General features: G+C 31.6%; 3 protein-coding genes across 4 annotated transcripts; 1 reads left to right on the forward strand and 2 right to left on the reverse strand.

The window, feature by feature from the left end:
* Window positions 1-2,644: 2,644 nt before the first annotated feature.
* On the reverse strand, window positions 2,645-65,837 carry LOC134680861 (Na(+)/citrate cotransporter-like). 2 transcript variants are annotated; one of them, XM_063540131.1, is made up of 15 exons: window positions 65,483-65,837; window positions 22,414-22,563; window positions 21,762-21,877; window positions 20,074-20,201; window positions 17,661-17,687; window positions 15,944-16,094; window positions 15,140-15,289; window positions 14,448-14,576; window positions 12,936-13,028; window positions 11,880-11,984; window positions 9,205-9,323; window positions 6,706-6,866; window positions 4,980-5,141; window positions 3,385-3,522; window positions 2,645-2,949 (listed from the first exon to the last, which is right to left on the reverse strand). In XM_063540131.1, exons 1-15 carry the CDS (start codon window positions 65,591-65,593, stop codon window positions 2,749-2,751), a joined length of 1,941 nt encoding a protein of 646 aa, XP_063396201.1. In that variant the 5' UTR covers window positions 65,594-65,837; the 3' UTR covers window positions 2,645-2,748. The 2 variants fall into 2 exon arrangements, with proteins under 2 accessions (XP_063396201.1, XP_063396202.1); XM_063540132.1 differs by lacking the exon at window positions 17,661-17,687 and having other exon boundaries at window positions 2,646-2,949.
* A 14,185-nt stretch (window positions 65,838-80,022) lies between these two features.
* Window positions 80,023-90,203, forward strand: LOC134680862 (uncharacterized). Its single transcript, XM_063540133.1, has 11 exons — window positions 80,023-80,208; window positions 80,917-80,932; window positions 81,458-81,493; window positions 81,781-81,855; window positions 82,527-82,547; window positions 84,356-84,391; window positions 85,288-85,320; window positions 85,887-85,951; window positions 87,295-87,354; window positions 88,570-88,629; window positions 89,323-90,203. Exons 1-11 carry the CDS (start codon window positions 80,176-80,178, stop codon window positions 89,419-89,421), a joined length of 534 nt encoding a protein of 177 aa, XP_063396203.1. The 5' UTR covers window positions 80,023-80,175; the 3' UTR covers window positions 89,422-90,203.
* A 7,809-nt stretch (window positions 90,204-98,012) lies between these two features.
* Window positions 98,013-99,947, reverse strand: LOC134681846 (uncharacterized). The gene is made up of 2 exons (XM_063541488.1): window positions 99,689-99,947; window positions 98,013-99,115 (listed from the first exon to the last, which is right to left on the reverse strand). The coding sequence occupies exons 1-2, from the start codon at window positions 99,926-99,928 to the stop codon at window positions 98,486-98,488; spliced, it is 870 nt and encodes a 289-aa protein (XP_063397558.1). The 5' UTR covers window positions 99,929-99,947; the 3' UTR covers window positions 98,013-98,485.
* Window positions 99,948-144,179: the final 44,232 nt, after the last annotated feature.

A 144,179-nucleotide genomic window follows, 5' to 3' on the forward strand; every position in this document is an offset into this window, starting at 1 on the left:
TAATCCGGTACCACAAATTATTATGAACAACTGTGGTCTACTGTTATCTTCCTCGATTTTTCACTGATCACGTGATCGCTACAAAGACAAGGACGAAAGACTAAAAGCATCCTAAAACTGTGCAGCACAAAAAAACTATATGTTTTGATTTAAAATGAAAACTCATCCTATTTTATAGGAACACTAAAAGCAATCAAACGATACTAGTTCCCTCCAACCCAGTAAAATGCATTCCAAACACACGAAGATGTATGAAACTAATTGTGCAGTGCAATATACAGCATAGTATCAGAGACTATGATATGATATAGCACAGTTTATTATCATCGTTTCATATTGAAGTAGTTATAAAAACTATTTTACTAGAGTTAGGTGTCATAGACTAGGAACTGTTTAAAAAAAGTCTAGGTACGTGTGTGGTTAAATCGTGATATTTTCAGCCATCATGTGACCAAGTGTGGTAGGGATATAGTAGAATATATGCTTCATTATCTAAATCAGAAGCAATTCTATGTCATCTCTACATGTTGAACTAACGAGTGACAACAAATCAATAATATTCTAAAAACAAATATATTACATAATTATCATTTGTTCTTTCTATCAAATACAACTATTTATTAAAAGCAAACCACACAAAATCCAAAGCATTTGCGTTAAACATCATGGTTATTGTTGCAAACTAAACAAAGTCATACATGTATATTACATTGAGTGATCTTCAATAATCTATGGCAGTTTCAAAAAAGTTTCAATAGATGAAACATCAGTACTGAACACCAGACAGACATTATGGTTAATTGCATACCAAAAAACTACATAACCCTGATTAATTACCCTGCAACATTATGCATTATTCATTTGACATCATTAGTTACCGCATCGTAAGATAGAAGATCGCACGAATGAAAGCAAAAATATCGGAGCACGACAGTTATAGTAGTTGGCCGCTAACAAAGTTGAAATCATATGCACATTATCAAAGCAAACAACAATTTTATATTTTGATATAGCCACGTGAATATAGTTAAATTTGTTCTTACCAAAATATTGATGGAATTTAAGAAAGCAAACACCAAAATGTAAATGTTTTTAAGCTAAAAATATTGTAAAAATTACCAAAATATATTTAAACATAATAATGTCGTTGCAGTGTTTTTTTCTTCGACTGTCACCAGTAAGTCAAATCGCCGTTTTAGAATCTAAAGGACTATGAGTAATCTCATTGTTTGTACAACAAACTTAAAATATCGACACTTAATTGATCAAATTCCCATTGTTTAGGACGTTTTAACCAATTGCCATGACATTTTGGTGCACAATTTTGAAAATATTATAAAGAACGATTAAATTGTCAAACGGCGAATTGAAATCGTTTAATTTTTTTTTATCTTAAACAATTCTAAGTAAAACATGATTTACGTTTTTTAACCCAATACTGAAAATGTAATACAACATGTCAACCGTATCAGTAGTTGCAATGCGTTGTTTAATTTGTCATTGAGGTATGTTTTAAATGTTGTTTATACATTACAATTGACCAATACATTTACATATATCAAATTCAACATTTTAGTCATATATTAGCCTTAATTTTTTACCTAAGCTATGTGGAGTTTTATACAATTTCAATAATAATGAAAAATATTTCTTCTGAAAGTCAATGACAAGATTGTATAAAAATAACAAAAAAAAAAAATCTAAAAAGAAGACAGAAAGAAAAGAAACTTTAAAAAATTAGAAAATATTATTTTATAATCATAAATCAAAATGATAAAAATGTGTTCACGTATCCGCGGACTTTCATTGCTTGACAGCTTTTTTCATTAATGAAACTGAGATCGGCATTTATATTTTGAATGACACAGCCATGCTAAAGTTGAATGGTTCAAAATATCCTTCGTGATAATAATAATTACTATTACTTTAAAATGCTAATTCCGTTTCGTAAATGAGAATTGTGGGTACAATTGAGTATGAAAGATATAAAAGTAAACATTACTCATTACCCCCTCCCCCCCCAAAAAATTACATTGGTTATGAAATGTTTTCACAGCTAGCATAATATACTACAACAAACCCAAAACTCTTCATATGTTTCAAATAAAAACGAACTGTTCTTGAATGACACATTTTTGTATACATCTAATCTGTTCTTTATATATAAATGATTTTTTTTATTTGGTCTATATAATAATGTTACACCAACAACCTATACATTACATGTTATTGATTTGTATGTATACATGCACTAAATCACCATATATCACAGTCATCTCTTCATACAATATATCACATATATAGCAAACATAACATTTTTAACCGGTTACAGTCTTTTAAACCCTATGTATATATATCCATTTGTAGGATATATATAATGAACCATCGCATGTATACATTAATAATCAAATTTATAGTCTTTATATGCAAGCACCATATGCACATACATAAAGCTAACGTATACCCATCATACACGTGTAAACACCATTACATCGTAACAGTTTCTTTTTATACCATATTACATTGTAACATTTAAATTATGATATTAATCATAGCATTTTTTTAACCGATAAACCGCAAAAGATCCTTTTTTGTGCCATATATATTCCGATCACAAACGCTATCAACAATATCATGTATATGCCATTAATCTATAAAACTAATTATATTCAGCAATCAGTAGCAAGATAAATGCACCAATATGTCTATATCACATTCTATATTTAAAACACAAGCATACTAAAAGTATCATGGTACAATAGTATAGTTAGCATTAAGTGTTTGGTTGACCAATAACAATGTTCCATTCTTTAACAGTGTCCCATTGACAATGGGTAAGCGTAAAGCTTCAGGAAATACCGAAAGCCCTAAGAATGGACTTATGTAAGCATTGAAGCAAAGGTTCATGATTAAAACAGTCACAATATTCACAACAGCACCTCCAAATACCTGAAAATATAAGAAGATACATTTATCGACCTGATTTGGTACCAAAAAAAATATTGAGTCTAAGCTTCATGAATGTGTATTCCTGGGCTTTTGAGCCATAACCAGATATATAATTAAAACAACGGCAGTCACCGCTTATATTTATGATGTTCAGAATTTCAAAAATATAGGAATAATATATGTTTTAAAAACAAAGACTAAATGAAAATGTTCTACATGGTTTCTAATAAATACAATATTTGATTTACTATCCATGTCAATGTACCATTTGTGCAAACCATGTGCATATCCATATCCTTTGCGTGTTTACATCTAGATCCAGATCCATGTTACAGAGAGTCTTGTGCTTTTCAAGACCCTGTGTAACATTTACTTCCGAATTGGTTTTAGTCAAGAATTAGTATATTTTTTTAGCTATCGTTTTCGTATACATACCATATCCTTAATAGTCAAATATCCAGTTGAAAATACTATGGCATTTGGTGGTGTACCAACCGGAAGTAAAAAAGCAAAGGAAGCACTCAGGGTTATGGGAATCATAAAAAATAATGGATGCACTCCTAATTTAATGGCCTGGAAAGAAATAGAAGTATACAAAAAGTCATGTAAATATAAAAAAATGTGAAATGATAAAATTGCATTCATAGATTGTAATATCAAGATAAGATTTAAAACACCATAACATGAAATAAACAAAACATGCCACCTATCCTTTTTTTTAACTGGTTAGGGTTTACAGCAAGGAGAACCTATCTCATGTAGGTGAAACTTATATTCAAAAATTATTATCTATGATACACAACTCTTATTTTGAATCATGCATTACTATATATATTACATTTACATAGACAATAACTGTTCAGTGTCTTTAAATATCAGCTGGATTTGTACAAGACTAGGAAACAAGGTGTATGCGAGCTTTTAGCGAGCTATTACACCTGTTTCGAGCCGAGTACACATACAGCTGATATTTAAAGACACTAAACAGTTATTCAGTTATTGTCTTTATCCTGCAATTAATTTGTATATTGTTTGTGTTTCGAAAGACACAAAAACTAACATATTTAGCATTTTTTTTTTAGATTTGTAATCCATTGAGGCCTGCAAAGTAATAACAAAATCACACATTAAAGACGGGTTCGCAAAAAATGAATCTCGAATGGTCAACAATAATAGATCATACTACATCGCTCAAGGTGAATAATTATCTATCCTAACATAACAACTAATTTCAACACTAAAAACAAATAACAAAACATTGTCAAATTTGAAACAGAAGTGTACGAGTTGTCCTAGACTTGACATTCACTAAACATGCTGAAATTGACATGGCTGATTTTGTAACACAATCATACACATTCAAGTTTTGAAATTGACACTTGTCATCGTCATTGGAAAGCAACTGGAATACACATCTTGAGGTCACACAGGTTCAAACAATACTCAGTATGGCAGTGGACAGAGCTTTAAAGCGATATCTGCATAGTATACAGATACAGCATATCGATATATGTAGGGCTGCATCTGTATAGTAGGACAACCAATTGCTGGATAAAAGTTGAGAATAAACCACCAATACTATACTTTTTCTACAATTTTAGTTTATATTAGTAATATCCAGATATAACCTATAACTTCATTATAATATGCCTATTGCTACTAAAGGAAAGTGCACGTAACAATTTAAAATTGTTAAAGGGTGTTCGATGTTTAACATACACAGCAATACAATTGATTGAGGTAACTGCATAGACCCAAAATATGGAGATATTGGATAAATCCAAAACAGAAAAGCATGTATCAACTGCTATGTGTGTATAGACTGGAAACAACTTAAGGGTATACCGAAAAGTGAAATGTCGCAACTTTAAAACTTACGTCACCTTTAAAAACTTATATTTAAGTACTACTATGTGTTTGAAACTAACTTTCGTTATCTATCGACATAATTCCACTACAGATAGACGCGTGTCACTAATGAACTGATAAAACATCTAAATTATCTTTCAGGTCTACAAAACAATACTTACTAAATGGAACACAATAGGAACAAAAATGGTTGTAGTTGCTGCATTACTAGTGATATTAGTGATGGCGGCAACTATAATTGTCAAGATGAGTACACTAACCCATGGAGGTATACCTGCTAAGAACGACAGAGATTCAGCTATGGTATTTGACAACCCTGATGCCTGTAAAAAGAAAAATAATGTATTAATGTTAAAAAAAGAAAGAGACGAGGAGTATGGGACCCAATTCGAAACACAAAATGTAATACGTTTATACAAAAACTTATCTCAACTTAATTTTATTAAATGTACTATTTGATTATTTGATTGATTGATTTGTGTCTCTTTCACGTTAAACTTTAAATTTTTGGAAACACTAAGGATTTTTAATCCCAGGTATATATTACCTTAGCCGCATTTGGCACAACTCTTTTCATTTTTGGATCTTCAATGCTCTTTAACTTTGTACTTGTTTGGCTTTATAACTATTTTGATATGAGCGTCACTGACGAATATAATGAAGACGAAACGCGCGTCTGGCGTACTGAATTATATTTTTTAGTTGAGGAACCTAGTGTGTTTTTCGAGAAGCACTGAAACTCGTTAGAAAGACTGACAATCCTAGTCAATTAAGATCAATTTGAACGCACTTGTTACATGCCAGGTTCAAACTCACACCTTCAGTGTTTCAAGACTAATAATACAGATGTTCGACAACTAGGGTATCGATGATCCCTTATGCATTTTGCATAGCTCTCTTCTTTATCGAAATAACTTAACAAAAACATCGTCTGTACCGGATAGTTTTTATTTATAATTAGTTAATAGAAAACCTCTTCATATATTGTACAATGTCGTGTACTTTCGAACCCTTAGAAGGAATAATTATTTTTTTAATTTTCAAGGGTGATGTAAGATTGCAAGACCATTTATATGTTGCCCATTTTGAAAATGTAGGAATATTATGAACCTCAAGTTGTGCTATGTTAAAAGTGAGAATCGTAACCGATAACAGACATTACCAAAAGTATTGGGCACCAAAGAGGCCAATAGTAGACCTCATCAACAAGAAGTAACCAACTTCTCAGAGAGCTTAGAGGTATAAACAAAAACAAATACCACATGAATATCATAAAGTCTACATTGTAAATGATTTAGATTAAAATGCGGAATCAGTTATACATAAACTGTGATTGAGCAAAAAGTCCAAATATATTTGACACATCTTACAGAAAATAAACTATTCCAGTATTGATTTACATTATCATTTCAAGACAATCAGATATATTTTGTTGCTAATTTTTTTGGGGTGGGAGATAAAGTCAGCTACAGGTCATAAACTTAACATATCCTATTTACTACCAGAAGAATCGATAGCTATATAGACAAATAAAGCTTTTCAACCTATATCTTTATCTTTTTGTTTTCTTTCATAACCAGGTATTGTTTTTTTTTGTCTATTTCATGCACATTTTTATAGTGTCATGTCTGAATTCCAAGTATGATGGTAGTTCAAACTGATACCTATATTTTGGGATTGCAAGAGGTCAGCACGCTTATGGCGACTTTTGTGATGATCGATATGTCGAACATAGAAAAACTACAACTAAAAACGCAATGGTTGTCATAGTTCTAAGATTACACCGTAAGCTAACATCACATTGTGTTAAATGCTACCGTACCCCTTCTCACCCTGTATGTTTGATTTGTGTTTGTAAAAATTGAATGTATTTATATATGTACATACCTTACATGCATCGGCTAACGCAAATCCACCACCCATGAGCAGTATAACTCCCCATGCTAGTTTCTCATGGACTATTCTCCAATTCAGTAATGGTACGTATTCATCCTTTTTAGCTTTATCTAACTCAACTACAACTTCATCGTTACTAATTACTTCATCATCTGTAATTCATCATTCAAATTATAAGAAAACTTTCATATGATTTATGACTTATTTTAGAATGTTGTTAACGACTTAATAAAAAGCAAAAATTGTAAATAGATTGAAAGTAAAAGGTTGTTGCTATGAACAAAATAAATAACTGTGATATAGAGTCAATATTCATTTTAAACAAAAGCGTTACAATTTCGATGTTTATGATTTTTATGAATATGTACTTGAAATTCAACAGTTTTTTCTCCATATAAGGTTAATTGTATTTAAAAAGTACATTTTTCAAATTTATCTAACTTAGATATTAAGTCATAACCCGCTGCCCTGTGCTGAATATGAATTTATATATATGTATATGTGTCTGACCCAGCCATGCAACATTTGTAAATGTTTATAAACCTAAAACCAAACATTTTGTCGTTTATAAATATGAGACGATAGCAGTACACCAATGTTTAGATCTCGTAAATAAATTTTGAATATGCCAATCAAGTTAAGAGAATTCATGGATTTTTGAGATATTCTTGGTTACATGTAGAAATAGAAATATTTAAAACAAAAAAAGATTATAGGCCGAAATAGTTTTTAAAGGGGAACCAATATATGTGAAATTGTGAGGAGTCTGACAAAAATTTGGGGTTGGTTTATAACTCTGCAATAATTGATTCTATTGCAACTGTCCCTCTACATTTAAAATTTGGACCAAATTCAGTGCTTAATATTTCTTATATCATCCTTGCATTCCCCTTTTGATGTCAACATATTGTTTTTTTTGTGATCAGCTTCATAGAAGTACGTTATGATACAATCCTTTTTTTATGACATACTTAAGTTTGCTTATGTCACACAATGTATCATTTTTTTCTTCTTTACGGAACCTCTTTGAGAAACACTTTTAAGTAACATTTGACTATCCCATTTTTCACTGAAAAATGCAATGATATATACCAACTGTATAAAACATTGTTTTGATCTCGTTTTGATCTTGTTTTGAAATAACATCACACATATTGATATTGCATAATAATTGTACTAGACGAAAATTTTGGATATGTATGTATACATTATACAAAAAATTTAGAAAACAATATGCAATAAATTAATACTTGATGTTTTGTTCAAAACAATGAGAAACATCTGTGTGTTGTACAGTTCACCAAATTAGTAGTTATGTGTTATCATGATATAGTTGAACATGCTCTCCCCATGTATCCATTTTGATATTGACCATGTCTTTAACTAATGCAATTGAAGAATACACTTCTCTACTACTAGTATGTTATTTCCAAATTGCTGCTCTAACAGAGCGATATAACGTATATATTTGAACAGACATACTTCCTTATAATCAAGGAAAATGTTCACCGGATCAGTAACAGGGAAAGCACTGCCAACTAGTACAATTGCTTTACGAAAATGAACTCAAATATATAATGCCTTAATGTAACGTGATTGAGTACCTAGGTGTCCGCCGCCACAACTACATCCTAAGAGTATAATAATTTATGATTATACTATTAATTTAAATAGTATTCGTCTTGGTCTTTTCCTGTCCTCTTTCTAACAAAAATATATATACAACCACAAGAGTAGCACAACCGCTTTTTTTTTTTTACAAAATTGACAGGAAAGATGTGCATTAATCTTAATCAATCTTTGAAATAAAACCTGCACAAAAACGTATCCTTATTCAACACAACAATCAACCGTACCTTTCTCTACAGTAATGGGTCGCATTAGTAATTTACAGATATGCAAACAAACATTCCTTGTATATTGTACCAGTATGTCAAAGTTACACATTTAAGATAATGTTCTGAAAACACATATTTTTTCGAAGCAACAATATTCATCTAGAAAATTATTGAACGAACTATATATTACAAAAAAAAACTACTCATAGGAATTATGAAATACTGCATACACGTATGAATACAGTATATTTTTTTTCTTCAGTTCTTATATATTATACGTGTATTTTAATTCTGATACAAATGATATGTTAATTAATAAGTTAAAAATCTAAAAATACAAATGAGTTTAGTGGAAAGAAGCATTGTGTATAAGTTTCATAACATTTAATAGAGGCAAACTAGAGAATTGAAACTAATTTCGGGAAGTACGGACACTTAAAGCCCCTGCGCTAGGGTTGGGGCATAATATTTTTTTGTACCAAAGTAGAAATACAGCAGTTGCTCACCAATTAATAAATTTATAATCGGCTGTAGATACATTTTTTTCCGTAATATTTGATAGTATTTATGAATTTGAATGTGATTTTGCAATTTTTAAATATATATTGATATTATAACATTAGTTAATCCCTACTATATCACACTGCGTTACCTTTTGATGCTGCTTTCGTACAATTCAACTGTTGACTTCTCAGGAATCCCGGAGGTTGTGACGGAAGAATAAAAGGTAGAACAGCCATCAGAATAGCAGGAACCGAATCAGTGATATACCTTTGAAAACAATGTTGTATGCATGGTCAATGTGTATTCCGTTCAAAATAAGTAAAAAAAAAATAGTCTCGTTGAAATGTCTTTTAGTCTTTCTTTCCCATTCGTTTGATGTTTTTGAGCTTGTGTTTTTGCCATTTGATTAGGGAATTTTTGTTTTGAAATTTCCCATGATGTTGGTATTTTTTTTACTTTACTTTTTCAAACAATAATAGTGAACCATACATTTGTGTCATATGTCCAAATAATCCTTCCTCATAAAAAATGTCATAATAAGTTCTTACTTTATTTCTGTAAAGGAATTGAAAAATACTGTTTTTGATAAAGGTGGTAGATGATTTATTATCTCCGTCATATTTGTTTATATCTTTACTAAAATAGGGAATTTTGAAAATTAACATATATGTTTCTAAACACGACCGATGTTGACATTTTTAAGGTCTTTCCTCTCCGCGAGGAAAGACCTTATTGTTTTTCGCATGTTTTTTTTTTTTTTTTTTCATCCAGCATTTGTTTGACATGGCCTCCCTTCGTTTCTATTGGAGTTATCAAGACCAAATATGGACCATCGGTAGACCTCATCATGAAGTATTACCAGATGAGGCTGTGTAGGATTTCATCATCCCCTTTAGAAGTTATCTCCCTTTTATTGTTTTTTTTCGACATGGTCCCCCCTCGTTGTTTTTGAAGATATCATAACCTTATTAGGACAATAGTTAGATCTCATCATGATGTGTTACCATATGAGGCTGCTAAGGATTTCATCATTCCCTATGAGAGTTATGTCCCCTTGAAGCAATTTCTTTCTTTTACATTTTTCTCAAAAAGTATTCAAGATAGAATCCATTTGAAAACGGCAACATGTACAAGAACAGATGGCAATGTTAATTAACATATACAATCATTTTGTTGTTAACCCTTATAAGGAGTTATTTCCCTTGAAAAAATATACACAATTTTTGAAAAATTGTATCTCGAGAACCGAAAGTCTTAAAGACTTGGGACCTACACCAATAATCTTAAGTTCATGTGACCTTTAATTTGCACCCAAGGTCAAAGGTCACCGAGTGCAAAAAAAAATTACGCTGCAATTTCAAGCTTTCATATTAAGAAAACGATAAGAGTTTGCTGCATACTTACAGCGTATAAAATGTTCCTCTCAACGAGCTCTACATTTTATAAACTGAGCTTAAAAGTGTCCGACTGTCTGTTCAAAAGTTACGACGGGATGATTCTTAAAAGTATAGTATTGTGTGTATATCTTCTTAAAGTTAACAGATATCAACCTACTATAAACTTAAAAGATGATCAGTAGTTCAAGACATTCAATTTGAGGTCAATGTCAGGTCATGATGAAATTTCACCTTGACCTTCACATTATACTATGACCTTGACCTTGAGATATTTCAAAGGTCAAGTGGTCCTGAGTTGAATGGTGATAGTCCCATGTCTTTACGACTTCCGGTTCTCAAGTTTTATATTGCATCATATATTTGATGATTAATTGTGACCTTAGTGAACTTTAAAATTGTCTTAATTCTTTTTCTATAATGTTGTCCTTCAACTGTAGATCATTTATCATTTAACAGATTTGAGATATCTATTGTCGTTTTAGAGATAATGCAGTTTTAAGTTTTGCGAGCGGAGGCATGTATTTCTGAATCATCAAGAGCTTACCACTTAAAATGTTTAAAAAATTGAAGAGGTTGACATAGTTATATGTTTGACCAAATACCAAAAACATTCCATGGAAAAAAACACCAAAAATTCAATTTGAAATTTTCATGTTTTGCATTGACTTTGTAAGTTTCATAATTTCTATTTATATAGTTGATATTGCATCATTATTTGCACTTTGTCAAATGGGGTCATTTGATATATCAAATTGAAGGTCTTAATAAACTCTACTTAAAAATGAAAATTTGAAACCCCCTTTTCATCCAAGGGAGACGGGTGGGGTCATTTAGTGCAAACATTCAAATTTCTCAGATGGTAAGGTTGTCGCATATCAAATGAAAGAGCATAAAGCGAACATTTCAAATTTCAAATTGACGTCTCCCAAAAATGAGTTGGATGGGGTCATTGAGTGCAAAAAATAAATGTTCTTTTAAGGTAGGGTTGTTGTATATCAAATGAAAGGTCATGATGTGTACATTTCAAATAGCAAATTCCTGACCTCCAAAAAATAGTAAGATAGGGTTATTGAGTGCAAAAATCAAACTTTCTAGAATATGGCGTTGTCGCATATCAAATGAAAGCTCATCTACTCTATGTAACATATATAATAATTCCGATCTCAAAAATGTAGGCGGATGAGGTCATTAAGTGATAAAAGTAAAAAGTTTCAGAAGGTATCCTTGTCGTATATCAAACGAAAGGTCGTACAAAGTACATTATGAAAGCATCACTTTTACAGGAAAGACCTTTCAATTGTTTTACAAACAATTGAGATACTAGTCTTTGTTTATGTTTTGTTGTATGCTGTCTGTTTCTCTTCGATGTATGTGCATTTGTTTTTTGTTTTGTTTTGTTTTTTATGTTAAAACAAAATTGAATTACTTTTTGGGGAATAATGCTCCCCATCCAGGGACGAACTGCGGGTTTCTTGTTATCCAAAGAACTGCCAATATAACAAAGTCACCAAGTACCATTTTTTCTGCAAATCTAAAAAAAAATTAATAATAATAATTAGATTAAGGTGACACTAAGCCGACTAAGGTACATGCTTTTTTTCTAAATAAATTAACCCTCTGATGGTGCTTTTGTACCTAAGGATATCAGAAGCACAATGGTCAGGATTTGTGTTTACGTCTGATAAAATTGAGACATTAATTTTCTGTTAGATTACCATTTCAATTTTTTTTTTTTTAAACTATGATTTTATATTTACATTGCCCTAGGCGAATTTGCTAAAATTTGGCGGATGTTTGAGACTAATTAAATGGGCATGGAGAATGTCAAAAATGAGCCTTCATCCCAGCGAGAACATGTCTCTCCAACAGTTAAGGTTTAAGATGGTTTCTAACAAGTATGTAATAGTTCAGTGAAAATGGAATATTCGGAAATATTGGATTATTATTAAGCAGATATGATAATTCTAATTCACATACGAGAATATTGTTTTTCTATTTATAAAAGGTTTGAGTATTCTAAACACTACAAAATTGCAACCAAAACAAGCAAAAAAGAAAGAAATTAGCAATTATTAATGTTTTATAAAAAAAAATCGATATCTAAAGCCTTTCGGCATAATTGATGATAATATAAATATTTAGATATAGGAAGATGTGGTGTGAGTGCCAATTATACAACTCTCTATCCAAATAACAATTTATAAAAGTAAACCATTAAAGGGCAATGTACGGCCTTCAACACGGAGCCTTGGTTCACACAGATCAGCAAGCTATAAAGGGCCCCAAAATTACTAGTGTAAAACCATTCAAACGGAAAAAAACGGTCTAATCTATATAAAAAACGTGAAACGATAAACACGTATAAATTACAAAACAAACGACAACTACTGTACATCAGATTTGTTCATTTATGTCTCCCACATTGATTCATTGATAAACTGTTTTGTTCAGGATTGTAACAAATAAGTATACACCAACATACGTCATGCTTCCTAAACTCAAATACTCCTTGTGTAAAAACTTCTTAACGTTGTCATATGATCCTTCCTCTCCTCTCGCCACACAGGGAAAACATCTACAACGTATGAAAAGCAGCATGTCAAATTATATTGAAAGATAAAATAAACTCTTGCGAACTAAGGGACAAATCATCATCTTATACCATAACGGTGATAAATGGATGTTTCGATTTCTCACTTACAAGACAAATATCTATCAATAGATTTCAGTGGTTTTCGTAGAATATCTCAAGTTTGAAAAAATGTAATTTACCATATGCCATATGGTCACCTTTTGAGGATTCCGAATATCTGTCAAAAATTTAGATGAGTGAACATTCGTAAATACTTTGATAACTAGTTTTTTTACCGGAGTTGTCGCACATTACCTGTTAATAATTTTAAACGATATCGATCTTACTCCATCAAGAGGAACAGATGATGCGACTTATTACAGATTAGAGATCTAGCTAGCTATAGAACCAAATTTCATCCAAATTAATACCCATTTTACTTTTTTTTACTCCGTCGTTTTCATTCATTATGATATTATTGTTTTTTTTTTTTAGATGATTTCTTTTAAAAGCTGTTATATTGTATATTCACAAAACTTTATACCTATTGAGATCGTTTATGAGTTTATGCAATCTTTGAGTGTAAAATAATGACATCGTATTTTTATAGATTAGTTTCAGTGTTTAAAAGTTTAATACAGATTAATATCGTATCTAAAAAAGCTTTTAACTGTTGTTTTTTTTTCTTTAGTTTTCAGACATAAATTAAAAAAAAATTGAATGTTGGTATGAATGAAGTTACTCATAAAGACGGGATACTACAACAGCAACAATACTTTATTCTTTAACCCTCTAAATAAATTAAGTGTTGTTGTAATTGTATTATCCCGTTTTTAAAAATAACTCTATTGACAAAAAATGTGTCTCTTTTTTTGAGTGCTCAGAAAAACAACTTTACAATATTTGTATATGTTTCGGTTTTGTAAGCCACGTAATGTTTATATATATATTAGATTCCCCATATAATTGGCCCCGGCATTTACTATATAGGTTTAAGTAGGTATTTTGAACAGATTAATTAGAGCTTTATTTGTTTTGTCAGGTATCTATAAGGATTTTGTTTCACTTTACAGTATCTTGTTTACAGTAATTGTCAGATATCCTTGTGATGTTTTCCTTGAATAACTAGGGAAAATACTCGGTAATTTCAAAGATATATAAAATAGATATATAATTCATGATAAGCAATATCGGCTCTTTTCTCCTACAATATACGTCACAATACTATTTTGAAGTGTTTTTTATTAGACTTTCACACTACTCTCTCAGCATGGATCTTCATTCTTTATATGCAGCCATATATTAAACTTAAAGCTGAAAATTAAACTAAATTCATATATCAAATCAAGTACGAACACAGCTTTAAGATGTAATAGCGTTGATAATTTCAAATAAAAATTGAAGTTATTTTCATGCACTTACTTTTTGCCATCAAAGTAGAACTGCATCCAGCCCCATAGGAAGATAAAACAGATAATAGATAATGGTAAACCAATCACCAACCAATTGGCAAATGTAATCCCCGAGTCCATGTCATAGATCTTAAATTCACTAAAATATGAAATAAAATGACTTTATTAAAAAAAAGTTACATGATAAGTTATATTTCTGGTAATTTTTCAACAATTAATTTTCTAAGCTCCAGTAATCGAGTTGTTTGTCAAACTTAGAAATGCTACACAAATAAAGATGAACAAGATTTACAATTTACACACTGGATTTAAGAAATTTCTATGCGCATTTGAAATTATACATTAATTCTTAACTATATATAATTTGTTTCTTTTTCTGGCAAATATATAAAAGGGAAACACTAATTATTTGTAAGAAATCATGCACAATGATAAAAGTAAGATACAATGTAAAAAAAACCACAAATAACAAAAAACTTATTAGCAATACAAACTCGTTTTTGATTGAGAGAAATCATGTGTTTAGAATTGGTTACATGCTGTTTTTGTCCCTGTTATTTGTTTCTTTTATTTCTTCTTTATTGTACTCATTGTGTTGCTTATTTTTGTAGACATCATTTTCCATCGCCCTTTTTTCATCCCCTGATATTGTATCTCCCTGTTTGTTCGACATTTTTTAGTTCGAAATACACGGTAACTTACTCTTCAGCTATTCCTTTAAATACAATATTTGGTGGAGTCCCTGTTAATGTTGCCACACCACCAATATTAGCAGAAAATGCCACACACAGGGAAAATGTTTTAGCTAATTGAATAAACTCTTTGTCTTCTGATTTGATTGGTCCATTTTCTCTAAAAGTGAAAAAAAAATATACTTATTCAAAGCGTAATATCACTATATAACGTTCTTTTCAAATTGGGCTGCGTTCTCACTGCCAATGTAACATATTTTTTTTGTATTCTATATCTATATAATTGAAACTAAGTTTTTACTCAAATGTATATATTCAAAAGTGAACCAACTCTAGTTTGAAATCCTCCATCTGTGTTAGTACAGAGGAAACAATCTACATTCTAAACAGGCCTTCAAGTTTTGGGGGGGATCTTTAATCTCACTGGGATATATACATTAGGCACAACAACTTAACGAAGATTATTGATTAGCGGTTCATAATCTAAATATATATATAAGAGTGAAGTCACAGAACATTGCATGATGGTTTTTTTTACTTTCTTTTGTCTTTACAATTTTTTGTTTTGTATGACAATTTATAAAATTCTGCTTAACCTTGATATACATACAAACATTAGTCGACCAGTAGGGATGCACGATTTGTTCCAAAATAAATACCGTCTATCTGTTCAAATACCTATCCACTAAACCTAATAAATCTAATATTATTTTGATAATGCCATTCTTGGTCTTTTTGTAAAGTAAGATCTTCCCCCTTCTTGTTTATCTTGACCTGAGTTTCAATTAAAATAGGTATAGATATGTCAACATACTCCTCTTTTTCTATTGGTTCCTTCTTCATTAGTTTTTGCATTTCTATCGTATTTGTATCACCATTTGCGCCTTTTTCCTGAATAGCATCATCTTCAATTTTTCCATTATTAGTAAAAGAAGTTTCTATCATATTTTTTTCAGCACTCAATCCTTTTTAAAGAAAAAAGAAACAATAAGATTAGCATGGTCAAGGAAATTAATAATTATGTTCGTTATGTGTTTATATTACTAAAACTAACATCTAGCACATGGATAACTATCAATAAATGAAAACTATCGCTAGGCTAATATTAGTGTTTCGGTTTTTTTCATGTCTTGCTTGTAATAGACTTTGCAAGTACAAATCAAAATCAATATGATTCCTAAGTACAATAACATAACCATAAAAGCAAGCAATTAACACAAATTTTAAAATTAATGAAACAATAACGCAATATACAGTCAAGAACATCTTTTATAGGTGCATCTCAAACAGATAAAGATTAAAGATATCGGCTGCTATAACTGATACTCCATATAAAAAGATCGATAACCCAAAAATTAAACTTTCATTGGGTATCATCTTAGGAATCGCAAACAACGAAACATAATACATGATGCACAATATGAATTTTTAAAAGTGATATGAGCCAGCTCTGTGGATTATCAACATTTTACTGATAGTAAGTTATTAGCAGTTTCAGACCAAAATCAATGTTTCATATATTTTATGGAAACAGGGTTATCGCACGTATTGGTAATCCAAGTTTAAACACATAAAATTTGCCTAAAAAATAAATACATTGAAAACCTCTTTCCAAGATAAATTTAAACACATATTGTATTAAGATATTCAAACATATCCGAGAAATTGCAGTATGCCGTTTTAGACATGTATGACTTTACGACGTATTTCAGATGCTTTGAAAACCCTTCCTACTTGTAATAATATTCTTTTCCGATTGAGTCAAATGAAATTATAAATTACAAGAAAGGGGATTGAGTCCAATTGTTTAGATCTAGCTAAATGTGCAAACCGTATGATCAACAAGATATTGTAATATGTTGGCGATGAATTTCAGTAGTTAATGACGTGTACATCTATGATGTACAAAGACAAATTCATATAGTTAAAAAGTATATAACTAACATAAATAAACTTAATACATTTCCAAAGAAAAGTTTAGAAAGCAACAACATTTGTGTGATTGCTAACCTTTTGCATTGAAGTCGCAAATATATCAACCCGCAAAAACATTCACGTTTACAAAACTTATAAAGTATTCAAACTATAAACATGCTTACTCCTATTCAGATAGAATATTTGTATACTTATCAACATTATTTTTTTATTTATTTAATGGTTAGTTAACACTTTATATTTGGTAAGCGATAGACTTGCAATGCACTCGCTTCTCGAATGTTTAAATGATATCATGCTAGTATAAAAAGTAAATTTTAAACCAAGAAAACGATCATATATGTATTTTGATATATGTATCAGTTGATTCATGCTACTATTGGCCAATATCATGCTAGAATCTTAAAACGCTATGAGAAAAAAAAAGTTAACTGAATTACAAAAGTAGTTAATATATAAAAATAGACAAAGAAAAGCATTCTGCGAAATATCCAATATGAGGTACTGTGAAAACGCAAGTGATGAATCGGTATCAGATGCTGTCCAATTTGTTTTCAATTTACATACTGTTCATGCAGTTTTTTTCATAGACTTACTGAAAGAGTTCTTTTTCGTATTTGGCCCTGAATGAAATAATACTAAATGAATTAAAATTGAATATGGCAGTTGTTTTCCATTCGTTTGATGTCTTTTAACGAAACTTTTATCATTTGATTTTGCCATTTGATTAGGAACTTTTCGTATTGAATTTTAGTGGGAGTTCAGTACTTTTGTGATTTTACTTTTTTTATATGTCTACTCTACATTAACATAGGTTTTGAATATTCGATAACCATATTCGTTATTCGTACGTCCATTTGTCTGTTAGTCCGTCTGATCTTATTATCGCTCTCACAGCTACAAATTTTAAAAGATTTTATTATACTTCATAAAATAGTATGTTCGATAAGGCACTAAAATGGCCCTCTATTTTTACCATAAATTTCAAACAAAATTAATTGACCAATATCACATCGAATGAACGGTAATACATTTACTAGATAGGAAATCAGTCTTTTTGTTGAAAATTTACGTTCCTGCGTTCTACTGATGACGTCACAAACTGTACACATTTTGATTTTCCACGAAAAATCAATGAAAATCGGTAACTTGTGTATTGATTATTGGACAGGAAACACGTCGACAAAAAAGATCTTTGAACGCAATGTGTGTAATGACATTTTGCATGTATAGCTTGAATATTTATTTTGTCGACGCCTGCGCTCTTTGTTTCCTGGTACTAAATTTGGTTGAAATCCGGTCAATTTTGTCAAATTTCGTCAACATGTCTTATTTTTACCTATTTTGGATGTAGAAATCAACGCTTAAGAATAAAACTTTGATACACATAGTTCTTTATTTCTTTCTCACATGTCTTTAAGACAACTTAATTCATGTTTTATCTTGTACCATTCAATTTTATTATCGGGGCCAAGTTACAGTTTGATTTTGTCATGGCATTGTCAGATTCTTTTCGACTTGACGGCGTGCACAGAGTTGACGGCATTTGTAAAATGCGCTTTTGAAAGTAGCTTTATACAACGTGTTTATCATTTATTTTCAATAGGAAGTTTTTTTTATGATAAAATGACGAAAACTAGCCAGTAAAGTCCAAATTATTAAAATAGTTCTCAAAATTAAATCTATAAAGTATGAAACTAACATGGAGAAATCGGCAAAAATATGTGTTACTTCTAACATTAAATAAGCGTAGAAAAGAGTTTATTACCTAACATTATACAACTTCAACGTACTTTCTTGTATTTTCGTACAGTAGATTTTTTCGGATTCGGACTAAGAAGTTATACGAACTTTACCTAAAAACGATCCAAAGTGGCCAATGAGAATGAGTTTGAAATGAAGTTCTTTATATGTAAGAAGTAGAAATTTTGAAGGTTTAATATTAAAACATGGAAGAATCGTTTACACAAAATATGTACTTGCTATATTTTTTATTGCAAAATGACTTGTTAATCCAAATGTGCATAAAAAGAGGCTTATAAATCTTCAAAATATGAATGATTCGATAGTCCAGGCTGAATTTTTTTAAATGTCCAACCATTATGTTACAGATTAAAGAAATGACGTTTTAACACTTTTTTTCTGCACAGGGTCCATGACAGAGTCGCTAATTATTTCCATTACACTGCTCTAAGCATATGTTTTTTTTTTAATTTTCAGAATGTGTATTTGCTGTGCTGTGTTATTTGAAAGAAAAAAAGAAATAGGTTGAACGTTTATATTTAAAGTTATTTGATGAACTAATTGTCCAGTGTTTTTGTTACGCTTTTGTATTCTGGGGGAAATTCCGACGTCATAAATGATTTTTGTAACTTAAAGACGTTACGTTTTTGGACTCAGCTTTGTGCACGCTGTCGTTATGAGTTTGAATATCCTTTTGATATTGCTCGTCTAATTATGAGATCACGAAATACTGAATGTGTAGAAACGATTTATGTTTGATATAGTTTTTATGGTGATTGAGTTAGTCTCCTCTAAAAGGGTCCTTATGGAATAAATGGTTATGCATTACACTTTGTGTATACACATTATTCCTTTTATCTTGTGATGAAGATTGAAATGTGTTTTATTTATTCTTAATATTAGACGTTTTTTTTACAAATCTTGTATGCTACCATAAATCAAACAATTAAAAGAAAAGATTTTTTTTTCCGGTCATAATAAGGACAATACTTCATAGTCACTGACACTGTCTTAAAATAACTTTCACAAAAGAATATAGAGTTCCTGTCGTACGAGTATGTGTTCAAAGAAATCTTAATAATCTTAAAATTCTGTAATCCAAACAATTATAATTATAGACTTGTGTCTCGGAACTTTGTGTCCTGATTTGTTTCATCATACTGCATCTAAGTTTCTGTTAATCTTTAGCATGATATATTTAAAATCTTTTAATTGTTCGTCGAATAGACTAAATTATCTGTTAACATTGATTCAAAGGCAAATTACCAATTTCTCTTGCTTCCTTGATCTGTAGCAGTATAGCGTTTAATATTGGCACCATCATAGCTGTTGTAGCGGTATTACTCATCCACATTGACAGAAACCAGCATGGAAACATTATACCTAACATCAACCTATGTCAAAATAGTGTGAAATAAACGTAAATGCATTTTTTGATATCCTTTTTTACAGTTTCACAGTGAAACAGAACCAGTCATTAAAGGCGTATTAAAACCAAAACCAAAAGTGGTGGTTTAACATTCTTAAGCTTTCAGTAAACAACAGTAAGCACACTGGTAACGTATCGCATGTTGCTTTAATCATGGTTGAGTTGTATAATATTTCAATTATCTACGCTCTTAGTAAATGCATATACAAAATAAATTTAGATAAACCTAAGCATTTTGACGTTATATTGACCAAATAATTTTGAAAATGAGGCCAAGGAAAGATCAACTCTGGCAGACACACATACTATTGTACTTTTATGCCGTACACCAAATATACACAGTATAGTTAATCTAATTTGCATTGATTTTAGTTTCAGACATATGAAACGTTAACTTTGTTCAATGATCTATGAAATGATAACAAGTTCACGTCAAAAATATAGCACAAATGCACATGATCAAAACAACTTCAATTTTCTAAGTCGTTGTTCAGCAATGATAATGAAGTAAAAAAAATAGATATGAGCCATAAAACGTACGTACAGTAAGACATCTATACACTAGGTATGAAGCTTCCAAGTGTTCTAGTTTGTTTGGTATTAAGCTTTACTTCTACACGCGTTGATTACGCCTCCACCGGATAAACATTCTCAAATCACGAATTCTGCGACATTCGGCGCATGCATGGCAAATGGAATGTGACTTCAAGTATGAAGTATGTGATATCTTGTGAGCTCCCGACGTTTAAAAAAGTGAATTGGACATGTTTGTTTTCCGTGTCATCTATTTTTTTGTTTATCAGCTATACATATTTGTGACAATTCGTATGCTCTCTTATAATGTATCAATATACAAAGAAACGGGACGCTGCATGTTCATTCTTGCAGTTAAACAACAAACATAAACTAACAAAACAGGAAAAATGAAAACGCAACCAGTTGTTGAAATTTTTCGTGCCATTATTTACACAGACAAAACGATCTTTTTTTACAAAGTATGCGTATATTTTTTTCATAATTCCGTTCATAAATCATTTGTAAATTAACAATAAACATATCTCTATATTATTCATATTTTTAATATTCGTAAGAAGTTACAGCAATACTCTCGATATAATTTAAAAGTATGCATATTCACTTAATCAGATTTTTATTCAAAAGGCTGACATTGAATTGCTTAAAATTTACAGTTTGACTTAAAAAGATTTTGAAACCTTCCCTTGCACTCATTTTTTTTTTTTTTTTTTATTTAAAACGGAAGTATAACAAATAGAATGATTTATCTTGTTTCCCCTTTATTCAATTCATTTCACATCAATGTTTTTTTTAACATTTCCTTGGTGTGAATGTTTATTGTGGTTTTAAAACAATTATGTATTTCTTTTTACAACAATAGTCCCATGTTACACACACTCTAATAAATTAAATGTTAAGAAGTTTGTACAAGGTAGTATTTAGCACTGCCCTATAACGACGTTTCGTTGCCTTTTTGAGGACTGTCATATGATAAAACATCGATACGTACCATCTAGGCTGAGGGCCAACAAGTGTCAATGCTCTTAGAGCTATACGTCGATGTAAATCCCATCTCTCTACAGCCACAGCGACTACTAAACTCCCCAAAAATAACATCAAAGTATCCTGCATATATAAATAAATGCATTAAAGAATCTGTAAGTCTTAATAATATTAAACATTGCAAACAAAAAGCATGCTGTTACATAAATATTCATCCTAGTTCGATTTATTAATTGATATATTGATAAACAGTAACTGGTATCGTATGATCTTGCATCTGGAACAAGCCCTAATGCATTTTAAAGGAACCAAAAAAAAGTTCTTGTATTGTATTCAATAAATATTTACATTAACCTTGTGCAGATATGATTTCTCTTTCATTATAATAGTTTTTAGTGATTCTTTTGAAGAATTTTTTAAGGGTTAAATGTGTAAGCGAAGTTATTTTAATCTTTTTGGCTCATAAAAGTATTTTCTCTCAGGTTTCTAATTGATAATAAATTGACGTTTATAGTTTGTTTCTTTGTATATACTTTGAATAAATAAACACAAAAAACAAAACCAGTACAAAGATACCACCTGATCACAAACTATGGATATTTTGATTTAAAACACATTCTTGCTATATAAGCTCTATCTTGTGATATGGAAACATTTACCTTGAAATAACTTTGACAAATTTGCTGAACAGGCATAACTCCAAGCATAGGAAACAAGACCACCGGCAGTAACGAGGTGGCAGCCAAAGGCATTACTTCTAACACCCAATATATTCCAATCACAAGTACTCCGTATGCACATCTTGCTGGCTGCAATTAAAAACACAACTTGAATAGGACTAAGTACAATAAGATTGAAATAATAAACAAAGTATTAACTTTAAAATATACCTCAGCAAGGTACCTGTAAAGAAATATATATTATTCATCGCGATTTAGAAGCATTGGTGTAATATTTCTACAATTTCGGAAACAAAAAGCCAAAATAAGAAAGAAGCAAACAAGCGTCAGAGTCAGAGGGGGTGTGAGAGATTGCCTACGAATATAATTTTGAGCGAACAGAACTATAAGTCAACTCTAAAGAGTTATTGTATAGGAAAACAATAACATTAACAAAAGCAAACGTGTTGTATAGCTAATGAAACAATAAAGATTTAAAAGTAATACTATGGACTCTTCAATTGGAAAAGATAGAAAACAAGTGATTGTAGAAATACCATTATATAGTTTTTTCACTGAGCATACATGGCATAAGCATAATTCTAAATAAGAAATACCTGTACCAAGTCAGGACTATGGCAGTTGTTATCCATTCGTGTGATGTGTTTGAGCTTTTGATTTTGCCATTTAATAAGGGACTTTCTTTTTTAAATTGTCGTCGGAGGTCAGTATTTTTGTGATTTTCCTTTTTCTTAAAATAATATTAATTCACCTCATCGTTTTTATTGAGAACTTGAAACAAAATGTTTTTCTAGGCATGACTTTGGAACTCTGGATTCTTAAGCTGCTAATTCTTGTAGTTATGTGGCCTTTTTAACTTTTAAGATGCGAGTTTCACTGATTTAAAAAAAAATGCATTCAAGATATCTATGGTGATTTCAAATCCTAATATTTTGTTTCTTTTACCAAGTCAATTAAAAAAATCTGCAATCTACAGCTGACCTCTTTTGCAGTTCTTATGAAAAACAGAATATTTCATGACTTAAGCAAATTTCATTTGACATACATTTTATATTAATAATTTGACTTTCGATATGTAGAATATGTATGATCACCCCTTCTTTCAGTTTAGTGCACATGAACGTTTTTCCCAAATTTAGTTTGTTACCTCTTTAAACAAGTCCGTCTTCTAATGGTAACAAACAGGTTCACTGATGAAAGACAGATAAAAACTTAATACGTTTTGTTAACAATATTCTTCATTACTTTTTGAATGAAGTTTACGGTAAGGCTGTACAGCTTCGTATGTTGTTATATCAAATTTTATATATAAATGAATTCCTGATTTATGTATTGATGCTAATGTAAAGACCAATGCAGTGTTAATGCATTCAAGTTGTGCAAATATACTTCTGTTGTGTGAATTTGTCTATGTTTACCCACCGGAGTAATAAATGATAACAATGTAACATTATATATTGTTCTTTCCCAATGTTTTATTTGGATCAATGTAATTGATATATACCACTATTATGAATTGGTCGTTATTTCCTCTTCAGCTTCATTCAACAATTTTGGAACAAAACTATAGTTTTGATTATATAATTGTCACTAAGTTTAAATTATAGTATAAATTTATATGCAATTTTCTTTTTTTTAAACGTAACTTAATAGATTAAATGTAATAAATTAGTATGAGAAAGAATAATTGATTAAAACTGTTAGATTTTGCGTGAAAAAAGACTTTTGAATTTCCATTATTATGTATATTGAAGGTACATCATTATTTTAGTCGGCCACCAAATACAAGGCTTAAATGTAATTATAAATTCACTAGTTTATCTTGGCATTGGATGATAATATACTTATATGTTGGAGTACAGAACTATTGTACGCACAAGTTTTTTTATATGAAATTTGAACAAAACCACATGAATTATTAGCAATTAATTGGTACAGACTTTCGTAAAACGACCACTGACACATTCTGATAAAATAGAAAAAAGTGAAAAAATTCACAATTATTGGAAAATAATATGAATTCGGAATATATCGCCCGCATGCATAGCTCTGATTGCTTGTTTAAACGGGTTTGACTTTACCAGCACAGCAGCGTTGCCAATACTTTTGTTCTTGCATGAAACACCGATTGTTTTTTTCTGGAAATTGTTGTAATACAGAATTTGATTCTCACTCGTACTTACCTCTAAATCAATGCTTTACGTTTAATCATATTAGGTTTTGTCAGGTCATAATTTTGTTTTACGTTTTAAATTTTCAAATCATATGGGTCTGTATAATCTGAAATTTGCATCTGATGCAGTAAAATTGAAACCTTTTATCTGATTTCACCAAGTATTGAAACATTGTTGAAGACACGAAGGAACATGTTCGCTTATTTTTTCATAAGAAAATTATTAAGTCTGTCTTATACAAATGAGTCAATATGTTGTAACGGTCTCACGAGAAAATACATCTCTTTTATCAATTTATAAAACATGATTACATTGTCATGATTAAATTATCTATATTATACAGAGATCTAGACATCTCATCAAATAAACTTTTTTATATGGTAAAATTTGTTCAAACAAGCTTAATGTGTTGCAGAAATTTTAACAGATTTCATTTAATTCAAATGTGAAATGTCAAGTTGGAATCATTTGATTAATACCATATCGGTGATAGTATAGAGCTAAGTAAACGCATAAGACTATGGGAATATATGAAAGAACAACGCAAAAACGTCATATCAGACGGTCAAATACAGTTTATCTTCATGTTGAAAAACATAATCCCCTTAAAATAGTGACGACACCCAAAGGTAAGATGGGAATAACCGTTAAACAAGTTGAATAGCATATGGTTGATGAAAAACTAAAGTTAGAAAAACAGAAAGAAAAATAAATCAGCTATGTTTCATTGATAAAGTAGCACAACTCAGAAACGGTAAAAGTGGCGCTTTCAATTTTCGAACTGGATATGGTTGGTAGTGATAAGCTTTGTATATTCGGTTCATAAATTTGGTCAAGGGACACGAAACTTATTAAACGGAAACCGGCTACGGGACGTACGTTAATTGACGTTCAGACAGACAAGGGTTAACCTAAAAGTTACATCCGCTACGGCGCTGACATTAAACTTGCATGGTGGATTCCCAATCTGCAGGGTTCATTTGCCGTCATTTAGAAAAAAGTTAACATTTTAATTGTATCTACTAGTAATCTAAACAAGAGAAACGTTACAATGGATTCTCTTAATTAAGAGTTCACTTCAATCAAATGTAAAATAACATCCATGCCTCTTGAAAATAGAAACACGTAAAAAAAAAACCATCGATTACTATTAGATGTTGTAATTACGTACTTCAATAATCTGATGCAGTTACCCGTGATGATACGTAAGCTGTGCATTGTCTTAGACGAAAAGGGATGTAATTTTCGCTTCAATTATCTAACTTAATTCCTGTAGTAACGATATTATTGTTGAGACAATGAACAGTTTGCAACGATCACAATGAGCCATCTTATTATCATTAAAGTCTAAATGTCAAATTCAGGATGGTGAAAAATAAGCATTAATGTTTGCATAATGTTGTTAATGGTTTTGTGAAAAGTCTCTCATCAAAATAAGGAAAAATTGTTTTCCTCGAAGTTCAGTATGTTTGCGTTTTTTTTTTTCAATTATCGAAAGGAATTAAAATCAAATAAGCGCTATAGGCACAAAGGCAAAGCATATCTCATCAAATTATAAATGTAACGTGAGTTGCAGAGTTATATCGCATGGTATTGTCATTATATTTGAAATAAAGTTTATAATATATTAACAATAAATATGATTAAAAGAAATTATGGTTTATTGGTTCGCCGACTGGCTTTCCAGAGTCAAAGTTAATGTTATAAAATAAATTCAGAATCTTTTAATCTGAATCTATTATCTGTTGCAAAAGTAAGCTTATAGTCCTAAATCTTTACTTAAGAGGACATATACTTGGAGATATATGCGTTTAAAGGAGCAACCACGTATCATAAACATGCTTTAATATCAATTGTGTTAAAAATGTACAAAGCCAAAAGAAGAAAATCCCACAATAAACTAGCTACGAGATATAAAAGAATAGAATAAAATTGAGAATGGAAATGGGAAATGTATCAAAGAGACAACAACCCGACCATAGAAAAACAACAGCGGAAGGTCACCAACAGGTCTTCAATGTAACGAGAATTGTTTTTGTTTGGTAAATCATTAAATAAAAGTAAAATAATGAAGAAAAAACTCGTTTTAAGCATTTAATTTGGTTCAATTAAGTCTAATTGAGCAAAGAAAAATCTCTGTTGAAATATTCACTTGCATGAGAATAATTTGACCTCTTTGAATCTGTATTCATGTGACCTTCAATTTAACCCATTCGTTATAGATTGATTATGCATAAATAAGTCGTGTTCAGCTAATAAAAGGCGCAGAATGACAACATTAAGAGTGAAACTAGGATTAACCATTTCACTGACTGACTCGATCAACAAACAAATATTCCTTTAGAGGTAAAAAAACATTAATAATATTTTGTGTGTGAACCTATAACATTAAATATAACAGACATAGAACATTTAATTGCACGAGGTGGCCGAACTATTTATATTCATGCTTTTTTATTTATCAGGTGAAGTGACCATCGGTAGAATACTGATGTCATATGGATAGTTAATTAGATGGCGTCCACACTGAAATAAACACAAATTATGATAAATTTTATTATAAAATTGATATATAGAGATCCATAATGTTACAACTTGTGATCAATGTATTTGACAAGCGCCCATGGCAGTCAGCAGGGTTTAAGAACACCCGTTGTTCGACCAGTTAGTCAAATGCGTTTTGTTAAAATGATTTTTCACTCTTTTGGTCTTTGGGATAATGTTGTTTGTGCTGTATTTAGACCCCTCCATAACGACATTTGTTACATGCACACGTATAAAAATTGCGGGTTTTATCCAACGCAATCATAGGTTTGAAAGCTGTTTTCAATTAGGTCTTGTATATATATTATGTTTATAGAAAGAAGTCTAAATTGAAAACAACGTTCAAACCTATGAAACATCGGAAAATTCAAATCTTTGCATAAAATAAATTGTAGATATGTTAATATTGTCTCGAGCTTTTATTGGCATCTATTTGTATTAGTCGTTCATTTTATTTTTTACTGTGACAGTCGATTGATGTCTCATTGGCGTACAAATCTGTTTTCATTCATATGGAGTAGACATTTAGCATTTACAGTTAGGCAATCAATTAACCTATAACTTAAATTGTCAAGACTTGCTTTACAGCTCTGCTTTTATGCTAGACATATCAATAACATACTGTATAAGACAAAATATGTTTGGTTCATGTTTTATTCAGCCTGTATCTAAAATATTCAATGCAAGATTAAATTTCTTAAAATGTGTACAAACAGCCATCAACATTTTCACTCTTGCTAAAAAAAAGTAAAATCACAAAAATACTGAACTCAGAGGAAAATCAATTAGGAAAGTCCATAATCACATGGCAAAATCAAAAAACAAAACGCATCAAAAACGAATGGACAAGAACTGTCATATTCCTGACTTGGTACAGGCATTTTCAAATGTAGAAAATGGTGGATTAAACCTGGTTCTATAGCGCTAACCCTCTCACTTTAATAACAGTCTCATCAAATTCCGTTACATTTACATGATGCGTTAAATAAACAGTCACAATCAATGAAATAGTCAAAATATGGGAACATCAGTCATCATCGTATAACAATTTAACAACCTTTTGTTGTATAACATGAAACGTACCATCGTTATTTTTAAGATACACATACATTACTTTATTTTTTGCTAAAGCTAATTGCACGTTTAATTGTCAAGGTAATAACAGTATACACTAATTAGATAGTTATTACATAATGTTAAATACAATTACATAAATGACGTTGTTATAAGTCAGATGCATATGTCAATTTGTATTATTTATGTAAGCTACAAATAAGTGTCTCGTTTATATTAGTACGATTTTACACCAAACGTACCGAATGTACAAGACGAAGAAAAGTTTAGCATACGTAAATAATAAAGAATTGTATTACAAATACAATTGAAACAATTATCCAGTAACTTTCAAACGAAATGGATATCAGCAATCATTTGCCATCTTACGCCCGTCAAAAATGAGAAATAAAAGACTCGACATGACAAATTTGAAACACTTCAAACGAGAATTAAACAGCCGAAACATACGTAGTCTGGTAGAGTCATTCAATTAAAACTCCTAATAATTCAAATGGTAATTAAGACTTTTCAGTATTAATCGAAAACCGTCAATAGTGTACACTCTATGCAACAAGAGGCACTTAATTGATGGATTTCCTCTCTTAATTTAACAGTTAGAAAAGGATAATTCCTATAATTGTAATGATTATGATAAAGAAGGAAATTTCATTTTATTATATTGAAATTTTCGTGAATCCCAGGAAAATAAAACATTATATATTCAACAAGTGTGGGTTCAAGCATTATTTTGTTTGAAGAAAGTATTATTTAATTGTTGATTAATTGAAAGAGCTTATGAAAAGTCTTGTTATTATTTTTTTTTATCGAAGTGCTATCACCGACGAGGAAATGTAAAGAAGGTAGGTAGGCAAGTTTGTACATTATCCAAACGTTATTCTCGCAAACCTTCGAAAACGATTTCAGTGTAACATGTGTAACAGATATATTTCTTCAGCAATGTCTTATTAAATCATGAGAATCGTTGATGTCGATTGCAGGACTTCTTTTATGATTTTTCTCATACTGTTAACTGATATTTTCACACTATCATTGAAATTATACGCAACCAGATTTGTCAAGGGACGATTGAATTACTACAAACAAATCATCTCGATAAATAAATGTGTTATTATATGGCATGCTGGTATAACATAAGACTTTATGAGAATATTGCTCATCTCAAAGATCTAATGAATCAGTGTATATAAAGTGCGAATCCAGCTAGTTCATTTTTACTGTTATATGCGGATATGTCTATTGTAGAATAAAGGATCATGGGAAAACTGTATTTGTTTACGTTTTGAAAATATCAAGTTAAAGGATTTTAAGTTAAGTTTTAACATATTTTCATTGTGATATGCCTTTATAATATACAAACAAAGCATTAAAGTTCAAATAAGTGTTATAAAGGCATCATAATATAGCATATCGATTATTGAAAGCGAACCATTTTAACTATAGATGCGATGAATTATCACTGTTAGTGCAGTCATTATTAATGTAGAATTTTCGAAGATGCGAGGAATTTTTATTGTAGAATTATGTGATAAATGCACTTGCAACAAATGCAAAAAAACTAAAGGATTTATGATACATGTATTTTCAAATTGAAATACAAACTCCTCATTCATTCTTCATCAAATATATAGCTTTTCAAACTTTTAACAAAAGCGATTCTCAAAATGTCATATTGTATTCTTCAGATTACGTTTCTCCTTGATTTTAACTTATATAGGGAGTCACTGGAGCGTGACAGCAACGGGCCCTCTTAGGCAGTCAGTGGGCCCCTACTTATGAAAAATTCCAGATCCGCGAATGGATACTACCGCAGAGGTAAAACCATGCACATTTGGGTTATTGTACACGAAATGCATGCTACAATTCATTTTTGTTGATTTTAGACCCTTTGGAACTCTATGTGGGCTGTTTCAGCAACTAGGCAAAAAATCCCCAAACTAGATACACGGTTAGATTCAGCATGTCAACGAATTCCAAATGTCTATATTAAAGGACTTTTGTCTATGAATTTGGACCCCACAAAATTGAAAAAGGGACCAAAAATATAAAAAAAAATGCATGCATCGGACACATTTGTTATTGAAGGCATGACTGTAACAATAGGATGAATATACAAAAATATCTTCTTCTGGGGTCTCATTGAGGTGTTCTGATACCGAATCCCGCTTACTGTTTTGGCAGATTCCCGTATTCCGCTTATTGTTTTGTCAGATTCCCGTATCCCGCTTATACTATGCAGTTCTAATTTTTTGTAATTATCCGTGTCCCGCTAGACTTCATTTCCCGTTTTTCACTACACAATCATTTGACTTTCACCTGTCACGCTTGCAAAAAAAAAACGGCAATCCGGCGTGACGCTTATACCAGAATGCGACCCACTATTTTACTCTATTTTGACTTATGTTAAGCCCATTATAAATATATTAAAAAGTAGCGTAGATTTTTTTATCCCTTTTTATCCCGTCTCGTTTCGTTTTTGAGCCATATATATAGATGTCGTATGTAACAATGAGACAACTCTCCATCCATGTCACAATTTATAAAAGTAGACGTCAAAATACGGTCTTCAACAGAGTCTTGGCTCACACCGAAAAGCAAGTTATAAAGGGCTCCAGTGTAAACACTTTTAAACAGGAAAACAAAGGTGCTATCTTTATCAAGATGTACGTAATTAGTGGTGAAGTGTCATGGAAATGGATAAAAAAAATAAGGATAAAGATCCCTATACGCTTTACAAGAAACTAAATGGAATACATTTGAAATAAGAAGTAATTTATTAGTGTTTTAAAACCAAACTTTCCTCCGTAAGTTAAATTTTATCAAATCTTTCTCTTACTTTATCTATTATTTGAGCAAGTCGGCTAAATTAAGGCTTTATAGCTAATTTCCTAATGCATGTAAAGCAAAATTTTGTTTGGCTTGCTTGCTATGTTTGTATAATTGTTTATACAAACTTTGTAAATAAGATTGACATTTTTAAACAATATGAATAGGCATAGTTTAACCTGTATTTTTTTAATATTTGAATTAAATTGGGTGTTACATGTATCATAATGATTATCCAATAAAAAAAAAAGCAAGCAAATCAACTAAAGTCTTGCTCTTCATGCTTAAAGAAATGAGCTGTAATAGATAAAAAAGAAAAAAATTATACAATGAAAATGCACCGCATATACAATAATAATGATTCGCTCCACAGTGAAAATGAAATAATAGTATCATTATTCGACAGTAAACATGACTAGCATTACGAAATCATCATAGTGGAATTTAGTCAAATATGAAGAAACTGAATGACAAAACATATTGTACGTTATACAACTTTGATAATTGTATTAAAATGAATATTTTTTACTGCAACAACATCTCACCTGTTAGTTATAAAGCACCTGCACGATCTGTTCGTGAAATGTTCTAAATATTCACCTATTTTGGTATATATTTCACAGCTGGATGGCTTTAGGCGCGATAAAACCCCGCTCGCATCTCTTACTTTGTTTTATTAGTATTAAAGTATTTCTGAACATATACATTTTAACTTATTTTCTTCATTTTCTTCAAAAATTAAAAAAGTTCGTCTGTTTATTTATCATTCTACAGTAGACATTTATGGCATATACAGTAAAAATGATATTTTAGGATCCGCACTTTACATACACTGATGAATTCAAAAATCTCAGCTGTTGCGAATATGATTATCAATTTGTACAAAGAGCCATTTATATTTTACAGCTTTGTTATTTACTAGTAGATACCATTTTTATAAAACGTTTTCATATATTAACCAAACAAAAATATTTCACACCATTTTTGTTCAATGAAGTAACTTAAATTGTTCTGTGTGTTTATATCACAAACAGGTAAAGACGTTCACTTCCATGCAATTTCAAATGTTTTTTTTAAAGTATCAAAATGTGTGTCGTGTGTTTATATAACATGTCTCCATCCTAGATAGGATATCAGTGGGAAAGATCATATAATTGCATAACACTCAACGATGATCTCGATTGGGGTTATAAAAAGAGTGTAATTGTTAAAACAAAAAATACCCCCCCTCCCCCATCCCCCAAAAAAAAGAAAAACCCCAAAAAACAACCCAAACAAATATGACTTGAGAATAATTGGCACAAAAGGAAGACTAGAGAACAATATAGTGTTCATGATAGAAAATTATTGGCAACAGAATATAGAAAAGAATGAAATTGCCCTACAAATTAATACAATCATTAAAATAGAAAAAGATCGAAAGAAATCCAAAGGTTAGATGGCAGCATTTTAAAATAATCTAACTCTTTATTCATGTTGAAATCCAATGCAAACAGATGATTTTCATTAAATGTAAAATCATGAAATTGTCAACATTGCAATTAACGAACGTGTGATGGCTGATTATCATCAAGCCGTCAAGTTATGTAACATTTGAAGAATCCGAGTGGAAGAATTTATTTAATTTCAAATTCAATCTATTGATGAACTTACGCAAATTTGTCGTTATTGATTGTAGATTGAATACACGAACTTTGAATTTCAAATATGCACAATAAGCTTATATACTTTTAAAAAAGATTTTTTCATATTTTTTTTCAAATAATTGAATTGGCATGGCTATTTTCAAGTTTTGAATGATAATGTTGAAATGATCCTAATTATAAATTCACGATTTAGCAAATGATAATAGGCAGTTAATTGATTTACGTTCATTGGCAAATGTTTCAAGCATACATGTATACAAGACGGGACCAAATTAACGAAGATGAGAATCAAACGGCAAATTAGTCGAAGACACAACAACCCGACTAGAATGCAGAAAACAGTTCAGAGCCACCAATGGGTCTTTGATGGATCTGAAATAGATAGTTTCTGCAAAATGAGTAGCTTAAATGTGCATATTAGAATGACAAAAAAAAACAACAATATACGATATCTTTTTTTGTTTTGCAACAGAAAAACTTACTAACCCATCATTCGTTATTTATTTGGAATCAAAACAAAATATCACATGTTGAAGCCACAAAAATCTAAAGTAGTCATTGGTGATCACCATACGCCGCATTATCAAAAAAGTATGAAACACCTTGAGGAATACAAATGCATCGTATAATTAGTTAACATATATCGCACATTACCGTAAAAGATATTTAATACACATGATGTAATATAAAACCAGGAAGTCAACCTAAGTAAATAGAATTTGCACCAACGAACAATGAAATAATTCAGTTTACATAGCATCCCGTCTTCGCTTATAACTAAATATACTGAAGATACAGGAATAGAGTAATTCATGAGATTTATGAGTTTGACTGTCCCTTTGGTATCTTTCATCCCTCTTTTAGACCGTTAGTTTTCAAGTTTGAATTGTTTTACATTGTCATTTCGGGGCATTTTATAGCTGACTATGTGGTATAGGCTTTGCTCATCGTTGAAGACCGTACGGTGACCTATAGTTGTTTATTTTTGTGTCATTTTGATCTCTTGTTGTCAGTAGTCCATTGGCAATCATACTGCATTTTTTTTTTTTTTTTTATATTTGTAATAGGTTTCATAAATATATGAGTAGCACTTAAGTTCAGTAGGCAGAATTTTCTAAGAATAATAAAAATAATAATAATCAATACAGGAAACAAATAAAAAAAAATCTCCATATTTCGAAAAACATGTAATAAAAACGATACTTTATAAGATGGTAAAAAAATTATATTTCATATAGCGAGCTAATTCAAAAACAAAAATCAGTGAATTATTAAACACCAAATTGTACATTGTTATAGGAGATATATTCAATAATTTAACAGGCCAAATTTAATTGAATGCCCTATACGCGCATGTCAAAAACGTATTTGCACTCAATTGTGCTGAAATGCGAAAAACTGAAGTGTTGAGGTACAATAAAACCATCAGACAAACAGACATACAGCTTATAAAAGATTTCCTTTAAACATGCTATTTGTATTGAGAGACCTTGAATTAACTGCAACTTATCAATTAGGTACTTGACGATGATAAGAAATACATGTTGATGATTTCGACAAATTATAGATTGTGTCATAAACATGCAGATAAAAGAATGTACTTCAAGAAATTAGCAATGATATAATTTATATCACAGTTATAGGGGAAATATGAAAAAGTCGCAAATATAATAACGAAATAGGTTTAATTAGGATTTGCCTTTAATTTCTGAAGTACTCATCTAGATCAGACGAATATTGCAAGCTTGGTGTCTGATTGCGAGTTCGTCTATAAAGTGTTGTTTAAAATTCCATTTAATGATCTGATTTCAAATGAAAAAAATAGACAAATGTATGAAATGAATAAAAATATTTTATAAAAATGTGAGACATACTTCCTTGATCTAGATTTTTTTTCAATTTTATTCCTTCTTAGACCCAAAAGGACACCCTTTCAGATCAATGTTCATTTTCTCAAACTCTGCAATATACATGCATTCTTGCAATGTAACCATATTTTCCTTATCAAGACCTTTGGCAAACAGTATAACTACCTCCCTGAAAATTGTCCAACAAAATGAATACATTCTCAATAGGGCGTTGAAGTTTTAAAAAGGTCTTTAATCTAAACCTGTCTTCTTGTAATAGACAAAAACAAAACATACGCAAAAAAATTTATTCAGCCATACAATAACGATTCTGTTGGAACCATCTGCTACAGACATCAGCTACCTATCAATAACAAAAGGTTGTTGAAACATTGGAAAATTAACAGATAAACCCCAGTATTTTGATTATTTTGAATATAATGTCTAGCAATGGTTACAATAGAACTTTTCTTTACATCTTTTTTCTTTGAACTTTAGTATCAAAACTTATGAACTTTGAAATATTATATGAGATATTATTACAGACTTTATGTATTAATTAAACTTAAAGTAATAGTAATACAGAATTGACAATCAAATGTTAGTTCACATGAAACGTCAATTGATACACTGTCAAATAGGGAAATTTAGTTTGATTGCCAATAAGACAACTATCCAGTAGAGTCCAAAAACGACGTAAAGATGATTAAATCTAGGTCACCATACTGCCTTCAACAATAAGCTGGAATTTACAGCAAAATCGTCTGCTTTGAAAGTAAAGCTCAAAGTGCAAGACTTATATTTAAGAGATATTGAAGGTGTACCATACTATGATTACAATTTGAACAATGATTATGTTCTTACATTATACATGTTATACAGATTAAACAAAGGAGATTTAAAAAGTGCAGGAATAACATATGTTGCAATTAGGAAGTTTAAGACAGAAACAGATACAAGGTAAACAACAGTCCATCAATAAAGTCAAAATAAGTGCACAAAGGAATTAAATAAAAATAACTTTTCATATCATATTAAGACTGATCACATTGTTTCTGTTGTTTCCTAAATCATGCTTGCCATTGTGTCATTCATGTCATGTTGTGTTTTTTTACATAAATGGGACCGTCACTTTTCTTGTTTGAATTGAAAGGACATATAGTTGGCAACTTCTACGTCATTTGGTATCTGATGGAGAGGTGTGTCATTGGCGTATAAACCTCATTTTCTTATTTGTATTTGGACTCGTTTTCTTTTAAAAGAAAGGAGCTAATAAATATCGTTTAAAACATCAAATTCAAAATATCGTATATTCACTGTAGATCACGAACATTCAAATTAAGATGTAATCTTTTACAGTGTACCAATTCCTTAATCCACCAGCAGTTGTTTCTGTTACAAACCATCTATAAGTTACAGGTAGGAAACAATCGTCAACGTCAAATCTCAGATATGCATCCATTATTTAAACCCTATAGTTGTGTAAGAGCTGGTCCAAGGACACAGTTATCGTCCTTTGGTTTTCGTTTTCTACGAATTTGGGTGCTGAATCTATATGTTAAGCAGTGATTTGGTCCAGTTCAAAAAGCTAAAATTTTATTAAGTCTGAAGCTGTCAAACTGAATTTTACACCCCCTTTTCACACACAATTGTCAATATTTTGAGTTAGAAGTTTCTATAATTTTGATATTATTTGTCTCACTGGTAGTACACTACACTATAAAAATCTTTTTGAGAAAGAGCAGGTGCGATTTTTTTAATTTGAATTTATTGTCTAAAAGATATGCACTACGAAATAACTGTGTTCACGTGCCAGCTAATTGCATGTTAAACAGCAAGGTAAATAACTGTATAAAACTAATTATATAAGCAATTACATAATGTATAATATAATGATGTTGTAATACGTAAGATACCTGTGTCAATTTGTTTTATTATGCAAGTTTCTAATTAGTGTTTCGTCTAGTATGCACTTAACAAACTAAGAACATTAAAGATGTAGCAAAGTTTACCATTATATGTGGAAGATGGGTTGTGTCTATCAAAATGTAATTTTACTAATTCAAATGATCATTTGACGTAAAAGCGTGAATTAAAAATAGTCACTTGTTTGCACTCTCAGCAATAGATGGTACGATACGTAGTGTTGAATTCAATCTATGGGTGCGGGAATTTCTCGCTACATTGAAGACCTGTTGATGACCTTCTGCTGTTGTTTTTTTCTATGGTCGGATTGTTGTCTCTTTGACACATTCCCCATTTCCATTCTCAATTTTAATCAATCCGTTCTTTCATTAAGCATGATAAAATGATTACAATGCAACTGTATTGAAACGTTCATGAAGGTCACGTAAATACAATTACATTTTTTGAAGTTAGAAGTTGCTTACGTAAATGTATCGGTGTGAGACAAATGCTCAAGGGTTAAAACCCTCTGGCCAAAAACCAAATTGAATTGCTTACGTAAAATGTATCGGTGTGAGCCAAGGCTCCGTGTTGAAACCATGTTTTGACCTGTAAAGGTTTACTTTAACAAATTGTGACTTTAATGGAGAGTTTCTCATACCATATATTCTTATATCTAGTTGAAGGCTGATTGTTGTAATATCAGATCATAACGGTGGCATACATACATGTAACGCATTTCTGTCAAAGTATTATATTTGTCTATATGATTTAATTGCTGACGTAAATACACATGTAGAGGGCATTATGGAATAAAATTTGTTCATTCTCAGAGTAAGTTCCTGATTTATTTGTAAATCATAGCATTTCTATTATCAAAGAAAAGATAAAGCTAAATGGTTGACACTGTGGAACACAGTTTAAATTAAATCCCTTTGAAAGAACACATAGAAACCTCTTTTTTGTCTGAAAAACACCGTCAAACATTCACTCTCATCTGTGTCCACACTTTTATGCAAACGAAATAAATGAATTTTCGTACATCCTGATCATATGTCATTCATCTCTGAAATCAGAACTGCTTATGTTAATATCTTGATTTTACTTCCCGAGACACCGTAAATATTTTAATTTTATAGAAGGTTGTACAGAGTAAAGGGTTATCATCAATTCTAAACAATAACAAACACCATTATAATATAGCTTCTAGTGCAATGTTACGTAATTAAGTTATATAATTTGCATAGATAATTGCAACCTTCAATTTATCAATGCCTCTTGTTCATTTGAAAGAAATGTATTCTCCTGTGCAACATTAGACTTGTTCAGAATTATTATTATATCACAATTAAGGCAGCGATTAGACGATTGTATGGAATAGACGTAAACAATAGCATTCATGTACATGTAAATTCATTTTATTTGCATATTCCCCGTTATGAAATCGAATAAATATATAAATGAGAAAAAAAATACCTTCTACTTCAATTGAATAAACTCAAAAGGCTAGTAGGTAACGCAGAAACAATCTTAACTGACGGCACTTAAATTGTCACTTTCTTATTGAAATATTACAACTACACAAAATAGTAAGAAATTGTTTACATTGCACTTATCCTATGTAAACATTTATATGTACTTTTTTTTTAAATATTAGGCTTGATTGAACCATAAAATAGTTTACTTTTACCGACAAGCAAACATTCATAGTCCAAGGTAGCACGAAAACAACATTATACATCCTCTAATATATTGTGTGTTATTTTTTCAAAATTCACATTCGGAGATTTTTCTTCTTTAGCCTTTGACCTTATATCTTCAATAACAAGTAGTTAACTTTTGATTATCGTTTCAACTGTCTCAATTGTCTGAACGTAAATTGGCAGGCATAGCAGAGAGTCAATGCAAACTATCTGTTTCATGACATTTTAAATTATTTTCGACGTTAGTTTGAATGAAAGAACCTTCTTTTTATCCCTATATATAAAGGAAACCAGTTGAAAATCTATGAACTGTAATGGCAAGGAATTCATGTAGCTGGAAAGAGTAAGCATCTATACTGCTATGGTGTCAGTATCATCTGTCGTGCGATCCAAAGTCATTTAATGTTTTCTAGGAAGTTCAAAATAGTATGAAATATAAAGAATATGTATATCACAATATTTGAGGTTTTTATTTATTGTGAATGTTTGTTTGTCTCACTCATTGTTGTAAATATACTGGAATACTATGCAATGTTCATACAAGTGAGGGGTTTATCTAGCTATTAAACCAGGTTTAATCCAATTCTTTATACACAAGACAATACCTGTTTCAAATCAAGAATATGATAAACTCATCATAGATACCAAGACTAAATTTTGTATATACGCCAGACGCGCGTTTCGTCTGCAAAAGACTCATCAGTGACGCTCGAATCCAAAAAAGTTAAAAAGGCCAAATAAAGTACGAAGTTGATAATACATTTATAGTTGTTCCATTTGGTTGATATGTTTTGAGCATACGATTTTGACATTTGCTATAGGACTTTCCGTTTTTAATCGGAGTTTGATATTTTTGTTATTGTACTTTTTATAAAGCCTTCAGTTGCATATTTACCACAGTTTTCCAAAAGTTTTTGTTTCTTTTTATAATATTAATCGCATAGATTAAATGCATCTGTCAATCGTACATCCAAACCGTTTAGCATTTCAGGAATAAAAATTACTTCATACCCTAAAGACATCGTAAATGGTTTTAATTTATTTTACAGTTGTTAAAAGATTAATGGATGATCATAAAATCTAAACAACAAGTAGGCAAACATTATAGAATAGCCTCAAGTTTAATGTTATGTAATGATGATACCTCATTTAAATAGATGGTTTCAAAGTGCAATGTACATTGTAAAAAAGGTATATAGTTTCCATGTGCAACATCAGAAAAACGATTTTGGAAAAAAATAATGCAGCGATTAACCGATTGCTATCTGATTAAGTAATCATTATCAAAAGAGGACAGGCGATGTATGATATTGTCATTTAAAATGTAATAAATAGAAAAACATATTATATTTAATTTCCTGTATATTTAGTGACAAAAACCCAAAACTTGAACACAATAAAAAAAAGTTCCTTCTTCTTTCGATTATGAATAAATTAACTTAAAAAATGGACAAGTAACGCGGAAACATTTGTTACCTAACAGATCTTCTAATAAAGTTATTTTGTTACAGAAGCATTACGAAATTACGACAATTACACAAAATAGTAAGGAACATACATTGTATTGAAAAAGAGGGACGAAAGATACCCAAGGGACAGTCAAACTTATAAATCGAGAATAAACTGACAACGCCAAGGCTAAAAATGAAAAAGACAAACAGACAAACAATAGTACACATGACACAATTCGCATGTCAGATGAACAATGATATATGACTTCAGCTTACAAGAGTAAGATGAAAGATACCAACTGATCATTCAAGTCTGATATAAACAGACAACACCATGGCTTAGACAGGAAACGACCCCAAGATAAACTGAAACAAGCAGTACACAAAACAGAAAAATTGAGACTGAGCATAACGAACACCACCAAACCATTTAGGTGATCTCATGTGCTCTTTCCCCCGAAGTTGTCACCAGTCGAAATGCAAGTTACATTACTGTTTGACACGTAGTAAGGTTCATATGGAGATATGATACAAATAAACCGTTCCCAATATATTCTTTAATGTTTGAATATGTTTAATAACACCTGTCCTAAGTCAGGAATCTGATGTACAGTAGTTGTCGTTTGTTTATGTAATATATACTTGTTTCTCGTTTTGTTTATATAGATTAGACCGTTGGTTTACCCGTTTGAATGGTTTTACACTAATAATTTTGGGGCCCTTTATAGCTTGTTGTTCGGTGTGAGCCAAGGCTCCATGTTGAAGGCCGTACTTTAACCTATAATGATTTACTTTTTAAATTGTTAATTGGATGGAGAGTTGTCTCAGTGGCACTCACACCACATCTTCCTATATCTAGATAATTGAATAGTAATTGGATTAACAAGGAAAAACATAAGACATTAAAAAACACTGTTGCAATGTTTATGAATGCTTTGATCAATTGGCAATAAAACAAACGTGATAATGCATCAATAACGAGCAAAACATTAATGTACTTTTGTCGAAAACAGTCAAGGTGACACCAACAATTAAAAGGTAGAGAAGTACATGTTTTCTAGTCATATCGAGTTATCTTAGTTTGACTCTCTATTGCTGATATGAATTACATTTGTAGTAGGAATTATAATGGGTCAGTGAAATGTAGGACTGTTAGTGTTCAGAAGGTACAAAGAAACTGTTAAACATTAAGGGTATTTAGCCCATGAAAAGATTAGATGACCCGTATTAAGCGAAACCTTTCAATATGTTTGGCCCTCAATTTTTTTTTTTTTTTACTTTGTATTTTAGTGCGGTGACTGAAGGCAGATTTTTTGGAATTTAATCTTCCCACCGAACACACACTTATATAATATATCATTGGAAATGGGAAATCGTGTACTATAATAATATGCCTGTCGTCAGGACTTAATAAGGTCACAATTTTTTTTAAATTGAGGTCAAAGGTCATATGTAAAAATCTGTGAAAATTTGGGAGAGTTTCAATTTTGACCTTTTTTTTTTTATATAACTATACATAAATACAAATGATACTGTTTTGGCTTTATTGATATTTTTTTATTATACATAAACCTTAATCATTAAGATTTATTTTATCCAAAAAATCCTTAAACGACGTTTTATAAACAAAACTTCAAAAATTAAGTTTTTAACCTATCAAATGTTTAGTGCACCTTAACCTTATGAAAAATTTCAATTTCAGGTAAAAATAAAGTGTCATGCAGGACCATACTTTTAAATTATTTTTTAAACTATTATATTGGGTGAGGTATCATATCAAAGCAATAGAACACTACAGTCAAATATGACCTCAACTCGAATTGCGGATACTTCAGGTTTTATTATAGACTACTCGTTGCTTTTGGGGTTTTTTTCACAATTATTACTGCTTCCATATAGTATTATCTGTTGTTGTGTATTATACTCTGGTTAATATTTATTAAATTATAAGTTTTGGACCTATATCCCCCCTTTTTTTCCTTGCAACGTACCACAAACTTCAAAAATATTTCATATAAAAAAGAAGATGTGATATGATTGCAAATGAGGCAACCCTCCAAATGAGACCAAATGAGACATAAATTACCAATACGTCCCATACGGGCTTCAACAATGTGTAAAATTTATACTGCATAGACGTTAAGCACGTTATTGCGTCAATGCCGTGAAATGCGACAGAGCAGTTTGATAAAAAGCTTTTCTGTGAAATCTAGATAGTTTAGCTTTATGAAATTCATATCCCTAGATTAGGCAGGTATAACTGTTCCCAAAAATATAAAAAAAAATATTTAACTTTTCATGATAGTTACAAATAATGATACAAATATTGCTAAAACGTCCAAAATATGCGTGTCAGACGTAACAAATTATTCGCAAGTTAACTTTTGCGGGAATTTATAGTCTTCAATTCCCGTAATGAATAATGTAAAACAAACGAAAAATCTATCGGCCTGATTAATGTATAAAATAAATAAGAAACAAACAAATATAGTATATAGAAACAAACGACAAACTTTTTTAAGGGCGCGCCAACAATCCCCAAACCCCGGGGCTGTGACAGTGTGTATCAGTGCAACACGCTTTATACCTAATCAACCGTTATCTCCATCATCTTCATTTTCATCAACCGTCACAAGACATGTTTTAATATTTCTACACATTTCACTCATGGCCACAGGTCTGCACAAGAAAGGTTCTGCTTAAAGCAAACACGTTACTTTGAGTTTTTCTTTACAAGTACAGACAAGGTATTGTAGGAAGTCCGAAGACATTTGTTGCCAAAAACAAATACCAGCTTCAAACCATCCCTTTTAATTCATCCAAGATTTAACAGAGATCTAAAATAGGGGTTCAGAAGACATCCATAGGCTTGTCTGCAAAGATGATGGGGAAACATTATGTATGAGACGTACACACTATCTTAAAGTCGCTCAATTTCATGGTTGGCAACACATAAGATAGCGTCGCACTTTACTTTAAGAAGCATAAAATTCATTGGCATTCAATGTTTCAACAAGCCGTGTCTCGAACCAATATCATGGTACATTTGTAAAGCCAATCCTAAATGAAAAGGAGTAAAAATAAAATGGCCACACAAACGATTTCCTGAGAGTAGTTTTGACTGTATGCAGTTTCATTGAGTTACCAGAAAATGATGTCCAATAAAGACGAAGGCATTGACTGAATTGAAGAAAAAAGAGACAATTTTTAACGAAGTTGGGTATACTTCTGTCACGTTTGTAGATATGTCTTTTCTAAGTATACTTGCAGCGGAATGAAATATCTATCCGTTATTTGTGTCTATTACAGTTGACATTAAGACTTTACGGTCAGTTTTCAATTGCCTAGCAGCTGATATGGCATCTCAATAGGTTTTTTTGCTACAAATTATTATGTTATATTTGCCTTGAACTTGTTGAAGTTGTTTGACAACTGAATTTCTATAAAAATCAATGAGTAAAGACTGCATTTTACAAGTAGAATATTTAAAATTAGAATCAGCTGGAAGAAAAGATCTATATTTATCTAGTAACGGTGTCGTGAGGAATGACCATTAAATCGGTGTCAATAGCCAAAATGAAATTAGTAAAAGCAGTATCGTGATCTGAGATATCTGCTTCCACGGGTTTTGATTTTTTGTTTTGTATTTAGCAAATAATTTGTAATGCAACCAAATGACAGAGTGCTTGAAGTTTAAAAGATGGACGGGAAACTATTTCAACTTTAACTTTATCTGACACGATTAAAACATTCTTAATACGCTCATCTGATTCAAACTTGCATAGTTTTTTATCTTTCTAAAATGTTTTGATGCAACAAAATATACAAGTGCTCCAGTTGAACGACTGCATTTTAGCCGGAACGCGTACAAATACCCGAAACTGATCGACAACAGTCCGATAAATGTATGTCGTCAATAAATATCAGATAAGAAGCTTCCTCGCTCTAAAAGGGGGAACAAATACGTTTACTTGTGTAACTTTTGTAGCATGAACGATGATAAACTCCCTGCATGAACTTCTGTAAATTAACAGCTATCGCATGAAACATCTTCATGTTCACCTCATCTAATCTTTTATTCAATGCAGATACAAAAATCGACTTCCCTATACTGACTCAAATTGACTCAAAATTTCAGTCGAGTTTTTTTTTTCTTTTCTTGGCATATTAAGCACTGCATAAAATTTAACAACTTTTGTCTTTTCTTTGTTGCAACGGACTTGACACATTACGGAATATTTACTGAAACTATCCGTCAATTTTTTTATTTTACAATAAGACTTTTCTGACAAAGTATATTTCATGTTTTATAACCAAAAAAAACATAGAATATAAACGCATACAAACAAAGTATGTAGCATATATCAGTGCACTTTAATTGAAAATATGTGTATATAATAACGAAAAGGTAGTAATTTCATATATATCAGTTGAGAGCAAATAATGGACTAATACACAAAATGTGACGGAAGGCAAGTGATTAAGTTCCGTGTTGAAATTGAAGTTTTTATTCCATTCTTTTTCCATTGATTTCTTGAGGTTTTCTTCATATTTTGGTTCCGAAATTTTTATCACTCATTAGTTTTATGAAATACTATATGCTTAAAATATTATGGGATCATTTTTATTACTACCATGAAGAAGAAATGGAAGTTTGTGTCTGAATTTGCAATTAAAATTACCTCAATTTTAAACAGTCCAAACTTCGCAAATTTTATAGATATAAGAAAATGAAATACTGAATATAATAGTTTGACATATAAAAATAGCTTAAGGAAAAACTATTTCAGTTAAATGTAAGTAAACATACACAATTTTTCATTTTGAATAAGGGGGGTTGAAACTCTCCAATCTACTACTAGTCATTAAAACGACTTTTTAGAAAAATGTGACCGTACGAAATTCTGACGACAGGGCAAAAACTAAAGAAGACCTATTTGTCTTTAAGTTAAGACCATTTTTAGCCGTGTGTTATTTGGGGAGATTAAACTCGCGATCTAGACGACTTTTTACACTTCTGTCACCGCACTAATTTGGCGTTTATTTTTTTTTAATTTGGCATCACTGATGAGTCTTTTGTAGACAAAACACTCGTCTGGCGTTCAAAATTACAAGCCCGTATATGTTTATATAATCTTGTGTATAGAGTATAAGGATATCGATACAATAGATTGAACTCTAAAACTGACATCATCATTTGCTTGGTTTTAAAGAAAATATGTATATAACTGTAGGAGGCATTCCCTTGGCTATCAACTTCCATTTTTCAAACGAGACTGAATTCATGTCCTGTACCAAGTCAGGAAAATGGCATTTGTCATCCATTTGTTTGATTTTATTTTATTTAGCTTCATAGATTATACCCTCTCCCTTAATAATTTAAAGTTTGGTGACCATGTAGCAACATCCAGCACTATCTCCAGTTTATATTAATGCATATCACTTGTGTTTCTTTGATACATATATGACGTGGCTTTAAACTTATACATCCCGTCATTGTGCTATTGTATTATTGTAATTTTTCGTATTCTTGTCTTTTAGTTTTGCTAATGTGCTTTGTTAAATGTCTTTTTGTGCTTCTTTAAATCCATATTTGTTTGTTTGTAGATATTTAGATTATAAAACCATGACCCTATTCATGACATTTTTAACTATTTTGTGTTTAACTTGTTCATACAGCGTTGTCATTCTAGTGAGGGTTTAGCGCTTTAAAACCAGGTTTATCCACCATTTTCTACACAAGAACATGCGTGCATCTAGTCAGGAATATGACAGTCGTTATCCATTTGTCTGATGTGTTTGAGCTTTTGATTTTGCCTTTGATTAGGAACTTTCCGCTTTGAATTTTCCTCGGATTTCAGTACTTTTGTGGTTTTCCTTTTTTCTTTTAATGATTTCTTAAATACAGCTGCTGATTTCAAGGAAGCTATTAAATCAAGGATCAAAATATCAAACGACCAAAATAATTACGTAACTGAATTTCAATGAACTGACATTTTCAATAATGATATAAAACGTTCAAAGAGACGGGAAATTTGATGTTGCGATTGTGTTGATATTTTCTAATAAAAACTGGCTTAACATCAAAACCTTTATTTAATCGAATGCAGTTGTTATTCCATGTGCAACTACATAAGATATTCAAATGTCAAATATCTTGGTTGGCTGTCATTAGATTGGTACACATTATTACGTAATTACTAAACAGTTGAGCAGGTACAAAATATAACAAGGTGTTACCAGTCAAACATTAATCTTAAACGTGAAATGTTAACCAGTACGTTTTCTAAAAAAGATAATATTTGTAAACAAAAAAAGAGATGTGGTATGGTTGCTTTACGACATCTTCCACCAAATTCGAAGGACGTGGATGCAACAACTACAAAAATGTATATTTCACCGTACGTATACGGCAATCAACAATGAGCAAAACTCGTGATGTATTGTCAGCTACATAATTATGTATATGCCTCAAAGTGACTAGCTGTTCTTTTCTTAAAAAACAATCAAAGAGAAACAATTAATATGATGGAAAGCTACCGAAGACAACAAAAGTATCTAGTAGCTGTTCAAATCAACGCATGCGTCTAATTCAACACAATAGCCATACTCTACGAAGGTATCTAACAGTTTTAAAAATGCTGATAAAAATACTTTGCTATTTTACTACAAACATGACATAATAACTGTGGCCGATTTATCCCAATGGTGAAATATAGTTACTGTAGAACTTGTACATTTACATTTCCCCAGTATGTCAAGTGAATTGCATGCACCAACTTCTGATGCTTTAAAATCAGGGAACGAAGAAACTGGCAAAGAGAGGAAAGAGAAATTGTTGATCAATACAGCACTGAACCCTTAATACATTTAATCATAGTGCTAAAATACGTTATTAACATCGATGAAATCTAAGCGAGCAACATCTATTATGTAATGATATATCTAGAGCTTATATCCAAGGTACAACGGCATCACTAAATCAGTAAATAAATTCCCACGAGAAAGGAGTGCGAACTTTTCACTTCCCGTAATTTCTTATATTAATCCGAATGGTTTTAAAATGTCAAAGAGAACACCTTTGACTCCTATGACACTTTATCTATGCAATCGTTTTCGCCATGCTGATTACACAAAGCATGATGTTGAGATATTTGTTGTTCCAAGGTGACATCTAATAGGATACATTCTGCTTATATATATTAGGGAACTTTCTTACAAATTGATTAACAATCAAATTGTATGCCTAAAAGTGGATAATTGATAAATAAAAGTGATTTCTTTGGGATCATACATTGAGACACAATTGTCCCAAAACGACAGCTTTCCAATCGGTTTGAACCAGCTTGAGTCCAAGATTTTTTTTCAAATGGAATAAAAATCATATAAAACCTACCTCTGGATCTGTCCCAATTGACATTCAATTCATATTCCAATGGACAACAATGTTACCAATGAAGGATCATTTAAGAAATTTCATCCGACCTAGTTAATACGTTGAACAGTCTCAATGTTCAATTTATTTGAATGGAGATAATCCCTCCTAAATAAAACCCCGACAAAAACAGTAATTCTGCAACATTGCAATAGCATTTATGTACATTGTCAATGGCTAATGATTTTAAAAACATCATAAAAAAAAAAGAAATGTCTCCAACATATAAACATTCGATTAGTTTTCAGAGTGTTAATATTTGTTGTATGTCACGAAAGTTATTTTTGTTTCTAGAAACAAAAAATATTCGAAGTCGGAGGAAACATTACGAAGATTCGAAAAGGTTTATTTGATATTAAGAAAACGAAATGATTGCATATGTAGTACATTTTTCTCATGGCACAAGTCACTACATGCAGTTCACTAAAGCACACAAGTGAAAGCGTAAAGGACCAGCTTATCAATGATTTTGTTTGTTTGTTTGTTGGTTTGTTTTTTTTTTTTTTTTTTTTTGGGGGGGGGGGGGGTCAAACAATGAGATAGTGTGAGCCTTGGTTATAAATCAGACTTGGTTAAGAAAGCTGGACGACCAATAAAAACAAAAGCAAACTAATTTTTTCAGACTCCTAATATTTTTCTAGAAAACAATGTATTTAGATAAACGTATGCCCATATCTTTTCCTCGCGGTGAATGCTTTATCTAAACTAGGTCTCTTATGTCAATAAGCAAGTCCCCCCTCCCATGATCTTATCCATTTGTATGTTTACCACATATTCCTATGCATATATTAAAACGTTAATTGATAGCTAGTGGTGTTTAAACATTTCAAGAAGATGATGTCATCAAAACTATAACTGTATGTTGATAGATAATAATTTCCAATAATACGTATCACGTCTAGGAACCTGACAAATCAATAGATAATGGCTATAATATCACAAATTATAAGATTATAAATCAACTGGAAAATTATTGGAGATGGTTTTATGGCAATTGCAACACTAATGGAGTTCTTCGATTTATGCTTCCGATATATATTCTTGATGTTTTGCGCATGCAGGGTGATAACTTTTGTCAATGCAACAGACTTATTTAGATAATGAGACCGTATAGGTATGTTACCGAAACCCGCAACATCTATTACATCTATCTATGACAAGTTAGTCGGTTTAAAAAAATATTAGTCCTCATTTAATGCTTGTACACGAAAGTAGAAGTGTATTATGTTTTCCAATCTGTCAATCCGTCCGTCCGTCCCGTATCGGTTAGTTATTTAATTTAGTAATTTGCATCTATCTATGACAAGTTAGTCGGTTTAAAAAAATATTAGTCCTCATTTAATGCTTGTACACGAAAGTAGAAGTGTATTATGTTTTCCAATCTGTCAATCCGTCCGTCCGTCCGTCCCGTATCGGTTAGTTATTTAATTTAGTAATTTGCCATTTTTTCAACCAATTGTGGTAGTTATTTTCTGGCACTCCAGCGTCCTCAACCAATAAAAAAAACTGTCCAAAAGTGATGAAAGTGGCGTTAGTGTTTTAGGTCTTAGTTTAATTTCTACATATTTTATAAATGATATTAAATGCTTTACTATTTTATGGGTTGTATAGGGACAGAAAGATAATCATTGTAATGTAATTGAATATATGTCGTATATAAAACCGTGTAAATTATGTAATCAGTACAACAAGTACATGTGATTAAGTGCAAATTTGTAAATTCTGTAAAACCAATTGTATAATGCATGTGGGTCATACACACGAAGTACTTTAGTAGAGTCTTTCCAACAACAGATTTCGTCAATATTGTCAAATTATAAAATATAATAGAATAGCATTGTGATATACAACTGTAACATAAGGATATGACTTGCAATCTGTTACATAAATTATACTGTATAAACTTGAACTATAAACATTTGCTGTGTATTTTTGTCTGATATATTTATTGACTTTACTAGCTTTGATCTTTCGCGTTCAGTAAGTGCAAGAATCAGTGCATTGGTACACAATGTCTTTTGTCATTTTTCTAGTTTTTATCTTCTTCTTTTTTGCCTTTGTTGCTTCGTGTATAGATAATTTATAGTCAAGCACTTACTTTTCAACTGATAACATTTTGTTTTATAAGGTGTGTTGTTGCACCTCTGATCCACGTGCGGGAGAATATTAAGCGCTTGTTCAAGTTGTTGATTTTTAACCTGAGACCATTTTAAAAGTGCCTGTCAATTTTGGGGCCCTTTATAGCTTGTTGTTCGGTGTTAGCCAAGGCTCCGTGTTGAAGGCCGTACTTTAACCTATAATAGTTTACTTTTTAAATTGTTATTTGGATGGAGAGTTGTCTCATTGGCACTCACACCACATCTTCCTATATCTTTCCAAAATAGGGTGCCTGAAAATCTCTTGTTGTCGTTTGTTTCTGTCTGATATATCAGTTTTTAGTTTATAATTCTTAGCATCAATCAAATCGTTTTGTCTCTTCATTGATTGATTACTTTTGTATAGTTTGTCCTATAAGGGAGATCATTGCTAATAGCCTAATGGTGAGATATGGTTGTCTCATTGTCAATTATATTACATTTCTATATTTTCATATTTAAAAGATTTTCATATTTAAAAGCTGTTTATTTCTATGAAAAAACAAACCCAATGACGCTGATCTACCATTGTGTTGCATAACTCTTACATTTATATTATAAAACATCTTGTAAATAAAAATAGCAGTGTTTTATTTTGCTTTGCTGCCAAAGTATTACATAGAATTTATATCTGTAAACGATTGACATTTATCCTTTGTTACGTAATCTTGTTTTTGCAATTGTTATAAAGCTGCAATACAATAACATTTGTATGAGGCGATGCAGTTTGCCCCAATTAACTTGATTAATCTTTGAGAAATAGTATTTTTAAAGAAAGCTGTGTCCTATGTAAAAAATATTGAAAGAAAGATAAACTATAATATAACATAAATTCTGTAAAACATATGTTGCGGAAGCATATGCCAATTATCTTCAATTATTTTGAAATATAAGTTTCACTGCTTGGATCTAGATCCCGTTTTATATCAATATAAAACTGATGAGGTGGTGTGGTAGAATGCCAATGAGACCACTATCTACTAAATAAAGTAAATATAAGAAACTATAGGCAAAAATACGGACTTCAACAATGAGCAAAATCTATACCGTTTAGTCGGTTATTAAAGCTTAAATATATGTACTTTGTAATAATAGTTTGCCATTAATAATTTACTGAAGCCTGAATTCACTCTGTTGATGTGCATTTACAAGTCAAGGGAATAAATTGAGAGAAAAAAATGTCAATCAAACTCAGCGATATGGAATATAATAGATTCTTTCATCTATACACTGGACAACTTTCGAGTTCGTTGCATTTCGGCAAAAACTTTGGGTTTAGTGAACATCATATGTGCGCGGGCATAGTCATTTCTTTCTCATGTTAAGCGAGCGATTGGGAAAAATATATGCTACTTTGTACGAATTAAATGTTAACATACTACAGTAACTATTTCAAAATATAATAGTATTTATTTTCTGAACAGTGTGGTAAAGACTGAATACATTTCATCTAACGACATATTGCATTGGAGATAACCGACATAATAATCGGTGACTTTTCATACGGACGAAAGTTAAACCAAATAGTTTGACTTCTGACGACCAGAAATCATTATTACGAAAGACCATTGACTGAGATATCTAAATATTGGTTCCTTTACTGATAAGTAAGGGAGCAACCATTTAACTTCAAAAAATGGGGTGGTAATATTTTTATTCTGAGTCCCAAAATTTAAGGTATGGGGAAAATCTGGATTCAGAATATCATGTTTTCTTTTCTGGTTCACTAGATTTTTACATCAACTTGGTTATATCAGAATATCATTTTTAAAGAGAAAAAAAATTTCCTTTTTAAGGATGTTCGCTACTCTGTTTAAAAATAACAAGCTTTTTAAAAGACTGTTATAAATTGAAAGTACATAAATAAAGAAACTAAAAAAGCAGAAAAAATGTAAGATGCGCGTGCTTGTTTTTGAGATATAAGCCAAAGAATTTGGCGGGAAATAATTCTCTCTAGATTTTCTTTCACTTAACATTGGCACCTTTATTGTTTCAAAAACTATGAAAAAATAACAAGGATTTTATAATATTTTGAAATATGGCTTTTGAAACTTTATGTAATGAAATTATGAAAAGAAAAGTAGGGGTTAGTGAGCAAAATATTTTAATAACACGTCACGGTCACAAAACTAAAGCATGTCCATGGGCTCAGAACAAAATAACGTCGGCCAATCAGAAGACGCGTTACATCCTAAATCAAATTATTGTCACTTATTCAGTAGCATACATTCTCAATACAGGAGTAATTACATTGCCGATCTAAAATATATACACGTATAGCACTTTTATGAACTAGAGGTTGCTGCACAGTTACATTGTAGTGATAGTTACTTAGCTATTTTGCATTTTATACTTTAATAATGCCTAATGATTTATTATAATAATTGCTTCTTAATCTGATAATATTTCGTTATAAGTTAATGGATACCGTGGACAATAACCTTGATATAAACTCATCATGCTGAATATTTTTAATAAATCATTAATGACATTTTATTTTCGTCCTGCAAATGAAATATTAGAGACGCTATCTTACAAATGTAATAATTTGTTTTGCTGTCGTTTTTTACACGTATCATTTATTGGCTTGTAGTAAAGTGGTTTGTTATTTTACCGTAAAATGTACTTTTCAGTTTAAAAGATACTTATTTACAAATATAACTTTTTGAAGTGGTGTTTAAATGCCTATATATTTGGTGAAGGTCATTATCTAATATTGCGCACATTAGTGTTTGTTGGGTGTGAGAATTAATTGATCACAGACTTTGATAAAGATTTTAACAACTCCGTAAAACTACATCTGTCCTTGAATATATTGTTTTTGGTACAAAAGTATCAGTCGCAAAGAAGCACACAATTGGTGTTACAAGTTTAAATTGCAATCAATAATCACACAAACATTAACACACGTCCTGTTTTGACGATCAAATATCAAAACTAGATACATGTACGTAAGATATTCCATCATGTCAAAACGCCCGTCCCAAATTGTGAGGTATGCGTGTTTCTTTATACTTGCTTTTTTTAATTTTTTTTATTTATTTTACCTTGTTTTAGTTTGTAATGTAAACAGTCGACTGAAGGAAGTTGGGTGAACGTTAAGCCTCGGTCACACCTTACCGGATAGCTCGAACGGACGCCTAACGGATAAAAGAAAAGTTATCCGTTGACAACATTTTTATCCTTTGGGAGTCCGTTGGTGTACTAACGGACATGTAACGAATGCCTAACGGACACACAACGGACATTGAACGTACGTGAAACGGATACATACCGGACAGAACGGACGTCGAACGTACATCCAACGGACGAGTACCGGACAGAACGGACGTCGAACGTACATCCAACGGACGAGTACCGGATAAAACGGACACCTAACGGAAGCGTAACGGATAAAACGGATGAACAAAATCGTCTGAAAATTAAAGGCAATAAACCATCTGAAAATTAATAGAAATAAACCATCTGAAAATTAAAGGCGCGTCAGATGGACATGGTATCTAGTATATATGTTATAATATTTGCTTCTGGGAAAGTCTGGTCAGTAGGACAGTTATCAAGGTCACACGTAACAAACAAATTGAACAATTTATCCGTTTTTTTTACGTTTCTTCACACGAGGGTCACTTTTTGAGTTAACTGGTTTAGTTGATTTTATTTTGCATTGCGTCTTGTTTAGCATGATATGTGTGCAAATATAGAGCTCCTCTGATTAAAAAAAATCAAGGTAGAAGCAGTGTGGTAATTCAGTCTTATAGAGTTTAAGTTGATTTTCTGAATTTGTTTATATTATGTACCTCTGGTATGAAAACGGATGTGGTGTTATGCGGAACTCTACATCCGTACTGCATGCTACGATATTTTGCTCCAGAAGCAAGGTGTCTAAGTGTAATTGCTAACTTGAGTCCTGGTTCCAGCGGATTTCTGTAAAAGGTATTCTGCTTGGCTTTGCGAGGCCGAACCCGCTGCAATATCTCGTCGAACATCTCTGTGGGCATTCGAAGGAAGTGTACAAAGGAATGCCGATCCTCCCGCCTAAGTTCGGTCATGAGTTGGTCTTATAGACTAAAACTGCGTCGTCTTTCAGGACTAAGCCATGGTCGTGTCCACCATCTCCTTTGTCTTCTTCTTTCGACAGCTATAAGGTTTATATTTGCTACATTTCAGTTGAGTCTGGCCTGAATAAGAGCTGCTTGGTAGCGAAGACGTGCTCTTACTCCAAGATCCATCACGAATAATAAATAGTCATGACACTCAAGAAAAATATAACATACCATATATTGGCATTTCTGACGCGAAATTTCAATTGGCATTTGTCCGTTTTATATCTAGTATTTTGAATTTTATGCATTTCTAATGCATATTTTGTTTTTTATATATATTATTTTTCAACTTCTCTGTAACCTTTGTACTTGCATGGTTTTATGAGAATAAACTATTAGTAGGCATCCGTTTTATCCGTTATCCTTCCGTTAATGTCCGTTTTATCCGTTAGGCGTCCGTTAGGCGTCCGGTAGACGTTCGTTGGTGAATTGGTCTACCGGATCTCCAACGGATGCATAACGGACACGTAACGGATACAAAACGGACGAGTACCGTACAAAACGGACACCTAACGGACGCCTAACGGACGTTCAACGGACATTTTATCCGTTGGACGTCCGTTCAAGGTTTTGAACATGCTCAAAATTTTCCACCGGACAGAACGGATGTCAACGGATAAAACGGACGCTTAACGGACACGCAACGGATATGGACGGACGCCTAACGGATAAGAACGGAGTCTAACGGACATCAACGGATTGAAAAAAAGTTACCCGTTAGGCGTCCGTTCGAGCTATCCGGTAAGGTGTGACCGAGGCTTTAACAAAACAGCAATCAAATATATAAAAACACTATATAAAAAAAGTCACACAAAGTTAACAGACGGTCTACAAACAAATTCCTTTGCTTTTCCATTGCTTTGGAATAATGTATTAAACTTAATAATATGGTAGATTTCTTGAAATACGTTAAGTTTATTTCCTTCGTGTCAATACTCCGATACAACAAGGAGCAAAACAGAATCAGCTATGTAAAGATAAAAGGAGTGGACAGACAAAAAACACTCAGGGATAAGAAGATCAAATTTTGTTTTGCAACCTAATGCATGTTTGCTAATTGCGTACACAGGTTTGAAAAACAGAAAAGAAAGCAAAGAACAAAACAGGAAAAACACAACACAGATGTATTTAAAAAAAAATCAAAGCTTAGATAAGTAATTACTTATTTAACACGAGGTTAAAAGGCAAACGCCAAAAAAATGCATACTATTTGTAGTTAACATTTTTTAATGACAGGTAATATTAGTGTACAAACGTACAGAATAATTTTTCATCACAGCATGAGATAACATACAGTTAGTATACAAATTTGAATGACGGTATAAAACAATCATGCTTTCCTTCTATGCCCCTGTCTGTCTGTACGTCCGTCCGTCCATATGTCCTAAAATTATTGTTAAGTGCCTAGCTACAGATTGTCTCAACCAAAATCATCAAATATTTACACACTGCTTTTAACACAAATCACAGATCAAGTGTGAATTTGTTGGCGTCACTTTTTACTGTCCTAGAGTTCTGTGCACCTTTACAAATGGACACAAATTATGTTATAGTTTTGGTCAATACTTGATTTAAAATTTGCTTCTCTAATGTATTATGTCATGTTGTGTTATAGATATGTATTTGTATTTATTGCACTGATTAGCATAATGTGCTTGAAGTAATAAAGAATTGATTTGAATGTTTCTGTTCTCAAACTTAGGATTGCCGCATTAAATATCGGTAGTCATCTCATCTTTTTATCCCATTTTTTTTTTTAAATTCTTACATTATAGTTATGGAAACCTTATTAATTTAACTTAAAACAAACCAAGAAAATAGCTACATAGCGACAGATTAAATCAATTACATTATATCAATAGGTATAAGAAGATGAGATCCGAGTGCCAATATGACAACTACTATTTGTAAAAATAAACCATCATAGATCAAAGTACGGCCCTCAACACGGAGCCTTGGCTCACACCGAACTACAGTTACTATCTATATTAAAGGGCCTCAAAAATGACTACCGTAAAACCATTCTGACATGAACAAACGGTCTATAGATATAGGAAGATAGGAATCCATACATAAAAAACGACAAAAAAGAAACTCTTAAAAACCACATCAACAAACGACAACCAATAAACCTTAGTTCCTGACTGAGGACAGGTTCGATTTATTAGCTCCTAAAACATTTAGTTTGTAGAATTGTGAATAGTAAACAGGTAATATTGCTTTATCAAATTGTCTGTCTGTAGAGTAAAAATGTTGTTGTATATGCCTGATGTCTTGAATGCTTAGATGTAATTGTCCTAGAACAACTATCAGTGAAACTCATTTCTGCCTAATTACAATAGGAATAACATTACAATAAAACAATAGAAGACAACAAAAGCTACATCATAGTTGCATTATGTGGCAATCAAGAAGTCATAATCAAGAAAGACTTGCCAGATTTATCTCAAAATACATTCCACAGACCATGGATGTATTATACTGGCAATATTATACTTCCATGCACAGACTAAACGTTTGTTTTCATATTGCATAACTTGAAATCACACTATCAAACGAGAATAACATCCAATATATAAATAAAACATAATAAAACTAAAAAATGTCCAATGATGATCGGATTCACTTGTAATGGAAACATCAAATATTCCCCTGATCCCATATTACGTCCATTTATGTCGTGTATTTTTGCTGTTTGTCAACTTGAAGCTGTCATCAATGTAAATGTCTTCAAATAAATGCATGAAAGGTATCAAATAACGACTGACAACCACTAAACATCATACACAATGCAAAAAGGACATGTATATCATTTGTAAATAGAAATTATTGTATTTTGAAGATGCATATTATCCTCCCAATTTTGCGTTCATAAAAAAAAACTCAACTTAAAACATTTTTATTTGAGGAAGGAGGTTAGAAAATACAACTTCCTTTTTTTAACCAAAAAGTAGTTCTTTAGGTTCTGAAACACTATCTAATTTACATTTCCAATCTCAGTTGACGTCCTTTCGGTTAACTGCTCAAATAGTACATATATAACACAATACTAAAGAGGTCGCTGTCGAGAAAGAAAGAAAACGAGTTCAGAGGCTGTATGAAATTAAGTCAATTATTGTCAGTCTGTTACTATCAGATGTGATAAGTTTTAGATTAAATACAAAGTTATCTGTTAGTTGTTCGTTTCGTTTAAATGGTTTAACATTTATTATTTCGAGGTTTAAAGCATTCAATGCGGTATGAGTTTTCCTCATTGTTGAAGTCATGGTAGTTGTTAATTTCTGTGTCATTGGATCTCTTGTTGCGAATTGTATCATTAACCATCATACCACATCTTCTTATGTTTATAAATTAAAGAAGAAAAGATAAGCATTTCCACCGGGAAACCTGCAGCAAGAAGATGAACCTTATACTGTATTTACTCAAGAGAGTTTGTAATAAAGGAATATATCTGAACATCTTAATTATATTTAGCTATAATAGTCAAGATAATATAGTGATCGTTAAATATTTGTTTATACGATCTCTTCATTCTTTTCAGTGATTTTTTCTTGATATTTTTCATCTACTAGTGTTAAATTTGAAAATATGTACCAAGGGAAATAAAATAACAAAATTGAATATAGTATGTTTACAATTTGAGTTAAAGATGTCATTCACCATATAACAAACAAAAATGGGTCGTAAACGTTTTGGTCAGGAAATATATGTAGGAAAGGGAAGCGTGTAGGCTCGAGTTATTCTTGTAATTAAAAAAACAACTATAAAAAGTTTAAATAAACAATAAAGATATAACATATTAAATATATGTAGGGGTAATCTTTCGGTTGGGAAAATTGTATTTAATGCAAAATACAACGTTTAAAACATTACGCTTTACAAAATTCCTCATGGAAATGCTCTTCGTTACCTTTGCAAATAATTCTATGCACCTTCCTTACTTATCAAAATAGGAATTCCAATGAGGGACGTCGACGACACATAAGCATACCGTTTGAATAATGTCTTGAGGGGTAATAACATTGTTTTCTCAATAAGTCTATGTAATATAAAAAACATTTTTTTTTTATTTATGATCAAATAAAGAAATATTTAGCACTAATAAAGTGTTATTCTGTTCAGTATTACTGTGAAAATTTACGATATATTTAATTGCATATAAGATAAAAATTATAACCCGAAGTAAACCAATGAAATTTTCAAATTGATTTCGGGTTCACAAGCTTAAGCTACCATATCGTTAGTTTCCGATTTTTTTTAGAAATACATGTACCATAAGAAAAAGAATGATGCTTTGAAACATCATAGATATATGATTTTGGCTTGATATTTTTTTCTGCAATTAAATGCTTGAAAAATATCCGACATCTCTCAAATTCTAAGATATTTTCGACCCTATTTCGTTTGAAACTGGATTTGACATAGCATGCCCTGAAATAATCTTGAAATGAGACAGAAAGTTGATGAATTACTGGACGTGCATCCGATACGCTTTTCTTGATTTATATAGCTTGATCAACGTGTGTCTTATCATTCTTTTACTTGATTTTGTTGAATTTGAAAATAGAATATGTTGAAACTAATTTCTTATTATGAGTCAAACTTGTACATCTGCAAGTAAACATATCTTTGAAAATATATTATACCAACAATCTAAAAAATGTTGTTTGTTTTATAAAAAATAAGCAGTGATGTAATGACCAATGAGACTAAATGACACAGAAGTCACAAATTATAGGTCACCGTCGGCCATCGACAATCAGCAAAACCGATATTGCATAGTCAGCACTAACATGCCTCGAAATGACAAATGTAAAACAATTTAAACGAAAAAAATAACGTCCAAATATTGTCCATCAATGCAAAAGTATTTCATCTCATTTCATAATGTATGCATGGGTGAAAAACACATCTAAATCATTTACTAGTCAAGGACTTCAAATCTACTTGCTTTTTTCTTTAAACCTAGATCGACCCTATACTGCATGGATACAAGATTGTCGCTGAGATATGTAATATAACAAAGTGAGAAATATATAGTCTTGTCTGGTCCATCAGTAAAATGTGTTTCATCTGACTTTGAAATGTATTCATGGGTGAAAAACAAATCTAAATCATGTACATTTGTACTAACCAAGGACTTTAACCTTCTTGCAATTTATAAATCTTTAAAAACTAATGACATACAAACTGCATTAAAGGTTACTTATAATAAAGTTTTTCTTTGATAATAAAAAAGGTGAATAAACTCTTTTTTTCAAATTGAGAAATTGATGTTGTTTCAAGAGGGAGAAAAAAACAATCAAAACAAACTATTAAAAAAAATGAAAATAAGTGAAATGAAATGATTCATACAAAATGCATGCATAAAAAAAAAGTTTAACAAATTCAGTGACAGAAAATTAGTAAAAAGACTCATAACAGTTAAACACTTTTGAGCGAGCACTGTAACCAGTTCCTGCAAAGATTCAAAAAGTTTTAACTATCTTAAACAAAGAAAGGTTGTGATTGGCTATAAATGCATTTAATCTTTTAGATTTTTATGGATTGCCATGACATATATTTAGATGTTAGATATATCAGGTTTTTTTCTTCAGGAAAAAGAGGCGGAATATACACTAGAGGGAATCAACAATCTTCATCCGAAGATATACAGACACATTTACGGTAAAAAAAAAAACAACATAATTTCTCTTAATTAAAATAATTCGTTTATTTGAGTAATAATGAACCAGGGAATTTGGCCTGATATGAACCCGTTCAGTTAAAGTACTATGATTTTCAATCCATTAATAAATAGTTATTAAATGTAATGTGTTTTTATTGCCGCTATTAAAAGTTCTGATTTTATCAAACCACTTTTAACTATTAAAAAGACTAAAACTTAAAAGCAATGGAAACATCTTTACAGGTTTAGTAGAATTGTATTGCTGCCCCTTTGCTTTAAATGGTCTTTAGAACTGTATTCGTTATTTTCGAATTTCCAGAATTGATAATTTAGTCTATAATCGTACACAACTTAGATTTAATTTATTTTAATCTTTGGAAAGTAAATTAAAAGAAAAAATTCTATGAAACGTTAACGTTTTATCATTATTTTTTGTTTTCGTGGCTTATCAAAAATATCTATGGTGACATTTTATTTAGAACATTACATCGACGCGGGAAAAGTAACCGGCCTAAATGTCTCTTTGTTGAAATAGTTAGGAGCTATGAACCTCCTTTAATCCTATATTTTGACCCTTCATTCACATTTATATACATCGTTTATGTAAATAAATTGAACTGAGAACATTTGTTCATTTATTTTTAATGTATACCATATTGCATAATTTGAGGAATGCATTTTAAACTTGATGTTCTCATCACTATTTTGTTACACAAGTACCGGACGTCATAAGAGGCACACATGTATTACGTGCACTTTGCACGTTCTTATTATTAGTCTTGGTCTATGAGTCATGTCATAATATAAAATGAGACTATTCACATTTTGCAAACACATAATTTCAACCATGAATCATCGTAGTTGTAAAACATATACATGCACATTTAAAATCTCGAGCAACACTACTGTATTGATTTAAAAAGACTGAAAATTGATATTTAAAAATACTAGTTGACACCTGCCTCATTTTCATTTTCCTTTTGAAAGTCATTGTTAAAAGTTATCGAATATTAAAATGTTTCCCGTTATTGCGTTTTAAATTAATTTAGTTACAGTTTCGACTGACTTTCTTTCTATCGTATAGACACATTGTGCCAATAAGGTATGCATATCTATTGAGGATGACTATATGTTGCGCACTAGATGACTGTGTAACTTGCCTTATGGTTGCTGTCCAATTGACATATATTAATATGACGTCATATGATATTACACTTTTTTAAGGAGCAAGCTGAAGCACGACTCCGGGTGCGGGATTTGCTCGCTGTATTGAAGACCTATTGGTGGCCTTCAGCTGTTTTCCGCTCTTTGTTCGGGTTGTTGTCTCTTTGTCACATTTCTTATTTCCATTTTCAATATTATCCTTTTTCATAATGAAATTCTCAGAATTGGAAACGTCTAGGAATTCATTAAATGTAACCGTATTCTTTTGGATTTTTTTTTTCTTTCATGCAAACTATACTAAACTTATTTTAGATATCAAGCGTAGTGCACACATTTTGTTCAAGTTCAAGGACCTTTACCTATTTAAAGAAATGTGCATACACAAAAACATTAATTGTAAACTTATTTATCAATGGGCATTTACAATATAATGTCATTTGAGACCTCATAAAACATTTCAGGCATTATTCATAAATCCAATAAATATTATCTATACGTTTAGTGTTATTATAGTTTCTTATGTAATCTTATATACAGTAACAAAAGTCAACGGTTTGATATAACTCATTGAAAATGTCCTATCCTTAATTAATTATTGCATTCATTGTTTATTATCAAATACATTTCATAATGGGTTGGAACATGTTGTCCTCCGCAGTAAGGACCACGCAAAGATCTTTCGTAATTTCACCACAGTGCGGAATATAATTTATTTTTAAAATGTATCGTAGAGAAACTGTGTCAAATAGTTTGTTCAAGGTTTTTGCCGTATCGTTTATTCAAGTTACAAAAAACAATATTTATGATAATTTTAAATAGTGTTGAGCTTTTCATTTAGTTATACTATAAATTAAAATCTGATATACTTTACGATGGATACAAGAGAAATATAACAGTACATGATGTAAATAAATCTGGTTGCAAACAAATATTTTGTTATTTAAGCCGATTCATAATAAATGAAGCAATAATGTTTTAAACCTATTTTCAATTGTATTCAATTGCCATTATTATGACAGGCAATGCTAGTCAGCATAACTACTTATTAATCTCATAACTTCAACTGACTTTGTATCGAAGTGACGAAGGATGTGGTTTTTATATGCAGTAGATAACCGATTTTGTTAAAACAAAATACTTTTTCCTTACAAAGTGAATAAATGCTATCATATTATGATATGATACAACATGTGTGGATTCATTCATTGATAAATAAACATAGATTTTTACGTATCAAATATACATCAGCATATCACTTATTTATCAGACTAAAGTGTACAATGTATCCACTGTGTCATGGACGATTCTGTTAATTCAGCCATTTGTAAATTCAGTATTGATATGTACTGATTGCAATATATCTCCAGTTTTAGGACTTTGATGATTACGATGACAACACTGATCAATGAGCAAAAAGAAGGAGTCTGACTGAAGCAAACTTTAACCTTGAATCGCCGTCACATTTCAATCATTAATTCTTTATACGTTCAACTGCTTATTTTATCATTGCGATATTCCTTCAATTTAGACTTACAATTTGCACTAGAACATGGAAGATTTCAGTAGATGGGAAAGGGACAGGACGTCGGGAAAGCATATGTTTACAGTCTTTAAGTTAGATGCATTAAAAACTACAACGTTTTGATAATGTTTACACGATATTATTCGCACAGAAAGGTTTAAAAAAAATTCTTCAATAAAAAAAACCTCTGTTTAATGCACGCAACACCAACGTCGCAAGACCTCAATACAATTCAGAAGTTAAATTGTCACTGTAAAGCGTTCCCCTTTTTTAGTTCTCTATTTGCAAACGTTATGACATATCTAATGGGTGTATATCAGTTTTGAAGCTTTTCTTATCAGCATGACTAAGATGGTTGAATTGATCTAAATTTAACTTTTAGTGACAGATGAAGATATACTTGAAGGTTATACGAAAGCACATAATCTGGTTTACAGTGCTTATCTTTAGATTTATTAACATAGATTTTGTTCTATTTTTATATTTTCCCTGTTTATACATTGATCTATTGTCTATGTATATCAAAGTAAAAAATTGGAATCTACGATATGAAAGAAAACGGGAATGAGTATCATATTCTTAGATTTTAAAAATTATGCCTTCGGCTATTGTGAACGAGTGACTTTTTTTGTATTGGCGAGTTCGACCGAGTTTCATCCCTTGAACAATCAATCACTCTTATAACTGTACACATATTATTGATACTGTTTACCTCTACGGCTTATGTAATAAAACTTTCTATTTAAACTGCACAATGCATCTTTACATTACAAGGTTTAAATTTCACTTATCGTCCATGGCTTACATTAAAACAAAAAATATATATGCATATAAACAACTCTTTATATTCTATCTTATTTTGTAAGCCATAAAAAAAACTGTCGTTTGCAATACGATCTTGTAGCCTTCAAAGTATCTGTAAAATGGCACATTCTTCAAATGGTGTTCTGTATGTCTATTATTAACCCTAATTAGGTACCATATATAAATATTCCCTACTTTTCGTTGCTGGTCTCAGTGGCGGATCCAGGGGGAGGGTTCTGGGGGTTGGAACCCCCCCTTTTTTTGGACCGATCAATGCATTTGAATGGGGACATATAGTTGGAACCCCCTTAATCCTATGTTGGGACCCCCCTTTTTAAAATGGCTGTATCCGCCACTGGGTCTCTTTAACCAATTTAACATAAAATCATATTTTGTACTTTTCGTACACATTCTAGATATGGGACCTGACGTGTAACCTTAAACTTTCTCTTGTCGTTTAAATACAAGACGTATAACATTTTGTACTTATTAATCTCCTTACCTCAAGTGACTTTTTATCGAAATGACATGATAAAGATTAAAATGTGGTTAGCATATGCAGTTGATAACATTGTTTGTGAATTAAAACACTTTCCTCTACAAATTGATTAAGTGCTATCATACTATGATATTATATGCATAAGACGTTATGTCAAATATTTTTCACTATATTATGGGTTCATTAATTGATATATAAACATATAGATTTTTACGTATCAAATATACATCAGCATACAGACTTATTTATCAGACTGTAATGTCTACAATTTCTATGCACCCATAACGATTTTTCAATGACGATTCTTTTCATTCAGCCTTTTGTAAAGTTAGCACTGATATGTACTGATTGCAATAGATGATGTGATGATGACAACAATCAATAAGCAATAATAAGGAGGCTGACCGAAGCAAAGCATTGAATCGCCATCATAATCAATAAACTATTCGTGTGTAAAGTATTTTTATACATTCAACTGCTAATTTTATCATTGAGATATTCCTTTAATTTACACTTTCAATAATGATTTTTTCTTAGAACAGGCACGAAAAGCCAGTCCCATGTAAAGTACGCCTGTTTACAGTCTAATAGTTCATTTAATTAAAAACAACTATAATGTTTTAATAACATTTACAAATTATTATCTCAGTAAGGTGAAAAAAAATCTTCCGAAAAGATATCTCTGATTATTGCGCGCAACCAAAAGTTACTTACTGTAAAGTGTTCATTTCTTTCTTTATGCCGTTCTCTCTTTGCAAACGTAATGACATATATGATGGGGCGAATTTCTATCTAAATTATATGACTAGACAAAATTGTCATGAACTGCCTCTTGATGGCAGATGAAGTTTAACTTAAAGTTTATACGAAAACATATGATCATAACCTCGTTTACAGTGTACGATTAAAAATAATATACTTTGATGTACGTTAAGCTTATCTTTTCTTTTCCCTTCGAAAGTTACTTTCATCAATCAATGGTCTATTTTAAACAAATTGAAACAAAAACTAATCTTTAAAACTGGAATGCGTGTTACTTATGTAGATGATTAAATTCTGAGATTTATATGCCGTCGACTTTTTCATACAAGCTATTACATAAATATGGCACATATATTTGCATTAGCGAGCAGGAATGACTTTCACTCATTGAACAATCAATCACTCTCATATATGAATATAGATATCGGATAACCTGTATACCTCTATTTCTTATATGAAAATAATCCTTTTTTGAACTACACAATGCATCTTTATATTTTAAAAAGTCATTTTATTTACAAACATACAGAAGGCCGTATATTGACCTATTATGGTTTACTTTTATAAATTGTTATTTGGATGGAGAGTTGCACTCACACCACATCTTCGTACATAAATAGTATAAAATTACAAAATAAAAAACAAATTTATGACTACGTATCAAAATGTATATCGTACATGCCTTTTACATTACAGCAAAAAAACAAATATCTGTTCTTATCGTATTTTTGAAGGCTGGAGTAGTTTTACGATCATGTAGCATTCAAAGTTTCCACTTTTGTCTATTTTTAGCCAGAACTTAAATTAAAACCAGTCTTTTCGTTTCAGGTCTCTTTAATCAATTTTACTTATACATGTATGCGTACTTCTCATACCGATTTTTAACGTGGGACCCTACATGTAACCTTAAACTTTCTTTCATCGTCTAAAAATAAGACGTATTACATTCTGTACTTGTTAATCGTATTACTTCAAGTGACTTTTTATCTAAGTGACAAATGATTAAAATGTGGTTGGTATATGCAATAGATATCAGATTTTATACAGAAAACACACTTTCCTAAACACAGTGATTAAATGCTATCATAATGTTATAGCAAATGCATAACACTTTTTAACAATGTTCACAATATTACGGGTTCGTGATATACATAGCATTATAAACATATAGATTTTTACGTTTCAAATATACACCAGCATACTGACTTATTTATCAGACTGAAATTTCTATAATTTCAATGCATCCATAACGATTTATCAATGACGATTCTTTTTATTTAGTCTTTTGTAAATTCAGTATTAATATGTCATGTATGTATATTGCGATAGATTTCCATTTTTGGAATTTCCTGCATGTGATAATGACAAGAATCAATAAGCAATATAAATAAGGAGTCTGACCGAAGCAAAGCCTTGAATAACAATCAATAAACTATTTGTGTATAAAGTAATTTTATACATTCAACTGCTAATTTTATCACTGATATTCCTATGATTTACACTTTCAATATTAAATTATTCTTAGAACAGGTATGATAAAGCCACTGCCTTGTAAATTACGTCGGTAAAGTATTGAAAGTTCAATACATTAAAAACAACTAGGATGTTTTAATATTGTTTACAAGATATAAGGTCAAGTTTAAAATTCGTTTGAACATTAAATGTAATACGTGCAATTTTACCTGCTACATAATGCGAAGTTCAATACATATGATATATATATATAAAATCCAATAGCTATTTAAAGAAAATAAACAAAAATATAAGATCGAAGTAGATTCCTTACCTTTGTATCAATTTTTGTTACAATAGGAAGAAGAATTAATGGTACTAGAAACACAATAAGGAAATTTTTCCATTTTGTAATCCCTCTAAAAATCTGTTTTGGCATCCCCATTTTAATACAGGTAAAGTGAAAATAAGTTTCCTGCACATGCGGTTTAAGTAGTCAATATTCGGTTAAGGTCACATGAAATAACACAAATCTTAAGCATGAATTTTCTTAAAATAATAAATATGATGTGTATATCACGTCTGTGTACAGGGAGAATTTCAAAGTACTGTACATTATTGATCGAATTATTTTCTTCTGCAATCAGCGTGAATGTTTCAGCAGACAGACAGATAACTATAGGTATATCTAAATGTATTGGTTGAAGGCTATGACAGTTTTATTATAATGCGTCGACTTCATGTGTTTATAAAAAGCTTTATACATCATCTTATTTTAAATTGACATTTCATTAGTCCGGAAACTAGCTTAGTGGGAAAATATTTTTAATGTCCTGTTGAAAACATATGATAAATAATCAAAAATATATTGTTTAATGTTATAGTAATGCCTTATATGTCTCATCCAATCCGTTTTGTATTAAAAGGGTCTTTATGGTTATTTTATTGTGATCATCCGGCAGAGGTGTTTGGTTTTTTTTAAACCATAAAATCTATATTATTATAAATTATATTTTTCTTATATTGTATTTTAGAGGACGTCGCAAGCAACATAGGAAATCAACTTTTTCGTCCATAAGTAACAGTTGCCGTCCATGCTTTCGATTGGTGAACAGGCTAACAAACTCTTTTCCCTAATCATGATATGTAATTAAACATCTCAGAACAATCTCACACACTTGTTGGCATTGATATGTTTGAACGATTGTATATCAAAACACATTCAAACTTGTAATGACAGAAAATTCATAGTTGATTAGATCAAACTGTTTGACATAGGAAAACAATATGCTTATATCCAACAAGCAAATCAAACGTTGTAACATCATATAAAGTATAACGTTCACTTTAATATGATAGCGCAATTATTTCTTACTATAAAGATCTTAACGATCAAAACGCGAACGTGCGTAGTCGTTTAATTCATTTGTTTCTTAATATTTTGGTCAATGTTGATATCGTTCACAAAAACAATGTACGTGCAAACTATAGGCGTATGTGTTTGTCGCAACAGTAGTTTACCGCAGTTCAAAAGTCATCACACGAACAAAAGAAACACATCCATACAGGTTACTAACTAAACAGAGGTTCACATCAACAAAAACAAACGCCTATATATATAGAAACGTATTCTTGGATAACAACTGCCATATTCCCGACTGGGTACAAAACATTTTAGACCAAAATGATGGGTTGAACATGGTTTTATAGCTAGTCAAACCTTAACTCGATAAAATCGATGTATCGACCGAATAAGCGTTTTCTGCAATGTATCAACTCATACGTACACGTTGTTTATTAAAATTGAGAGATGAAAATTTGAGTAGACGCATGAACTACACCAATAACGGAATAGGGTGTGTTGACATGAATAGTGTCTCCTGCTTTAGCCCTTAAATAATTTTAACTTCTACACGAAACATGTATTGGATAATGTCAATAGTTTATGAATGGTGAATGGTGGAAGGTGTTCGTAAACTAAGGGTCCGGAGTAACGAATGGGTCATATTATATATTTTTATTATTACAAAGTAATTAATTATAATTTAATTTACTTGAATACAGTATAAATATCAATCAATTTAGTCAAAATAAATTATATCATTTTTTATATTATGTTATGGAAGAGGGTAGAGACTAAGGATGTAATGGTATCAGGGTGTATGAAGTTGGTCCTCAATGAAATTGTGTGAGTGGGACGTGTACACCATACAAACACGCATCACCCGAATTTAGAAGATAGCCATAGGGAATAGAACCACAATCGGCAAAATAGTTATCTCAGACATACCTTTCCGATAAAATCTTTGAGATTGTGACCGTAAAACGTGTTAACTGTCGATTTCAGAAATGCTTTTCTGTAACTCAAGATCTGATGGGAACATTGTTTTGGTGATGAACACGTCCTTGTCAAGGACTGGTTAATTCGAATATGCACGCGACAAACATATTAGTTTTAACGATGAATAAACACCAAATGAAAAAATCAAAATGTGTTTCAATTTGAAGCAATAACGTGTGATGCGTATCATCTGTCTCTGGCAATTTCTTTTACTTATATGAGATACAAAAAAGAATAAAATTTGGGTAATTGAGTAACGAGGATTTTCACACCTTTAAACTATGATTTTATCAGACAGTATTCGCCGGGACGGGGATTTGATACTTGGTTGTTTTAATTGATTTAATCTTTACACTTTGGCTCTCTTTCTTGAACTTTTAATAATTTCGTCGTTAAATAATGTCTGAATGTTCCTCGTTTGTAATATACCAGTACATTGATTAAAAGCAACTAAAATATTATCAATTGGTTAGGGTATTGCATAGTTCTAGGTAGACGGCACAGTGATATGTATCTGCTTACTCCTATGGAAGACCTATGCATACGCACCAGTTTTCTTTTGTTCTTTCTGTTCTACACCTGTCCATGTATTTTTTTTTATGTTTCATGAATCCTTCCTGAAATGTCATGATTGTATTGTTAATTGCAATTTGAATGTTTTTGAATTAATTTCAAACTTACAATCATGCATTAAAACTAATTTCCTGTAACATATTATTTGAATATTTTGTAGGAAATTGGTTGTAAAAGAGGGACGAAAGACACCAAAGGGACAGTCAAACTCGTAAATCTAAAACAAACTGACAACGCCATGGCTAAAAATGAAAAAGACAAACAGAAAAACAATAGTACACATGACATAACATAGAAAACTAAAGAATAAACAACACGAACCCCACCAAAAACTAGGGGTGATCTCAGGTGCTCCGGAAGGGTAAGCAGATCATAACATTCATGCAGTTCGTATTATTCTGCGCTCGCAGCACAATTTTGTCACTTAATTGTCATTAAACCCTTTATTTTTACGAAACCTAGATTTGTGTATTGCAAAATGATAAACCGGATATGCCTCCGAAATGTTCGATCATAAATCAGCATGCCTATTTTCTTTTGGTACATTTAGAGCACAAAGATTATATGGTATGTTGTTTTTTTTCAATTTCGGAGCCCGTTCAGTGAATTTTAGCTACTGAAACCTCGCCATTTGAACTCGGGTAAATTGTGTCAGTGTCAATACCACATCTTGCTCTTTTATTACTTACTATTATTTGGAGAGTAGCACTCCGTGGATTAAATTCCAATTGAAATCGAAGCATCATCGACAAAAATATGCAGGGAGTCAAAGTAAAAAGGAATGTAGCTTATATATTTACCCACAACACATTCAAAAGATTGAAAATATATTGTTTGATTATTTTACAATTAATGATTATGAGTCGTTAACCAGTAATAAAATAAAAACACCGACAGGTAGTCAATAAAAGTAAAACAAACAAATATTTTAGTGTTTGTGAATATCATGTATAATTGACCTCATACATTAAAAATTTATCAGAACATAAAAAACTGAAGAAAGGTTTCGCTGTTTCATAAATTTTGTAGACGAAACGCGCGTCTAGTGTATATTAATTTTAGTCCTGGTATCTATGATGATTTTATTTACAAACACTGGGTCGGTGCCACTGCTTGGGGAGTTTTATTTCCCCGAGGGTAACACAAGCCCCGTAGTCAGCACTTTTTGTGCTGTCATGAATTGTCATTGATATTGTTATATTTTTAAATTTACGGTTTACCATTTTTTTTGTTGGAAATACTAAGGCTTTCTACCTCAGGCATAGATTGCCTTAGCTGTATTTGGCAAAACCTTTAGGAATTTTGGTCCTCAATGATCTTCAACTTCGTACTTTATTTGGCCTTTTTTACTTTTTTCGATTCGAGCGTCACTGATGAGTCTTTTTTAGACGAAACGCGCGTCTGGCGTATACTAATTTTAGTCCTGGTATCTATGATGTGTTTATCTACGACATTTTCGAGACATTTGATATTCATTGATGTGTTTTGTGTTTACCTTAAAATGTATTTATTGAGAATGCTTTATCTAGATCCACTTATCTTTTTTTTTTAAAGTTATTAGTGCATGCAGTATGCACAATATACTCTAATGATTTATGGAAAGTACATATGCACTTTCATATCAGTATACATGAATTTTAAATAATCAACACGATTCTTGATTAATTCAATCAAATAAGACGTTTATCTGATGTGGAATGCATTATCTGAGTAGAATCCAGTATCATCATTATAAAATTGTATTAACGATCAATGAAATCTTTTAATGCTTCAGGTATGTCACAAGAGAGAACACTAACAATGATTGATGTATTGGCCTCATATCTAAGAACATATTCGAACTGCTAATGACACAAGGTCAGATATGAACAGAACATGTGTTTTGAACATTAAGTCTCTAGTTGGTACAGTCAAAGCTATATAAATACGCACCTAAAACAAACAGTAAAACGAAAACGAGGCGCATCATCTAAACATTTGTTTGTGAATCAGTTAACGATACAATTGTAAATTTTGTTTAGTACTAATTCAACTCAATATGCTGTTTCAAAATCAAACATAGTCTCGGTATAACTTTTGAAATTATATGAGTTAACTTTTTGATAAACCAACTATTTAACTAATCAATTAAAACAAAGTAACAATCTAATAACTACCTAATTGACTGACCGATAGATTTAATGACAACGTCATAACTGATTGACAAACAAACTGACTAACTAGTTCAATCAAAGTAACTTACTTACTAACATGAATTAACTTACTTACTTACTATAACAAAGTAACAACTCATAACGAACTAACTGACTGACTGATTGTTCGACCTACTGATCGACCGACCGACCCACCGACCGACCGACTGAATGACTGTACCTACCTGGCTGAAAGGATTTGGTTGCTTTACAGTACATGTAAACTTTCTTGGCATTTTACCGATTGTCATATTACAACTTGTCACTTATCATTTCAGTCAATCGACCTGTGCAGTTAATATTCCAGTTTTAGTCAGTTTGCATGGGTAGTTCATTCATTTTTCATATTTATTAGGTCTTTTTGTATTTTGTTATGTGTAATTTGTTATGTGAATAACACTGTTGTTTATTTTTCTTTTATAAAGATTCAACGTTGTTCTCCTCTATTTTACTTTTTATTGTTCAGTTATCATGGTTCTGACTGCGTTTTTTTTCTCATTATTGATTAATGTAACATCTTTTCAATATGCATTTATTAAGTAATATTGGTCATCCTGGGATTCCAGTGTCTAAAATTACAAAAGTGAAACATTGTTACATCTCATTCATCAATTACATATTTCCAAGTTGTTCAAACGTCCTTGAGGTATTTACCAACATTTGATAGCATTATCACTTAATTTAATATGAAAGCCGTATTATTCTGCGCGCGTCCCTTATTTAGCTATCAATTTTCTAAAGCCATTAACTTTTATGAAAATTATAGCTACATGTTAGAAGATGATTATAAGAAAATTAGTGTTCAATGCTTAGTCATAAATCATCCTGCTGGATTTTTATTTGAATTGTTTCTAAATTAAATCGTTTATCTTTGTGTTTAAAAGCATACTGAGTATACGGTATATTTCTTTTTCATTTGTGAAGGGCTTACCATAATATTTCGTTGCTTATATACATGTCATCTACAAACCGGTAGATAATTGTCTTGGTGTCAATAAAAGCATGTCTTGTAATTTATCATTTTGCGATTGATGTCCTCGTGGTTGAACAAGCTGAACAATGATCGTATGGCAGATAATGTATCTTGGACTGTTGCGTTTAATTTACCCTACAAAACCACCTTATTATAGCTATTGGAATATTCTACTATTAGCAAAATAGAACAAAATAATAAAATTGAGAATGGAAATGGGGAATGTGTCAAAGAGACAACAATCCGACCTTAGACATCAGCAGAAGTTCAACAACAGTTTTGACAATTTTGACGTTGCGTTTAATTAATATGTCATGACTTCAATGTATTATACACTCGTTTGGCATAAGATTAAGCATTAACTAACTATAGAAATCTTTAACTTACCCAAATAGTAGAGTTAAAATTTGTTAAATATATTTTTAACCAATGTATTATCGCTATTTTGTGCAGTTTTCCTTTGATCTTTTTTGTGATAATTTTCATATCATGCTTTTCGCTCAAGATGGAAAAATTATCGCTGTTCCAGCTCAAGCGAGAAAATCAATCTCGTTGAGATGATCAACGATAATCTATTATTATTGCCAAAATGTTTTAAATGAGAATGTTTTTATCGAAATTCATTAATTATTGTATACGATCTTAGCGTTATTACAGGCATAATATGATTGCTAGAAAGTCCATATGCATTTTTACGACCGTGTAAAACCCTCATTGGTAGTCAAAGTCGTTAACAAAATCTCATCATCATCTGCACTTTTATGTTAGTATACACGAGCTAAACAATACCAACACCATAGGTAAAGCAGCTCAATATCATAAGAAGCTTATGTTATATGAAATTGATCTGTGAGTAGTGTTATATGTTTTGATAAATGCATTTTTACTAGTAGTCAATTCCAATTATCATATACTCTGGTATGTCACATGACGGAACACATTATTGATTGATTTACTGTTTTCATAACTGAGCAAACACCTAAACTGTGAATGGAAGAAAATAAGACACGACCAGTATTTATGTACTAAAAAAATCCGCCTTTATTCCCGAATGCGAGTTAAAATTATTAGTATTAAATCCCTATGCATTTTTCACGATATTTAGAAACTCGCAATAATTTTAGAATTTTCATTACATATCTTACTCTCTAACTTACTAAAACACTGATTTATTCATGTTACCCGTTTAAGCACATGAGTTAACTGGAAGTAGACTAATATAACGTCTGTTAACCAAAACGATATAAATCTATATAAAACTTATCATTTTGTATACTTTTAGTCGTAATTTACGAAGTTTACTTAGAACTAGTAACTATCTAGCATTGGTACTACTTCATACACAAACTGTGTAGATATTAATCATTATACGACAGAGTAAGGCAATAGGTGTTTACCAATGTTCAAATTTCGTTTGAATAGAACTCAATTGACCGTATGCAAAGTATCAGAAAAGTACGGTATTTACCGCAGTGGACGATTCTTAAAATTGACAGAAAATTCAAGATATACTATTCATTCAGTGTTCAGTCATTTTACACCCGCTAAAAGTAATATGACTGTTTTCAGTTGATAATTCAGAAACAATTGTATGACGTACAAAATATTACATTGTATAATTAACTTACAACTAATGTTTTATGATTTTTCTGCATAAAAGTGCATGTGAAATTTCTAAGCATTCTTCACAATGATTAGTATTATACGAGTACCATGTTTTTCCCTTTGTAATGCATTAAAGGTTTTACTGGTCTTGTATTATATCTTTATTGTTATTTTATATATGGTATAATGCAATTTTTTCTATTGCTTGTTACTAAATTTGCAAAGAGTCAATCAATGGTGTTATCTGATTATTTCAAAACATAGTCAATGGTATCTCAAATCAAGATCGTATGACGAGTGGCATTACCTTTGACTTTTGAATTAACATGAAGTTCAATAACGAGGGTTATCTTACAACTGTCCTTATCTTCTATAACAAATTGTAATGATTGACAAAATGTGGAGTTGCACTCGAATATGTTCCATTGTGTTTATGTGGTGCTCTTTTGAATTAGGAATGGCGGAGACAGCTGCCAGTCATGACGTCGATGAAATGTTAGATGGTCGGAAAATCATCCATGAATTGAAGACTGTAAAAGAGATACTAAAATCAGCGACAATAGAGATTGAAAATTTGAAAGACAAGAACGAAAACTTACAAACTGCCATGATGAAAATGGAAACGAAACACACAGACGAATTGAGCAGGATGAACAATGACTTGGAAAAAATAAATTCGATATGCCTTCAACCACACGTTAGTGCCATGAAATTGACTGTTGAAGTTGGGAATCATACTAAAATTAATCCGTCGCCTGAATTAAAAGATGAGGATGAGGCCACATTGTTCAATATCTTTGAACCTAAACGCAGGTTATATGAAGAAAAGCGTTTGCTTTTACCGCAGATAACACCTCCTGGTAAGGTTAAAGTCTTGTATCTGAAAACTATTAACCTGTCTCCTCATTGATATCACCGCGATCGACCGCTCTGAAGCATACAATGCATGAAAAAAGAATGGGACTAAGATCTATTTCATATTGAAACTTGTAAAGAGTGAGATAAACTTTGAGTCTTCCCTTAAAATTAATATGGCGGCCAACTCCTTTATAACGACCTGTCAATTCCGTGTTGATGGCCGTATTTTAACCTTTCTGTTTACAAATTGTGACTTGGATGAAGAGTTGTCTCATTTGCAATCTTATAACGAATATGTTCCTTGTGGCATAAGTTCAAACCCCTTCCCTTTTCACGAATGTGACCTACCGAATTAGACTATGTACCGGGTTTGTTATAATATGAGCAGGACGACATGTGCCACATGTGGAGGAGGATCTGCTAACCTGTTCGGAAAATCTGAGATCAATCCCTATTGTGATTGGTTCTTTTCGCTTAGTCTTTAACTTTCTATGTTGTGTCTTGTGTATTATTATATTTATCTGTTTGAGTTTTTTTTTCTTTTTAAGCCATGACGTTTTCAGTTTATTTTCGATCTATGATATTGACTTCCCTCTGGTATCTTTCGCCCCTGTTTTAAATTTATATTGTTGATGATCGTTAACAGTCAATTTAAACGTAATGGAATTTATGAGTCCTTAATGTGTATATATGTAATAAAGGGGACTTCAGTTCGTGACTTGGTAATAGCTCCATATCAAAAATTGTTTCTTGTTCTTATGTACTTTGTCTATGGCTTACAGGTAGAATTTTAACAAAAGTAGCGTTTTATGCAAACAGTCAAGGAGTCAATGCATGATCTAGGATTTAATCAAGCCATCAGTTTCGAAACCGTTGTCCTAGATACACACAATGCATTCCATGGAACATCGGGCGTATTCACAGCTCCACATGCTGGAAATTATGCATTTTGGGGTAATGTTGTGTGTTACGCAAGTCCTTAGAATACTACCTTGTCAAGGATGGTGTAGAGATTACTGGAGGTATCTGTGGCAATCAATGCTTCTGGGGATCATCTACCACAATGGCTGCTTTGCACTTTCATACCGGAAACAAAGTATGGATTCATATGGATGGAAATGATCATAGCTCGGGGAATTTAATTTATCGCTGGCATTCCAGTTTTCTTGGTTTTAGTTTAAATTGATGATACATTCATCTTATAACTAATTCTGACAAGAAACTACGAAGGAAAAAAAATAGTATTAAAGTTGATTCACTTCAATTATTCTTTTGTATTCGTACAAGTGTTTCATCGAGGCTTGGAAATCGTATTTGTAACTGAACTATACTGTAAACCAACTTAATTTCGCGAGCGATTAATTTTCGCGACTTTCGCGAGTAGAAAAATAACGCGAAATTAAATCGTCGTGAATATGTATAACTTGGATCTTTCCTTATTTAACTACATGAAGTTAATTAGAAAATCGCGAAATTAAATCGCCGTGAAGTAGACTAGGTAGAGATAAACGCGGAATAAAGTATCTGCAAAAATAAGTTGGTTTACTGTCACTGAATTGACAACGAGACAACAACAATAACATGAGACTAAAACACGAAGATGTAAAAAACTAAAGAGTGGTGTATGAGGTGTTCAACAATGAAATAGGCCCACACTGTATAGCAAGCTATACAATCCGCTTTTTGGCATGACATTATTAAAAATAGAAAAATTTGCGTACTGGTTTACGGACAAACAAAACAAATGAAAAACAGAAAGCAACAAACGAAACCCACTTAATTTAAGGCTGTTAACTTGGGATACGCTCAAGAAATTTGACAGGGTTAAACATTCTTGGGATTGCTCAAACTCAAACTGCACACAACATCAAAGCAAACTGTAAAATTAAATTAAATCTTTCTGTTTACATTCACCATAAAACCACGCGAAAATCTCACATAAGAAGGTTCGTTCTAGAAGTCATGTACGTTCGTACAACAAAGTTTACATTACAAACTATATAATTGTCCCGAATAAACAGCTGTCATGGATGCAAAGAGCTATTGGAGAAACAATTATTTTAATGAAAATATAAATCGTTGTAAGATCTAGTTCAAATATTTATAGTTTTTCAATTGCTTTCCTTCACGATATAATTAACGAGACGTTTTTTCAAACACAACCAAATTACCCACCATGACAGCATTTTGTCCAATCACAGAAAGAATTTTCGAGCATGCGTCTTTTGTTGCCATAGTTAAGCGTTATTAAGTTCAAAGGGCACAAACCGAAACTATATCGACTTCGTCGAAAAAAAAGAAACGAAATGACAAAAAAAAACAAGATGGAGATCTACGAGTACTTGAATACAGCTGTGGACTCATTTGTTTTCGTGGACATCAAATTTCTTGGATTAAGAAACACATGCATATGCGTGGATATTTAATTTCGTGGTTTTGTTGAGATAGCGTAGAAATTACGTCATTCGTTGAACATTTAATATGGTGCATGTGGTTCACCTGTACTCTCGAAATCCACGAAAATTGGTATCAAACGATTAATAATGAATCCACAGTATGCTGACTCTTAAGTAAAAGCTAATTCAAACGTTGAAATGAACTTTGTTTTCGAATACTATAAATTCTTTTCGGGACACATGCAACGGTTTGAGTGTTTATACGCAACTGACTAAATCATGGCATTGTTCTATACAATAATATAAGTATCAACAACACGTTTGACCGCTTGATCGATCACATAAAATCCATACAATTTAGTAAGGTTTCAATTTATCAAAAAATAAAAAATAATATTAGTATTCATGATTACAATATACAAGGTCTTTTTTCACAGTGTCCTTGCCAACGAACAAACATAAACAGCGACTTTCAGAAACCAAAGTCAAACATTCAGGTATAACTATCAACAACAAAACTTTATTCTCTAAAACAGCAACACAATCCGATCAGATCCTGAGGAATGACATGCAAAAGCGATATACAAATAATACATAGTATGTTAGACACACAATATTCCCAAACCTGCAACATCGTTCCCACAAAATCCAGCTACCAGACCGTTATTATGATCAGGCTATACTCCCTGGTTTTTGATTTGAACCGACGGTCATCGAAAATAAATTCTTATCATAAAAACGATGCCAATGCTGGTTGATGTATCACCAGCCCAGTATTCAGCACTTCGGTGTTGACATTGATTATCAATTATATGGTAATTTTTACAAAACTGTGAATTTTTTCAGAAAACTAAGGATTTTCTTTTTTTATATCAGGAAAAGATTACCTACGCCGTATGTGGCACAACTTCTGGGTATGTTGGGTCCTCAATTCTCTTCAACTTTGAACTTATTTGGCTTTATAGCTATTTTGATCTGAGAGTTACTGATGAGTCTATTGTATACGAAACGTGCGTCTAGCATATTAAATTATAATTCTGGTCCTTTGATAACTGTTCATGTACAAATTTGGATACATACGCCTGGCTGGGGTTCAACTCCACCCTCCCCAATCTTATATTGTTTGCGAAAATTCTTACTCATTCTTATGTTTTAAAGTAAAATCATTACTCATTGAAATAATTTTCAAAGTTATCAAAAAAATGACCTATCAACAATTTTAGTTCGGGTACACCAAATTGGATTGTTTATACAACAGAAGATGAAGATGTATGATTCATCAACATTTAAATTTCTACCCGTTATTTTATTACCTCAACGAATTTGCACCCCATTGATATATTTGAAATTCCAAAAGTGACCTATGAAAGCAGCCCATCTTTGTATATCCTGATACCGGAAGAACCGATTCGTGCTAATCATTAGTATGCGATGCTCTCCGTTGAACATTCGGCATTTATGAATAAACTGATGTGTATGGGGTCATTTAATTAACTACATGTATCGGACGTGACACATTGCTGCTAGTTATTCATTACATGTAAACTTATTTACATCAATTTGTGTGATGAAAGTAAGACAACTCAAGAAACTAAACTTCACCAATGTTTTTTATGATTAAAAACAAATGTTTACAATTTACGAGTATTGAATTTCAGACATTGGAAGTGTTGTTTTTGTCGACTTGTATTTCCCTTAAAGATACACACATACAACAGGTAAGATAAAATACGGTCAAATTAGATTTACTACAGGGAACATCGGTGATTTTTCCTTAAATATGGCATGGAGTTTAGATTGCTCTATGACACAATGTGCAGTATCTGCCGAACATATGTTAACATGCTAAGAGATGAATCAGGTGTAAAAAAAATGAAAATATATGAAATAATTATGCATGCATATGGAAATGAATAAAACGATTTGTTTAGCATTTTTTATTCACTGCTTGATAAAATACCTAATTGTACTAGTGACCTTAGGTTTATGAAAATAGCAAAACAAGTAAACGGTCATCAGCCATATTCATTTGTAATAACAAAATCAGTACAATTTTTCTACACCAGACGCACATTTCGACAACTAATGACTCTTCAGTGAAGCTGAAGGCCAAACTATTTGAAAATATATAGCTTTTTAAAAAAGACGAAGCTCTATAAACCAAGAGTGATAAAATAGTATATCCATAGCCAGGCCAGGAATCAGAGATTTGCATGAGGAAGATGATCCTTAATTCAAAATAATTTTCAAAATTTTGGTATTGCAATATGTATTTGCTAAAATGTTATGATGAACCTTAACCAGAAGAACCACACCGGCACATGATTAGATACTGGAACATGCACAATTTTCCTTTGAACATAAAATTCAAATCGATGGTTTTCTTCTGCTCAAAATGCTCCAAACTCTTCACTAGAAGACTAACAACACTATGCTTGTGAATTTTTTGGAATTTTGGTACTCAATGCTTTTCAACTTTATTTAGCCTATTTGACTTTTTTTGGATTCGAGCTTCACCGATGAGTCTTTTGTAGACGAAACGCGCGTCTGACGTTAATACAATATTAAATCTTGGTATCTCGATGTCTTGGGTTTGTTTTGTGAACCAGGTCTTCACTGCGAAAGTCGTGTCTTGTTTCGTCCCCGGAGTATCATCAGCCCCGTAGTCAGCACTTCGGTGTTGACCTAATTTAAAAATATCAATTATATGGTCATTTGTATAAATTTCCTGTTACAAAACTTTGGATTTTCTTATCCCAGGAAAAGATTACCTTAGCCGTATTTGGCACATTTTTTTTAAGAATTTTTGGTCCTCAATGAACTTTGTACTTGTTTGGCGTTGTAGCTATTTTGATCTGAGCGTCACTGATGATTCTTATGTAGACGAAAAGCACGTCTGATTTATAAAATTATAATTCTAGTACCTTTGATAACTACTTACACGTATTAAGTAAACCAACAATCTAGAAATTATGATACCGGCCATAGTAATGACTTACTCAGGGCTCCTACTTATACAGCAAACAAATGCTCAATAAACTAATTTGTAACTCCAATTGAAAATTTAAGCTCTTTCTCCTATTTAGTTTTGGTAAATCACTTTTTTAATATTTTCTTGATTCAGGGAGATACAATGTTCCATGTTTTTATACAATTTTATACATCCGATCCAGTCAAAGCTTCGTTTGTCTAATTAAATGTACTGTGGGATATGATATGTCCAGGTGAGTTTCTTTTACCATACCTCAGTCAGGCGTCGAAGTCGAGACGGGCATACGGTTTAATGATATTGACTAAGAACAAAAGTTGTTATTTCAATTCACATGCACCAGGTTGATTTTAAAGATCTCGATATTTCTATGACAAATACAAACATATTTTGCAACTGTGGTTTAACACAATTACGCATATAACTACGTTATACACCAGTATGAACAAGTATTTCACACGATTCGTTAAATGACAAATAAAAACAGTTACTGTGGCTTAGCATGCCCATTGTATTACGTAATATGCCCTTATGAATGAGTAGTTCTGTTGAAAATTGAAATATCGTAATTTGTCAAACAGTTAAAAAGTACATTGACATTGTAAGTGGTCACCTCCCTCATTAAGTGATTGAAATTCGTAACCTCTTAGTTCATAAACCTCTTGACATATATTTTTATGTTGTTAAAAGTTTAAGTACCAGAAAATTCTATACCAATGATAATGAATTTCATGTCAATTGTTTTATTAAATATATAAACATTTATAAATGCTGATATTAAATAAACGAATTAGTCGTTTTAAAATTGCAATGTAAAAAGTATCAAAGAAATATTAGCTAAATAATCAGTAAACACATTTGTTACATAATGTCCCCTCTTCGTGCCTTTCTGACAAATCTCTGTGACACTTACTTATTTCAACCCATTTCAGGAAGGAAGTAGATTTTGAAGTCATCGTATAAGTATTTATTTTCATAACATCTAGAACATAGTAGAAACTTCATTGTACTGAATAAAAATAGTATAAATAACAGGTTCAACTCCCCTTAACTCTGTCATCTTATCTTTGGCATTGTTTTGTCAGTGAGCAATAGAAAAGATGTTATTTGGATCTATTATCTCTCTTCTAGTTGTAAGTACAATTAATTAGTTTTGGTTTTGTATGTAAGATGAAAAATTTCGTTGTTTCTGATCAGTTTCTTTATATAACTATAGTTAACCAACGTCGGTTGTCATCAGCTACTTTCATGAAGAACAGAGCGCATTTGAAACTGGTTCCCAATTATGTGCCGTCTTTCAATTTTCGGTTCAAGCTAGTGAACATTCAGTTAGTAGCTGGAATGCACGGAATTTTATATTTAGAACATTTGTCGAAATATGAAAACACCACCAAGCACTGTGTACGTACCCGAGCCTGCGCGGATGTCTTATTAACCTTGTTATTGTCTTCCTTTAACATTTATTTATATGGGGAAATATGTTACATTATATTGATTTTAGTATTAAACTGTTGTAAATATAAACCTTTTTTTTTTCTTTTTTTTTGTAAATATAAACCTGATATCTCTGATGCTGTGAGTTTGAGCAGTGCTCGTGACAAGGCGTTTGTAAATGCAATCAGTTTGTATTTTTTTTTTACCTTTATATTGTAATTAATACGTCGAAAACTAGTACATTTGTACATCTAAATGTTAATGTCATTGATATATATACGGTATAAGGCAATTATCATTGTGTAGTCTTAATAGTCCTACTTCTGTTAAAATTACAATCGTTAAAAGACCGGAGGTTAATCACAAGTGTACTTGTATCACTGAATTTTGTTTTATTTACTTTACAGCTAGTTTGTGGAATCAGTAAGTATTGTTATACAGTATGTTGTTAAGTTCCAAGACTTTTGTTTATATATACTTAATACCGCATATGGTAGCATATATTTGTGTAAAGTTTTAACGATAACAATATTCATAAGCCTTACTAAATCTATACACAGAAGGACACAGTGGTTTTAGTGTAGAAATAAACCGATCGCTATAGTCTCACATATTATATAGTTTAACATCAGAAAGCATGCAGAAGTATTGATATACCCAAAGATAGCAAAATAACTATAGAATTATTTATACTATCGATTGTAAGTATTAGAACTATAAATTAATCACAGATAAAAGACAAATTAGGTTTAATTTGAGATAAATAACAAAAAAACGCATAGTAAAATAAAATAAACAATCGATATAAGAACTATTAAAAAGCATATATTACAGTTAATTAAAACAATCATGAAGTTTGTGCAAATTAATTTCATTTTATGAAATTGTCATTTTAGAAAGACTTCAAATGATTGTTTTTGGTCTAATTAATGACGTTGTATTTAACAGGTTGTAATGGCGCTGGTCCACCAGGAAGCGCTCCACGTAAGTAGTTGGTCAAATTCTGAGTTCGACGTTTATTATTTTACTACTTCTTTAAACAAAAATCTTTTTAGCTTTTCAAACCTTTTCTTCAAAAGGATAAATTTTCTTTTCGTAATGTTTGATGTTCATGTGAACAGTTTCTTATTTGTTTTAATTTAATTTCTTTTAATTTATCTTTAGTTGTAGGTTGCTAATAACCTTTTTAACAAACTTAATTTTGCCAAAATACATTTTCATAATTGTTGAGTTGCAAATTGTAAACTAGTATTGACCTATCTTAAATTTAGATCTACAGCCACATGGAGGTGCTCCCGGAAGTATCGGGACCCCTGGAGCTCAACTGATTTTCCCGCCCAATCCAGGTAATTAATGATTTTCTGTAATACAGTGCTAATTAGTTGTAACATAGTATGCATTTCATGTATAACTCAGCCGCATTCTTTATTTACATGTCCCAAGTCGGGAGCCTACTATTGTTCAGCAGTTGTCGTTTGTTCATGTCTGTCATATTTATTTTTTGTATTTTTTTTAAGTATTAATTAAGCCGTTAGATTTCTTCAATGAATGCATCATATTGTTCATGTCGCGGCTGTTTACAATGTATATAGCCGAATATATAGTTGGGTTTTTCTCATTGTAAAAGGCCGTACGGTTGCCTAGAACTGCTTAATACATCCGTTTCATTTGTACCTTGGTGAATATATGTCTCATTGACAATCATACCTTATCTCCTTATTCTTATATTTCAAATGCTATTTAAATATGAAAAAAAGATATCATGCACTGACAATGTACTCATCATAAATATCAAGATTGAAATTTATTATTTATGCAAGCCGCAAATACGTCTACAAAAGTCTCATTAGTGACGCTCGAATAAAAAAGTATTAAAGGCCAAATAAAGAACGATGTTGAAGAGCATGGAGGACCAAAATTGCCAAAGCTAAAAAGACTAGCATCTTTAATGTTTTAGAAATTGATGGATTGAATGAAAAATAAAATCAATTACAAATATTTGTTTCGTCTTTTTCAGATTTTGGTCAACTCGTGCAAGGTATGTAACTTTTAAAATATTGTGTACATATTTTATTCCCATTTTTGCCCAGAAGTATATAAACAATGAAAAAATAGTCATTCAAGAATTTTAAATTAAAATAAAGCGAACATTAAAGAAAATAGAATGTGTAATGCATTCATCTTGGGCATTATTCGCCCTTCTTGAATATTTCCAACCGTAGATGGTTAAATAATTGAGTTATCTCTCATTGAATGTGTTTGATTCTGACAGTTTTGCATTTTTATTCAAATATTTTAACAATTTTTCGAAGGCAGTTGCTATTTGTCCGGCTAGCCGGACGAATAGTTCCAGGACTGTTTGTCCGGCCAATACAATGCGCATGTCACTATAATATTTGTGTGTGCGTGTAATATTATCATCAGCAGCACCAGGGGGTAGCACATGTTTGTAATCTTTAGTGTTAGGCCTAATCTTGTTACTGGTAATTGAAATGAATTTGTTGTTTTCTTTATACATGTCATACTGGTATATATAGTCCAATATGGATAACGAATACTAATTAAAAAAAATCATATATATATATATATTTTATTTGGCAATCGCCAATGGCAGTCAGCAGGGTTAAAGAACATCAGTTGTTCGACCTGTTAGTCAAATGCGTTTTGTTTAAATATACTTTTTCACTCTTTTGGTCTTTTGGAAAATGTTGTTTGTGCTGTTTTTAGACCCTTCTACAACGAAATTTGTTTGACATGCACACGTATAAAAATTGCGGTTTTTATCCAACGCAGTTATAGGTTTGAACGTAGTTTTCAATTTAGACTCGTTTATATATATATATATATATCCCATATTTGTTATACATATTATATAAGAAGAGAGAAGAAATTACTTGTAAAACAAACTTGACTCGTACTTTGAAGTAAACGCAAAGGATTTTTTTCTGGCTGAAAAAATTAAGGTACAAAATTATTATGTCTGTAGCTGTCAAAAAGAATTATCGACCCCTTGACATAAAGGTATCCATATTTTGAGTGAAAGGTGAGAGATTTTTCTTTAATACCCATTTAATTTCATTCAGTTATACTTTCAATTGTAAATGCCTTTCTCGGCTATACTCTTGCTTTGAACATCTTTTTCACAATTTACACAGCTGTAGCGAGTCAAATAATTTTGTTAAACTATAGTTCTCCGATCAATTATCTTTTATTTCCCATTTTCCTTGTGATTTCAATTTTTTAGAGTCCCTTTTATTACATTATATCATTCTTGGAAGTTCATAATACGTGTTCCATTGTCAAATTTCGAAAACTGCAAAATTTATCACAAATATTGATATCACCGTTTTCAGCCATGATCTTAAAATTGAAAATCAGTGATCAAATTACACGCGCCCCCTTGGTGCTACCGAAGATAATATTACACGCACTTCCGAACGCACATTATATGACATGCACATTACAATGGCCGGACAAAAAGCCCTGACACTATTCGTCCGGCTAGCCGGACAAATAGCCACTCCGTTTTTCGAAATCATATTTAAGATTGATTTATATGCATTACTTGTTTAACTTTCAATGACTTATGTTTCAGGCGTCTTCAACAAGACAGCACATTAGCACTAAACCAATTGACTTAAGATCATTGAAATTTCGCAAATTTGGTCAGCAAAAGTAAAAACGATGTATAAAAAAAAATATGTTCGTATAAAAAAGAGTTAAAAAAACTGATTTTTATCTTATAAAGTACTGACATGCATGCCATAAGTTGTATCTATTGCACATATGATATCGACTGTTTTTGTTCTCTTCTTATACATACAGTTTAATGTGTTTTCTTTTTAGTTGATAACATAGAAGAGGCAAACTCAAAGCATATATGTGAGTATGTTGAAGGCCGTACTTTAACCTATAATGGTTTACATTTTAAATTGTTATTTGGATGGAGAGTTGTCTCATTGGCACTCACACCACATCTTCCTATATCTATGGATATATTTATCCTCAAAAACGCACACCGTAAAAATACTGACATTCCAGTCGTAAATGTATAAGGAATGTCATGCATTTACAACTTATTATCCCTTTGGTTTCTAAAAATAAAAACAAAGTGAGAAATAGTTGACAATAACTTTGTATGCATACGTAATAACGTTTGTCATTTTCTGTTAAAGAAATATAGATTCTTACACTGCAACAAGTGTATTACGATATTTCTCCACTCGAGACAGTTAAATTTTATTATTTAAAGCGCGAGGCTTGCCGAGCCCTTCAAATAATAAAATTTAACTGTCGAGAGTGGAGAAATACCGTAATACACGAGTTATAGTGATGGAATCTGTTTCTCTAATGCTTTTTATCGTTCTTTTTCAAAGATTTTCAGAAAATTGTGCTCTTAATTTGCGACGTCATCAGGCAAGGTCGCATTTTTTCATCACGTCACAATAGGAAAAATGAGAACAAAACAAAACATTTTGACGTCATAATCAAATTTCGACTAATCATTTGCCGAGAACAGATTTTTCACTAGTGAAGAGAAATATTTTTCTTACACCGGTCAGGAAATGTGAAAATAGCACAAAAATTAGAGAAGTTATGTTTTTTCTGCGTTTTCAGGTCGGTTGTGCATAAAAAAAGTTTATAGTCAAATTATTAGTACTTACGATCTATATCTATTATGATGAAATTCGTCAAAATGAAATAAAACAGCATCCACAAATCTAGTTCACAATGTAAGACAATTCAAATTTTAACGATGTTATCTTTTTTTATTTTAGTTTCCGACCCCAGAGGACCCTTGGGTTTAGTCAGTAAGTTTCAAAACTATTGATTATAAGCATATCTTCATTATGTTAATACAAAGAGAAACGAGGTTAAATCGTTGACAGCGACCAAGCAACAAAACAACTCAAACTAAAATAACCATAACTGATTATATCTAAATCTAGCCGTATTTTCAACTTTAATTCATAGTAGGATTACCATCTAGATTTCTCTCAAAGTTACTGACGATTAATTAGAGGCAATAAAAAATCTTAGCAATCATATTCTTTATGTATAAAAGGGAGTACATATATTGTAAATGTAACTGCTGATAGAGCGACTGAGCTGTGTGTACTTTGTCAAATATTGTTGTCAATGAGTTCAGCTAGCAATGATAGGGTAAAATTGATATAATTCTGCTGAAGAATTCAGTTGACATTTAGTTTCAAAAACACTCACAGCTTAAAAAATAGAAAACACAACAAGGCCCCGCAGCAAATTAAACATTCTTTAAATTATGACTCGGAAAGATAAACATTTGCCCATGTAGTAAACAAAAAAATGTTGCTACTCAATCCGAAAAATGAATTATTTAATAGATATTTTGTTACAGATGAGCATGGAGAGTATATTCCCCTTCAGGGAGGATCAGCTGAAATAAGATCGAAGCAAACCCAAGTATGTACAAAAAATATGTTAATAAGAAATAACTCATTAGATTCCTTTTGTAAAGATGTCCGCTATTGAAATCCAAAATCAACAACGTTTTCATAAAATGTTATTCAATTTTTTGTTCAAGAAAGAAATACAATACATCATCACATAGAAAAAAGCATTTTATAAGTATGGGTTCTATTGTTTTAACCTTTTAATATTTTGTAGGAAAATAGGCATCCCCTTTTTCCGAAATTTCATCTTGAATTTCCCGGATAAAATGAGTGTTCCCCAATACAGAAAAATATATCAAGAATCTGAAAATACTTTGTATTTGGGATGACTGCTTTTAAAAAGTACCGCATGAAAAGGAAAATAGGTTACAACTGCCTTAAAAGACAATACAAGGCCACTGTTTTAAAAGTTTGTTTTGATTATTTGAAAATTCGTACAAACTCTTCATTCAATATTGATCGGTACAAAACTATCAGGATTTCAGGTACATAGTTTCCTTTATAATTTTGTCACATTCCCTGAAAAGTTCAAGGAAATTTTCAGTAAAAAAGGATAAGGTTCCGTACAAATGTAATGTTAATTGTTTGTTTAATATATCAGAGGCTCCATGTTTCTTTATTCTGATTGACTTATGTACACATATATCCTTCTCTGAACCTTTAAATCGAAATGTTTTGAATCATGTGGTGATTGATGATTGGAACATCCCTATAACGATCTACATACTGAGGGGGAGGACAGGGGGTACCCTTCTCCCTTCTCCCACCCCTCTTCTCCTTTCTCCTACCCCTCTTCTCCTATTTTTTTTTTTTTAATTTACCGGAAAAAGAGAAATATTTTATTTTTTCATATTTTATTTTTTTCTCCAACTTTTTCTCTTTTCTCCCTGCCTTCCTCTCCTTTCTCCTACCCCCTCTCTCATTTCTGCCACCCCCTTTTTCCTTTCTCCTACCCCTTTTCTCCCTGTCTCCCTTACCCCTGTCCTCTCCCTCCATACTGATTTCAAAATGTTCATTAGGAATATCGGTATGAACAACATTGATTCAGGTCACTTAAAAGCTCTAAAGATTCAAATGTGCGTCGGTTTTTCTCTCTCTCTCGAACTACATCGTACTTTGTCAGTATAATTAAACGACCGTATCTTTTATACAAATTAATCACTTTTGGTCGCTTAAATCAAATTGCTGTTATAATCAGTCTTTGTTTAAGATGGGACAGTTTGGAAAAATCGTACACTCTGAAACAATACTACAAATTTATTACACCGAACATCAGTCCATTGTAACAAGTATATTTAAGATAATTTTAAAAGAATATTTTTAAATTGATGACTGTTTTAATTTTTGTTGCAGTTGCCACGTGATCGTGATCACGTAGAAGAAACTGATTGGCATAAAGTTGAAGTAGAGACTGTAAGTAAATTAATATTTGGTGATTAAATCACACAACTGCTAAATATAGTAGTTTTCAAAGGTACCAGGATTATAATTTATAGAATTGAGAATGGAAATAGGGAATGTATCAAAGAGACAACATCTTGACCATAGAAAAAAACAACAGCAGAAGGTCACCAACAGGTCTTCAATGTAGCGAGAAATTCCCGCACCCGGAGGCGTCCTTCAGCTGGCCCCTAAACAAAAATATACTAGTTCAGTGATGATGACCGCCATACTAATTTCCGAATTGTTCAGTACGCTAGACGCGCAATTCGTCTAAAGAATACTCGTCAGTGACGCTCATATCAAAAGATTTATTAAGCCAAAGAAGTACGAAGTTGAAGAGCATTGAGGATCCAAAATTCCAAAAAGGTTGTGCCAAATACGGCTAAGGTAATGTATGCCTGGGATAAGAAAATCCTTTATCTTCTAAAATTATAGAAATGTTAGTTGCATTTAATAGGACATTTTCTCTTTATCCCAGCAAGCTTATCAATTATTATAGTATCATATTTTGAACTCTGGACAAAAAATGAAAAAAAAATATACTGGTATGGCAGTTCCTTTTGATGGCCCCGCATCAAAGTTGTCGGTGCCATATAGTTTTACCCTTGTCCGAAATTCCGTCATTCCGTCATTCCGCAACAAACCATTATTCGGAGGTTTTTTTTCTAAACGCCTTCAGATATTGGGCTGACTTTTGGTTTGTGGGTTCACCATGATGAGTTACAGATCAAGTTTAAGTTTCTTTTCCGCTCCGCTTATTTTTGCTGAAATTACGGGTTTTGGATAAAGTGTTGAAAATCACAGTTCCTCTCCATTTGTTTTTGCCAAAATTAAGGGTTTACAACTTTGAAAATTGTTGAAAATCACAGTTATACAGACTATTTTCTATAGGCCTCCACATTTTGAGCTGAGTTTTGTTAACAGTTAATTTATAATTATGAACATATCAATATGAGACTACCATCATGTTTGTTTCCACATGTGTTATTGAAATTGCAGATTTTTCAACTGTTTTTTATTTTTTTTTATATTCTTAAACTGTATGGTTTGTGCGTCGATGAAAGTTACACACACGTTTAAACATTGTAATAACACTGAACATTTCTTTGTATGTTTAAACTTTGATATTTTGGAAAGCAGTATATATATAACGTACATTCCGATTCGTTTTCTCATTTATTTTAGGGTGAAGATCAAACTAAAGCCCCAGACAACTCTCAAAACCGAGCTGGCATTCTATATAATGTGAGTATTAAATTTCACATACACATGATATTTCACATACTCATGACTACCAAATATACCGAAAAATCATGAACATACGATTATTGCTTCTTTAGAAAAAAATAAAAAGTTTTCTTGTGCACAAAATGTACTTCTGAGTTATATTTTATCAGTATGATTTTACGGAGATGTATGATAGACGTCATACACTAATATGTGTAGACACAAAAAGGCACCACGTGATGTTCAAGTTTAAACTTGAATAAATTTAAGTGATTACATCAGGAGGACTCGATACGAAAAGTTTTTAAAGCAAAACATATAAAAATCTTAAAGCATACAAATCGAACGAGTATACTTTGTTTGAGGTTAATTTTGAATGTGTAGCTGGAACACATATGTGCTATTTTTTTAGGAATGACTGTAATATAATTGTCTGTCTTTGAAGAAATAACGTAAAAACTGTAGTGGTGCACACTGAATAACCCGTGTTTCCAATACAAATCATAAAAAACGTTGATGACGTCACGGAGACATAACAAAATTATGATTATGAACTGATAGTCAAAATACTGTCAGCCAATCAGAAGACGTATAACATTCAAAATTGAATGATAACTAAATATACTGCAAACACATTGCAGTTTTTTTTAAATAAATAATTCATATGATATTCAATGAATTACATGATGCTTTCTTTCCTAATCTATACAGATGTTTAAGGGGAGACACCAGCCGGGACCAAATGCGCATCATCCACGTCCACAGGGTGAAGAACATCAATCTGAACCACAAGGACCACCAAGAGTTTAACAGACCTATACTATATCTTAACTTTATGGCAAACAGCTTAGTATTATGTCCATTATAAGCTATTCCAGATATTAAACAAAAGAAACCCTAATGGTACATTTCCATTCTTCATTTTACATTGTTTGCCTTGAAATGATATACTAAGTAGTTTGTTTTTGATATATATTTCTAATACACCTCATTCAATATAAACTGGTTGATTTTTAGCTAATCTATGCTTATTTGTTTTTATAGAAACTTTTTCTTGTTGGTTTTTAAATTGCATTTGGTGACAATTATACCACAATGTTTTCTATAAATAATACTTTTTTTATATTTCTATTTTGACTTTAAAAGCGTTAAGATTTTTTTAAAGTTTATATAACGGTTAAAGTATCCGAAAAATCTGTAATACTAATATTAACATGCATTGTATATATCCCAGTTGTATTTCGTGGTTGTTGTCGCATTCATATGGACGACCAACATCACATTTTTTTTTATATTTGAGGCTCAAATACTAGAATATACACATTTCATTAATAAAACAACGTTATATTTTACAATGAGCCAAACCTTCGACATTTGAGAGCTTATCTGTTTTACGTTGCAACAAGTAAGAAAGAGCACTTTCGTGCACTCTCATTTTCAGATATGTTTTTTAAACTGTGTCATAATCATTACTAACTTTAATACTGTTTAATGTGTCAAATACATGCAGGGAAGAAACAGAGTCATAATCCATGAAGTGTTAATTTGTCTTTTTGACTTTTTTTACAATAAAGTTGTTAGCCTCAAAATTGCATCGACAATTTTCTTGTATTTATAGTCTCTTGTTTTCAGTTCGTTGTAATTAATTTAAAAGATAATTCGCCATTATTTTTTGGATATACTAGTAAACTGATCGTATGTCTTCATAAAAATATGCAGATGTGGTATCATTGCCAATGGAACTATTTCCCAACAGAGACCAACTGACATAAAAGGTAGCAACTATAGGTCACTGTACGACATACAACAACAATCAAAACCAATGGATTCCGCTTAACATGACATATGTAAAAATTTCAAACGAAAAACCTAACAGCCTGAATTATGCATGACTCACGAATTACAAATAGGATATACAGTGACCGAATACAAGCTCCTTACTTCGGATAGACACAGAATATGACATACAGAATATGGTAGGATTAAACTTGTTAACTGGAGCCCAACCCTTTTCAAAACCTGTCACAAAAAAGTAACAGCAAAGGAATAAAAAATATGTTGTTTTCTCACTGGTTCACTGTTTGTTGCATGTTTGGTCCGAATCATTGATAACCTGGCCTTTTTTTAAATGACTATTGAAGGAATCAAATTCGAAGATGTTCTATTTTTGCATGTGCAAAACAGGGAGAAATCTAGACTTTAGGGTGCCATTAACCCATTTAGCCAAGACACTCATTAGGGTTATCTACGATTGTTGGTATTTCGCCCCCTTTGAGCTTAAACTGGAACTTTGTTGTAATCTACCCCTTTTTTAGTACCATTGATATCAACTGTCTTACCTTAAGTTCTATCCTGGCCCACGGAACTAGCTATTCATATTGCTTGAATAATGGGTGAAGTTGTAACTCTGCCATCCCAATTTGTATGGTACAGATCCATATGCATTTGCTGCCAGGTCTAACCCTACATTTTAATTGTCAAATATCTCCGGTCCTGACCTTTTGCATGAACTGGCTTAGAACACTAGTATGTTCTACACACACTAGAAAACATACGCAATGTCTCCTTCTGCTTAGATGTATCGATGTAACTATTATCTACCATATACTTTGTCATCAAAGGAGTAGGTCCAGTAAGACCCCTTTTTGGCCCCAAAATATAGCAGTTTTACAAAATTGTTAAAATGTAATCTTTTAGTTATTTATTGGACATTAAAATGCTTCTGCTACATAAATACGGACTGTTTTTGACAATACAATACACATATATCGGGTACTAGCACCATTAAGTCATGCTAAATTACTGAAATCTTCACAATTCTATCATTTTATAGTTAATTTTTAGACGGTTTTCGTGTAAAAGGAAAGTGGCCGCATTCGTGTTTATCCTTAGAATAGAAATGTTAGTTGTAATTAATGATAATACATAACTTATATAAAGGTTGAGGATTAACACGGATGCGGCCATTTTCATTTGCGACATAAACCATATGAAACGTGACATTTTTCGGAATATTTGGTAGATGTTTCATATTTTAGCTTGAATCGGATCGTTTTTAATGACTTAATCAGTTAGAATCTCTCACATACACTTATTGAATCAAATGAAATAGCCACTTATGTGTTTCAAAAGTGGTAAACATCTTTCGTCAGATGAACCTGAAATTTGAGGCCAAAATCGGTCTATACCCAGTATAGAGAAGTAGATTTTTCCCACTACGCTCAACAGTGAAATTTCTTTTAAATCGTTTTCCTTTGATAAAAAGAATCCTTCTGCCTTCCGCAACCTTTCTGAAATGGTCCCTTTTTCAAAGTGGTTTGAATAGCTGCCATACTTTTCTTAGTATCTTGGTGAATTTCATGTAGACTTTGTATGGTACACAACTGTATACAAGGGCTAGTCCTGCTTTTTCAATTTTGATTAACTCACTCACTTCCTACCAAATTTAATCCTGGTATCTATGATGAGTTTATTCTTTCCATGTTGGTCCCTTTATTTTCGAATTTATTGTTGGTTGTTGTTCTTCTTCAACTCTTGGACGATATTCCCAAGTTTTTATGCCCTTCTATTTCTTCTCAACTCAATTGTAATAATGTCGGTAGACAGGGTTTTCTTAAATGTTCTCATTGCTTCTCTTTCGTTCGCTTGTTTAGGTTTTGAGCTCCTTCCTCAGCTGTTTAATTTTCTGTTCTCTCTTGTGTGGCGTCGGATTGATGTTTTTCCTTTTTTTTTCTTTCCTCACCTCAACTTCAAATTTCGTCCCTGATGTAATATACTAGAATAGTCAGTGGTTCTATCCTTCACTTAACACATACTTGAAGTGACGTTTCCGGAACTACTCCTAAATCATCGTTCAGACCTCTCGAATAGGCTTCAGTGTTCATCTTTGGCCGTGCTATCTTTTCTTTTTGATGTGATGTCTCTTTTACTGTTAAATGTTCTTCTCGTTTTTAAAGCTTTGGCCGCTGTGGTGGGATGATACTGATACTGAGAGATTCCTTGCACTATGATTTGTGTCCTGGCTAGGATTTTCATGCGTCTCACCAAAAATATCTGTGTGACTGCATCTAGGCCGTCCCATATTAAAACCTGTAAGCAATCCTGGTTTCTTCCACCATTTATCCTAATGAAATGCCTGTTCTAAGTCAGGAATATGACTCTTCATTTCAATTAGCTTGATGTGTTGGAGATTTTGATTTTACCATTTGTAAAGAGACTTTCAGTTTTGAGTTCGGCATAGAGTTTTTTACTTTACAATACCTTATAATAATGCGTAATTTATCTCACTTCTATCCAGCCAATATAATTGTTTGTTAACATTATACTCAAAATCTCTAAATAGATCCTTGACAAATCCATTGCATAAATTGCAAAGCTACGTGTTTCCAATTCTCGGAGAACACGTTTTTAAATGACACACATCGCAATTTATTCACAGACTGTCGAGAAAAGTTCTTGCTTGTGTTTGCACGTGAAAACATTTACAGATTATGCTATAAAATATAAGTGCTATGCTCAGATTAACGACTTTTTTTCCTATCCTAAGAAAATAAATTTTGAAATACTTCAACCATATAAACCGCTAGCGTTATGGATAAATCAACAAATATTTCAAATTTTCAAACATTTTCAAAATCTCATAAAAAGGTCAAACAGACTTCTTATGCCTTGCTGAGCGTTATTTTTACTAGCACGGAACAACATCGTCATCATCACAGAATTATTTGACCTTTCAAACTGTTTTTTACTTTTTTTCTTTTTCTCATCTTGTTATCTATGAAAGCTAGTATTATACTCTTTAAATTGTTTGCTTTTTTTGCATGTCCATTATATTATACTATTATTGTTATTTTATATTGTATTATGGAGGAGACTTCATAAGTGTGGTTTAATTGTGTCTAATCCATTTTTCTGTAATTCAGCAAATAAGATATGTTTAAACTAAACTAAAGATTTCCATAATTTGTTCCATTGGACAACAAACAAGGAACACCAAAACGGTAAAAACAAATATATGCATAGTTGCATTCACATTTCCAAATCTGAAGGCTCTTGAACTTCAACTTTTCAGTAATCTTGGAAACCAGTGGAAGCTGGTATATTCGACAAATACCACAACACACTTTTATCTTTTGGCACAGAATACATCCAGTTTTCGGACAATGACTCATAAATGCTATGAGCAGTTTTTCTGAAAGTATAGTGAATAGATAAACTCAGCATAGATACCAGGACTAAATTTAGTATATACGCCAGACGCATCAGTGACGCTCGAATCCAAAAAAAGTTAAAAAAGCCAAATGAAGTTCGAAGTTGAAGAGCTAGAGGACCTAAACTCCTAAAAGTTTGCCAAATACAGCTAAGGTAATCTATGCCTGAGGTAGAAAAGCCTTAGTATTTCAAAAAATTCAAAAATTTGTAAACAGTAAATTTATAATATAACCATATCAATGACAATTCATGTCAGTGAATTGTTTATATCTAATGACGTAGGCTCTCTTTGAATGCTCTAAATGCGCAGTTGGTTATTTGCTAATGTTGACAAGACGAAATATTAAAGGCTGTGAGCTCTTTTACTTCGAATAAAGAATGTCTTTATGCCATTTGATTTTTTTAATGAAATAATTATTTGTTTCTATGCATGTCTATAGTGATTAATGTTATAAAACAAGATTGACTACTTTACCCCAATAGTTATCAAAGGTACCATGATTATAATTTAGTACGCCAGACGCGCGTTTCTTCTACTTAATTAGACTCATCAGTGACGCCCATATCAAATTATTTATCAAGCCAAACAATTAAAGGTTGAGGAGCATTGAGGATCCAAAATTCCAAACAGTTGTGCCAAATAAGGCTAGGGTATTTTTTGGCCTTTTCCTAATATGTCTGTTTATTATGCTTATTGTTTTTTGTCATCATAATGAATTTTTAAGGGAATTTTATGAATATCATGTGAGTTGAAATATTTATAATCCATACGCGGTTTAAATGTTATATTGCTGCGAAGGAAATGAAACTGTCTCGGTTGTCATATAGTATGGTACTGAGATGACCGCTGTTGTAAAACAATGTGGACTAGAAGATATATGATTACATAAAAGACAAAAGTATCAATCTTTAACTATATATGTGGTGTCATAATTAGTATTACAACAGTAATACATTATTTTTAGACAATTTGTCGTATGGAAAAATGAAATGTTTACAGAAGTTAACATTGACTATCTCAAGTATTCAAGTGGAATTTATACATGTATCCTGAGGTCTAATGATTACATTGTAAGAAACACGGAACCTAAACATTTTCTAGTAAAGGTATCATGTGGACAATTGAATAACCTTGTACTATACCTGGAACACAGGCGATATAAAAATTAGGAAATTAAATTGAAAAAAAATCTGCCAGTTCTCCGCCCTTGTGGAAAGGCATGAATTCATTAACCACCGGAATGCATACTCGTCAAGTCCGAAAGCATACGACGATCACCTGCCCGTGTGACAATTTGTGAAACTTTCCATAATTTTTGAACTTTGAAACATTCTTAAATGGATTTACGTATTTAAAAAACCCAACACCAACACAGATGTATAAAAATGAATGTGACATTAATTATTGGAATTTTTATTTTTGTGTGTGGACAGTCAAGATATTTCAAGGTCAGCACAACAAGTATAAATGACTTTACACTAAGTCGCACATGAATTGTTCGGATTAAAGGATTTGAAGGGCAATCATGGTTATTAAACAAATACCTTTGGATACTTAAATTTCTTAATTGAATTTGAAAAATCTAAGGGAATTGAATAAGGACAGGTTTTCCATAAGGGGGTAAGTTTATCAGTTGGGTTATGTTAGATCTTCATGGAATAACCATATGTTCAACTGTTAATATATTAAGAATATAAATCTTGATTTGCCAAAAAGAGGAGCGACGGTTCTGATATTTACGCCCTTAACTATGGTCTTTGGATTATTGATCGAGGACAAAGCCAGTTAAAGACCAACAATAGAGTCTTTAGAAATACAGGGCTAGATAACAAGGAAAACTTAGTATTGGCACTATATATCAACCATCAAATCAAATACGTTTAACCGTATAAATGCAGAAAGATGGAAACAGAATGAACATTAAATTCAAAACCAAACTTTCGTTCTAGTTGTGAGGACAGAAACTGTAGCACAACATTATTTCATTACACAAAAGACAAATGTGTAATTCATACATGTATATCTGTAGTGTTACAAATATTTCGACAATCGTATATACACATTTGGACAATTTGCCGTATTTTGAATAAACCAATAACAACAGTGAACATTACCGTATAGGTTTAACTCATTGTTGAATGCCGTGTGGTGACCTATAGTTGTTAGTTTCTTTGTCATTTGTTTAATGATAGTTGTCGCTTAGCAATCATACCAGATCTTCCTTTTTTATATAGACAAACTTTAGTGAATACGAGTCTAGGGTAATTGATACATGTATCCTCAGGCCAAGTAATGAAGTTGTCCAAAACACGGCACCTAAACTATGTTATAGTAAATGTATCATGTAAACATTAGATATCCTTGTACATTATCAGGAACACAGACGATATGAATATTAAATAGGAAAATGAAGAAAAAATTCACTCCATCTCCTCCCTCGTAGTTAGGCAGGAATTCATTCACCTTCTTACTAGTCACAACCGAAAATATGGGAAAGTCTATACGATCATTATTCTGTGTTACAATTTGTGACTTCGTGATACAGTGATTAACATGATCAAATTCGGTGAAGTATAACTGTGATACATTTTGGCTTGTTTAAAACGAGTTTTATTATATTTTTTGGTAATATAAACCTTATTTATCTCTCGTCACGTCCCTTGTTTGTAACAATTGATTAACTTATCTTCATATAACCTGTTTAAAAAGTTAAACTCGTTTTTATTCGAATATGGTCGATTAATAAACAGGGGACGCAGATGTGTATTTGCCTAAAACCTTTTAAGACTATTCCTAGTAATGTAACAATGTAAATAAGTACGATTTACTTGTACTTAGGGGATCTTGATTTCCAAACAAACAAAACAAACAAAACACGATTAGAAATTAACTATGATTTCCCCCTTCAAAAAGGACAACTGAATATTATCAATGAAATCAATACAGCTTTACAAATGTCAAATAGGACTTTTTTATTAGGCATAAACAAAAAAGCATAAAATCAATATAGCTCTTCATCTTTTATATAAGCTTTGGATTTCAAATATTTTGGTCACGAGCATCACTGAAGAGACATGTATTGTCGAAATGCGCATCTGGTGCAAGAACATTGGAACCGTTAATTTTATTGAGACAATGAATCTTGTATAGATAGAATTGTTCTTTTAAATGTGAATATTGGACAGGTTCTAGATCGTATTGAATATACTTTAAACCATCTTATTTTCGCTGATTTTGCGTTTAGCCCTGGTTAGTCTTTTTCGTGGCATTTTAATTTCGCGATTCTTTAGTTTACGTGATGTAGTCAAGTAAGGAAAAAATCCAGTTTTACAAATTTGAGGCGGAATTATATCCGCGATATTTTTCTACTCGCGAAAGTCGCGAAAATAAATTGTTCGCTAAAATCATATGTTTTACAGCAGTTTAAAACAAAGAAAAATCTAAATGTCCTTTGTGCTGACTTCCTGGATGCTGGATTCAAAAAAACATGTCACAGCACTAAGAACTTTTAAAGTCGAATAACAAAACGAAAATATTCTCGAAGGAAAAACCAGACGTATCAGAGAGCAAAATAAAAGGCTCAAACACATCAAGCAAATAACATTCACCTTACTTTTCCTTATGTAAAAAAGGTGGATCTAAATGGTGTTATGGTGAGCTAAACTTCTCACGTGTATGGCAGTCGTAAATAATTCCATAACATTGACAATATTTGAGCAAAACAAACTAACATAATGTCAAATGCAACAAATTAGGATTCTGTACTGCAGTCAACATAACTGGCCTTTGTTAGTCTTGTATTATTTTAATTTTAGTTTCTTGTGTACAATTTGGAAATTAGTATGACGTGCATTATCCATTATCACTTAACTAGTATACATATGTATAGGGGCCAGCTGAAGGACGCCTCCGGGTGCGGGAATCTTTCGCTACATTGAAGACCTGTTGGTGACCTTCTGTTGTTGTTTTTTCTATGGTCGGGTTGTTGTCTCTTTGACACATTCCCTATTTTCATTCTCAATTTTATTGTATTCTAATCTTAATCAATATAAAAAATACCAACTATTTCAACAACAAAATATGTAATTAAAACACTACATGTATATAGACAAATTAAATAAGCAAAAAAGGAAAAAACAAGAATACAAAACATAACACAATAAAACAATGACAGGATGTATGAATATAGACAAAGACAAAAGGATGGACAAATTGTGAAGACTAGAAAAAGAAAGAACACTTTTACACATGATAAAGATGACAAACAACGTAAGTACCTAGAATCTATACTTCAAAACCATCCAGTATTATTTTTAAAATTTATATTTATCAACAAGGTCTATGTATCTGTTGATTAACTTTTTTAGAAAAATGACTAGACATTCTTTGACTTACTATGGTTCATCAACTCTCGATTTATAAAGTCTGAGTAGCAGCCGCCACCTCTAGGATATCGAATAAGTTGGGAAATGTGTATCTAGTATGCAAGTAAAGTTGGTAAATTACTGAAAAGATTGGGGAAATCTCAAATTGTGCAAGTGTTGGTCATCGATATGAAATTTGATGAGGTGTAAAGATAAAGGACATCATTTAAGTTTTTCAAAGTATTGGCATCAATTGAAATATAAAAATAAGTCTGAGGTATCAAAGACAATGTTGTTTTCAACTAAACCACTGCACAAGTCTTTTCTCAGAATCAAAGGTACTATAATTTGTCCTAAGATATACATTGATATTTCTTTTAAGCCATGGAAATGTGGCTGCCTTTTGCAACTTCTTTGATAAATTATCGTTTCTGACGAAACCATTTTTCTCCATTACCTGTATGACATATTCTAATGGTTTATTATTAACATGTTGTAGTCCACCTTGACCTGGTACTGCCCAGCTTAAAATAATTCCCTCTTTTGCATGTCGAAAGATATTGTCTAAATAAACTGCCTCAAATTCCTGTGGAATATGTTCTGCCACTTCTAACGAAATAATCCAATCATAAACAGGAATTCCATACTGAGGTATTGTTAAATCGAGAAACTTAACAGTGCCTTTACTGTTTTCCTCCGAATATGGGGCACCGTCATAAGCGTCATACAAACGAACTTCTTGTAGTTTCGTGATTTCACGTTTGTATGCTCCAGGACCATCTCCGAAACTCCCCACTGTTTTATCTTTGAGAAAAGAGGACAGGAGCGGAATAAATGGTTTGTCTGTAAGATGTTGGCCACCGGTTTCAGTGCTAGCATCTTTGCACCACCCTCCATGGTTACTTGTTATTTTTTTCCCTTTTGACATCTAAAATAAACGAACGAAGTAATCTTTTATTAGAAATTAGTAAAACTGTTGTTCTTCTTAATCTACTGTATCCGTGTTACTCATATTCTTAAATTCTGTTTTCCCCTAAATATTTAAAACAATATCAAATATGTAAGACAACATATATATTAGAATATTATTATTATACACATTACAAAGGCTGAATTTAATTGCAGTAGTCAAATAGTTTTATTTTGATTAAGAATAGGAATTTTACTCCCGGAAAATGATGCGTACTAGATGCATATATATTGTGATTTTTAATTGTTTGTCATGACTTCTTGTTTCCATTTGTAAAGCTTTGCGTCGCCCATGTTTCCATGCGTTTGATTTGTTTTGGTTAAATTGTGGGTTTTTTTTACTTTGAACAGACAGAAAGATAGTTATGTTTGTATATCACACTAAAATAGTGACATGTCAAAAGGTTAGACTTTTGTTAACAATTATAATTGCCATACCAGGACTTGAATGTCGCATGCTATTCCCGCATATACAATTGAATTGACAGTTGTAGCAAATATTATCTGTCTTTAACAGCTATAAAATATTTACCTCACACTCCAATTTCCCAATTTCTCTCCTAGCAATGTTCAGTTTATATGACAGATGATTTCTGGCAAAGACAAATTTGTCGATGCTTTCGTTATCATTGGAAGGAGCCTCCAGTTTGTTATTGGATAGAGTAGATTCCGATTTAATTGACATAACATTGAGTACCAAAATGGTTACTACTATTGCTACTATGGCAATTGTTATAGGTCTCGCCCATCCTTTCTTATTCAATGCCATCATGTCATGTAGTTTTTCTTTTCAATCTATAATATAAAACTAAATTACAGTAAAATCAAGCACTGAAAGAGAACAGGAACACACGCGCATACAAACATATTTACATAAATTCAATCATACACATTACACATATATATTTTTTATATACGATCTAACGTATGTGTATATACATATAAAATGATAAAAAAAAAGCAACCGTGTTTAAACATCTGATTGTTTTCCTGAACTTTAATGTTGTATAGATTCGAAACAAACTAATGTATGTTAGATCACTATAAATATGTCCTCTAGACATCGTAAATGGCAAATGGAGGATGCGTTTTTCCCTAAACACGTAGAATTAAAGGGGTATACATATTCAAAATGAAAAGCAATAGACATAACAGTTCGTAGTATCGCGAGAGAATACAATAATGCATCGTGTTTCAGGAGAGAAAAAAATATGCCTAAGAGCCAATTTGTCCATTTACATAGCACTGGCTTGCTTTACTTTAACCGTATTCTAAGTTTATAAACTGATCCGGGATCATTTTGTTTTTGGTGTTTGATTTGAATTTAAAAGACCTTTGGAAATGCATTTTACTTCATAAGTGGTCATGTATAGGTCTTGATAATCAAGAAATGTTTCAACTGTCAAAAAATGCTAAATTAATTGACCATTGTACTGGACGTAAACAAGTTAGAACATTATTTACAACTATTCGTAAATTATCGAAATTAGAGAACTTGACAGTACAAGGAATTTCAGCTGCCATTAAAGGAAGAGTCAAAACAAGGAGGCAAACATGGGTATTATTCAAAGTAATTAGGCAAACAATAAGAAATCATTAATTATAAAACTGCAATGCCTATACTTCATTATCTATAAGTCTTTTAATATTCAAATAGTTTAGCAACAAGTACCTTTAAAAATATATTTATCTTGTAAATGTGCATCTGGTGAGGAAGCATTGATACCGTTCATACTGTTAACAGTTAGACTGAAGGTTCACATAAAATTGAGAATGGAAATGGGGAATGTGTCAAAGAGACAACAACCCGACCAAATGAAAAAACAACAGCAGAAGGTCACCAACAGGTCTTCAATGTAGCGAGAAATTCTCGCACCCGGAGGCGTCCTTCAGCTGGCCCCTAAACAAATATATACTAGTTCAGTGATAATGAACGCCATACTAATTTCCAAATTGTACCCAAGAAACTAAAATTAAAATAATACAAGACTAACGAAGGCCAGAGGCTCCTGACTTGGGACAGGCGCAAAAATGCGGCGGGGTTAAACATGTTTGTGAGATCTCAACCCTCCCCCTATACCTCTAACCAATGTAGAATAGTAAACGCATAACAATACGCACATTAAAATTCAGTTCAAGAGAAGTCCGAGTCTGATGTCAGAAGATGTAACCAAAGAAAATAAACAAAATGATAATAATACATAAATAACAACAGACTACTAGCAGTTAACTGACATGCCAGCTCCAGACTTCAATTAAACTGACTGAAAGATTATGATTTCATCATATATATTTGTTTTTATCCTGACACTTCTATATGTTACATAAACCTTTTTCCAACCAAAAAGTGGAACAGAATTTTGACATGTTAAAAATCAGTCAATTACTTATAAGTACATTTCCTCTGAAGACGAAATTCGTTGACATGTTATGATAACGGAAGTACAATCACGTGTACATTGTAACCCTGTGGTGGAAGAAATATCAGGTGATCATTTGAATTGCTTTGGCTGAAGGTAGTGATGTAACATAGCAACTTTTAAAACTTATTAGAACCATTTTGAAAATATACTATACAGTAATGATTTAATCAAATCCAAATACCAAAGTCAAATAATCAGCATGTTAATGATCCTTATTTTACACCATTTGTAAACGAATTTGACGGAGGCCATTAAACATTTACTTTACGTCGGGAATACAAAATGCCTCTCAGAATTCTTAAATATTTCTTAACTTTTATCAACACTTCAAAAACTGTACGTGCAGATGGTCGGACCAGAAATAGTAGTTTTGAAATATCATACTTTTGTTTTATTAAGATCACAAAGAAAAACTATCATAAGAGCATATTATTGTACATTCCTGGGAGATAATGAGACCTGTTACGTAGATTCTTTTTATTTTCCATAACAAAAATGTTATTTGGACATTCGGTAACTTAAAATACACCTATCAAAATGAATCTTCAGATTTGAAAATATTAAATTTAATGTTCTTTAGATTCTCCTTTCAGTTTCCTCTTTTATATTTAAATTTTAAAAACCTTTCGAAATGCACTTAGCGTATGTTTAATGCATAACTGTGTTGGGAGAATAATAGCATAAAAAGGTAAAAATAAATGAACACGGCCAAAATAGGCAACATTATATTTCATTATCACAAAATATACACACCCTTCATTAGTGGTCACGTACCAGTCTTAAAATAAAAAAATGTTTCATCTGTCAAATGCTAGAATGAGATGCTTAATTATTTGGCCAATGAAATGGACATAAACAAGTAAACAATTTTGATACAACTATTCGTTAATTATGGAAGTTAAAATCCTTGACACAATAGAGAAAGGAATTTCGGCTGCCATTCGGAAGAAGAGCTTTAAATGTCCTTCAAATTTGACGGTCAAAGTTGTCCTTTTTATTTTTAGCAGTTTTTGATGTGCAACAAGAACCACTTAAAATAGGCTTATTGTTGAAATGTACATCTGGTGCAGTAAATAAAGGCAACAGTAGTATACCGCTGTTCAAAACTCATAAATCCATGGACAAAAAACAAAATCGGGATAACAATACAACCGAGGGAAACGCATTGAATATAGGAGGAGAACAACGACATAACACTAAAATGTAACACACAGAGAAACGGAACGAGCATCAGACAAAATCCCAGTAACATTGATATCATTCTTGTTGTTACTATAAAAATCTTTTACAATAAGAATGACGGTATTTTCATTTGTTTGTATCCTGTCACTTATTTTAGTAGTCACATAAACCTTTTGTTAACCAATAAGTGGAGCAGACTTGTGACCTCCGAAAACGAACGTCAATAACATTTTTTGATAAAGGAAGTTCAAACACATGTTCATTATAACCCTGTGGTAGATATTTCGAATTGCTTCTGCTGAAGGCAGTTATGTAACATAACAACTCTAATAAAACTTATCGAAATCATTTTGAAAATATACTAACTAGTCACAGCAATGATTTAATAAAATCCAAAAAGCGAAGTCAAATAATCAACATGTTAATAATCCTTATTTTACACCATTTGTGAATGAATTTAACGGACGCGATTAATCATTTATTTACGTCAAGAAAACAAATTGCCTCTTAGAATTCTTAATGATTTCTTAACTTTTATAAACGTACAAACAATTATATGTCCAGATGGTAGGACATGAAAAATCATACTATTGTTTTATTATGATTACATACAAAAACTATCATAAGGGCATATGGAATATATCAGTAAAAGGTCATCTAATACTAATGTTATAGAAAAAGTTCGATAAAATGTTAATTTCTGGGAAATAATAAGACCTGTAACGTCGATGTTCGTTATTTTCTATGAAAGAATTGTTAATTGGACATTCGGTAACTTAAAATACACCATTTAAAATTAATCTTCAGATTCGAAAATTTTAAACAAATGGTCTTAAGGCTTCCCTCTCAGATTTCTCTTTTGTAGCATAATTTCAAGAACGTGCTGACCATCTATTTACTAAATAGACTATATATGAACAGTAGTATATTCACTATAGAAAGATCTTCAATCAGATTGATCCAGATTTAATTTTTATTCATTGAATAGGCACATTTTTATTGGTTAGAACGGCATGATAATTATTTAAGTCAACCATATAATATTTGAAAATGAGTTTCTTAACTTTCCTTTTATCAAATATGTGAGCATCGTGGTGAATGTAACCACGTTCAATGTCATAAACAAATTGTAAAAATATTAGTGATTTAAAACTAAATATTAAAATGTAGAGAACTTCATCTGCCATTCGGAAAAGCGTTAATTGAGGAGGGAAGATGTGCTGTATGTTTGAAATGCACACACAGCTTTTAACGTCAATGGATGGGATATGGTGGTCTGAATAATAAGTAAACTCATCAAAAACATAGGAATGAAATTTCGTATTTTTGCCAGACGCACGTTTCGTCTACAAAAGACTCATCAGTGACGCTCGACTCAAGTAAAGGTAAAAAGCCCAAATAAAGAACGAAGTTGAAGAGCAGCTAAGGTAATCTACTCCTGAGGTAGAAAAAGTATGAATCTGACGTATATAAGCTTAAACACCTGAATTTATGTGTCAGGGACAAAACAAAACATAATATATATGTGAATGCATAACAATTGATTTAAACCGGTGTTATATAAAAAATGACGCAGACCCCGCAATTTCAAAACACCTAACACAGTCATGACAACTATAATGATCGTGTTATATACTTCCTTATATAGTACGCAGACAACAGATATTTATCAAACTAATCAATTAATACACAAAATTAATCAATATTTGTTGGTTAATTGTTCAAATCACGTAGATTAGATGTGTTGTATTTTCGTCTAACCTTATGATTAAGGAAGGTAGAAGTCTTTAAACAATTTGAAATAAGTTTTATTTAAATACGAAGTTAATTTCATGACACCTTAAACGGTCATCTGATGACCGACACATTTTCCCGAAAAGCAATTTGTTTTACCAAAGCTACGATAGTTCCTTCCACCTCAGCGTGACATTTGTTTGTACTTTTAATAACGGAAAACCAAGACCTGTTATGATGACAGAAATACAAACAAATGTCACCCTGTGGTGAATGAATATATGTATACTGAACCTTTAAGTTAGATAAATTGTTTTCGGGTTAATGTTAAAACAAATTTCACCCTGTGGTGAAAGGGACTATCGGAGCTTTGGTCAACTAAATTGCTTTTGGGTAATTCTTCCTGACATAAGATGACCTTTCTAGGTGTCAATAAATTAATTTTCATCTTTAGATACATATTATCTATCTACTTGTTATTATTGTAATTTGATTAATTAGTGTGGGGAAAAAGCAGTTCGCTTTTTTTGTGTGCATACAAATATCCAATACAATTACAAATGATGTGTTTATGCATAAGCAATTGCTACAGCATAGTTGTGATATTATTGATAGTATGAAACGTATCGGCATATTTTTCTAATCAAATTAAAGGTTTATGGACATAATGTAATTGTTGCTGAATTCAAATTAAGATTTAAATTTCTGACAGTCTGTAAATTTATTTTACAATTAAGCGATTTAGTAAACATAATTTGTCGAAGATGATGATAATCAAAACAATGTAAAAAAAAAAGCCTATTCTTCCACAGAATTAAAACAGGTAAAACATTTTAGAAAAAGACATCCCTCATCTAAATTTACCAAAGGTACTTTCATCAAGTAAGGGCATCAGCAGTTTGCAATAACATAGTAGTATCTGTAAATATTATGAATTTCATTGAATTTTGTTTTACATGGACATTTGTCCTAGTGATCATTGGAACATCAATTATAACTGGATCAGATGTTTGACATTTAAAAAAAGTAGGCAATCAACTACTAATAAAACTGTACTTTTCCGCTTATAGCGGAAGACCAAAAAAAAAAAAGATGTGATATGATTGCCAATGAAACAACTCTCCACAAGAGACAAAAATGACACAGAAATTATCAATTATAGGTCATTTAATGGCCTTCAACAATGAGCAAAGCCCATACCATATAGTCAGCTATAAAAGACCCCGAAATGACAATGTAAAACATTTCAAACGAGTAAACCAACGTCCTTATTTATGAAAATAAAATAAACGATAATAAAATATGTAACAGATAAAAAACGACAACCACTGAATTACAGGCTTCTGACTTGGAAGACATGTTATGATGACAAAAGTACAAACAAATGTCACCCTGTGGAAAAGGAACTTTAGTACTTTCGGTCAAACAGATAGCTTTCGGGTAAATGTGTCTGACATCAGATGAACTTTCTAGGCGTCAGGGAATTAAGTTTCATAGTTCGATAAATCTTACCTGTTTAAAAATTGATTGAATTTCATTGTATTTTGTTTTACATGGACATTTCTCCTAGTGGTCATTGGAACATCAATAATAACTGGAGCAGATGTTTGACATTTAAAAAAAGTAGGCAATCATCTACTAATAAAACTGTACTTTTCCTCTTATAGCGGAAAACCAATATAAAAAAGAAGATGTGATATGATTGCCAATGAAACAACTCTCCACAAGAGACAAAAATGACACAGAAATTATGAATTATAGGTCATCTTACGGCCTTCAACAATGAGCAAAGCCAAAACCACATAGTCAGCTATAAAAGACCCCGAAATGACAATGTAAAACATTGCAAACGAGTAAACCAACGTACTTATTTCTGAAAATAAAATGAACGATAATAAAATATGTTATAGATAAAAAAAACGACAACCACTGAATTACAGGCTTCTGACTTGGAAGACATGTTATGATGACAAAAGTACAAACAAATGTCACCCTGTCGAAAAGGAACTTTAGTACTTTCGGTCAAACAGATAGCTTTCGGGAAAAATGTGTCTGACATCAGATGAACTTTCTAGGCGTCAGGGAATTAAGTTTCGTAGTTCGATAAGTCTTACCTGTTTAAAAATTGATTGATTGAATACTTGATGTGGATGGAAGAAAATATAGGCAATCGTATACGTACCAGCGTTAATAATAAGCAAAACCCATATTGCATTGTCACCTTTACTCAGTTATATTAAAGCAAAACCGTGAAAGAATTCGACATTTTTCAAAAAGAAAAACTAACGGCATAATTTATTACGTAACAATAAACGGAAACAAAAGATATGACCGACTGCAACAAACGACAACCACTGATAATTAGGCGACAGGTACCAAAAAATTGGAATTAACTCTATTACTGAGCGCTGAGTTCTCCTGTTTCTTAATTGCGATTGCGTATGTTCCCTACATAAAAAAGCTAAAAATCAGCTGACAATGTTTTGGACTAGACACAATTAGGATTAAAAAAAAATCAAACCTGCAAGCTATTTATCATTGTTTATGATCAAGTGTTTGAACGCATAGAAAACTGTACGTTCATGTGGCAAGATCAGTATCAGTAATTTTGAAATTGGATATTTTTTTTAAATGGAAACAAAACTAATCTTGCCTTACTACTACATATCGAATGTATATGCAAGCATTCTGCAATCTTTATCAATTGATTAAGCATGATATGAACATTGACTAGCAACAGAAATACTTAACCTGCTAAAATGTCATGCCTTCTTTGCAGTTCATTTTGAAAACAATGCGTTAAACTATAGATATAGTTATAATGAGCTTTAAATGGTAACCAAACATGTTAGTCTTTTTATTTAACCAACAACTGACCAAATTAGTGTCAATGCACTAGAAAATCACATAAAAGTTACAGCGTTTATCGTGATTTCATATATTTGTTATCCAAAAAGTTTATAGTGTTTCGTGTATTCTAAGTATAGTTTATCTACAGAATCACTAGCTTTTAATGCCAACACACGGAGTAAGAGTTCGCCCCCTACGAGTGGCAGGTGCGTTTGACTCCAATCTGAGTTGCTAAGGATTGACAGTTTTTAAACCAAAATCCGGCGGGTCTATCCGGAAAATCTGACTTCCTCTACCTTGCAAACTGATAGCAACAAATAGCGTAGAAAATGTCAAAAGGGCTTTCAACAAATACCAACCACTCAATAAAACTTGTGTTGATCCTTAATCCGGATTTGTTTTTTTTTCTATCGATTTATGAGTGTCGAACAGCGGTATACTACTGTTATTTAATTGTTTTATTTTGGTTTGCTTTGTTTTTGTTTTGTTTTTAATTTTGTGGGTTTTTTTTTTGTTTGCTATTGTTGATTAACTTTTTGATTTACCTGCTGTATCATTTTAAAAAAAAATCATCTTATTATACGTTTCAAGATACATTTTACACATTGAAAGAACCGATGTTGTATATGTTTATTTAATCTATTTAAAATCCTATTCTTTAATTGCTCGCTCCCGTTTTGATATGTGTCGCATCGAAATGTGATTGCTTATTAATGTTAAATATCTATCAAAATATAAGTTTGTTTTTTGTAGATAACAGATGAAATAATTTAAAATCTACATCCTGAAAAGAGGGGCGAAAAAAAAACTGGCAACACCATGGCTAACATATGTAATCAAAATAAAAAGATACACAAGTTAAACTAGTCCATGTATAACTTTGCACTTTTGTCTAGTAGATTGTCATAAAGTAGTTTAAAGACTTACCTTTTTATTTAGTTATTGGGCATAATTTAGAATATAGAAATAAATCTTAGTTTCCCAACAAATACTCCTTATATATGCATTTCTTACGTATCTAACTTGTGGAATATGTTATCCAATCAACGTAGATGAAAATATTGTAAACTTCAGTTACACGTGCTTAAGCTTCCGTCTATGAAAACTCTTAAGGTGATATTTGTCGTGTCTTTACATGTTTAAATTTTTTGCTTAATATTCAGCGAACATCTTCAGTGGAAATTATTAAACATATCCTTTAGCAATAAATCCAACTACATTTCCAATATGTCTCTTATTTTTGACAATTTCGAACATATTTCAGACTTTGTATTTTTTCAAAAATTTATATTCATCAACATGCTAAACAGCAAATTCCACATAAGAAAAGATAAAATCCTGTTTCGTCAATATTAATAAAGGCAATTCCAGTACATAAACATGTTTCACATCTATTATTCCTAAATTTGTTAAGGTATTAAATTTAAATATGCACAGGTCCTTAATGTGCATCGTTTGTTGGTCTTCGAGGCAATTTTCTTCACATACATGTTCGGTTTCAGGATACGAAACTAAATTTCTTGATAATTTAAATTGATACATTTAATAGAATGAGAATTTGCGATAGATTTTTGGGAAAGCTATTTCCGATAATTTTCGAATTTATCAATATATTTATAATATTCGAATCTTTCAATATATAGATAAAAATCGACCGATATAACCCGGATTTTGTTTTTTTTCTATCGATTTATGAATTTCGAACAGCGGTAAACTACTGTTGCCTTTATTTATTAATTTAATTAACATAAAATTGAGAATGAAATGGGAATTGTTTCAAGAGACAACAGCTTGGCCGTAGAGCAGAACACATCTAGAGGCCGTCAAATGGTCTTCAACACAGAGAGGCAATCCCTCACCCAGAGGTGGGCTTCATCTGGCCCCTTCCCTAAACAAAAACGTGTACTAGTTCATTGAAAATTGACGTCAAACTTAACTCTAAAACATATAAATGCACTCAAACAAAAATCATTCAAGACTAACAAAATACATGTATTTTTTAAATGATTAGATTATACTGTTTCTTATGCAATATCATCGTCAATAAAATAGATATAAGAAGAAATGGTGCTAAGGAGACGACTCATCATCTGAGTCACAATTTGTTAAAAAGTGAAACAAAATATCTAGTGTAATACAAATTTAAACAGGAAAACCAACGGTATTAGCTATATAAAACAATGTATTGGCTTGTATAATGCCTCCGGTTTTTTTTATTTGTATCACACATTCAACATCAAAAATATTTGTTGGATATCTTATATTGTGTTCAGCGCTATTAATTAACAACCAACAAATAAACAAACAAAATATTCATTATTAATAATTGGAACTAGTTCCAGTTGGTTGTTTCAATGTAGCTGACAAATCTATAAGGCTTACCTTTAAAGGTAAGTTAAAGATTTAGTTATATACATTAGTTTTCATCCGAATATTCCTTATATGTGCATTTCACTTGTCATTTCAGTATTTACATGTGTAATCAATCGAAGAAAGCCGTTATTAAAATTTTTAGTTATATAAATTCGTTTTCATACGAATTTTCCTTTTATATGCATTTCTCTTGTCATTTCCGTTCTAACATGTGCTATCCAATCAAAGTAGACGAATACTTTATAAGCTTCAAATACACGGTCTTCTATATGAAACCACTCAAGGTTATATTTTTCCTGTACTTTACTCTTAGCTGAAAATCCGACAACCATCTTAAAATGACATAATCAAAATAACCTACAGCAATGATATACTCTATTTGAATAAACGCCTTCTATGGATAAGGGTAGATGTGGAATGAATGCCAATGAGACAACTCTCAATCCAAGTCACAATTTATAAAAGTAAACCATTACAGGTCAAGGTGCGGTCTTCAACATTGAGCCTAAGCTCACACCGATCAGCAAGCTATAAATTGCCCCAAACATTACTAGTGTAAAACCATTCAAACGGGAAAAGCAACGGTCTAATCTATAATCTATTATGTTTGTCTAATTTTCTTTGCAATAGTAATGTTTGTCTTATCATCACTTCTTTCTCGTGAATTTTTGGCTATGATGAGTATCAAATATACAATTTATTTACATATTTGTCCAATTAAATATGTAATACTGTATATTCATCCATTTTCGTGGTTTATTCAAATTCATTTTCGTAGATATTTGATACCATAGTTTTGCCAAAGTCTGCATACATTTCTATTTAAAAGTGGTAAATCGTTGAACATTGAAATTTGTGGTTTCAATGTAATCACGAAAATTGGTATCCAGCAAATAATAATGAATCCACAGTATGACTTTTGTTTAATTAGAACTAACTTTCCTTATTGTGTATATCTTTTATCAACGGCAACTTTCAGCAAACAATTAAAAAAGGGTAATCTGAATGAAAGCATTTAATGCAGATGTGTATATCATTAAGAAACGACATCTTTTTTTCAATATCTTCAAAAAGTATATTATTCCACTGAACGTTTTGACTATATCGATGTACAAAATTACGCGAAATCAGTACAAAACTATCACCAAATACTTTGCACACCATAATAAGATTGTAATATGAAAAAATGATGATATGTTGATTTGCAAAGTTCTAGAAATACTTCTTCAGACCGCTTTTTTGTGAGTTTTTTTTTGTGTTTTTTGCGGGGTTTTTTGTCTCATAGCTAAGTATTGTTAGTGCTTTTGATCTATCTGTAGATAAATATAAAACTGAAAAATTTTGTACATTTTGTAAGGTTTCAAATGATGCCATTCTAAAAAAAAAAGACAGAATGAAGCAAATGTTCAGTCTATTTGTAACCGTACGGCCTTCTTTAATTTAAAAAAACGCATAGAACATTACAAAAATAATTGATTTGTGTTCAACTAAAAATAAAAAGAGCAAATATAACTAACAACAACACACATGAACTTGTAATTTACAGACTCCTAATTTTGGGCATGCACATTCAGACTTAAAGGAGTTTGATTGTGCTCCGGGTTTTCTCATCCTCCTTTACTTTGGAGATCCGTGCAACATCTTAATACAAGCACAAACTGTACAAAACATGGCACTGTGCGAAAAAAAAATGGCATACAGCAATAAAAGACAATCATAAAATTATAAAAAAAACTTCCTTGTCCGGTGCCGGCATCTACAAAATTATGCAAGATTACGGTCGAGTTCTTGTCGTTCATATTTGTCTTTATGCCTTTTTTCATTCCTTCGTTACATATTTGGTTGGTTTTTTCGTGATACAGTTTATAACACAGTGCTGACTATTGTATCTATATTTTTACATTTTTACTTATTATATCTGTTTTGTTTTGTTCACAAGTAGTTGTGAATTTAATGGAATTGTATGCGACTATCATACAGTCAAGTGAGAGGTTTACTTAAAATAAAAATCAGGTTCAACCCACTATCATATCTACATATGAAAATGCCTGTACCATGTCAGGAATATGTCTGTTGTTATCCATTCGTTTGATGTGTTTTACATGTTTAGGCTTTTGATTTTGCCATTCGGTAAGTGAATTCCTTTTGGAATTTTTCTAGGACTTCAGTACTTTTGTGATTCTACATTTTCTCCCCAAAAAATGCAGGGTTAGTTATAAAGATGTATTACAATGTATATACTTAGCCGTATTTGGCACAACTTTTTTGAATTTTTGGGTCCTCAATGCTCGTCAACTTTGTATTTGTTTGGCTTTTTAACTGTTTTGATCTGAGCGTCACTGATGAGTCTTATGTAGACGAAACGCGCGTCTGGCGTATTAAATTATAATCCTGGTACCTTTGATAACTATTTACACCACTGGGTCGATGCCACTGCTTGTGGACGTTTCGTCCCCGAGGGTATCACCAGCCCAGTAGTCAGCACTTCGGTGTTGACATGAATATCAATTATATGGTCATTTTTATAAATTTTCTGTTTACAAAACTTTGAATTTTTCGAAAAACTAAGGATTTTCTTACCCCCAGGAGTAGATTACCTTAGCCGTATTTGGCACAACTTTTTTGAATTTTTGGGTCCTCAATGCTCTTCAACTTTGTATTTGTTTGGCTTTTTAACTGTTTTGATCTGAGCGCCACTGATGAGTCTTATGTAGACGAAACGCGCGTCTGGCGTATCAAATTATAATCCTGGTACCTTTGATAACTATATCTTTTTTAGTATATTTTATACCCCCAACCTTGTTTCATTTATTTAAGAATTTGAAAACAAGACTTTAGTTATGGTCAACTTACCCTATGTATATATCCTGTTTTGTCTCCAGTCCACATCTTACTTAATGCCTATAAATAAAAACAAAACATATTTGCCTCACATGGTCAGTTTGGAAAAGAGGGACGAAAGATACCAAAGGGATAGTCAAACTCATAAATCTAAAACAAAATGACAACGCCATGGCTAAAAATGAAAAAGAAAAACAGAAAAACAACAGCACACATGACACAACATAGAAAACAAAGGAATAAACAACACGAACCCCACCAAAAACTAGGGGTGATCTCTGGTGCTCCGGAAGGGTAAGCAGATCCTGCTCTACATGTGGCACCCGTCGTGTTGCTTATGTGATTACACATCCGGTGAATAGGCTAATTCGGTAAGTCACATTCATGAAAGGGAAGGGGATTGTAGTTACGACGTAAGGAACATATCCGATATCATTTGTGAAACGGTTATTCCACAACGGTTAACCAACTCGTGATGGCGTCCGTAAAATTTACGAAGGGATAATTTCAACTTCACCATTTGGAACTCTTGGTTTAATAGCTTTAATAGCTTAGAAGTGTCATAACAATATCATCTCTAACCATATATAATTGAACTGATATATTGACTTGTATTGTGTCTTTCTATTGGTAAAAATATACTACTGTTTCAAAATAAGGTGAAGATTGGAGCCTGTTTAGACGTAAAATCAAAGGATTTACGTTTCTTTTTTCCCGCTTAGTCCTCAAAGGACAAGGTATGAGCAAGGGCGTTTTTGATCCCCTTCTTAAATAAGTCATCATTGATAGCCTTTGTTTAGAAACTATGCAAATCAAGATTTGTTTGTGTTCCCGTGAAAGGAAGGTTGTCTAGCAACCGTTTAATTAAGGAGACAAATCATCACTTATGCATTGCTTTTTTTTCACTGATGCACAGTTCCAAAAACAACTGAAATCTGTTATTCTGAAGAATGGGAGAGATCCTAATTTATATTCATCACAGTTTTAGGAGGGGCGGTGTGACTTTTGCCTTTTGTTCTCACATGCCTAGCGATCTGATTCAAGATATATTTAAAAAAACAATTGTAGTTAGAAACATGGGAAATTTTGTTTAATTGTCTTGCAGAAGTTGTGAAAGAAAGGTTTTGGTACTTACAGACTCTATAGGGAAATATGTGGATGACATATTTTGCATGGATTTGGTTGCACTAGGAGGAACCAGGATAATTTTTTTAAGAAATATGATTGAAGGTACAGAAATATGTTTAGCTAACTATTCTCATATTATTATACACTTCGGTAGTAAAGATTCAGTTAATAACTCTGTTGACAAAATTATTGTTAATTATAAGGAACTAATTTTTGGTAAACGGACAGAAAGTCACAGGACATAAAGTCAGAAATTTGGTAGGACAAAAAGTCACAGGACAACAAGTCACAAATTATTTCTTGACAATTGTTTGAATCTAGAAAATTAATATCTTGAAATATTTACTTTTTAATACATTATATTCATATTACAATTGAGGAAATGTGTCATTTAACCTGAAAAATCAAGATTCACATGTATTTAATTTTGATCTTCCAAAAGATATATCTTTCGGCAGCATGAAGCCATTTAAGTGCCAAACTACTTTGACATTTTGTTTTTTTAACAATTATTTGATCATCTTTGATATTTTTTTTGATACATTTTGTTTACAAAATTGGTTTATAAACAATACTTCAAGAAAAACACAAAAATGTTTTTGTAGAAATAGGCGATTTATATGCAACATGTTCAAAGAAAATAATCAGAAAAAATGAATTGTGACTTTTTGTCCTGTGACTTTTTGTCCGTGACTTTTTGTCAGTGACTTTCTGTTCTACATTCTAATTTTGACTATCAAATCTTATTCATACAGACTTAATAAACTATGAACATCAAAAATATTTTATTTCTCTTTAAATGCTGTTGTCACACCAGTACAGGCAGTTTTAGCACTAATTATATAGGTTAATTGTTGATCAAGTAGTTTGATCAAATCTATTCGTTCATTGTGTGTTATTTTGCGTTTTTTTTTTATTGAGTTAAGCCTTCCAAATGATATTTTATAATGTGTTTTACTAGGTTGTGATGTCATACTATTGTCTCAGAAAAAAGAAAAGGTTTGGTACCATTAAAACGTTTCATCCCGCTGCAAATGTTTTCACCTGTCCTAAGTAAAGAATCTGATCTTCAGTTGTTGTCGTCTGTTTATGTAGTTCATTAGCATTTCTCGTTTCTCGTTTTTATGTAGATAAGACCGTTGGTTTTCCCGTTTGAATTGTTTCACACTAGAAGTGATTTTGAGGCTTGCTGTTCGGTGTGAGCCATGGCTGCGAATGCCATACCTTGACCTATAATTGTTTACTTTTATGAATTGTTATTTTTTCATCTTCCTTTATCTAAGTATTAAGATTTTTATTTCTTCTATTCTGCCAAAGTCTGGTGATTTTACTGGTAATAAGTGTAAAATTGTTAACATAGAATTGAGCTAGATGTGCTCTCAGAGTAATTTAAGTTGTATTATGTCTTTTAAATGATTTATTAATAGCAGTATTCTAGTTAGGTCATTATGCTTGCCTTAAAAGCTGATGGTTTTCACCTTAATAAAGGTAGGCAATAGGAATTGCGCAATTGTTTTCAGCATGCTTATAATCATACGTAAATAATTTAGTATTGTGGTTTTTTTTTTGGGGGGGGGTCTTGACGTATGTTGTTTTTATTATTAAGTTTTTATAGGCTAGCCTAAAGGAAGTGTTTCATTCCTTAGGTTTTTGAATTTTCAAGGGATTGTTTCATTCTTTGGAATCGTTAATGTTTGTATCTTTAAGGTACTCTACTGTAAGGAGAGATTTCCGTGAGCATCTCCTATGTAGATCTAGCAGCTGAAGAAGTGGTTTATTCTTCCTGTGTGGAGTCGAATTTTCGAGAGAATAATTCATTTCTTGGTTTTAACAGGTCATGTAACTTATTCGGTTTTGTTTGGCTTGTTTGACAGATATTTAATTTTTGTGGCCCGCCATTATATGTAGTATCCTAGCTTGACTGAATAAATATAAGTATTTGTATATGTATTGATATTTTTTCTTTATATTATTGAAATGACATGTATGTAAAGATTTATGTTTTCGTCCAAATTAATTTCTAATATTATTACAGTCTTTTATGAAGCCAAAAGTAATTGGTTTGGTTTTTCTAAAAAAAAACTACTTATTACGATGCCAATTATTTTCTATTTACTCCCCTTTGGCCGATCGTTTGACATTCACGCTTAGCTAATTTTGATTTTTGTTTACCCCGCCTGTTAGTTCTTTTTCTCACTCATTACATTATAATTCTTTAGTGCAATCAGATCGCAAAATTTGCACACCCTGCTTCCCTTTTTTATATTGTTTGATTTAAAAAAAAATATAGATATATTTATTTAATTTTGCATATTTTCCATCAGTAACTGAGGCGGCGGATAAGTATTAGTAACTGTACATGTATTGGTATTTGTTCTTCATATTATTGTAATGACATGTATATAAAGATTTATGTTTTCGGTCAAATAAATCTATATTATTATTTTTTTCTTTTAAAAGTATTTTCTCATCAAACGTTTTATTAAGTAGACAAATCATCACTTATGCATTTGTTTCTCCTTACAAACTAGTAATACTGAAAACAGAATTGTTTGTTTAATAATAGATTCGAGTAGTATAAACTGAATGGTCAATTCAATTTCAGTTTAGTAAATATATAGCAACAGTTTAAAATTTAGTATTTCTGCCATATGAGGTTTGAAAATTAGTATTTTTTTTAATTTAAGACATGATCACCAACTTAGTCCACCATGATATTCACCATGATAGTTTATCAGATGAACAATATAATTAAAGACCAGTAATAAAATAAACGGTTCATTTTGTCGCGTTGATACATTCATGTGACGCATAGTTTATGATTCTATTGTGGTGTCCTAGATTACTGTCGTTAACTAATTGGAGGTGTTCGTTTTTAATCTGTGGTTTACATGTTACAATGTACTATTATACTATTTGCTTATGCGTTTGTCTGTCTGAGCGTTCTCTCATTATTCGTACTATATACCTGTCACGTAGAGTTGTGATGTTAGCGATATTTTAACATTACCATACAAGCGAGAGGTTTTGCTAGCAACTAAACCAGGTTCAACCCACCAGTTTTTCTAAAACTGTCTTGAAGCAAGTCAGGAATATAGCAGTTGTTGTTTGATAGTCCTTCCCATGAATGTTGGTGTTTGTGTTTATTGCAATTGAGTGTCTCTGTTGATCTATTGTTATCCTCTTTTAGTTTGTTTTTTTTCAATCGGTTTAGATTTGTGTCCCGGATTTAATTTCTCTCAATCGATTTATTACTATATTTAACAGCGGTATACTACTGTTGTTTTATTAACATTTTTTTCATTTTGTGTATATCCCACGGACACGACTCATTGTTGAAGACCATATGGTATCCTAGTTTGTTTTCATCCTCTTTGTTTTGGTCTTGTAGATAATTTTGTATAAGTCATACATATTTTCTTAATTAATTGTATTAGTGAAAAGATTCAATTTAAACAGACAAAAGAATTCAGATAAGAATCTATTTCAAACATGACTTTTTTCTGTTTTTATCATTGTCAACCTACTTATTCCTAACAGAGGAATGAAACAAATTATTGGTTCCAGTAAACTAATGATAATGGATATATATGTAATAGTGAATTTAAATATCAGACATCAGATATGTACTATTACTTACACGAGAAACACGGTGTATGCCATAAAGGGAGGTGTTTCTGCTTTCCATTTTAAAGTCATATAACCCTCAAATTAAAAAAAAATATGCATATGTTTTACAACTTATGTACATATACTTTTTTCTGAGGAAAATTCTTTAATTTGTCCACATTTAGAAGAAGTTTACTTATTTTTAATTGCTTGCTGCCAGGAAGCAATACGCCGACATTTTTTTCCGTATGCATAGTGATATAAGCGTGACACTCCTTGTAAAATCCGGTGATAGCAATACGCATGAATCTGTCATTAAATAAATAATTAAACTGATTGTATATGTTAAACACGTGCTAAATACACATGCTTTTTGTTGATTATTTACTTTAAGGTGACAATCGGTAAACTTCGGCTTACAAACACGACATTTAATGAGTAGCCATATTTGTTAAATCATAACAGATAGAGAAAAGAGAAATTGACAATTATACGATATTTATGCGTACAAATTTATAAAATCGTGCACAGGGAACATGCTAGATACATGCATTGGTTCAAGAATCGGATAAACATTATGTTTTACCAGTCATTAGTTTCTTATGACTTTAAAAGCACTTGAAATGCATGTAACCCCGGGTTTTTAGGAGTGGATTCCTGTTTGCTCGTTGATAATTTTGTAGGTTGTGTTTTGAACATTTTTTTGTATTGTGTGTTTGGGTTTTTAGTTTTTGCCATGGCGTTGTCAGTATAATTTTGAATTATGAGTTTGAATATCTTTAATGTATCTTTGCATCTGACTTCCCTAATTATCCCTTTGTTCTGTAAGGTCACATATTTATATAAGTTTTTACTGAAAATTTATATTCTAATGCAATGCGTTTGAAATGCTTATTTTCTTTGCACGTTGAAAACGTTTTGAGGATTAAATTCCCCAACAGTAGTATCGATCTGATGCTAGAAAATGAAAATAATACTTTATTAGTTTGTTGCTTATGATGTATATTTTCTTGTTTTTACCTTCTTTCGGGACGCTCTTTCACCAGCTACAAAGAAAGCGTGTGATCTAAAGCTACATGTATACATGAAGAGCTATATGAGCGAAAGTGATCTTATTAATACAAAAAAAAAACAATATAAGTTAAACTTTACCTGAGGGATTTGAATAATTAATAATTTCATAAATCATTTTAATTGATTTCATCGTTGAATTTAATGTATGAACTGGATATTATATGAATTTTTGGATTGAGGTTAGATACTAGTATATGATAAACAAGGTTAAAACATTATTTCAGATGTTTGGTGGTTTTTTTTACAGGAGATACAAGTAGCTTATTATTTCAAAGTAGTATGAAGTTTACTAAATACAACAGAGATAATGATAAGCAAAGCACCAATAACGTTGCATCTAAGTACAAAGGTACATTGTGGTTGGGTGACGTCATGTTTCCCATATCAAAGGAACATATCTTAATGAACTTAATTCCTCTGATACCCGTGGAATTGTATGAAATCATTGAATAGGATTCTACTCTTCACTAATATCTACCAACATGATGATCCAACGCTAATGACATTTATTCACCGTTTCAGAATCAATGCATTATGGGTAATGATTTCAAAAAACAGTGTACAATACATGTATAACGTCGTGGTTCAACGTTCTATACGATGTTTATCCAGCCAATGACTATCTGGAACTCAGCAACCACTTATATGTTTCAATAGCGCTACCAACGATGTCGAACATTGACTTTTAATGAATCTAGATTCTCGTGACGTTTAACAAAAGCAAAACTATGGCCGACCTGTGGACGCTCATGGTCTTGCTTCTTTTGATGTTCATTCAATCAAATATGGGTTTTTTTCAAAGATTTGTTTGTTCTAAAATGATTTACAAAATTTGAACAACCTTCTATTAACTATTCGTGCCTCTTACTGATACTTCATTTTTCAGGAACATTTTTTTACAGTAAACGTTTTCTTAACATATCCGTTCATCATGTTTATAATTATATACATGTTAAAATTACCTAATACAAATGTCACAGTATAAATACGTCTTTGATTAAGCCATATTCACAATTGAGTCGTTCAGCAATTCTTTAAATAAGCTGTCCGTATTGAACATATCATTAAGTGTCCATGCACAAAATGTTTTCTTGTCCTCCTACTTTTGTTACATACTCAACGCCAATGTAGCTTTCGTCGTCTTTCTTCCTCTTATAATTTTGTTGTTTTTGTAGAGTTATCTTCATCACAGGGCAAAATATACGTGCCACTAAATTTCAGATTTATCAACATCAGACAATAGAACAGTTCCTCTTTCAACACTCTTCATAAGAACACCTTTTCGTTTTGAGTACCTTTTCTGTAATGGTATAGTGTATTACTGATTTCTTGTGGTATTACAACGTAATTTTAAAGTAAAGTACCTTATTTGTACTATTCCTTTTTTTTTATGATCTATAAAGGCATGGTTATGTATATGGGCCTCCTAATTGGCAAGAAAAGTTACAGGTTACGCTTTTAAGAGATCTCCTGTATTGCATGTTGTGATGTCAACGTATATGTGTTCCATCTAACAGAAGTTCCAATGAAACTTTGTTATAAACAATGTCGTAATATCTGTTCCTGTTGGACAAATATTCTATACCATTTTTTCCGACAAATGACGTCATAATTAACGAATTGTTTTTCTGGGAAATGATTTTTCCGATTATGAATAGATATTCATTTTTCTTTGATGCAAAGAAGACTTAAACCATGTGTTTTCATCTACAGATTGATAGAGTCCGTATACAATCGGTACAAAAGACAGCTTACAGCAATCATTATGCTGTATAAGTTCATTGTATCCATGTCAAACCAGAACAAAAATGAGTTAGTTTAAAACACTATATTCGCCTACATTGATTCAATTGCAACTTGTAAAAGCTTCTAACGGAATTTGATGAGACTGTCATTAAAGTGAGAGAGTTAACGCTATAGAACCAGGTTTAATCCACCATTTTCTACATTAAAAATGCCTGTACCAAGTCAGGAATATGACAGTTCTTGTCCATTCGTTTTTAATGCGTTTTGTTATTTGATTTTGCCATGTGATTATGGATATTCCGAATTGATTTTCCTCTTAGTTCAGTATTTTTGTGACTTTACTTTTTGCAATGTAATTTACTATTCTCATCAAACCCGGATCTTGACATGCATTTTTGAATCTGAAAACGTATGGTATATGGTTGCAATGAAGATGTCTATGTTTCTCTCACAAATATATTCGGTCATATCTTTCCCAAGGCAGTACACTAGATATCATTTTTAATGTCAATGCTTCGTTTATTAGTTGGGTGTTTGATAAATATCTCATCAACTAGATATTCAGATACTGTAACAACGGACTATGCCAGTTACGTTATATTTGATTGTGGTTGTGCTTATCATTAACCAGGTGCACTGTACCTTGGCTTTGAACTGATTGTTAGTCACATAGAAGTGTGCTCGCCTCGAGTGTGCAAAATTATTTTTGGTACAACGTTTAATATTATGCAGAAACTTCTATTCCGTGACACGACAACGGAATCGACGATTCCCAAATAATGTTCACTTAGACCAAAGCTTTTGACGAAGATGCCTCGAATTGATCAAAGTTAGATATACATTATAATGTAGTACTGACCTGTGAGTTAATAATTAAACGTCAATTAAACAGGTGTTCAAAGATGATATCACGGGAAAAGAAATTTATACATTCAAAGTACTGTCATAGTTTTAATACCCTTTAATTTTTATTAATGTTAATTAACAAGCCTATGACTAAAGCCAGAGACAAAAAATGAAAAAAACTTGTATTGTATTTTCAAGGAGAACAGTAAAATAACTGACATCGTAAATCTACATCTAACACAACACGGCCATTAAAGCGTTATACGTATTAGAAATGAAGTAGTATCCAATGACCCATAGTTAATTATTTGAGAATTGAATGCTTCTTTTTGTAACTTCATTAGGGTGTAAAAGCGTTGACTTAAATACATTTTATATTTTTTTATCAAGTTTTTATTTCAATTTATCTGTTAATTATTTGTAATTACAAAAGCTAACATTATATGAAATACAGATTTCTAATTTCAACTCTAGACACAACTTCTGTATCTTCAAAATTGTTCTTACAAAATGCAGGTGCATTGGGTTTTTTTCCTTACACGATTTGTTATTGCTTATTGAATTTTAGTAGATCCTTATTTTATTAACGTCATGGGTTTTACATTCAGCCTGAAACTATATATATTTCAATTAAACGGAAATTACATGTATGTATGTAAATCTCATAAACTGTCTTGTTGTTATAATGTAAAAAGAAATAACAAATTGCAATTCATTTTAAAAGCTAAAATCTTAAGTTTTTTATAAAACCTCATTAAGAAATGAGGTGTACTCGAAGCGAAAGTTGGCTTGTAGTTATCAAAAACATATATATTGAAATAACCTAACCATGTTTACATGAACAGTTTTTTGGAATAGTGGGGAACTGAATGCTCTTTAACTTATTCTTGATTAACTTTTTAACCTTTTCGAACTGAGCGTCACAGAAGAGTCTTATGTAGAATAAACGCGTATATGGCGTATCAAATTGTACGCCTCGTACCTTTGACATCTAATTATAAAGATATTTCAGTTGTACATATCTCATTCAGCAGGGATCTGTTTAACCTGAACGGGGATTAAAAGAAAAAAAAATCCGCATTGGGTATGTTGGGGTTGTGCACTAATCTACACGACCCTAAGTCAAAGTTTTAAAACAATGACAGTGCTCTTGGTTATGAAATATAACCCATACTGTAAACCAACTTTTTTCGCTGATACTTTATTTCGCGTCCTTTCAATCCCACTTCGCTGCGATTTAATTTTTACAATTTTCAAATTTACTTGATATAGTTTAATAAGAGAGATAAAATGTAGCATATTCGTGACGATATATTTTCAAGTTATCTTTCTTCTTGCAAAAGATAAGAAATCAAATTGCACAAGAAAATTAATGTGTTTACAGTACTTCATTTTAATAGTATCTTAGTATCTATATTCTCATATATTCTATTTCTTGATCTTTTAGTAAGGTTCTGATTTCAAAATTTGTTGGTCTCCAGAATCACTGAAGAGACATTCATTATTGAAATGCGCATCAGGGGCAGACAAATTGGATCTGTTAGTATGTTAAATGTTATTATAATCCACTACGCAACTTATAGACAAAGTATTCGACAATAACAAGTTTTATGAAAACAACAACCATTTGCAATATTGTACAGCCTTCGGACAAATATGATCAAACTAACTTGTGAGAGAAACGTTGATATCTCCATTGCAACTAAATAACACGCGTTTTCAGATTTCAATATGCATGTCAAAATACGATCTTGAATCCCTGGAGCAAGCTTTTACAAAGTGCGGATGAATCAATATAGGAGAAAATAGTTGTTAAAACTAATTTTTGTTTGTTTTGAAAATGGCGGTATTCATTAACTAGAACTTTTACTCATTTATTTGTAATAACACTTTATGTGTATATGAAAAAAACAAGTTCGTCTACATTAATGTATTACAAAAAGTAATTTCTCTTTTAAATTTACAAAACCTCATCTGATTACGAAAATGGCTCGTAGTACAAAATTGAAACATTGAATACATTTGAACAAATACACTAGGAAAAGTTTTATCATTAGAAGTATTTCAAACTTTAAAAAAAAGAAATGAAAGCGATCTACCGATAAATCAATTGTCCAGTATATTGATATCACCTAAACAGAACTGATAAAGATATCTCAATGTTTTACATCTCATTTAATAAAATTAACGGTACCAATTTTCTTGCACCAAATGCGCATTTCGACAATACCTGTCTCTTCAGTGATGCTCGTGGCCTAAATATTTGAAATCCAAAGCTTATATAAAAAAGATGAAAAGCAATAATCCAAAAGGTCCAAAAAGTATAGCCAAATCCGTGAAAGGAATCAGAGCTTTGCATGAGGGAGATACATTCCTTAATTTATGATAATTTCGAATATTTTGTACAGCAAATTTTAATAACACAAAAAATCCGTATTTTCATGCCAGTACCGAAGTACTGGCTAATTGGCTGGTGATACCCTCGGGGACTGATAGTCCACCAGCAGAGGCATCGATCCAGTGGTAGTAATAAAATTAACGGTACCAATTTTCTTGCACCAGATGCGCATTTCGACAATACAGGTCTCTTCAGTGATGCTCGTGGCCTAAATATTTGAAATCCAAAGCTTATATAAAAGATGAAAAGCAATAATCCAAAAGGTCCAAAAAGTATAGCCAAATCCGTGAGAGGAATCAGAGCTTTGCATGAGGGAGATACATTCCTTAATTTATGATAATTTCGAATATTTTGTAACAGCAAATTTTAATAACACAAAAAATCCGTATTTTCATGCCAGTACCGACGTACTGGCTACTGGGCAGTTACATCTCATTTAACCATCTCTGTACCTGGACAGGTATTAAACTGGCAACACCGAGCATTTCAAAATGTGAAGTCTGACCAAACATCTGAAGATTTAACTGTTTGGACTTAATAAATAAATTAGTAAATAAAGGCAACAGTAGCATACCGCTGTTCGAAATTCATAAACCGATTGAGAAAAAAAACAAATCTGGGTTACAAACTTAAACTGAGAGAAACGCATCAAATATAAGAGAAAAACAACGACACAACAAAACACAACATTAAAATGTAACACACACAGAAAGGAACTATTATATAACAATGAACATGTTCCTGACTTGGAGCAAGGCATTTAAAACAAATGAAGAAAGATGGATTTAACCTGGTTCTGTGGCATGCCAAACCTCCCGCTATATTGGCAATGTTGATTATAACATTACAATGACAACATTACATGACAGGACTACAATACAAATAAATCGGAGAAAATAAAGGACAGAGAAACAAACGAACAATAGCCAACAAAAGGGACCAGTTTAAAACATTTAATAATACTTTTGAAATGAACTGAAAATTTTAATAAAAAACAGACAAATTTATGAAATCAAAAAGAACTTTAATAGAAAAATAAAGATTCTTACGGTCCTAAGAACTAATTATGACAAGTCTTACTGAAAACTAATTCTGACAGTTCTGACTTGAACTGATTCTGCATGTTTTATTCTAGAGAATATTCGGACAGTTTTATCTTAGAGGATATATGAACAGTTTACTTAGGGCAAATATGGAAAATTTTAATCAAGAATCGGTCCTGTGTAGAACTGTTGAAATATTGCTAGTTAAAATTTCTTTCTAGGTGATATCAGCCAAGTTAATTTCTTGTCAACTTTTTCTAGAACGTATCGATTTGTCAAATTTGTTAGTGACTAACAGTGAACAGTCCTGCTGATGAAAATATATGCTCTGGCTGTACAGAGGTGGAGAGTGATTAAGATTTGCTAAACGTTTTAACCTAGGAAAATGTTCTTCTTCGTATATCCTACATATAACTCTGTTTTGACTAGGGCTATACTAGTATAATAGTCCCAGGTTTTGAGGAATTTAAATGACAGTTAAACTTAAACATTAGAATAGTATTCTAATTTTAGATAATTTTGAATGTAATAATGTCCTGGGAGGTGCTCTCAATAAACATATTTTTGTTAAAACTTAAGAAAGCAAAACCATTCTAACAGGAAACCGATTAGTCGAGTATTATTTTGGTAATCGATACTTGTTACTACCGAGCGATACCCGAGTACTCGTTGACATCCGTAGTTCTGCTAGATGAATCTGCTGTATTTGATAATACTATGTACTACATAAATCGGGTGCAACTTTAGAAGGCTGCATGTGTGTACATTCTTTATATTTAAATGTGAGTTGTATTTGAGGATGATATATAACGTATTTAACGGTTGAGAGTGAACACGAATGCTGCTACTTTTTTTTTCCCAAAAAAAACATATGAAAGTGACATATTGTGGCATATTTGATGATTTTGCATATTAACGCTTGCATTTGAGCATCTTTTATAACTAAATCAGTTAAAAACGTTCACATACACTTATTGAATCGACTGAAGTAGACACTGATGCTGAATTCACACGTGATTCAAATTCGATTCGCATTAACTTATTCGAATAAGTTTAATTCGCATACGAAACGTTTAACGTCCTAAAATCTGTTTTAATTCGAATTGCAATGCGCGTCAAATTCGCTTTATCATCCAATCGACGTTAAGTTTTCATTCGTATTCACAAAAAGCGTATTCCTCATGCAAATTGATTCGAATTTTAAAAGAAAAGCGAAATTGAGAGACAAGTCCCGAAATCCGTCTCGAATACAGGAAAAATAGGAGGAGGAGGATTGGTTAAATAAACATTAAACCTGTATATTGAATTTTAAAAATGCATTAGATATTTGTTACTTGGCGTAAGATGAACAATCAATTAAAACACGAAATTCGACAGTTCGGGTATTGCAAATTTTAATGAATCATTATTGTGATAAAATCATATTACTTGTAGAGAAATTCACACAATCAAATTGATTAAATGTTATATCATATAAATAAATTGCTTTTCCAAATTGTTAATTTGATATATCAAAAGAGGGACAAAAGATACCAAAGGGACAGTCAAACTCATAATCTAAAACAAACTGACAACGCCATGGCTAAAAATGAAAAAGACAAGCAGAAAATTAGTAATTTGTTATATCAAATTAATAATTTGTTATATCAAATTAATAATTTGTTATATCAAATTAATAATTTGTTATATCAAATTAATAATTTGTTATATCAAATTAATAATTTGTTATATCAAATTGTGAAAATATAGATTCCTACACTGCAGCAAGTGTATTACGATATTTCTCCACTCGAGACAGTAAAATTTTATTATTTAAAGCGCGAGGCTTGCCGAGCTTTTTAAATAATTAAAATTTAACTGTCGAGAGTGGAGAAATATCGTAATACACGTGTTATAGTGTCGGAATCTGTTTCTCTTATGACTTTTATTAATTTTTTTCAAAGATTTTCAGAAAATTGTATTTTTTTTATAAGACGTCATCAGGCAATGTCGCCTTTTTTCATGACGTCACAATAGGAAAAAAACGGAAGAAAACAAAACATTTTGACGTCATAATCAAATTTCGACTAATTATTTGCCGAGAACAGCTTTTCACTAGTGAGAAGAAATATTTTTCTCACACCGGTAAGGAAATGTGTAAATAGCAAAAAAATTAGAGAAAGTAAATAAGTATGGCCATCATAGACATCAAAGAGGTTCTTAATCGAAATGATCCAGATAATCCAGCAATTATTTCTGAGGCACCCTTAGACCTTGAAATAGACACAGATCCACCTTCAAAACAAAAAATACAGAGAACCATTTGAAACTGGGAAAACAAAAAGGCACCTGGCATAGAACAACTATATGCAGAACTTTTTAAGATAGATTCAGTGCTAGCAGTGGACACTTTACATCCAGTATTTAAGTAAATATGGGAACAAGTTATTATTCCGAACAGTTGGTTTTAAAAGGCAACATCATAACAATACCAAAATTGGGAGACTTAACTAACTGCAACAACTGGAGATAAATCACCTTACTCTCCATGCCAAATAAGGTCTTCGTCTGTATAGTTTTAATATCAAGAATTATAGAGGCTGATTATAAGAAACTAAGACAAGAACAAGCTGGTTTCATAAAAAGGTAGAGGCTGCATAGATCACATATTTGTCCTACGTAACATCTAAGAACAGTGGCATGAGTGGCAGATAAAACTAATAGTTAAGTTTGTGAACTTTGAAAACGTGTTTGACAGCTTACACCTAGAAAGTCTTTGTGAAATTCAGAGAAACTATGGAATACCAAGTAAGATAGTATCACTCATCAAGCAGTTCTTTTCAATTTCTCATATATCATCATTTCTGAAGCTGACACTAGTTTCCATGTAAAATAAGGAGTAAGACACGGATGCATAATATCATCTGTGCTGTTCATAATTGCTATTGATTAGATGAGAACAACCCTAGCAGAAAGTAACACCGGACTACTGAAATGCACACATTGTACCACGCTTGAGAACACAGACTTTGCTGATGATTGAGCACTTTTATTCCATACCGAAGACATTATACAGGGGAAGACCAAAAATTAGAAAAAAACAGCTAGAACGATTGGACTTAAGATCAATGCCAAAAAGACAAAGTTAATGTACCTCAACATTTAATACAGAGAGACATCCTGTCACTTTTATAGAAGGGAAACAGCTGGATGCAGTATATTTCTTTTAATTATCTAGGCAGTTGTATAACATCATAAGGTGGCCCTGAAAGAGATATGAAGATCAGAATTGGAAAAGCTAGATCCGCATTCATTAGATTAGGCAACATCTGGAAAACAACAGCCTTTTTTTAAAGAAGACCAAGCCTAGACTGTATAACAGCTGTTTACTTTCTGTACTCCAATATGGCTCAGGTTTGAAGGTTACAATTTTTTACCCAATCAGTCATTTGAATGAGTCAATGCAACAATACTCCTACAAGAAGACATTGCCGTTCTAGAGGATGACTAGTTCCCTAGAGTGATGGAGAATGACTGATTAAGACATCAACAGACTCTTCGGTCCGTTTCTGTGTGTGTTACATTTTAGTGTTATGTCGTTGTTCTCCTCTAATATTTAATGCGTTTCCCTCGGTTTTAGTTTGTTGCCCCGATTTTGTTTTTTGTCCATGGATTTATGAGTTTTGAACAGCGGTATACTACTGTTGCCTTTATTCTTTAGCTTCCATAACACATGTCTGAGGAAGATAATGAAAATATTCTGGCCAAACAATATAAAAGAAAAAAGTCCGACCATAAACAAAGTGAATATATTAATGACGTCATTATCTGCATGTGTAGTTATACCGCTCGCCAAAAATTACTTTATGTTTTATCATTTCCGTTGTACAAACTGAAATCTGTTTCCTTCCAAAAACGAACATTTGTGTCTTTATCAATAACGGTACTATCTTCATTGCACCAGATACGCATTTTGACAATTCCAGCATCTTCATGAAAAAGCTCGCGGTCAACATATTTGAAAAACCATATGATTATAATGTTGAGGTGATAATGAAAAAGGACACAAAGTGTAGACAAATTCGCAAAGAAATCAAAAATGTGCATAAGGGACATATTTTTCTTTATCTTAATGATTTCCTATATTTTATAACAGCAAATCTCAGTCAAATAATGTTCGTATATTTAAAGTTGTTATACCACCAAATTATGGTTCGTCACATCCGGTTACATACGAAAATAGGTCTAAAACAATATTCCCTTGAATTTCGGTTGTAGGTAATCAATCCGACGTTTTATTACAGTAAAAGATTGCTGTGTCATAAACATATGTCTTGGGTTTTTCAAAGCACCATTATTTTTTTATTTGGTATTTCTATAGAATATTTTGATGTTATATGGTGACTAAACCTTGTACACAGATAAAATAAGGGGAGAAATGTGATTGGTTAACTGGCAGTGATGATTATTTTTCTTTATGCAATGAAATGTTATTTGATTTTTTTCTATGGTATTGGCCAGGATAAAACTTTACTCATCCCAAGTATCACTTTATTTGAAACAAAGGAAAATTCTGCAGATTTCTTTAAAAAGTGCAAATTTAACAAAGATTAATTGGGAAAATTGAATGGTGGTATTACACCTAATAATGTACCAAACTATTGGGTACTGGGCTAGTGCCACTCTCGGGGATTATCAGTACGCTAGCAGATGTGTTTGCCTAATAGAAGTAATAACAGTTCTCTGAAAACACAATTTTCCCCGGTTTCCTTTAATGATAGGATAATAATAAAACGCTTGTGTTTATTTGGTATACATATTCACTTTAATATTTTCTTTATACATAACAACGTTCATTTTTAACATTTTATTTTCGATTCACAAGTTTACATGTTTAAGTGCTTATACCAGTCTTTACATTAATTTTATAATGCTTAGAAGTCAATTTCATTGTGTTTTTTTTTATATTTTGCACATGTGGAGAGGATACAAAAATCATTGTTAACATTTTGTTAAATAATACGTGTAAACTTAGCAGAACAAAAAGTTGGAAGAATAATTCGCAAAGAATAACATTATGTCCCCCTTTTCCTAGTACTAAGCTGGACAAAAGGTGTGGAGGAGGACTCGTAAGAATAACAATATATCTCCCCTTTTTCAAAGGGGCACATACATATCCAAACTGCTTCTTTCATGAATACTGAACTTATTAGTTTCCGTTGAAGTTTGATTCAGTCAGATTTTTAACTATGAAGTTGGAGAGATTAAATTGTATGTAGATACTGACATTTCTAAAGCTAAACGTATAAGATCTAACTGATCATATTGCACATGCAAAGCAAAGAGAAACAACATGTGGCATATCAAAGTTATCGGTGTGTACTAACTTTTAATGATTTATGGGGGTTTCCATTATGAAGGTCAAATGCGAGAAACACGTGGTCGATAATAATGTAGGTGAATGGAACCAAACATCAAATTCATATACTTCATTACTTCATTTGATTAAAATATCAACAATTGTATTATGATTGATATTAAAGTTTTAATGCGTAGTGGATACGTTTTTTTCTCTGTATAAAATCAGTTAATCAGAAGTCATTTACTTAAACTTATATATGAACATAGTTCTGGTGTCATCTTGAAATACATTTAACTTTTTGCGACTCCAAATGTATTTAACATTTATACAGGTAAAGAGTGAAACCTTTTTTTTATATAGAAATCATGTGACTTTACAAAAGGTAAAGTATTCTCTGTTGAAGAAAACATTTCTATTGAATCATTTTGTACTACTTGCCTTTTCGGAAATTTTGCCTTCAACTTCAATATTCAGTTCATGTTGAGCTCCGAGGAAAATTCTAAAAGGATAGTCTATAGGCGAATGGCAAAATCAAAAGCTCAAACACATCAAATGATGTATTCCTGACATGGGACATTCATTTTACCATGTAGATAATGGTGAATTGTATGGCTTTATAGCTAAATGAGCCTCTCACTTGTATGACAATAGCATAAAATTCCATTATATTGACAACGATGTGTGAACCAAACAAACAGACATAAAAGGTAAAAATGTAAAAAAACAAACATTGAATAAATTGTTTTGCATATATAGCGTACGATGTCATACAATCACACAGTGCGATTTCCCCACCTTTTCTTCCACTGGTGCATTCCGTATATATTTAATAGTAAAGATCGAGCGTAAAGGTAAACATGATTTTTGTAAAAAGATACTAGTATAAGAAAGTGTTGTATGAGCGCTCTCAATCCAGGTCACAATTTGTAAAAGCAAACTCATATAGGTGAAAGAACGGCCTTCAACACGGAGCCTTTGCTCACACCAAACATCAAGCTATTAAGGAACGAAATATGTCTAGTGTAAAATCATTCAAACAGGAAAACCAAAGCAGTACAGAAATTTCTGGGCATATTGCGGGTACGGAAGTGATAATACGAAGTGTTAAACAGAAAATATAATATAAAACAATTAGGGCATTTGTATGAACCTACTTAGGGAGCTTCCATTTGATTTTTAGGGGGGGGGGGGGGGGGGGGGGCTAGGATGAAATTTGAATAAAAAAGGCAGGATGAGTAACTTGGCAAAAAAAAAGGCATGATGACAATTGTTGTAAAAAAGTCAGGATAAGCTAAGAAAAAAAAGGCAGGACCGAATAGACTGAAAAATAAAAAGGCAGGACTGAGATTACAAATAAAAAAAGGCAGGACACAATTTTTCATCCTAGTGACCCCCCCCCCCCCCCCCCCCCCCCCCACATAAAAATCAAATGATAGCTCCCTTAGAAATCGATACTTTTATTCAGATATCTTAACAAAAGTTATTGTTACACAATAACTTTTATATTTGACAAATTCACCATTAGTAAATTGCGAAACTTAACTCATAACTGTATATTGCTACCTTTGGTGAAACGATGGCCAGAGCTCCTAAACGGTAAAGTTGAAAATCGTTAAAATAAAAATATTGTATTCTTTTATCCTACATGTACAACCCTATTTGAAAAGCAGAGACTAAATATTCGTTTGAATGAATCATCGAGTAACTTATGTATTTTATTGGACAATGCAAAAATGAAGTGAGGAAAGAAAAAAACGGTTAAATTGCAAAATATTCACTTATTTAGATTAAACATGGTTCTCGTACAAAAAAAAACAATATGTAAACATTTGTCCAACAATTTAATTATAAATTCAAATCATAAAACGATTTTAATGAATTCAAATCATAAAACGATTTGAATGAATGCAAATCATAAAACGATGATAATGAATCAAATCATAAAACAATAATAACATTTCAAATCATAAAACGATTACATATAATATAGAATACAATCTTTGACCTAAGATATCAAAATGATGAGTGTAACATATGCAACATAGGCATTCAAATATGAAGATCCTCACAAACTTAAATTGATATATCTACAAAATTATATATGAAACCGAACTAATATATACATTGACATATAACAAACAATACACTTTAAAAGCTGGAGGTTTTGAGAGGGATGGATGGGATATTTAAAATCACAAAATATGTAATGATAAGATACATTGCATAGAAACTGACCAAAGGTCATCCAGCCAAAAGATTGTAAAATATAACAGATCTCCTTTTCGTTATATCTAAAGAATTCAAACCAAACCTTTGAATTTAACATGAAAGTAGTTGCCACTTACGAATAAAACGTAGTTTAAGATATGGAGAGGTTTTTTTATAATAAGTTCAAATGTTTAATAACATGCATATGAAAGGACTTATATTTCAGATATGAAACCGACACATGTTTTTTTTATTGATTTCTTTCTTTGTAAACTATTTTATATTTTTTATATCTCAAGTTTTCTTTATACTTATAACGTTTGAGGACAGATGTGTATATTTTTTAATCAACGTTCAAAACAAGTCAAATGAGAATTGATTCAAATTGGTGATTTTTTCAAAATCTAAAAAACTATGAGTACTTTAATCATGTCCATTAGTCGTACCCCAAAACAAAAAAGTACATTCTCTGTCATTTGTTGAATGTCGATTTACCACGACGTTTTTAACCAGTTACAACGATTTTGTGTACGGTTTGGAAAATATCACCCAGAATGCAGTAGATTCTGAAAAAAGTAAACAGTATGTTATATGTGTTTGCGACTAGATTGTATTGGCATATGTTTCGAATAATTTCTTACTACAATAACATCACAGATGAACTTTTCATAACTTTTCATAAAAAAGAACGAGACGTTATTTGACATTACCCTGGTTCATCTACATTCTGCTCAGACACTTGTGACATTTTTTATGCAGTTCCAAGCTTTCATATACCGACTGAGTTGGGAAATGTATATACCGTACGCAGGTGTTTATTGCTACTGAGGTCCGGAATATTGCAATTTCAAAATATCAAAATCGTCCTTTTTGTAAAAAATGCTCGTACTGAATTCAAATACGAGTTATAAGTCTACAAATGAAGCGGAGGAAACCGTGTATGTTGTTTCTTAATTTTTAGTTCTGGATGATTTTTGGTTTTTCCAGTCTAACAAATATACAAAGAATTTTAATGACCGAGATAATTTTCAATGCACAGTTGATTTTGTGGTAATAAAAAGTATTTTTAAACTAACTTACAGTATTTTTGTAATGACGATTTCAGGAATCTACTCAATTGTGTCTGTTATAACATTGTTTCTTGTAATTTATTTTGGACCTGCGAAAAAAAGTTGAAATTTATTGTGAGTATAAACGAAATATTCATATTTTACAGGTAAGTGCTAACAACTTTCAGCTTTTGACTTTGTCAGTTAAACAAATTAAGAAAATATAAAAACAAAAATTAAGTGCTTCCTTTCTCATCTTCACATCTCCTTCGTTTTTACTTCTGTTTGAATTTTTATCTTTGTTCAAAAGACAATAGTCTTATTTCATGTTCTGACCTCTAACTTCACACTACAAAACAATGGGTGTCTATAACACAGAGGCGAAACATACCAAAGGGACATTGAAACTTAGTCTAAAATAAACTGATCACGCAATGGCTACAAAAGAAAAAACCAACAGAGAAGCAACAGCACATACAAAGCTAATTGAAAACTGAAGACTGAGCAACCCGATCCCCACTAAAAACTTGCGGGTGCTTCGAAAGGGTAAAAAGATCCGGTGCGTCGTGCTGCTCATATAGGTCTTCATCCGGTGATAAGTCTAATTCGGTTAGTCTAATTCGGGACGGGATTTTAGTTGAGGCATTTGGAACATACCCGTCGAATTTAAATGCGAAGCAGAAATAAAACACTAATCAAAACAAAACAAACATAAACGAAAAAAATTGAACCAACAAATAAACAAATGAAATGAAAATGAAATAAATGTTATAAAGAGAAAGTCTGGACATTTCAGCATATTCACTAATTAAAAAGTATGGTTATATTGGAGATTCGTTAACGTATACACTACATCAAATTATATCTGTCTACGGCAGATACTTCATTCACACAAATAAATCAGTATGAATTCATTAATATAAAGAGTCAACACAATGAATGAAGAAAACGATTATAAAAATATCCGTCGTGGATGATGACTCTATCAGGACGTATATTTATCTATTTGAATCGCTATATATTATAGTTTTCAATGAAAACACGTAATATACTTGACCATTTCGTGTCTTCTTTTTTTTATGTGTCAACAGAATGACAGGAATATTCAGAAATAAAAGGATGTAAAACAATACCTCAAAAGAATTAGTAAAATTTTCATCCATTTGAATGAGGCCTTTTCTTGAACCATTGTTATTTATATATTAATAGGTCAATTAAAATTCATATACATTTCATTTCGTATTTTCATAAAAGTGAATTGTAAAGATCGAGCGTAAAGGAAAACATAATTTTTGTAAATAGATACTAGTATATAAAAGTGTTGTATGAGCTCGCGCGCCAATGAGAAAACTCTTAATCCAGGTCACAATTTGTAAAAGTAAACTCGTATAGGCCAAAGAACGGCCTTCAACACGGAGCCTTTGCCCACACCAAACATCAAGCTATTAAGGAACGAAATATGTCTAGTGTAAAATCATTCAAACAGGAAAACCAAAGCAGTACAGTAATTTCTGGGCATATTGCGGGTACGGAAATGATAATACGAAGTGTTAAACAGAAAATATGATATGAAACGATCAGGGCGTTTGTATGAACCTACTTAAAAATCGATACTTTTATTCAGATATCTAAACGAAAGTTACACAATAACTTTTATATTTGACAAATGCAACATTGGTAAATTGTGAAACTTAACTCATAACTGTATATTGCTACCTTTGGTGAAACGATGGCCAGAGCTCCTGAACGGTAAAATTGAAAATCGTTAAAATAAAAATATTTTATTCTCTTATCCTACAACCCCATTTAAAAAAGCAGAGACTAAATATTCGATTGAATGAATCATCGAGTAACTTATGTATTTTATTGAACAATGCAAAAATGAAGTGAGGAAAGAAAAAAACAGTTAAATTGCCAAATAATTACTTATTCAGATTAAACATGGTTCTCGTACAAAAAAAAAAACAATATGTTAACATTTGTCCAACAATTTAATAATACATTCAAATCATAAAACGATGATAATGAATTCAAATCATAAAATGATGATAATGAATTCAAATCATAAAAAGATAATAATCATTTCCAATCATAAAAAGATAATAATCATTTCCAATCATAAAACGGTGATATATAATACAGAATACAATCTTTGACCTAAGGAAGGGGATAACTGAGCCATATAAAGATATCAAAATGATGAGTGTAACATATGCAGCATAGGCATTCAAATATGAAGATCCTCACAAACTAGAATTGATATATTTACAAAATTACATATGAAATGGACCTAATATATATATTGAAATATAACAAACAATACACTTAAAAAGCTGGAGGTTTTGAGAGGGATGGATGGGGTTTATAAAATCACAAAATATGTAATGAGGAGATACATTGCATAGAAACTGACCAATGGTCATCCAGCCAAAAGATTGGAAAATATACCACATTTCCTTTTCGTTATATCTAATGAATTCAAACCAAACCTTTGAATTTAACATGAAAGTAGTTGCCACTTACGAATATAACGTAGTTAAAGATATAAAAAGTTGTTTATAATAAATTCAAATGTTTGATAACATGCATATGAAAGGACTTATATATTTCAGATATGAAACCAACACATGTTTTATTGATTTCTTTCTTTGTAAACTATTTTATAGTTTTCATATCTCAAGTTTTCTTTATACTTATAACGTTTGAGGACAGATGTGCATATTTTTTAGTCAACGTTCAAAAGCAAGTCAAATGAGAATTGATTCAAATTGGTGATTTTTTTCAGAATCTAAGCAACTATGAGTACTTTAATCATGTCCATTAGTCGTACCCCAAAACAAAAAAGTACATTCTCCGTCATTGGTTGAATGTCAATTTACCACGACGTTTTTAACCAGTTACAATGATTTTGTGTACGCTTTGGAAAATATCACACAGAATGCAGTAGATTCTGAAAAAGTAAACAGTATGTTATAAGTGTTTGCGTCTAGATTGTATTGACATATGTTTCGAATAATTTCTAACCACAATAACATCACAGAGCACCTACATATATTGTTGAAGGGCGTATGGTGAATCCATCCACGACATTTGTTTTTCGTGGATAATTGTTTAATCTACATTGGTTGTACTCCTTCTTATATGTGTATAGGAACATGTATAAGAGAACACATATGCACTGGATTATTTTGTCTATAGTGACACTTACATTTTCCGTTTATGTTTTACACCTATACCACGGTAATTCCACTACATTTTGGAAACCTCTTACAAATATATCGTTTGTTCCGCGGATATTTCATTTCATATCCGTTGAACCATTCCTGAAAGATAACGAGGAGATTTCAGAGGATGTCACAAGTATAATCAATGAATGGACACTCAAAAACAGAGATTTTGAAGTGATTGTGTGGACAGCCTCAAATATAAAAAATAAGTTTCCGATATTAGCAAATCTTCTACAGAAAATACCAGTTAGCTCCTGGATCTCTAATATAGTACGCTATAAAGTTTCGTACGAATACGGCGGCTTGTATTTAGACACAGATGTAATGGCAATTAGATCTGTTCAACCTTTATTGAAACAGTTTCATTCAGGATTTGTAGTCTGTGAAAGACCACGAACTAACAATTTATTGATAGTTGGTCCCTGCAAGCTTATAGGCACTGCCGTCATAGCTTCCACGCAACACAGTACCTTAATGAAAAGGGTATTTGAAAAAAGTGTAAACTTGACTGAGAAATATTTACCTACTATTGACACTACAAACTTTTCGTACTATAAGGGTAAAAGAGTGAGTGGTCCAATTCTGTTAACAAGGGAATTTAAGAAGTCAGAGGTCCCTGTGATTGGTTCTATTACATTTTTCCCATGCGATTGGTCAGATCGCTCAAAATGTGTTTACAATCGCTTTGTAAATGGAAGTAAAATTATTTACGGAATGCACCTTTGGAAGCAAAGGTGGGGAGATCGAAATGTCTGATCAAATGAAATCTTATACAGTCTAACCTGTTTTAAGAGACCACTCAAGGCAGAGCAAACAAGTGGTCTCTTTAAACAAGTAGTCTTTTAATTCAGGTTCAATTTGTATGAAATGTTCTACAGATGGATCTGAAATTGGTGGTCCTTTTACAAAGGTTTTTGCTTAATACAAGTGGTCTCTTAAGCAGGTTTGACTGTATAGTTTAGAGTAATTTTTTCTTTGTTTTGAACTCTGAACTTTATATATTTGGTGTTTTGTTGTCTATTTGGAGTTAAGATTTATTATATATGTTATAGTCGTTGTCTGTTTCCTTTTCACCCAATGAACAAATATGTCTCGTATCGCACTGCACAAAAGGTTCAGTAATCCATTTTCTACATAAGTAAATGTGTTTGAGCTTTTGATTTTGCTATTTGCTTAGGGACTTTCCGTTTACAATTTTCCTGGGATCTCAGTATTTTTTTTAAATTTTATTTTTTCTAGTACGTGAATGTGCATATGTGCATTGGCTTAGGAATCACAACACAACCTGATCATCGAAGTTAATTAAGGCAAAATTTCCGAATAGACAAACTTTACAAAATGTTTCAATAAAAACGGTTTGATCAGCGGAGAAGACTTTATCTTTAACTAATTCACATAATTTCTTTAAAAAAAATTTGTATAAATTTGATAAAACCTGTATAAATTTCAAATGAATTGAAAGTCGCAAAAGTTAAAGGTATTTCAAGATGAAACTAAAACCATGTTTATATTTTTGTATGTACATTTGAATAAATTACCTTCGATAGATATTGTGCAGAGAAAAAGACTTATCCACAATGTAAATGAAACTATGATATTCATCAAAATATGTTAAAAGAAGTAATGAATAATATGAATCTGTGTAATTGGTTTTATTCACCTTGATTATTATTCTCTCGACCAACTATTTTTTACATCTTTTAAATTTAGTACACTCCGATGACTTTGATATGCCTCGTGTTGTTAGTTCTTTATTTTGAATTTGCAATTTTATTGATAAGATCTTATACGTTTATCTTTAGTAGTATCAGTTTCTGCATTCAAGTAAATCTGTCGAACTTTATTGTTAATTTCTGACTGAATTACAACGAAAACTAATGAGTTCAATATATATAAAAGTAGAGGTTGTAGTAATTTTGTTCTTGTTATTATTTGGTACATATATATTTAGAGATATACTAAGCGACAGATTTAATACTCATAGTCATATTTCCTTATCAAGGTCAAGAAAATCTGTTCTAGTGACTGGTGGTGCAGGGTTTATAGGACATCATATCATAATGAGACTACGACAAAATAACATTAATGTCATAGGGATAGACAACTTCAACCACTATTATGACGTAACATTATAATACCAACGTTCAAATCTGTCTAGATTAGTTCGTCATATAGATGAATGCGATAGAGTTAAACTCATAGAAATCATCAAAGACTGTGCTATCACGCACGTAGTGCACATGGCAGCACAGGCTGGTGTTCGATATTCTCGATCTCACCCTCAAGCATACGTCAAATCAAATGTAGAATGTTTTGTAGAATTGCTTGAGACATTAAAAACACGCAACATTCCTTTGATTTATGCTTCGTCATCCTCCGTGTATGGACTAAACACAAAAGTTCCCTTTTCAGAGAGTGATCGTGTTGATCAACCGGCATCACTTTATGCAGCAACAAAACGACAAAACGAACTATTAGCGCATGTGTACTGGAATATATACAAACTAAGATCAATAGGATTACGTTTCTTTACTGTTTATGGACCTATGGGAAGACCGGATATGGCTTATTACTCATTTACCAAAAATATATCTGAAGGTTATCCTATAACTGTTTTCAATAATGGCGAGATGTCACGTGATTTTACCTACATTGATGATATAGTTGATGGAGTTGTAAAAACGTTAGATATTCCTTTTCATTGCGGAATTATAAATTTGGGGCGTGGTCATCCACAGCATTTGATGACATTTATTCGCGCTATAGAAAAAGAAGTAGGTAAGAAGTCAAACATAAACTTCGAAAAAAATGTCTAAAGGTGACGTATTTAAAACATATGCTGACGTCAATAAAGCACGAGGACTCCTGGGATACGATCCTAAGGTCACACTAAAAGATGGTATAAAAAAGTTTGTTGCTTAGTACAAGTCTGGAAATATCTAGTATAGCATCATTACCCAATCATTGTTATGGGTGGTCTTTCGGAACACAAACACGATTTCCTAAAGATAGTACAAGAATGCTTGTTACTTCCGATAGCCTCTTTTGATTGCATTTAAGATTTATGGTCTTTCAATAACTACTAACATGCGCAGAGTCTTGACATTTCCTTTACGGTAAATGTTCAACGATACGATATCATTTTCTTAGCTTTTTAACGTATATGCATAATATATGAACTTGTGAAAATAAAAAGACAATTTGCCGTTTTTGCTTGTATGTAATAAAGATATAGTCCATTAAAATGCGAGGTTTTGCATGACACAAAACCAGGTTCAACCTACCATTTTTTCCTTTAAAAATGTCCTGTACCATATCAGAAAGATGGCCATTGTTATATTATTGTTCGTTTTTGTATGGGTTACATTTTAACGTTGCGTCGTTTGATTTTTCTTATTTTGAGTGTAAATTCATATTGCGATAAGACGTGTCACGGTACTTGTCTATCCCAAATTCATATATTTGGTTTTGATGTTATGTTTGTTATTCTCGTGGGATTTTGTCTGATGCTTGGTCCGTTTCTGTGTGTGTTACCTTTCAGTGTTGTGTCGTTGTTTTCCTCTTATATTTGATGCGTTTCCCTCGGTTTCAGTTTGTTACCCCGATTTTGTTGTTGTCCATGGATTTATGAGTTTTGAACAGCGATATACTACTGTTGCCTTTATATTCCCCTTGCTTTTATTTTACATCAGAGCCATTTAAAAAGAATTCAAGTCTTAAGTTTCACCTAATTATCAACTAGATTATTTCAGGTGTTATACTCTATCTATAGGATTACAGTAGTTGGAATTATCAATGCGTTCCTTTTTTTGCACATAAAATGTTTTAAAAGATGTCAGTTAGAAGAATGGTTTCCATGTGTAAATATAAGCGAAAATGTGCTTCACGTTCTGAAATCAGTTTAACGTGACTGATCTAACAAAACATCTAGGTTCGAATATTGGGTTGTGAAGGATGTTTTATGTATCCTTAAATGTGTGATACGATTATAGCCTTTTCACTTATTTCGATTGCATGTTTAATAGATTGTTAACGCCTGAATAAATACGACATTTTATTTGAGTTTATCAATATCCTAAGTTAATTTACGGCGGAAGGCAACATGTGTTAATATATTAGACTACTGTATGTAAGTCCAAGTTCAAGTCCAATAGTTTATTATAGTCACTCCTCATACATACATGTATAAACACAATATGAGATTTAGAAATTTAGAATGCATGTGCCATTCTTTAAATAACTATGAGAGACTGTTAACTTATATACACTATCAAAACATCAGAATAAAACATAGTTTTGTTATGTATATATTGTAGTGGCATCCGACATTGAAAAATAATAGTACATCCTGCTAATATCTACCATTACATTCTCCCCAACTCAACTAAGACTATTCCACGCATGTGTAGTACGAACTCCTTATGTTTTTACTTCAGACAATCTCTCGGGATAAATATAGACATTCAAATTTTAAACTGAGTTTTGCTGTGCGTATTGTTGTATGATTGTGTTTTTTTCTACATTTTACTGAGGTAAGGGGAGGGTTGAGATATCACAAAACATGTTTAACCCCGCGGTATTTTTGCCCCTGTCCCAAATCAGAAGTCCCTGGCCTTTGTCAGTCTAGTATGCTAATTAATTGTAATTCTTTTACTTTTTTTTGAGTTAAGATGGTTGATAAATGTAATCAAATTATGCCATGACCTTTCAATGATCGACCTTTCATAACTATCAAGACGTGTCCACCTTTCGTTATTTATCATGAAAATGCTTTTTGATGAGTCCATTGCCCTTATTCAGTATCAAATGTAATCAATTCTAGGTGACAATAGTTTATCGATGCTCAAATCTTACATTTTGAAATATGTTATAAAAAGGAATATGTTGTGTGATTACCAATGTTAAAACTCTTCACAAGAGACCAAATGACATAGAAATTTAAGTGAGCACAAATTACGAAATTGTATCAATTACGAAACTGGATGTGTCGATAAAGTAAGTAAGCCGCTCCTGATAACGTGCAATTTTAGGTTTGGCAACATTAAGGTTTTTGTTTTGTTAAAAAAAAAACTCTACTATAACCGTAACATTAACGTTATTTGTTATATTTGCTCTTTATTAACACACCTAATGATAATATTTTGATTTAAAATAAAAAGCTACAGTTTATCGACGTACATATTTCAGAACTCGATCAAGATAGGCGAGTGATATGAGAGCCAAATTTACATTTTCAATGCACCTACCTAACACACGGCTAAATTATATATCACCGGAAAGCTAAGAATGTGTACTTTCTAAATATCCCGGGCGTCAAAAGAAATTATGGTGCATTTTTTTTAAATCGAGGTCAAAGGTCATGGGTGCAATTTCAATTCACGGATACTTCCAGTAGAAACATCGAGTCAAAACAAATGCATAAACGAAACAATTTTATAGAAATGCTGTATTACTGTTGGGAAAATATATTTCTATCATAGTAATAATTGATTTTGGTTGATTTTGACGCATGTTACGTAACGTTTTCTCTTGGAGTCTAATAAAATCAATCATTAAGTCACACAAGTGTATTTATAGTCGCCCTTGCATGATATACATCTTATAATACCTCCATATCATTTGATAACACGTATTAACAAACATATATCTGCAAATTTGATATAAATAATCCGAGAAAAAAAAATTTGAAACAAGGGGAAAATATAACTTAATTTATTTTTAATTGTTTAGAAAAGTCCCATGATGAGCTGTACAATAAAATTGAGGAAGCGTATGGTCTCCTGTTAGTTTGAAAGCCTGCCAACAGCTTCAAGATAAGACAAGCATGCATAGGGCAGATAATTTTTTTTATTATTGTAGTGCAATATGTTGAGTCTGGATCATACCACAATTTCATTTACATCACTAAATCAGATATAATAAGAGTCCTAACTAACATTACTAAAATGAGTAAAGTGCTACTAGTATATTTATATCAACAAATTGACAATTTTAATATAAAACATCACAAGGAACATATGATCACTCTTTGTACGTCAAACTGTGTTTGATTTTACTTTAGTCGGCCGCCGTGTATCTTGAGATATATAATTTATCAAACAACACTTGACAAAGTAGTTTGTACTTTTTTTAAATTACGCTAATAATGACGTTCGGCTACTTTGGCACTAAGTATTACTTTTTTATATCTTGTTTGACCGCTTCAAAAGGTAGGCCAAGGTTGTTATTATATTGAACCTTTTATTTGGCTTTCTTATGTTAAAATCCCGTTAGCGTAGGACCTAAATGATCGAAACGTCGGACCAATGGGATGTGGGACCATTTAGGTGTCGGAATATTGCGATATCGGAATATTATAGCTTCATTCTAACTTGTAATCTCATCATTCTTATCGGTTAACATATCCATCCAAAGACAACTTCCTTGGCAAGGGCATATAATATAAGTTTAAATTTCATGTTCAAAAATAGAGCTACAAACAAAACAAAAAATGCTCTGCTCTAAAGATTTTCTTTCATAAAAAAAGTCTGAAATATATCCATTATAAATTCACCGTATCAAATGCAAATATGAGAACACCTCGTAAACTGTAATGCGTCGCATACTGTGTTTAGAGACATGCATAATAAATCTGAATTAAAAAAAAAAGAATTCTTAAAGCTTTCTTTGACAAATTTTAAACTAACTTCATTTCAACAAGTTTAAATTGCATGTTCTAAAATGGAGATAAGAATTGTTTGTATTGTAGTAAATTTAAGTCTTTGATATTTTATTCAAATACGCTATTAAACATCAATAAGAGCCAATAAATACAATAAGTTTGTGTTTTGAAAATTAGAACCGTCAATAAATAAAAGTCATCAGTCTCATTTTCATACCGGTATTCGAGTGACTCGTTGCTTTTACAACAAATATGTCATAATAACATGACTAGATCTTCTAGATAAATATACAAAAAGCAAATTTTAGACAATGTACCCTCCTAAGCCTTGAAGTGGCTAGTCACATATAGTTAACGGTGTTTTTCTCACAATGACTTTCTACCTCCATAAGCCTGGATATGTCGTGGCTGGTCACATATCAGTACAGCAGAGGTTTTGCACAAAGCGGACACAAGATCTACTACAATAGTATACAGATTGAATTAAAAATTGGGAATGGACATGAGGGAATTGTCAAAGAGACACCAACCCGTTCAAAAAGTTGGCAACGACCGAAGACCACCAAATGGGTCATCAATACAGCAAGAAACTCCCAAACCCGGAGGCGTTCTTCAGCTGGCCCCTTAACAAAAATGTACTAGTTTGATTGAAATGAAAATGGACGTCATACTAAGCTTCGAAAAATATTCAAGAAGTTAAAATAAAAAATCATACAAAACTAAGAAAGGACAGAGGCTTCTGAATTGGTACAGGCGCAAAATTGCGGCGGGGTTAAACATGATTTTGGTGAACAGATCAAATCGTGTAGAAAGTTGGATGACATCATACCGGACCGATGTTGCCTTTTAGCCAACCAAAGACATGGGGGAACTTTTATTGTTTCTGAAGTTAGATCGACATTGTCTTGGATAAAATTTGACCTCCAGAAGAAAATAATGCCATGTAGAATGTTTAACCCATTTTCTATTTTTCTAATCTCCTGATCAGTCAAACTTGTTAATAGTTAAAAGGTGTGTCCTTAAGTACGGTACATTTGTAATGATAGATCTAAACGAAAAAGAGTAAAAAAATATTTATAGATAATACACATTCTACTAAAGCCATACATCTAGATCTTTGTCAAGAGGAATATTGTACGCTTTATTGACTGCCGCAGATGCGCCATCATCCAAAAGACAATACAGAAATGTTTTTAAAGCAGGTGGCATAACTTCAATTGAATAACCCAGTGAAATTGTTTTAGATAATGGATATTCATCTGATTGCATTACAACTTTACCCTATATCTG

This window comes from Mytilus trossulus, chromosome 8, assembly GCF_036588685.1.
Source record: "Mytilus trossulus isolate FHL-02 chromosome 8, PNRI_Mtr1.1.1.hap1, whole genome shotgun sequence".
NCBI classification, from domain to species: domain Eukaryota; kingdom Metazoa; phylum Mollusca; class Bivalvia; order Mytilida; family Mytilidae; genus Mytilus; species Mytilus trossulus.

Excerpts from the sequence above, each read along its gene's own strand:
- LOC134680861 (XM_063540131.1), bottom strand. The coding sequence starts at position 65,593 with ATGGGGATGCCAAAACAGATTTTTAGAGGGATTACAAAATGGAAAAAT. Across the intron at positions 17,688-20,073 it reads CAAGGAAGCAAGAGAAATTG|GGCCAAATACGAAAAAGAAC; the intron begins GTAATTTGCCTT and ends TATTTCATTCAG. Across the intron at positions 3,523-4,979 it reads TTCCTATTGTGTTCCATTTA|GCCATTAAATTAGGAGTGCA; the intron begins GTAAGTATTGTT and ends ATTTCTTTCCAG.
- LOC134680862 (XM_063540133.1), top strand. The coding sequence starts at position 80,176 with ATGTTATTTGGATCTATTATCTCTCTTCTAGTT. Across the intron at positions 85,321-85,886 it reads AGGACCCTTGGGTTTAGTCA|ATGAGCATGGAGAGTATATT; the intron begins GTAAGTTTCAAA and ends ATTTTGTTACAG. Across the intron at positions 88,630-89,322 it reads GAGCTGGCATTCTATATAAT|ATGTTTAAGGGGAGACACCA; the intron begins GTGAGTATTAAA and ends TAATCTATACAG.
- LOC134681846 (XM_063541488.1), bottom strand. The coding sequence starts at position 99,928 with ATGATGGCATTGAATAAGAAAGGATGGGCGAGACCTATAACAATTGCC. Across the intron at positions 99,116-99,688 it reads TTGGGAAATTGGAGTGTGAG|ATGTCAAAAGGGAAAAAAAT; the intron begins GTAAATATTTTA and ends CGTTTATTTTAG.